General features: G+C 46.6%; 3 protein-coding genes and 1 pseudogene across 8 annotated transcripts; 3 read left to right on the plus strand and 1 right to left on the minus strand.

Moving 5' to 3' along the window:
* The first annotated feature begins 14,452 nt into the window (after window positions 1-14,452).
* On the plus strand, window positions 14,453-65,434 carry VSIG10 (V-set and immunoglobulin domain containing 10). 3 transcript variants are annotated; one of them, XM_074402175.1, is made up of 10 exons: window positions 14,453-14,850; window positions 19,442-19,522; window positions 23,212-23,493; window positions 47,243-47,545; window positions 49,295-49,555; window positions 53,247-53,540; window positions 57,357-57,467; window positions 57,759-57,774; window positions 60,250-60,461; window positions 62,139-65,434. In XM_074402175.1, the coding sequence occupies exons 1-10, from the start codon at window positions 14,772-14,774 to the stop codon at window positions 62,192-62,194; spliced, it is 1,695 nt and encodes a 564-aa protein (XP_074258276.1). In that variant the 5' UTR covers window positions 14,453-14,771; the 3' UTR covers window positions 62,195-65,434. The 3 variants fall into 3 exon arrangements, with proteins under 3 accessions (XP_074258276.1, XP_074258277.1, XP_003932251.3); XM_074402176.1 differs by having other exon boundaries at window positions 57,762-57,774; XM_003932202.4 differs by lacking the exon at window positions 19,442-19,522.
* A 2,574-nt stretch (window positions 65,435-68,008) lies between these two features.
* WSB2 (WD repeat and SOCS box containing 2) lies at window positions 68,009-97,250 on the plus strand. Of its 3 annotated transcripts, none has more exons than XM_039471724.2 (9): window positions 68,009-68,172; window positions 78,176-78,344; window positions 86,516-86,760; window positions 86,919-87,050; window positions 91,824-91,924; window positions 93,709-93,881; window positions 94,924-95,034; window positions 95,149-95,256; window positions 95,879-97,250. In XM_039471724.2, the coding sequence occupies exons 1-9, from the start codon at window positions 68,160-68,162 to the stop codon at window positions 96,039-96,041; spliced, it is 1,215 nt and encodes a 404-aa protein (XP_039327658.1). In that variant the 5' UTR covers window positions 68,009-68,159; the 3' UTR covers window positions 96,042-97,250. The 3 variants fall into 3 exon arrangements, with proteins under 3 accessions (XP_039327658.1, XP_074258278.1, XP_074258279.1); XM_074402177.1 differs by lacking the exon at window positions 68,009-68,172 and adding an exon at window positions 76,472-77,130; XM_074402178.1 differs by lacking the exons at window positions 68,009-68,172; window positions 86,516-86,760 and having other exon boundaries at window positions 78,256-78,344.
* A 130-nt stretch (window positions 97,251-97,380) lies between these two features.
* On the minus strand, window positions 97,381-113,830 carry RFC5 (replication factor C subunit 5). Of its 2 annotated transcripts, XM_074402179.1 has the most exons (12): window positions 113,641-113,827; window positions 112,478-112,534; window positions 111,119-111,183; window positions 110,490-110,626; window positions 108,516-108,595; window positions 107,165-107,238; window positions 104,905-105,064; window positions 104,078-104,159; window positions 102,906-103,035; window positions 101,955-102,032; window positions 100,471-100,525; window positions 97,381-99,131 (listed from the first exon to the last, which is right to left on the minus strand). In XM_074402179.1, the coding sequence occupies exons 1-12, from the start codon at window positions 113,703-113,705 to the stop codon at window positions 99,035-99,037; spliced, it is 1,080 nt and encodes a 359-aa protein (XP_074258280.1). In that variant the 5' UTR covers window positions 113,706-113,827; the 3' UTR covers window positions 97,381-99,034. The 2 variants fall into 2 exon arrangements, with proteins under 2 accessions (XP_074258280.1, XP_003932252.1); XM_003932203.4 differs by lacking the exon at window positions 112,478-112,534 and having other exon boundaries at window positions 113,641-113,830.
* A 2,462-nt stretch (window positions 113,831-116,292) lies between these two features.
* On the plus strand, window positions 116,293-117,355 carry LOC101033398 (phosphoglycerate mutase 1 pseudogene; annotated as a pseudogene).
* The last annotated feature ends 24,631 nt before the right edge of the window (window positions 117,356-141,986 follow it).

Below are 141,986 nucleotides of genomic sequence, written 5' to 3' on the forward strand. Positions count from 1 at the left end.
ATCACGAGACAGGTGCATTGCTTGAGCCCAGGAGTTTGAGACCAGCTTGGGCAAGATGGCAAAACCCCAAATTTACAAAAAAAAAGTACAACAATTATCCGGGTGTGGCTTTACCTGAGCCCAGGCGGGTGGAGGCTGCAGTGAGCCAAGATCATGCCACTGCACTCCAGCCTCGTGTCTCAGAAATAAACCAAACAATCATACCTATTTCAGAGGTTTACTCAAAGGACAGAAGAGCTCATTTCATGGAAAGTGTGTGTCCAGCAAGAGCACACAGTATGATCTTATGAGGGATCTTTGTCAACCTCTTCTTTTTTTAGAGATGAAGTTTAGCCCTTATTGCCCAGGTTGGAGTGCAATGCCTCAGTCTCAGCTCACTGCAACCTCCACCTCCCAGGTTCAAGCAATTCTCCTGCTTGAGTCTCCTGAGTAGCTGGGACTACAGGCAGGCACCACCACGCCCAGCTAATTTTGTATTTTTAGTAGAGATGGGGTTTCTGCATGTTAGGCTGGTCTTGAACTCCAGCCTCAAGTGATCTGCCCATCTAGGCCTCCCAAAGTGCTGGGATTTCAGGCATGAACCACTGCGCCCGGCCTCTCCACCTCTTACAGGAAGTCAGCCATCACCCAGAAAGGCCAGGATGCATGTAGTACCATGCCACCACGATGCCATCTCTACCAGTTTAGTGAGACGGAATTGTCTATATGCCTGATTTGAGAAATGGGATGGAACTTTTGCAGGGGTGGAAGATGACGATCAGGCACTGGTGATACGGGTGGGGTTGGGGAGGTCCCTAAAGGCTGGAGGAACCTCCACCCCACCCAGTATCTAGGCTCTTGACACCATCTCAAGAAGGAATTCAAGAGTGAGTCAGAAAATGGTGTAAGTACAAAGATTTATTGCAAAGTGAAAAGTACACACTCAAGAAAGGGGAGTGCAGGCAGACTCAGAGTCATGCAATGGGGCGTGGGGTTTCTATCTTTTGGGTTTTGTCAACCAAGGAGTGGAATATTCATGAAGATACCGGGGGAAAAGTGGAGATTTCTCAGAATTGCGGTGCTACCCATTTTTACACCAAATACGGGTGTTTCTGGAACTATCATGGCATTGGTGGGTGTGGGGTTTATTCATTTAATGTTTATTTATTTATTTTGAGACGAAGTCTCATTCTGTTGCCCAAGCTGGAGTATAGTGGCGCGATTTCTGGTCACTGCAACCTCCACCTCCCGGGTTCAAGCAATTCTCCCGCCTCAGCCTCCCGAGTAGCTGGGACTACAGGCACGTACCACCATGCCTGGCTAATTTTTTTTTTTTTTTCTTTTTGAGACAGAGTTTCGCTCTTGTTACCCAGGCTGGAGTGCAATGGCGCGATCTCGGCTCACTGCAACCTCCGCCTCCTGGGTTCAGGCAATTCTCCTGCCTCAGCTTCCTGAGTAGCTGGGATTACAGGCACGCGCCACCATGCCCAGCTAATTTTTTCGGATTTTTTAGTAGAGACGGGGTTTCACCATGTTGACCAGGATGGTCTCGATTTCTTGACCTCGTGATCTTTATATTTTTATTAGAGACAGGGTTTCACTGTGTTGGCCAGGCTGGCCTTGAACTCCTGATCTTGTGATCCGCCCACCTCAGCCTCCCAAAGTGCTGGGATTACAGGCATGAGCCACCATGCTGGACCTATTTATTTATTTATTTTGAGACAGAGTTCCCACTCTGTCATCTTACTCTGTCACCCAGGCTGGAATGCAGTGGCACAATCTTGGCTCATTGCAACCTCTGCCTCCTAGGTTCAGGCGATTCTCCTGCCTCAGCCTACTGAGTAACTGGGATTACAGGCACCTGCCACCATGCCCTGCTAATTTTTGTGTTTTCAGTAGATATGGGGTTTCACCATGTTGGCCAGGTTGGTCTCGAACTTCTGACCTCAGGTGATCCACTCACCTTGGTCTCCCAGAGTGCTGGGATTACAGGCATGAGCCGCCATGCCCAAGGGGTGTGGGATTTAGTATATTAATGAGTGTATACTGAGGTCCTTGGTGAAACCTATGTCAAATCCAGCACCATGTTGGGTCTAGTTGGTCTGAGCCAGCCTGGTCCCCACCCTGGCTTTTCAGGGTCTTATCAGCCCCTTGCTTCTGCAGCAAAAGTTTTCTTTTGCTAGTCATGTGTAACTGCCACCTGGAATTTTTTATTCTCTTGTGATCACTCTGTATTATTCCTGAGACCCTAAGAAATTGGGAAATCCACCTACACACCTAAAATACTTTGACTAAAACTGTTGAAAAAAGAAAAAATAATGGCATAAAGTATTGCTTGATGAAATTCCGGCCAGGTGCATTGGCACACAGATAGCCTCTTTAAGTCGGGCATAGTGGCTCATGCCTGTGATCCCAGCACTTCGGGAGGCTGAGGTAGGCAGATCACTTGACATCAGGAGTTTGAGACCAGCCTGGGCAACATGGTGAATCTCCATATCTACCAAAAATACACCAAAAAAAAAAAAAAAAAAAAAACTAGCCTGGCATGGTGGTGCCACACCACTGCACCCCAGCCCTGGCGACAGAGCGAGATTCCATCTCGAAAAATAAATCATCATCATCATCATCATCATCATCATCAGTCACAGCCAATGCCAGGGAAAGACAGTCTCCCAATAGATAGAAACGCCAGAAACTGGTGATCAGCAGCTTCCCAATAAGATCTCAAGAGTTGGGTGAGTGGGCTTAAGCGTGTGCATGAAGAGGCAAAATGGTGGAGTTTAACTGGTGCATGACCTTCCTCTAGGAACACTCAACTGATGAGGGAGGAATGCCTCAAGTGAGTGCACATGTAGCTTCAGTAAACATGCTGCACGTGCAGCCCCTCCCAAGTGCTAGCAGGCCATTGTACATGCTGACTGCCAACATACAAGACCCCAAGTCAAAGGTCAAACCATGCACTTGAATCTCTCAACTTGCCTACTGGCCCTCTTCCAAGTATACTTTATTTCCTTGCATTTCTTCTCTAAAACTTTTTAATAAACTTTCACTCCTTCTGTAAGACTTGCCTTGGTTTCTCACTCTGCCTTATATCCCTTGGTTGAATTCTTTCTTCTGAGAAGGCAAGGAGTCAGGTTGCTGCAGACCTGTATGGATACACTGCTACTAACATTTCCATACGATGGGATATAATTTGGTCATAAAATGAAATGAAGTACTGATACAAGCTACAATGTAGATAAACCTTGAGAACATTGTGCTAAGTGAAAGAAGCCAGTCACAGCCGGGCGCGGTGGCTCAAGCCTGTAATCCCAGCACTTTGGGAGGCTGAGGCAGGTGGATCACGAGGTCAAGAGATTGAGACCATCCTGGTCAACATGGTGAAACGCCGTCTCTACTAAAGATACAAAAAAATTAGCTGGGCATGGTGGCCCATGCCTGTAATCCCAGCTACTCAGGAGGCTGAGGCAGGAGAATTGCTTGAACCCAGGAGGCGGAGGTTGCGGTGAGCCGAGATCGTGCCATTGCACTCCAGCCTGGGTCTCAAAAAAAAAAAAAAAAAAAAAAAAAAGAAGCCAGTCACAACATATATTGCTTGCTTCTGTTAATATGAAATGTCTGGAATAGGCAAAACCATAGAGACCGAAAGTTGATTCCTGATTGTTGGGGGTTAGAGGGCATGGGGAAACTGGGAGTGTATCTTAGTCTGTTTTCCGTTGCGTATACACCACAGACTAGGTAAGGTAATTGATAAAAAGTATATTTAGCTCATGATTCTGGAGCCTGAGAATGGAATAAGCATCTGGTGAGGACCTTCTTGCTGTATCATAACATGGTGGAGGGCATCACATGGCAAGAGGACAAAAACGAAGGAGCCAGAGTGCGCTTGCTTTTCTAACTAAGCCATTCCCATCATGGCAACATCAATTCATGCTTCAGGACAGAGGGACTGAGTTTGCAACACATGAACTTTTGGAGGACACATTCAAACCATAGCAAGATGATAGCTAAAGGGTATGGGGTGCCTTTTCGGAGTGATGGAAATCTAAAATTGATGGGAATAATAGTTGTACAACCTTGTGACTACACTAAAAGCCATTGAATTGTACACACTTTAACTGAGTGAACTGTTATCAGCTGGGCATGGCAGCTCATGCCTGTAATCCCAGTGGACTGGGAGGCCAAGGTGGGTGGATCACCTGAGGTCAGGAGTTCGAGACCAGCCTGGCCAACATGGTGAAACCGCATCTCTACTAAAAAAAATACAAAAATTAGCAGAGTGTGGTGTTGGGCACCTGTAATCTCAGCTACTCAGGAGGCTGAGACAGGAGAATTGCTTGAACCTCGGAGGTGGAGGTTGCAGTGAGCCAAAATCGAGCCACTGCACTCCAGCCTGGGCTACGAAGCAAGAGTCTGTCTCAAAAAATAAAAAGAAAATGAAAAAGCTGTTATCAAAAAAGCTTTTTTTTTTTTTTTTTTTTTTTGAGACGGAGTTTCGCTCTTGTTACCCAGGCTGGAGTGCAATGGCGCGATCTAGGCTCACCGCAACCTCCGCCTCCTGGGTTCAGGCAATTCTCCTGCCTCAGCTTCCTGAGTAGCTGGGATTACAGGCATGTGCCACCATGCCCAGCTAATTTTTTGTATTTTTAGTAGAGACGGGGTTTCACCATGTTGACCAGGATGGTCTCGATCTCTCGACCTCGTGATCCACCTGCCTCGGCCTCCCAAAGTGCTGGGATTACAAGCTTGAGCCACCGCGCCCGGCCATCAAAAAAACTTTTATTGAATCTTACAAATCTGGATAATCATAATGAAAGGATCTTTATGGTTATATAAATTTAAAAAATACAAGTGGCCAGGCGCAGTGGCTCCTGCCTGTAATCCCAACACTTTTGGGAGGCTGAGGTGGGATCATTGCTTGACCCAGGAGTTTGAGACCAGCTTAGACAACATAGTGAGATTCCATCTCTACAAATGTTGGCCAGGCTGGTCTTAAACTCTTGACCTCAGGTGATCTGCCACCTGTATCAGCCTCCCAGAGTGCTGGGATTATAAGCATGAGCCACTACACCCGGCTTTTTTTTTTTTTTTTTTTGTAGAGTCAGCCACTACACACAGCTAATTTTTGTGTTTTTTTTTTTTTTTTTTTTAGTAGAGACAGGGTTTTGCCATGTTGGCCAGACTGATGTCTAGCTCCTGACCTCAGGTGATCCACCTGCCGTGGCCTCCTAGTGTTGGGATTACAGTCATGAGCCACCAAGCCTGGCCTTTTTGTGTTTTCAGTAGAGACGGAGTTTCACCATGTTTCCCAGGGTGGTCTTGAACTTCTGCACTCAAGTGATCCACCCGCCTTGGCCTCCCAAAGTGCTGAGGTTACAGGCGTGAGCCACCGCACCTGGCTGACACGTGGCTTTTTTGTTTTGTTTCCTTTTCACCTCCCACAAACTGAAAACATAATCTGGGGCTAAGTGCTTTAGGCACATTAGCCATTCATTCCTCTTCACATGTCTGAGAGGTAGGTATTCTCATTCCCAGCTCACAGATGGCTCAGAGAGGCTGTTACAGGGCAAGTCACTAGGAACCTCCTTGTGGACCCAGGTCTGAGGCTGAGTCCTTTTGATCAGCCTTGGAGTGAGCGCTTTCTCACCCCGGATCTTTGAAGCCTAAAGCAACTTCATTCTCTCTCTCTTTTTGAGATGGAGTCTTGCTCTGTTGCCCAGGCTAGAGGGCAGTGGCACAATCTCAGCTCACTGCAACCTCCACCTCCCAGGTTCAAGTGATTCTCCCACCTCAGCCTCCCGAGTAGCTGGGATTATAGGCACCTGCCACAGCATCTGGATAATCTTTGTATTTTTAGTAGAGACAGGGTTTCACCATCTTGGCCAGGCTGGTCTCGAACTGCTGACCTCAAGATTCACCTGCCGTAGCCTCCCAATGTGCTGGAATTACAGGCGTGAGCCACCGCGCCTGGCCTCTCTGTCTTTTGAGACAGAGTCGTGCTCTGTCATCCAGGCTGGAGTGCAGTGGCACAATCCTGGCTCACTGCAGCCTCCAACTCCCAGGTTCAGGTGATTCTCCTGCATCAGCCTCCTGAGTAGCTGGGATTACAGACACCTGCCAGCTAATTTTTCTGTCTTTAATAGAGACAAGATTTCGCCATATTGGCCAGGCTATCTCCAACTCGTGACCTCAAGTGATCTGCCTGCCTCGGACTCCCAAATGCTGGGATTACAGGCGTGAGCCACCACACCCAGCCCTTTTTTTCTTTTTTGAGACAGTGCCTTGCTCAGCTGCTGAGGCTAGAGTGCAGTGCCACCATCATAGTTCACTACGTCCTCAAATTCCTGCACTCAAATGAGTCTCCCACCTCAGCCTCCTGAGTAGCTGGGACTACAGGCACACACTACTACCTCAGTTAATTTTTTTTTTTTTTTTTAGTAATTGGAGGGGAGGGGTCTCACTGTGTTACCCAAGCTGGTCTCAAACTCCTGGGCTCAAGCAGTTCTCTTGCCTTGGCTTCCTAAAGTCCTGGGATTATAGGGCTGAGCTACTGTACCCAGCCTGATTAACTTTTTAATTCACAAAAACCAATGAAGTATCTCCACTGTCTGTTTTCTAAATGTGTCACTTTTTTCCCTCATTATTCTTTCACTTTACAGTTTTCTTTGCTTTTTTTTTTTTCTTTTTTTGAGACACAGTCTCATTCTTGTTGCCCAAGCTGGAGTGCAATGGCGTGATCTCAGCTTACCGAAACCTCCGCTTCCTGGGTTCAAGCGATTTTCCTGCCTCAGCCTCCCAAGTAGCTGGGATTACAGGTGCATGCCATCATGCCCGACTAATTTTGTATTTTAGGTAGAGACGGGGTTTCTCCATGTTGGCCAGGCTGGTCTCGCACTCCTGACCACAGGTGATCCACCTGCCTCAGCCTCCCAAAGTGCTGGGATTACAGGCGTGAGACACCATGAAGTCACTTTACAGTTTTCTTCTGCATTAAAACAATTTTTTAATTGTGGTAATATTAACATAACATGAAACTATCATCTAAATGATTTGGGTTTTTTTGAAACAGTATCACTCTGTTGCCCAAGTTGGAGTGCAATGGCATGATCTTGGCTCACTGCAACTTCCGCAGGGTTCAAGCGATTTTCCTGCCTCAGTCTCCCTGAGTAGCTGGGATTACAGGCTCCCCCCACCACTACCACCATGCCCAGCTAATTTTTTTTTTTTTTTTTTTAGACGGAGTTTCGCTCTTGTTACCCAGGCTGGAGTGCAATGGCGCGATCTCGGCTCACCGCAACCTCCGCCTCCTGGGTTCAGGCAATTCTCCTGCCTCAGCCTCCTGAGTAGCTGGGATTACAGGCACGCGCCACCATGCCCAGCTAATTTTTTGTATTTTTAGTAGAGACGGGGTTTCACCATGTTGACCAGGTTTGTCTCGATCTCTCGACCTTGTGATCCACCCGCCTTGGCCTCCCAAAGTGCTGGGATTACAGGCTTGAGCCACCGCGCCCGGCCCCTAATTTTTATATTTTTAGCAGAGATGGGGTTTCACCATGTTAGCCAGGCTGGTCTCGAACTCCTGTCTTTAGGTGATCTGCCCATCTTGGCCTCCCAAAGTGCTGGTATTACAGGCTTGAGCCACCACGCCTGGCCCATCTAAATGATTTTTAAGTGTACAATTCAATGGTGTTAAGTACATTCCCATTGTGGCACAGCCATCACCACTATATGTCTACAGAACTCTTCATTTTGTAAAACAGAAACTCTGTATCCATTAGACACTAACAAGAGTCTCATATGTCTGCCTGTGAGCAGAGACTGTGCCACTGCACTCCAGCCTGGGCAACAGAGTGAGACTCTGTCTCAAAAAATTAAAAAAAAGAAGGCCGGGCGTGGTGGCTCACACCTATAATCCCAGCACTTTGGGAGGCCGAGGCGAGTGGATCACGAGGTCAAGAGATCGAGACCATCCTGGTCAACATGGTGAAACCCCGTCTCTACTAAAAATACAAAAATTAGCTGGGAGTGGTGGCACATGCCTGTAGTCCCAACTACTTGGGAGGCTGAGGCAGGAGAATTGCTTGAACCCAGGAGGCAGAGGTTGCGGTGAGCCGAGATTGCGCCATTGCACTCCAGCCTGGGTAACAAAAGCGAAACTCCATCTCAAAAAAAAAAAAAAAAAAAAAAAGAAAAGAAAAGATATGTCTGCTTGATTATAACAATCAAGGGACAAAAGTTTCCTTCACCCATATTCCTATATTTTGGTATTTATTAAGCATGTTCTTATTGTGTTGAGTACTCATTTAACTGTTCATGTAGCTTTCTCAAACTGTAAAGATAGTTAAGGTTATTGAACCCTTTTAATCCATTATATTCACTGAACCAGTAGAGTATGATGTTTAATATCTGGTAATTAATTTATTCCCTGCCTTGTTTTGGTTTTGTTGATCTATTCATTCATTCCACAGTTGTTTACTGAGTGTCTATGCTGTGCCAGGCACTATTCTAGGTATTGGGTGAGCCAAGATTGTGTCACTGCTCTCCAGCCTGGGTGACAGAGTGAGACCCTGTCTCAAAAAAAAAAAAAAAAGGATAGACTGGACAAAGAAAATGTGGCATATATACACTACAGAATACCATGTAGCCATAAAAAAGGATGAGTTCATGTCCTTTGCAGGGACATGGATGAACCTGGAAACCATCATTCTCAGCAAACTGACACAAGAACAGAAAACCAAACACTACATATTCTCACTCATAGGCGGGTGTTGAACAATGAGAACACATGGACACAGGGAGGGGAACATCACACACTGGGGTCTGTTGGGGGTTGGGGGGCTGGGGAGGGGCAGGGAGGGGATGGGGAGGTTGGGGAGGGATAACATTGCCTGATGTAGATGATGGGGGATGGAGGCAGCAAACCACAATGGCATGTGTGTACCTATGCAACAATCCTGCAAGATCTGCACATGTACCCCAGAACTTAAAGTACAAAAAAAAAAAAAAATTAGCTGGTCTTGGTGGCATGTGCCGGTAGTCCCAGCTACTCCAGAGGCTGAGGCAGGAGAATTGCTTGAACCCAGGAGGTGGAGGTTGTGGTGAGCCGATTGCATTCCAGCCTTGGGGACAGAGCAAGACTCTGTCTCCAAAATAAATAAATAATACAAATACAAAAAAGTTGCCGGGCGCGGTGGCTCAAGCCTGTAATCCCAGCACTTTGGGAGGCCAAGGCGGGTGGATCACAAGGTCGAGAGATCGAGACCAACCTGGTCAACATGGTGAAACCCCGTCTCTACTAAAAATACTAAAAATTAGCTGGGCATGGTGGCGTGTGCCTGTAATCCCAGCTACTCAGGAGGCTGAGGCAGGAGAATTGCCTGAACCCAGGAGGCGGAGGTTGCGGTGAGCCGAGATCGCGCCATTGCACTCCAGCCTGGGCAACAAGAGCGAAACTCCGTCTCAAGAAAAAAAAAAAAAGAAAAAAAGAAAAAAAAAAAAAAAAAGTTATCCTTGTGTGCTGGCTGTGCATGTAGTCCCAGCTTCTCTGGAGGCTGAAGTGGGAGGATAATTTGGGCCCTGGAGGCGGTTGCAGTGAGCTCTGTTCATACCACTGCACTCCAGCTTGGGTGACAGAGGGAAAACCTATTTTAAAAAAAATTGCTACGTGTAGCACCCTGGACAGAGAATTGTTTGAACCCCATGGTCCAGATAGGATTGTGGGATTTGGGGACCCTGTGACTGAGTGGCATCTTGAATGACAGGTTTCAAAACCATGCCTTAGGTCTGTAAAGATTTTTATTGATTCTCTTCATACAAGTCAACTCTGTTTATCCTAATTATTTTTGTTATTATTTTCTAAGAGACAGGGTCTTGCTCTGTTGCTCAGGCTGAAGTGCAGTGGCATGATCATAGCCTCCACCTCCTGGCCTCAAGTGATCCTCCAACCTCAGCCTCCTGAGTAGCTAGGACTATAGGCGTGCTACTATTCCTGGCTAATTTTTTTTTTTTTTTTTTTTTTTTTTGTAGAGACAAGGTTTCATCAAGTTGCTCATGGTGATCTTGAATTCCTGGGCTCAAGTAATCCTCCAGCCTCAGCCTCCCAAAGTGCTGAGATTATGGGTGTGAGCTATGGCACCTGGCTCTGGCTAATTAAAAAAATTTTTTTTTGTTTGTAGATATGGGGGTCTTGCTATGTTGCCCCATGGTGGTCTCAAGTTCTTGGCCTCAAGAAGTCTTACAGCCTAGGCCTCCAAGCCCAATCTAGTTTATCTTTACAACATCCCATGAGATTAAATATTAGGTCTATCAGGCAAAGGTGAACGGATCACACGGTCAGGAGATGGAGACCACCCTGGCCAACATGGTGAAACCCCATCTCTACTAAAAAATACAAAAATAGCTGGGTGTGGCGGTGCTTGCCTATGAGTCCAGCAACTCAGGAGGCTGAGGCAGGAGAATCGTGTGAACCCGAAAGGTGGAGGTTGCAATGAGCTGAGATCATGCTGCTGTACCCCAGCCTGGCGACAGAGCTAGACTCTGTCTCAAAAAAAAAAAAAAGAAAGAAAAGAAAAATTAGGTCTATTTTGCAGATAGAGAAACTTGGGCTCTAAAAGGACCCTATGTTGCTGGGGATCCCATGCAAACCCCCCAACTCACTGCAGGTTGTTCTAGGCAGGGTACTTTCTACTGTCCAGAGTGACCTAAAATGCAAGTGGACGTCAGGGCAGCTCCTTACACAGTTCTGACTCAGCGCTGGCCTGAGCCCCTGCACTCAAAACGAAGAGGGTGGTGTTTTCCAGGCCAGCTCCGCTCGAGGGAAGGCTGTTGACTGATCGTCCAGTGACATACAGAGCATTCAGGTGCATGTCCCCTTGGTCCTGGCAGCCTTTGCACATGTGACAAGGTTTCAGCTCTGTGGGACTGGAGTTGCAGTTAGACAGTCAGTTGTGGCTTTACTACCAGCCAGCTGTGTGACTCAGAGGTAAACTTCCAGAGCGGTAGGTTTCTCATTGATAAAACTGGATGGCGATGGGAGCGATGGCTCACACGTGTAATCCTAGCACTTTGGGAAGCCGAGGTGGGTGGATCACTTGAGGTCAGGAGTTCGAGACCAGCCTGGCCAACATGGTCAAAACCCTTCTCTACTAAAAATACAAAAATTAACCAGGCGTGGTGGTGTGTGTCTGTAATCCCAGTTACTTGGGAGGCTGAGACAGGAGCATGGCTTGAACCCAGGAGGCAGAGGTTGCAGTGAGCCGAGATCGTGCCACTGCATTCCAGCCTGGGTGACAAAGCAAGACTCCGTCTCAAAAGTAAATAAATAAAGCCAGATGGCATGTGGCACTGCACCTTAGGTCCATGGGTTGCAGGGAGGGCCCAGTGAGATTAGAACCATACATCAACTTGGACAATATGTCAAGAAGGCTGCCCTGTACAATTCACCATGAGGTAATGGAGAATTCCAGGCCATCTGCTGAAAACTGGCCAGTTATCGATTTTCTTTTTTTAATTAAAAAATTTATTATTTATTTATTTATTTATTTATTTTTGAACAGGGTCTCTGTGTCGCTCAGGCTGGAGTGCAGTGGCACAATCTCGGCTCACTGCAACTTCTGCCTCCTGGTTTCCAGCAATCCTCCTGCCTCAGCCTTTCAAGTAGCTGGGGTCATGAGTGTGCGCCACCACGCCCAGCTACTTTTTTAAGTAGAGACGGTGTTTCACTGTGTTGGTCAGGCTGGTCTCAAACTCCTGACCTCAAGGGATCCGCCCACCTCAGCCTTCCTGAGTGCTGGGATTACAGACATGAGCCAGCTTGCCTGGCCCAGTTATTGATTTTATTTATAGCTTGTTTATTTCAGATGAGGATGTAAGGTGTTTGCCAGAAAAGCTGAGGAACTACAATATCAAAATCAATGAACTCTCAGTTGTTTATTCAACAAATGTATATTAGAATGGTAACTAGGCGGCAGGTACTGAGGATACAGGAAACAGGTCTGGTTAGTGTAGGATCTGCCACGAGGTCTAACATGAAAAGCAAGAACAAAGCTGAGTGCAGCGGCTCATGCCTGTAATTCCAGCACTCTGGGAGGATCAACTCAAGTCTAGGAGGTCGAGGCTGCAGTGAGCTATGATTGCACTACTGCACTTCAGCCGGGATGGTATAGGGAGAACCTGTCTCAAAAACAAAACAAAATTCCTGTCAAGAATCTGATGAACAGTTATTTAAAAATCTTTGAGCAAACAATAAAAAAGGGCTGGGTGCAGTGGCTCACACCTGTAATTCCAACACCTTGGCAGGCTGAGGCAGGTGGATCATTTGAGGTCAGGAGTTCGAGACCAGCCTGGGCAACATGCAAAAAATACAAAATGTTTGTATTTTACTTAAAATACAAAAATTAACTGGGTGTGGTGATGCATACCTGTAGTCTCAGCTACTCAGAAGGCTGAGGTGGGAGGATCACTTGAGCCCTGGAGGTGGAGGCTGCAGTGTTCTGAGATTGCACCACTGCACTCCAGCCTGGGCAACTGGAGTGAGATCCTATCTCAAAAATAAAATAAAATAAAATAAAAATAAAAAAATTAAAAAGGCAGAATCGTTCAGCTTCATGGCTCAGTTTATCAGGAGAAAGACTTTTTTTGTGTGGTTTCAAGAGGATTTCCTCATGGAAGAAGCATTTCAGTAAGGGGACTGTTGGACAACAGAACAAATGATCTTATTTTTTAATTTTTTAATTTTAATTTTAATTTTTTTTTGGAGATGGACGGAGTGTTGCTCAGTTGCCTCCAGTTTACGCGATTCTCCTCCCTCAGCCTCCCCAGTAGCTGGGACTACAGGCACCTGACATCATGCCCGGCTAATTTTTGTATTTTTGTAGAGATGGGGTTTCACCATGTTGGTCAGGCTGGTCTCGAACTCATGACCTCAGGCAATCTGCCCTCCTCGGCCTCCCAAAGTGTTGGGATTACAGGCGTGAGCCACCGCGCCTGGCCAGAACAATGATGTTAATAGCATTTTTTTGTTTCTTCTTCCAACATTTTATGAACATTTTCAAACATACGGAACAGTCGGAAAAATGTGAACACACATATTTCCAGAGCTCCCTAGAGCCTACAATTAACATTTTACTATGCTAATTGCAGTTTGTTTTATTATTATTATTTTTGAGATGGAGTCTTGCTGTCACCTAGGCTGGAGCACAGTGGCATGATCTCGGCTCACTGCAACCTCCGCCTCCCAGGTTCAAGCGATTACCTTGCCTCAGCCTTCCAAGTACGTAGCTGGGACTACAGGCACCCGCCACCAGGCCCGGCTAATTTTTTGTATTTTTACTAGAGATGTGGTTTCACCATGTTGGCCAGGCTGGCCTCAAACTCCTGACCTCGGGTGTTCCGCCCGCCTCGGCCTCCCAAAGTGCTGGGATTACAAGCGTGAGCCACCGTGCCAGGTTTATAATAATAATAATTTTTTTTTTTTTTTTTTTTTTTGAGACGGAGTTTCGCTCTTGTTACCCAGGCTGGAGTGCAATGGCGCGATCTCGGCTCACCGCAACCTCCGCCTCCTGGGCTCAGGCAATTCTCCTGCCTCAGCCTCCTGAGTAGCTGGGATTACAGGCACGCACCGCCATACCCAGCTAATTTTTTGTATTTTTAGTAGAGACGGGGTTTCACCATGTTGACCAGGATGGTCTCGATCTCTCGACCTTGTGATCCACCCGCCTCGGCCTCCCAAAGTGCTGGGATTACAGGCTTGAGCCACCGCGCCCGGCCATAATAATAATAATTATTATTATTATTATTATTTTAAACAGGGAAGTTTATCCGAGGGCTGTTTTATGGATGGCTCTGCCTGAGGATATCAAAGCCGCATTTTCCCCAGGACCGAATGGGACGAAGGCATGGCCGGGAAGAGAGGAACTTAGCCTGGGAATCTGACTGGGTAGCTGGTGGGAGAACTAAAACGGGAAAAGCAAAAACAAAACTCTTGAGAAACAGGTCCCGGAGACTCCGTGGCGCTCGCTCTCTTTGTGTGGTCCCGGCCAGTTCACCGGAGAACCGGAGTCTCTTGGCCGCTTTTGGCTGAAGGTCAGGGGATCATCTTTCTCCGGCTCCCTTCCGCAGAGGGTAGGGAAAGGCAGCGATGGCGGCCTTGGCGCCCGCCCTGCGCCCAGGGACACGGACGGGAATCCCTCGAGACGCTCAGCGGGGACTGCCAGGAGGGTCCTGCGTTCTGCAGCTTGACAACCACCTCCTCCGGGTTCGGCAGCCCGGGGCCGCGGCGCGGGGTGCGTCCTGCGGCAGCTGCAAGGCCCCGTCCCACCCGCGGTCCCCGCGACTCCGGCTGCCGTCCCGGACGGAGTGGACTCGGGGAGGGCCCAGCCTCCGCGCTCCGCCCCTGGCCCGGCGGGACCCGGCTCGGCGCGCCCTCGGCAGAAAGCCCTCCTCCCCGGCCAAGGTAGAGGAAGTTGGGCTCCCGCCTGGCTGGGAGGCGGAGGGAGGGAGGGAGCTCCTGTTGTTTTCCGCCGGCGGGAGTGGGCAGGCGGGCACAGGGGGCGGTGTGCGTCCTCCCTCCCCGGCTAGGGCGCTGGGGAGCGGGGACCCGCGCCTGCAGCCGAGCGCCGCTCCCGGCCGCGGACACCCAGCTCCGCCGAGCATCCTTCCTGGGGGCCGACAAAGTGAGGCCACTCTGCCGTTCCGAGGACCTGGGAGGAGCCCGCGGTCCCCCGGGCGTCGGGGCCCTGGGGCGCACACATCCAGCCCGAGCCTGCGTTTCCTGAGCCGGGATCTGGGGCGAGATGGCCGCAGGCGGCAGTGCGCCTGAGCCCCGCGTCCTCATCTGCCTCGGGGCGCTCCTGGCCGGCTGGGTAGCCGTAGGTAAGGGGCCGCGATCTGGAGGAAAAAGTTGAGTTTTCCTAGTCAGCGGTGGGGAGGGGACAGAGAGGGACCGAATTCCCTCGGACTCCGCCCGGATCTGCGGTGGCCGCAGCCCCGAAGCCGCCCCAGGAGGGTCTTCGTTTCCTGCTCGCAGCTCCGCCGTCTTTGCAGGAAGGAATTTTCCCGGGCAGCCGGTGCGGGTCGAGATACCTCCAGCCTTCTGGGGCGGGCAGCCGGAGAGGCTGCGGAGGACCCGAGCCGAGGTGCAGGGGAAAATAAAGAGGCACGTGTGCCGGGAAATTGATTTTTTTTTTTAAAGCGTCGGATGTAAATTCGCGTTCTGGTTTTATTAATACCTGATAAGCTGGTGCTCAGACTCGAGACTCCCACTTTATTCTCCCTCTGCTCAAGGTTGAACTCGCCTTACACCTGTAACCGGTGGACTTCCCTACACACCTTTGCAAGCCTTCCTGTGCTGACCACCGCATTCAAAGCGGGGTCTTCCGCCTTTTCTTTTGGAAAAGCTTTTTATTTTGAAATACTTGGCTGACTTACAAAAGACTTCCCCTCACACTTGATATGATTGAGAAAAGGTCTGAAATGCTTCATCTGTAGTCTGCTTTGCAACGAAAAAAGGATTGGGAGGGTGCTTACAAGAATATGTAGAATGTAAAAAGACTGGAAAAATATACATATTTGAATGTATTGCACCAGCGAATGCATGCCTACTGTGTGCTGGGAGTGTGACAAGCTGGGAGGAGGCTGGGGTGCAGGGAGAGGAGGTGGAGCCAGGAGGCGGTGAAGTGTGCCAGGATGCAGGCTGAGCGCTACGCTACTTTTTGTGTTCCCGGGTCGGCTTCACCCAACTGATCTCTTGCAGATTTCTGCAGATAGGTTGTAAGTTACGCTGGAGCTTCCTAGCAGCAAGTGCCAAAAGTTCCTAATTGTCAGACTCATTCTGTTTTGTTTTATTTTTTTGACCAACCATTTAAAAACAATAACATTTCTTATAACCTAGATTTCCAGTTTATCTGGAAAAATCCGAAGGTCTGGCAACACGCGGCCTGCTTTCCCAGTTGGATCTGGACAGTGGTCATCCTCTTATCTACGGCACATGTGACCCCAAATTTGTTCCACGTTTTCCTATTGTAATATTTGCCCCGCCTTCTTTAGTCATGGGCGTTACCTGCTGACCCTCCAGGCATTTGGCTGAGTAATCACTGTGCTGGGAGCGGGTGTGTGCTTGGGGCGGGGAGCAGTACAGTTCCCAGTTGGTCATCTCTGGATGTTAAAGGTGATGGTCAAGTATTCCCACCTCCCCAGCCGTCTGCAGTGTTTCCTGCTCGATGAACCCCCAAGGACCTGGGAAATCAAAAGAACCCTGGGATGAAGTCATGCTGCTGGAATGACCTTGCTTTCGGGCTGACCGCCTCCTGCCCCATGGGAAACCTATCTCCACTGGCATACCCAGCTATTTTTTTCCGAGCCAGGCTCTTGCTCTGTTGCCCAGGCTGGAGTGCAGTGGCGCGATCACTGCAGCGATCCTTCCACCTCGGCCTGCAAGTGCTGGGACTACAGGCGTGTGCCACCACGCCTAGTTAATTTCTATTTTTTTTAATTCTGAGAGGGAGTCTTGCTCTTGTTGCCCAGTCTGGAGTGCAATGGTGCGATCTTGGCTCACCAAAACCTCCACCTCCTCGGTTCAAGCGATTCTCCTGCCTCAGCCTCCTGAATAGCTGGGATTACAGGCATGTGCCACCATGCCAGGCTAATTTTGTATTTTTAGTAGAGACAGGGTTTCTCCATGTTGATCTCAAGGCGTTTCTCCAGGTTGGTCTCAAGCTCCGGGACTCAAGCGATCCTCCTGTTTTGGCCTCGAAAAGTGTTGGGATTATGGGCGTGAGCCATCGTTCCGCACCTTTGCCCAGCTATTTTGTTTTATTTTTTTACTTTTATTTATTTATTTATTTATTTATTTATATTTATTTATTTTGAGACAGAGTCTCACTCTGTCACCAGGCACTAGGCTGGAGTGCAGTGGCACAATCTTGGCTCACTGCAACCTCTGCCTCCTGGGTTCAAGCAATTCTCTTGCCTCAGCCTTCCAAGTAGCTGGGACTACAGGCGGACGCCGCCACGCCCACCTAATTTTTTGTATTTTTAGTAGAGACGGGGTTTTATCATGTTGGCCGGGATGGTCTCGATCTCTTGACCTTGTGATCGCCCGCCTTGGCCTCCCAAAGTGCTGGGATTACAGGCTTGAGCCACTGCGCCCGGCTTGCCCAGCTATTTTTTTTTTTTTTTTTTTTTCGAGATGGAGTTTCACTCTTGTTACCCAAGCTGGAGTGCAATGGCACGATCTCGGCTCACCGCAACCTCCGCCTCCTGGGTTCAGGCAATTCTCCTGCCTCAGCCTCCTGAGTAGCTGGGATTACAGGCACGCGCCACCATGCCCAGCTAATTTTTGTATTTTTAGTAGAGACGGGGTTTCACCATGTTGACCAGGATGGTCTCGATCTCTCGACCTCGTGATCCACCCGCCTCGGCCTCCCAAAGTGCTGGGATTACAGGCTTGAGCCACCGCGCCCGGCCTTGCCCAGCTATTTTGATGTCCAGACCTGCTTCACCTGCTCCACCTCAGGGGACTTCCTGAGCTTGGTGTATTTTCATTATGTGTGTGTGTGTGTGTGTGTGTGTGTGTGTTTGTGTGTGTTTTAAAAGACGGGGTTTCACCATGTTGGCCAGGCTGGTCTTGAACTCCCAACCTCAGGTGATCTGCCTGCCTTGGCCTCCAAAGTGCTTGGATTATAGGCGTGAGCCACCACTCCTGGCCTGTTGAGTGTTTTTTAAGTTGGGCATTGTTTCGGGGAAAAAAAAAATTGTCTTTCTCCTGACATTCAATGTCAGACAACTTACATGCATCCACTAGCTACCCTGGATGGTAAACCCTAGGTTATTCTTGGGAAAAGTTGCTACATAAATAAATGTTTGGATATAACTCTCACTTTGTAAATAATAATACACGGGCAGCGTCAGGGATTTTATGTTACTCCCTCCTCTGCTCCCTATTATACATTTAAGTTTGGGGAGGCAACAGGGACCCTCTGGACACCATATGAATGAATGACGTCTAAAATTGTTACTATATTTTATCATTGCATGCTGTCTGGTGCAGGAGACCAGAGTAAAGTGACCTGAATGACAATCACACATCTCCCAGTGATTTTCTTGGGACTTAAAGTGAATAACTTAATCTTCCTAAATCTCAATTTTCTCAATAGTAAAGTGAGGAAGTACAGGACTGCCAGTCAAGAAGTACCCCTTCCGTGTCCATGTGTCCATGTCAGACATCACTAATCGATGACTGCGTTCTTTTCCACTGAGCCAGGACTCCGTCTCATCTTCAGCCCAACCCTCAGGGCAGCCACATTTCTGGACTAGATGCTCTCTAAGGGCACCTTCAAATACAGTGGTTTAAAAAAGAATGGAGTAAGCCAAGCCAGGAGAAGTGAAATGCCTTCAAATGGTTTCTTTTGTGATCATGTCATTCTATGCCTTGGAGGAGAAGACAATGTTAGCTCAAGTTCCAAGACTAAGCTTTCGCTAGGGCTTTTTTCCAAGCCACTGTTCCTTTATTTCTTTGCCAAGGAGTTAGGCAAGGGGCAGCTCTGCAGGTCGTATGAACACATGTTGCATCTGTAACTCTAAAGTTCACCTTTCTTTCCTATGTGGGGGTTGCCCCTGGAGAATTTGGGTTCCCAGTCTTAATAATTTCTTGGCCAGGAAGGGTGGCTCTCGCCTATAATCCCAGCACTTTGGGAGGCCGAGGCGGGTGGGTCACCCAAGACCAGCCTGGCTAATGTGGTGAAACCCTGTCTCTACAAAAATACAACAAATTAGCGAGGCACGATGGCGGGTGCCTGTAATCCCAGCTACTCAGGAAGCTGAGGTTGGAGAATCGCTTGAACCCGGAAGGCAGAGATTGCAGTGAGCTGAGACTGCACCATTGCACTCCAGCCTGGGCAACAGAGCAAGGCTCCATCTAAAAAAAAATAATAATAAATAGAATTCTCACCTGCTTTTTTTTTTTTTTTCTTGAGATGGAGTCTTGTTCTGTTGCCCAGGCTGGAATGCAATGGCATGATCTCAACTCACTGCAACCTCCGCCTCCCGGGTTCAAACAGTTCTCCTGCCTCAACCTCCCAAGTAGCTGGGATTACAGGCGTACACCAGCATGCTCAGCTAATTTTTTATTTTTATTTTTTTTTGACACAGAGTTTCCCGAGTTTCCCTCTTGTTGCCCAAGCTGGAGTGCAATGGCACAATCTCAGCTCACTGCAACTTCTGCCTCCCAGCTTCAAGAGATTCTCCTGCCTCAGCATCCCAAGTAGCTGGGATTACAGGTGCACGCCATCACACCCAGCTAATTTTTTGTATTTTTAGTAGAAACAGGGTTTCACCATGTTAGCCAGGCTTGTCTCAAATTCCTGACCTCAGGTGATTTGCCTGCCTCAGCCTCCCAAAGTGCTGGGATTACAGGCATGAGCCACCACGCTATTCAGCTAATTTTGTTTGTTTTTTTTTTTTTGAGACGGAGTTTCGCTCTTGTTACCCAGGCTGGAGTGCAATGACACGATCTCGGCTCACCGCAACCTCTGCCTCCTAGGTTCAGGTAATTCTCCTGTCTCAGCCTCCTGAGTAGCTGGGATTACAGGCACGCGCCACCATGCCCAGCTAATTTTTTGTATTTTTAGTAGAGACGGGGTTTTACCTTGTTGACCAAGATGGTCTCGATCTCTTGACCTTGTGATCCACCCGCCTCGACCTCCCAAAGTGCTGGGTTTACAGGCTTGAGCCACCGCGCCCGGCCTAATTTTGTATTTTTAGTAGAGATGAGGGTTCACCATGTTGACCAGGCTGGTCTTGAACTCCTGACCTCAAGTGATCCACCTGCTTGGCCTCCCAAAGTGTTGGGAATACAGGTGTCAACCATTGTGCCCGGCCCTCACCTGCTTTTTAAAGTGATTGTTCAGAAGCATTTCTTGCTATTTTGGAATCTCTATCATTAGGTGACATTCTCCACCTTTCAGCAAGCGCTTAGTTATTAAAATTTAGTTGGTGGTGGTGGTGGTGGTTTTTTTTTGTTTTTTTTTTTGTTTTTTTGGTTATTTCCATCCTGACTTGGCTCAAAAGTCTTTTGGGTATGTGTGGCCAAAATGGTGAGAGAATCAGGACTTCCTGGGTCTCTGACTTCAGATTTTTCAAAGGGAGCCCCTTCTAACAAGACAAGAGGCCAAATACAGATATTGATTACTCTTTCATTTAAATAGGAGGGATTGCCAGAGGCAGGTGGCAGTTTTTCTATAACAGCTTTATTGAGATATAATTTACATGCCACAAAATTCATCCTTTTTTTTTTCTGTCTCCCAGACAGGAGTGCAGTGGTGCAAACTTGGCTCACTGCAACTTCTACCTCCCAGGCTCAAGTGATTCTCTTGTTTCAGCCTCCTGAGTAGCTGCGATTACCAGCGTGCACCACTACTGTCCAGCTAATTTTTGTATTTTTAGTAGAGATGGGGTTTCACCATGTTGGCCAGGCTGATCTTGAACTCCCGATCTCAAATGATTCACCCACCTTGGCCTTCCAAAGTGCTGGGATTACAGGTATAAGCCACCTGTGCCCAGCCAAAATTCACCCTTTTAAAGTGCACGACTCTGGATTTTAGTGTATTCCAACATTCTACAACCATTGCCACTAATTGATCATTTTCATCACCCCAACAGGTTCTGCCCATCTTCCTATTCTTGCCACCTCTTTGTATTTGGGTCTTGATTGTGGAGGGGGGCCGGGCAATTGTGAAACTTCTCAGCAAAATGGGCTGCATTTGCTTCTTTTTACCTAGTGACAGTCTAATGCCCGTTAACACCTGTCAGTCTTTTTTTTGAGACAGGGTCAGCTGGGCGCGTTGGCTCACACCTGTAAACTCAGCCCTTTGGGAGCCCAAGGTGGGTCCGAGTGGAATGTGAGTTCAAGAGCAGCCTGCGCAACATAGAGAGACCACCGCCCCCATCTCTAAAAAAAAAAAAAATTATTTACATTAAACAAACAAAAAAAGAGGCAGGGTATCTCTGTTGGCCCGGCTGGAATACAGTGTCACGATCGTGGCTCACTGCAGCTTCAACCTCCTGGATTCAAGTGATCCTCCCACCTCAGCCTCCCAAAGCCCTGGGATTACAGGCCTCAGCCACCATGCCCAGACACCTGTCGGTCTTGAACGGGTGTCAGAATCACTTGGAGGGCTTGCTAAGACACAGATGCTGGGCCGGGTATAGTGGATCACTCCTGTAATCCCAGCACTTTGGGAGGCTGAGGTCAGAGGATTGCTTGAAGTCAGGAGTTTGAGACTGGCAGGGCAACAGAGTGAGATCCACCCCGTATCTCTTTTTTTTTTTTTTTTTTTTTTTTTGAGACGGAGTTTCACTCTTGTTGCCCAGGCTGGAGTGCAATGGCGCGATCTCGGCTCACCGCAACCTCCGCCTCCTGGGTTCAGGCAATTCTCCTGCCTCAGCCTCCTGAGTAGCTGGGATTACAGGCACACGCCACCATGCCCAGCTAATTTCTAGTATTTTTAGTAGAGACGGGGTTTCACCATGTTGACCAGGATGGTCTCGATCTCTTGACCTCGTGATCCACCCGCCTCGGCCTCCCAAAGTGCTGGGATTACAGGCTTGAGCCACCGCGCCCGGCCCACCCCGTATCTCTTAAAAAAAAAAAAAAAAAAAAAGTTAAATAATTGCTCATTTGTTAAAAATAAATAAACAAAACACAGAGGGCTGCTGCTCTCCCGCAGTTTCTGGTTGAGGTGTGTTTTGGGGTGAGGCTTGATCATTTGTACTGCTAACATGCTGTGGCTGCCGACCTGGGCTTTCGAACATGCTGTTTGTTCCCTCTGCCTGGGAACCCATCCTCACCTTTCCTTGGCTGATTCCTACTTGTCCATCAGATCTCCGTGTGGCTTCCTGGAGGAAGTGTTTCCTGACATTTGCCCTAGTTGGACTTAGGAGCCCTTTCTCAGAGGCCTTATCTTGCTGTTTATCACACTGCGTTGTAAATGCCAGTTTATTGTCTCTTTTCTCCACTAGACTGTGAACTCTTGGAGGTTTCTGTGTGTTGTGTCCACCATGGGATTCCCCGTGCGTTGCCCAAAGTGGGTGCACAGTCCCTACTGCCAGCCCATTCTTGCATGGAGCTTCTGAGAAAACTTGAACTCGAGGGCCATTTGAACCTGAGCCACTTGCACCCTGAGATGGAGAGAGGGAGGGAGGCAGAGAGAGCAGCGGGACAGTGGGAACAAAGCCAAAGCCCTCTTCTCTCCACCCCTTCTTGATTTCTAGGCAAATAAAGCCACTTGGGTTCTATGTCAGTTCTTTATCGCCACAGTAATGCTGTGTAACAAACAGCCCCCAAATGACAGTAGTGCTTATTATCCAGAGGCCTGGGCAGTTGGCTAGGTGGCTCTGCTGATCTGCCTGGGGACTGATGACTAGCTGAAGGCTGATCTAGAATGGGCCACGCTGGAGCCACTGAGACAACTTGGGTCTGCACCATGTAGTTTCTTTGTTTGTTTGTTTATTCTTTGAGACGGAGTTTTGCTCTTGTCGCCCAGGCTGGAGTGCAGTGGCACAATCTTGCCTCACTGCAACCTCTGTCTCCTGGGTTCAAGCGATTTTCCTGCCTCAGCCTCCCGAGTAGCTGGGATTACAGGTGCCTACCAGCGTGCCCAGCTAATTTTTTGTATTTTTAGTAGAGATGGGGTTTCACCATGTTAGCCAGGCTGGTCTCAAACTCTTGACCTCAAGTGATCCACCCGCCTCGGCCTCCCAAAGTGCTGGGATTATAGGCCTGAGCCACCTCGCCCAGCTGCTCTGTATGTGTTACTGCATCTTAAGAACACATACCTTGGCCGGGCGCGGTGGCTCAAGCCTGTAATCCCAGCACTTTGGGAGGCCGAGGCGGGTGGATCACGAGGTCGAGAGATCGAGACCATCCTGGTCAACATGGTGAAACCCCGTCTCTACTAAAAATACAAAACATTAGCTGGGCATGGTGGCTCGTGCCTGTAATCCCAGCTACTCAGGAGGCTGAGGCAGGAGAATTGCCTGAACCCAGGAGACGGAGGTTGCGGTGAGCCAAGATCGCGCCATTGCACTGCAGCCTGGGTAACAAGAGCGAAACTCCGTCTCAAAAAAAAAGAACACATACCTGACTTTTAAAAAATCCTAATATAGGAAGACTGTCCAAAAAGGGAGGTTGTTTGGAAATCAAGAAAGGTAGTAACAGCCTGATCTCCCCTTGTACAGGATTCGAGGCTGTTGTCATTGGAGAAGTTCATGACAATGTTACTCTGCACTGTGGCAACATCTCTGGACCGAGGGGCCTGGTGACCTGGTACCGGAACGACTCGGAGCCTGTCTTTCTTCTCTCGTCCAACTCTAGCCTCCCGCCAGCTGAGCCTCGCTTCTCTCTAGTGAATGCCAGCTCCCTGCACATCGAAGCACTGAGACTGCAAGATGAGGGGAACTATACCTGCCGGGAGATCCTGAACGTGACTCAGTGGTTCCAAGTGTGGCTGCAGGTGGCCAGTAAGTGAGGCTAGCAGGGAATGGGGCTGGAGAGGTGCTCAGAGCCGTGGGATGGAGGAAGTCATGGTCAGGAATATGGATTATGGGTTCGGATGGCCTGGAATTCATTCTGGGCCCTGCCACTTACAAGCTAAGGGACCTCTCACACCTCTATTTCCTCACCTGTTAAATGAGGATAAAAATAATTCCTGCAGCTGGGTGCCGTGGCTCATGCCTGTAATCCTAGCACTTTGGGAGGCCGAGGCAGGCGCATCACTTGAGATCAGGAGTTCGAGACCAGCCTAGCTAACATGGTGAAACCCGTTTCTACTAAAAATACAAAAATTAGCTAGGTATGGTGGCACATGCCCGTAATCCCTGCTACTTGGGAGGCTGAGGCAGGAGAATCGCTTGAGCCTGGGAGGCAGAGGTTGTGGTGAGCCAAGATCGCATCACTGCACTCCAGCCTGGGCGACAGAGTGAGACTTCATCTCAAAAAAAAAAAAAAAAAAAATTACTGCTTCTTAGAGTTGCTGTGAAGAATAGATACTAGTTTATAAAGTGCTTTAGGCCAGGCGCACTGGCTCATGCCTGTAATCCCAACACTTTGGGAAGCCAAGTGGGCAGAGCACCTGAGGTCAGGAGTTAGAGACTAGCCTGACCAACAGTAGTGAAACCCCGTCTCTACTAAAAATACAAAAATTAGCCAGTTGTAGTGGCAGGTGCCTGTAATCCCAGCTGCTCAGAGGCTGAGGCAAGAGAATTGCTTAATTCCTGGGTGGTGGAGGTTGCAGTGAGCCGAGATCGTGGCATTGCACTCCAGCCTGGGTGACAGAACTAGACTTGTCTCAAAAAAAGAAAAATAAATAGCCGGGCGCGGTGGCTCAAGCCTGTAATCCCAGCACTTTGGGAGGCCGAGGCGGGTGGATCATGAGGTCGCGAGATCGAGACCATCCTGGTCAACATGGTGAAACCCCGTCTCTACTAAAAGTACAAAAAACTAGCTGGGCGTGGTGGTGCGTGCCTGTAATCCCAGCTACTTAGGAGGCTGAGGCAGGAGAATTGCCTGAGCCCAGGAGGCGGAGGTTGCGGTGAGCCGAGATCGCGTGCCATTGCACTCCAGCCTGGGTAACAAGAGCGAAACTCCGTCTCAAAAAAAAAAAGAAAAATAAATAAAAAAAAGTGCTTTAAATGGCTCCTGGCATATTAATGAGCTTTTATTTTTAGCTTGTTGTTAATATCATCCTAGCTATTAATATCATCTTATTAGGTAACCAAGTTACAGTATATCATAATCAAAGCCAGGTGCAGCGGTGTGGGACTGTAGTCCCAGCTACTCAGGAGGCAGAGGTGGGAGGATTGCTTGAGTCCAGGAGTTCCAGGCTGCAATGCACCATAATTGCACCTATGAATAGCCACTGCACTCTAGCCTGGGCAACATAGGGAGACCCTGCCTCTAAAAAAAAAATATAGAGTCAAGTTAGACGCCTGAATTCCAGTCTAAAGGCTGTCACTGAGTTCTGTGTCACTTTGAGTCAATGGCTTAAGATCTCTGAGCTCCGGTTTTTCTCATTTGTTTAATACATTGCCTGCTTTGTCAGGTGTAGTGAGCATTCTGTTTTTTTTTTTTTTTTGAGACGGAGTCTCACTCTGTTGCCTAGGCTGGAATGCAGTGGTGTGATATCGGCTCACTGCAACCTCTGCCTCCCGGGTTCCAGTGATTCTCTTACCTCAGCCTCCCGAGGAGCTGGGATTACAGGCATCTGACACCAAGCCTGGCTAATTTTTGCATTTTTAGTAGAGATAGGGTTTTACCATGTTGGCCAGGCTGGTCTTGAACTCCTAACTTCAGGAGATCTGCCTGCTTCGGCCCCCAAAGTGCTGGGATTAGAGGCGTGAGCCACCGCGCTTGGCCGTGAGCACTGTTATACTACCGTGCTAACTACAGGGCTTGGCATGAGCCACCCTCCCTACTGTGGTTTCCTAAAACAGCCTATCGTATCTGCTGGTACACGCATATGAATTAGAGCAGGCTGGGTGCCGTGGCTCATGCCTGTAATCCCAGCACTTTGGGAGGCCGAGGTGGGTGGATCACGAGGTCAAGAGATCGAGACCATCCTGGTCAACATGGTGAAACCCCGTCTCTACTAAAAATACAAAAATTAGCTGGGCATGGTGGCACGTGCCTGTAATCCCAGCTACTCAGGAGGCTGAGGCAGGAGAATTGCCTGAACCCTGGAGGCGGAGGTTGCGGTGAGCCGAGATCACGCCATTGCACTCCAACCTGGGTAACAAGATCGAAACTCCTTCTCAAAAAAAAAAAAAAAAAATTTAGAGTGGGAGTTTGCAAACTACAGCCTGCTGTATGGCCTGCAGACTATGAATATTTTTTATATTTTTAAATGGTTGAAAAAAAATCAAAGGATATTTGTGACATGAAAACCATGTAAAAGCCAGGTGCAATGGCTCATGTCTGTAATCCCAGCACTTTGGGAGGTCGAGGCGGGTAGATGACTTGAGCCCAGGAGTTTGAGACCAGCCCTGGTGACATAACGAGACCCCGTTTCTACAAAAAGTAAAAAAATTAGCTGGGTGTGATGATGCATGCCTGTAGTTCTAGCTACTCAGGAGGCTGAGGTGGGAGGATTGCTTGAGCCCAGGGAGGTCGAGGGTGCAGTGAGCTGTGATTGCACCACTGCATTCCGGCCTGGCTGACAGAGCAAGACCCTGTCTCAAGAAAAAAAAAAAAAAAAAAGAAAGGAAATCATACGAAATTCAAATGTTGGTGTTTGTTAATAAAGTTTTACTGGAATATAGCCATATTGATTCAATTACATATTACCTCGACCTTTGTTACTAACAATGGCAGAGGTGAGTGGCTGTAACATAGATCATATGGGCTGCAGAGCCAAAGATATTTGCTCTCTGGCCCCTTACAGAGAGTTTGCTTGTCACTGGTTTAGAAGCACATCCATGCGCTATATTTGGGGTATGTAGTTTAGTAGACAGACCCATGGGAGGACAGGTACAGTGGCTCATGCCTGTAATCAGAGCATTTGGGGAGACCGAGGTGGGATGATTGTTTGGGCACAGGAGTCTGAGACCAGCCTGGGCAATATAGTGAAACCCCATCTCTACAAAAAGTTTAAAAAATAATAATTAGCTGGGCATGGTGGCATGCACCTGTAGTCCTAGCTATTTAGGAGGCTGAGTGGGGAGGATCACTTGAGCCTGGGAGACCGAGGTTGCAGGGATCCAAGATGGTGCCATTTTAGTCCATCTTGGGCTACAGAGTCAGATCCTGCCTCTAAATAAAAATAAAAATATGGTGAAACCCCATCTCTACTAAAAATACAAAAAATTAGCTGGGCATGGTGGCGCGTGCCTGTAATCCCAGCTACTCAGGAGGCTGAGGCAGGAGAATTGCCTGAACCCAGGGGGCAGAGATTGCGGTGAGCTGAGGTCGCGCCATTGCACTCCAGCCTGGGTAACAAGAGGGAAACTCCGTCTCACAAAAAATAAATAAATAAATAAATAAATAAATAAATAAAAATAAAAATAATAGGCCAGGTGCGATGGCTCACACCTATAATTCTAGTATTTTGGGAGTCCAAGGTGGGTGGATCATGTGATGTCAGGAGTTCGAGACCAGCCTGGCTAACATGGTGAAACCCCGTTTCTACTAAAAATACAAAAAATTAGCCGGGTATGGTGGCGCGTGCCAGTAATTCCAGCCATTTGGGAGCCTGAGGCAGGAGAATTGCTTGAACCTGGGAGGCAGAGGTTGCAGTGAGCCAAGGTCACGCCATTGCACTCCAGCCTGGGCAACAAAAGTGAAACTCTGTTTCAAAAAAAAAAAAGAAAGGAAAGAAATAGCCATGTGATCACTTCACTGTTCTGGATCCAAGATTCCTCATCTGTAAAATAAAGAGCTTCCTGATTCCTTTACTCGCATAGATTCGTTGAGGGCTTGATGCCAGACACTGTTCTAGGCACTGGGGCACAGATGTGAAGAAGACAGACAAGGTCTTTGCCCTTGAGGAGTGAGCAGCCTACTGGGGTAGACAGATGAGAAACAAGTTAATGTGATTTTTCTGAAACATTTTAAATTGGGAGGTCAGGCAGGAGTTTTTGGAAGTAATGACTTTTTATTTGTTTGTTTTTGAGACAGAGTCTTCCTCTGTTGCCCAGGCTAAGAGCATAGTGATACCCTGTTGGCTCACTGCAACCTCTGCCTCCTGGGTTCAAACAATTTTCATGCCTTGGCCACCTGAGTAGCTGGGATTACAGATGTTTGCCACCAGCCTGGCTAATTTTTGTACAGATCGGGTTTCTCTCTGTTGACCAGGTTGGTCTTGAACTCCTGACCTCAAGTGATCCACCCACCTCGGCCCCCCAAAAATGCTGGGATTACAGACATCAACCACTTCATCTAGCCTGGAAGTAGTGACTCTTTTATTATTATTATTATTATTATTATTATTTTTCCTCCTCCCTCCCCTCCTCGTGCCGCAAGTAGTGACTCTTAAACTGACTGGTAAATAGGGCTGGGCACAGGGCTCATGCCTGTAATCCCGCATTTTGAGGGGCTGAGATGGGAGGATTACTTGAGCCCAGGAGATCAAAGCTGTAGTAAGCCATCAGCGTGCCACTGCACTTCATCCTGGGTGACAGAGAGAAACCCTGTCTCTGAAAAACAAAACTGGGAGAGAGCTTTCCAGGTAGAACAAGACAGGTTGAGCTGAGCATGGTGCATTATGTGTGAATTACGGGAGGCCGGGGCAGACTACTCCAGAGCTGACTGGGACCTGTGCTGTGGGTTGAATTATGTCCCTGAAAAGATACGTTGAAGTCCTAACCTTTGGTACCTACCAATGTGAGCTTCTTTGGAAATAGGGTGTCTTTGCAGATATAATCAAATTAAGAGGAGGTCATTAGGGTGGCATTAGCCCAGTTTCACTGGTATTCTTATTATTTATTTATTTATTTTTGTTTCCTGAGACAGAGCCTTGCTTTGTTGCCTAGGCTGGAGTGCAGTGGTGCGATCTCGGCTCACTGCAACCTCTGCCTCCTGGGTTCAAGCGATTCTTCTGCCTCAGCATCCCGAGTAGCTGGGATTACAGGCACGCACCACCACGCTTAGCTAATTTTTGTATTTTTAGTAGAGGTGAGGTTTCACCATGTTAGCCAGGCTGGTCTCAAACTCCTGACCTCAGGTGATCTGCCCACCTCGGCCTCCCAAACTGCTGGGGTTACAGGCGTGAGCCAGTGCCCCTGGCCAGGATTTATGATTTTATTTTATTTTATTTTTTTGAGATGGATTCTCACTCTGTCGCTCAGGCTGGAGCACAGTGGCACGATCTCAGCTCACTACAATCTCTACCTCCTGGGTTCAGGTGGTTCTCTTGCCTCAGCCTCCTGAGTAGCTGGGATTACAGGCATGCGCCACCACGGCTGGCTAATTTTTTTGTATTTTTAGTAGAGACCAGGTTTCGCCATGTTGGTCAGTCTGGTCTGGAACTCCTGACCTCGTGATCTGCCTGCCTCAGCCCCAAAGTGCTGGGATTATAGGCGTCAGCCACTGTGCCCAGCCTGAGTTATGATTTTTTTTTTTTTTTTGAGATGGAGTCTCGCTCTGTCGCCCAGGCTGGAGTGCAGTGATGCGATCTTGACTCACTGCAACCTCTGTCTCCCAGGTTCAAGTGATTCTCATGCCTCAGTCTCCTGAGCAGCTGGGATTACAGGCACGAACCACCATGCCCAGCTAATTTTTGTATTTTTAGTAGAGATTGGGTTTCACCGTGTTGGTCAGGCTGGTCTCGAACACCTGACCTTGTGATCCACCTGCTTCGGCCTCCCAATGTGCTGGGATTATAGGCGTGAGCCACTGCACCCGGCCTGAGTTATGATTTTATTCTGTGTGCAGGAGAAACTCCTGGAGCTTCCAGCAGTTTGGTTTCCATGTGGCACCATTTCATTTGCACATGGAAAATGTATGTGTTTGGTGTCAAGAAGAGCTGATGAAATAAAACAGGGAAGCCGATTGGAGGTACACAAAGTCAGTGACCAGAACCAGGGTGGTGACAGTGGCCTTGGTGAAAATACACAAGTCTAGAAAATACTTAGGAAGGAGACCAGCAGGACTTGCTGGTGGATCAGAATGGAGGTTAAAGGAGAGAGAGGCCTCAAGGACACGACTTGATTTTTGGATGATGCCTAAGGTTTCTTTCAATTCTCAAAGTTTAGGGCATCATGCATCGGGGCAGTGTTTTCTGTGTCTGGAGATGCCATAGATAAATTCCTGGGTGATGCCAGGAGTGAATGGGGTGCATTAAAAAATGTCACCCAGCCGGGCACAGTGGCTCACACCTGTAATCTCAGCACTTTGGGAGGCCGAGGCTGGCATATCACTTGAGGTCAGGAGTTCGAGACCAGCCTGGCCAACATGGAGAAACCCTGTCTCTATTAAAAATACAAAAAAAAAAAAATTAGCCAGGCATGGTGGCAGTCACCTGTAATCCCAGCTACTCGGGAGGTTGAGGCAAGAGATTAGCTTAAACCCGGGAGTCGGAGGTTGCAGTGAGCCGAGATGGCACCGTTGCACTCCAACCTGGGTAACAGAGCAAGACTCCATCTCAAAAAAAAAATTTTTTTTCACCTATCTTGGCCCCAGTGTTTGGTTTCCACTGTGAGCCCCAGGCAAGTGCTGGCTGGTCTCCCTCAGTCCACCTGCCCAAAGTAATTAATCATCTCTTCATCTCATCAATGAATAACTTTATCTTTTATTCACAGTGGAGTAAGGTGACATTGCAACTTTTTGTTTCTTTATCATCACTGTCTCCAGTTTATGATGACTTGATTGACACTGATTTGTCAATCATTGACTAAGTTTATTGGAGGATAGATTAATTTCATTATCGCCCTGTAGGGAGATAAAGGTGAGGTCTTGTTACAATGAACGTGAACTTACATCTTTAAAAACGTGGGTGGATCACCTGAGATCAGGAGTTCGAGACCAGCCTGACCAACATAGTGAAACTCCATCTCTACTAAAAATACAAAAATTAGCTGGAAGTGGTGGCAGGCACTTGTAATCCCAGCTACTCAGGAGGCTGAGGCCGGAGAATCACTAGAACCTGGGAGGCGGAGGTTGCAGTGAGCCGAGATTGTACCATTGCACTGCAGCCTGGGAGACAGAGAGAGACTCCATCTCAAAACAAAACAAAACAAAACAAAAATTAGCCAGGTGTGGTGGTGTGCACCTGTGGTCCCAGGTACTTGGGAAACTGAGGCACAAGAATCACTTCAACCCGGGAGGCAGGGGTTGCAGTGAGCTGAGATTACGCCACTACACTCCAGCCTGGGTGACAGAGTAAGACATCTAAAAAAAAAAAGGAATAAAAATGTCACTGAACTCCAATGGCACTTTGTGCTCCCTCCAGGAAAGTACTGTGCATGTCTGAGTGACTGTGCTGTGATTCATAGTATGGACTTTTCTTTTTTTTTTTTTGAGACGGAGTTTCGCTCTTGTTACCCAGGCTGGAGTGCAATGGCACGATCTCGGCTCACCGCAACCTCTGCCTCCTGGGTTCAGGCAATTCTCCTGCCTCAGCCTCCTGAGTAGCGGGGATTACAGGCACGCGCCACCATGCCCAGCTAATTTTTAGTATTTTTAGTAGAGACGGGGTTTCACCATGTTGACCAGAATGGTCTCGATCTCTTGACCTCGTGATCCACTCGCCTCGGCCTCCCAAAGTGCTGGGATTACAGGTGTGAGCCACCGCACCTGGCTGGACTTTTCTTTACTTGGAAATACATGGGGTCCTTGACTGAAGTAGGTAGGGCTTGCTTGTGAAAGTCAAACACAGATACTCTTTTGTTCACGTATTCCAGAGCCCTCTGGGATTGTTCTCCTGGTTCTCATCTTAGGAAGTCCGTGGGCAAAACACCAGACCCCTCTCTGTCTCAGGGAACCCGGTCTTGCTGCCCCAACAGGGAGGGCGTGACGTCTCTGATTGGAAGTTGGCCCTCATTTTTGCATAGATTTGGGAAAATATGTTCGATTCAGCCACTCCTTCTGGGATGGCAGCGGTATTGTGGAGCAGTCCTGGCCTAGGTTCAAATCCAGGTTCTACTAACTGTTGTTGTTTGTGTGACATTGGGAAAGTCCCTTGAACTCCAATGTTAGTTTTACTGTCTGTGAAATCGAGGGGAATGGTGGAAGTAGTTACGGATTTGTGGTATGCATTAATGAGATAAACTCACGGAGCCCTCAGCACACATGAACTGGATCCACTGGGTAAGCCAGCGGGGGGATTCCCCTGGGGTAGTTTATCTCAAGTTCCCAACTATCAGCCGGTTTACAGCAGGGTTTTTCGTCTTGCTGTGGGTCGGGAACTCTGCGTGCCCAGATCTTTTCACTGATGTGGTTGCTAGCTGGGTCACGTTACCTGCTTCTCTGTCTCATTTTTTTTGAGACAGGATTTTACTCTGTCACCCAGGCCAGAGTGCAGTGGTGAGATCTTGGCTCACTGCAACCTCTTCCTCCCACATTCAAATGATTCTCCGACCTCAGCCTCCCAAGTAGTGGGACTACAGGTGTGTGCCACCATGCCTGGCTAATTTTTTTGGTATTTTTAGCAGACATGGGGTTTCACCATGTTGGTCAGGCTGGTCTCAAACTCCTGACCTCATGATCCATCCGCCTTAGCCTCTCAAAGTGCTGGATTACAGGCATGAGCCACTGCACCTGGCCTAGTAGAGACAGGGTTTCACCATGTTGACCAGCCTGGTCTTGAACCCATGACCTCAGGTGATCTGCCTGCCTTGGCCTCCCAAAGTGCTGGGTTTACAGGTTTACATGCTGAGCCACCATGCCCGGCAAACTTTACGCTTTTTTTTTTTTTTTTTTTTTTTAATTTTCTTTTTCTTTTTGAGATGGAGTCTTGTTCTGTCACCTAGACTGGAGTACAGTGGTGCAATCTCAGCTAACTGCAACCTCTGCCTTCCGGGATCAAGCAATTCTCTGCCTCAGCCTCTTGAGTAGCTGGAATTACATGCACCTGCCACCACACCCAGCTAATTTTTTTGTATTTTTAGTAGAGAAGGGGTTTCGCCATCTTGGCCAGGCTGGTCTTGAACACCTCACCTCAAGTGATCTGCCCACCTTGGCCTTCCAAAGTGCTGGGATTACAGGCGTGAGCCACTACAAGCAGCCACTTTGTGCTTTTTGAGAAAGATATTGTTGGCCAGGTGTGGTGGCTCACACCTGTAATCCCAGCACTTTGGGAGGCCGAGGTGGGAGAATCACGAGGTCAGGAGTTTGAGACCAGCCTGGCCAAGATGGTGAAACCCTGCCTCTACTAAAAATACCAAAATTAGCCAGGTTCAGTGGCGGGCGCCTGTAATCTCAGCTACTGGGAGGCTGAGGCAGGAGAATTGCTTGAACCCTGGGGCCGGAGGTTTCAGTGAGCCGAGACGAGATTGCACCATGGCATTCCAGCCTGGGCAACATAGCGAGACTCTGCCTCAAAAAAAAAAAGGAAAGAAATAAAAGATATTATCTTTTACGTATGCATTTGAGGAGCTGAAATATCAAGAGACAGATCAGCCCATGAAAGACCCTAGTCAGATTTCATGGTACATAGTGCCAGGCTCTCCCTGTGTCTCTTTTCCTCAGGCCAAGCAAGTGTTTAGCAAATAAGGGAACCAGCTGGCACATGAGCAATGAGGAAGCTGGTCTGTGTCGACCTCCAAGAGGCTTAGGGTTCAGTTGGGTGTGGGGAATGGGGAACTCCTGTGTAGCTAGTGATGTGGCCTTCACTACGAATTTCCAAGACAGGGAATCTCAGGAAAGATCCATGTTCCCTGGCTCATAGGCCTGTCTGATATGGACCCACCAGACGAGACTTGTCTGTGTTGGTGGTGGTGTCACTATGTCTTCTCACAGTGTAGGGTCCTAGGGAGAGGGAATGTTGGATATATACCGAAGAAAACTTGTTTATGCCTGGTCAGAAGATGGGAAAATTCTTATTTTATTTTATTTTATTTTATTTTATTTTTTTTTAATAAAGGCCCCATCTTAAAGGCCCCACTTTTTTTTTTTTTTTTTTTTTTGAGAAAAAGAATAATAAGAGAAAGAACAAAGAAGAGGAAGAAAGAGAAAAAGGAAGAGGGAGAGAGAATGGGGGTGTTGCTTTGCTGCCCGGGCTAGAATGCAGTCCAAATATGGGTATGCCTACAATTGTCCCCAATAATGGAGACATGAAAGAAAATGAGGGAAGAGAGCAACAAACAAGGAGCCAACCAACATTTCGTTTAAACTTCCAAGTTGATATGATGTGGTACTGATAAGAGTGTATATTCTGTGTTAAGTGGAGAGTTCTATAAATATTAATTACGTTTACTTGTTCCAGATCTGAGTTCAAGTCCTGGATATCGTTATTAATTTTCTGTCTCATTGATCTGTCTAATATTAATGTTGAAGTCTCCCACTATTATTGTGTGGGAGTCTAAGTCTCTTTATAAGTCTTGTATGTCTGGGTATTCCTATATTGGGTGCGTGTATATTTAGGACCTTTAACTCTTCTTGTTGTTGCACTGATTCTTTTATCATTATATAATGTCCTTCTTTGCTTCTTTTGATCTTTGTTGCTTTAAATACTATTTTATCAGAGGCAAAAATTGTAACTTCTGCTTTTTATTTATTTATTTTTGCTCTCTAGTTGGTTGGTAAGTCTCTCTCCATCCTTTGTTTTGAGTCTTTGTGTATCCTTGAATGTGAGATGGGTCTGGATGCAGCATACAGTTTTAGCTTTTTGTCCAAATTGCCTGTCTTTGAATTGAGGAATTCAGTCAATTTAAATTTAGAATTAATAATGATATGTGTGAGTTTAATACTGTCATTTAATGTTAGCTGGCTATTTTGCCCATTAGTTGATGTAAATTCTTCATTATATTGATGTTTTTTACTTTTTGGTATTTTTTAGAAAGGCTGATACTGTTTGTTCCTTTCTATGTGTAGTGGTTCTTTCAGAAGCTCTTGTAAAGCAGGCCTGGTGGTGATGAAATCTCTGAGTGCTTGCTTGTTCACAAAAAACTTTATTTTTCCTTCACTTAGGAAGCTTAGTTTGGCTGGATGTGAAATTCTTGGTTGAAAGTTCTTTTCTTTAAGGATGTTGAATATTGGTCCCCACTCTCTTCTGGCTTGTAGGGTTTCTGCTGAGAGATCTGCTGTGAGTCTGATAGGCTTCCCTTTGTGGGTAACCTGACCTTTCTCTCTGGCTGCCCTTAGTATTTTCTCCTTCATTTCAACCCTGTTGAATCTGACGATTATGTGCCTTGGAGTTGCTCTTCTTGAAGAATATCTTTGTGGTGTTCTCTGTATTACCTGGAGCTGAATATTATCCTGCCTTACTAAGTTGGGAAAATTTTCCTGAATAATATCCTGAAGCATATTTTCCAGCTTGGATTCATTCTCTTCGTCACATTCGGGTACACCTATCAAGCGTAGATTAGGTCTTTTCACATAGTCCCATATTTCTTGGAGACTTTGCTCGTTCCTTTTTATCCTTTTTTCTCTAATCTTGTCTTCTAGTTTTATTTCATTGAGTTGGTCTTCGACCTCTGATATCCTTTCTTCTGCTTGATCAGTTCGGCTGTTAAAACTTGTGCATACTTCACGTAGTTCTCGTATTGTGTTTTTCAGTTCCATCAATTCACTTATTTTCCTCTCTAAATTTTGTATTCTTGTTGACATTTCGTCAAACCTTTTTTCAAAGTTCTTAGTTTCTTTAGATTGTGTTAGCACAAGTTCTTTTAATTCACAGAAGTTTCTTATTATCCACGTTTTGAAGCCTGCTTCTGTAATTGGAACCCACTCGTTCTCCATCAAGCCTTGTTTCATTGCTGATGAGGAACTGGGATCCCCCGCTGAGGGAGAGGCGTTCTGATCTTGGGTATTCTCAGCCTTTTTTGGCTGTTTTCTTCCCTTCGTTGTAGATTTATCCATTTGTGGTCTTTATAATTACCGTCTTTGTAATTGGGTTTCTGAGTGGACGTCCAACTTATTGATTCTCAGCACCGAAATCTGAGCAACCCACTGCACCGACCAAATCAGCGGCGTTAAGATTGATGGTGCCTTTCTGACTCTGCACCAAGAACCGACGCTCCGAGGCGCCGGCAAAACCGCCTCGCCGGTCACAGGAGTCGCGCTGGCGACCCGTGGGGCTCCTCCGCTGGGAATCTCCTGGTACGTGAGCAACCAGAATTCATGTGAAGGTGTGGCGTCCTCTCGTTCTTTGCGTTTTCAGTAGGAGCTACAATCCCGAGCTGCTAGTGATCAGCCATCTTGGATCTCTCTCCCGGGAAAATTCTTTGGCTGGGTGCGGTGGCTCACACCTGTAATCCCAGCACTTTGGGAGGCTGAGGTGGGTGGATTGCCTGAGCTCAGGAGTTCGAGACCAGCCTGGGAAACACGGTGAAACCCCCTCTCTCCTAAAATACAAAAAATTAGATGGGTGTGGTGGCGTGTGCCTGTAGTCCCAGCTACTCAGGAGGCTGAGGCAGGAGAATTGCTTGAACCCGGGAGGCGCAGGTTGCAGTGAGCCAAGATCACACCACTGCACTCCAGCCTGGGTGGCAGAGTGAGAATCCATCTCAAATTAAAAAAAAAAAAGGAGATGGGGTGATTCTTGACCAAGGATTGATTAATTTAGGTCTTGCTAAGCTTATCTGTTTTTGTTTGTTTGAGATGGAGTCTTACTCTGTTGCCCTGGCTGGAGTACAGTGATGTGATCTCGGCTCACTGCAACATCCACCTCCTGGATTCAAGTGATTCTTTTTTTTTTTTTTTGAGACAGAGTGTCGCTCTTGTTACCCAGGCTGGAGTGCAATGGCGCGATCTCGGCTCACTGCAACCTCTGCCTCCTGGGTTCAGGCAATTCTTCTGCCTCAGCCTCCTGAGTAGCTGGGATTACAGGTATGTGCCACCATGCCCAGCTAATATTTTGTATTTTTAGTAGAGACGGGGTTTCACCATGTTGCCCAGGATGGTCTCGATCTCTTGACCTCGTGATCCACCCACCTCAGCCTCCCAAAGTGCTGGGATTACAGGCGTGAGCCACCGCACCCAGCCTTAAGTGATTCTCTTGCTTCAGCCTCCCGAGTAGCTGGGATCACAGACAAGCACCACTATGCCTGGCTAATTTTTGTATTTTTAGTAGAGACGGAGTTTCATCATGTTGGCCAGGCTGGTCTCGAACTCCTGACCTCAAGTGATCTGTCAGCCTCAGGCTCCCAAAGCTCTGGGATTACAGGCATGAACCACCGTGCCTGGAGCTTATCTGTAGCAGGGATTGGTGCTTATAGGAGTCTGGGGACCTCTGGGATGGGCTTTTTTAGTGGCAGTCGCTAGGGAGATCAGGAGGCAGTGGGTTGTCACTCTTGCCTATAAAAAAACTTAGAGACTGATATCACAGTCTCTAAGTTTTCCCAAAGACCTTATCCCATTGGAGAAGTACATAGTAACTGATTAGCACAGACTATCTGGTGCATTCTTAAGTCATTTTCTTTTCTTTTCTTTTCTTTTTTTTTAAAGACAGGGTTTCACCATGTTGGTCAGGTTGGTCTTGAACTCCCAACCTCAGGTGATCCACCCGCCTTGGCCTCCAAAGTGCTTGGATTACAGGCATGAGCCACCACGCCCAGCCTGAGATAGTCTTGCTCTGTTGCCTAGTCTGGAGTGCAGTGGTGCGATCTTGATCTCGGCTCACTGCAACCTCCGCCTCCTGGGCTCAATGAGGAACTCAGGATACTGAGATGTAAATAAACCTTTTGCAGCTCTTAACCGGCCAAACTGTATTTGTGGTGGGTAAGGAAAGAAGTGAATTCTGATGTCAAGGAGGACAGCGGACAATGGAAAGGAGGCAGCCGGAGATTGTTCTAGAACAGGATTTGACAAAACTTTTCCTTTCCTTTTCTTTTTTTCTTTTTTTGAGACAGGGAGGGTCTCACTATGTCACCCAGGTAGAGTGCAGTGGCACAATCACAGCTCACTGTAACCTCCACCTCCTGGGCTGAAGCCATCCTCCCACCTCAGCCTCCCAAATAAGATGGGACTACCTGTCTGCACCACCATGCCGCCTGGCTAATTCTTTCGTGTTTTTGAGATGGGATTTTGTCATGTTGCCCAGGCTGGTCTCAAACTCCTGTGCTCATATGATCTTCTGCCTCAGCTTCCCAAAGTGCTGGGATTACAGGTGTGAAGTACTGTGCCTGGCCAGCAAAGCTTAAAAAAATTTTTTTTTGGCTGGGTGTGGTGGTTCATGCCTGTAATCCCAGCACTTTGGGAGTCCAAGGTGGGTGGATCATTTGAGCCCAGGAGTTTGAGACCAGCCTGGGCAACATGGCAAAACCTTGTCTCTACTAAAAATACAAAAATTAGCTGAGTGTGGGGGAATACACCTGTAGTCCCAGCTGCTGGGAGACTGAGATAGGAAGATCACCTTAGTCTTGGGAGGTTGAGGCTGTAGTGAGCCGCGATCAGATCACTGCACTCTAGCCTGGTGACAGAATGAGATCGTGTCTCAAAAAATAAGAAATAAGCTCACGCCTGTAATCCCAGCACTTTGGGAGGCTGAGGCAGGTGGATCATGAGTTCAGGAGATCAAGACCATCCTGGCTAACATGGTGAAACCCTGTTTCTACTAAAAATACCAAAAAAAATTAGCAGGTATGGAACCTTGTCTCTACTAAAAAATAAAAATAAAAAAAGTAGCCAGGCGTGGTGGCATGAGCCTGTAGTCCCAGCTCCTTGGAAGGCTGAAGCAGGAGAATGGCTTGAACCCAGGAGGTGGAGGCTACAGTGAGCAGAGATAGTGCCACTGCACTCCAGCCTGGGTGACCAGAGTGAGAGTCCATCTCAAAAATAATAATAATAAATAATAAATTTTCTTTTTAATTTATTTCATTTTAAATTTTTATTCATTTAGTTTTTGAGATGGAGTCTCCCTTTGTTACCCAGACTAGAGTGCAATGGCGTGATCTTGGTTCACTGCAACCTCTGGTTCCGAGGTTCAAGTGATTCTCTTGCCCCAGCCTCCAGAGTAACTGGGACTATGGGCATGTGCCACCACACCCAGCTAATTTTTGTATTTTTAGTAGAGATGGGGTTTCACCATGTTGACCAGACTCGTCTCAAACTCCTGACCTTAATATATATATAATTATTTATACAAAATAACTGAGAACTTTCTTTTGCAGTACAGATCTACTAATGAGAAGAATGGAATTTCCTTTTTGGGGAGGGTAGTGTTTCACGTAGTTGGGATTCACAGGTAGTGTTCTCTCATCAGATAGATTGAAAGTTCTCATCAGTAAAATCCATCCTTGGCTCATGGGTTACACAAAAACAGATGGTGGGCTAGCATTTGCTAACCCGTGTTGCAGAATCGATCTACAAGTGTATACTGATAACAATATCAGATAACACTTACTGAATATTGAGGAGGCTGAGTGCTCTGCTTATATTACCTTATTGGATCCTTCAGTAACCCAGTGATACAAGACATTAGCGCTCTTTAATTGTATAGGAAGGGCAGGAAAGTGAGGGCGGGACAGGCACTTGTAGTAGTTTGTCCATCTGTAAGTGGCAGCAGGATTTACGCCAGGTCTGTCTGAATGCAGAGCATAAGTTCATAACTCCAAGGCTAAGGCATCTGTGCGAGAATGAGTCAGAAACTGACCCTGGCAGCAGTGGCCAAGGCCTTAATAAGCTGTTGAACCTTGGTACCTGTCCCTCATATATATATATATATATATATATATATATATATATATATATAGTGAGAGAGAGAGAGAGAGAGAGAGAGAGAGAGAGAGACAGAGTTTCTCGCTCTGTTGCCCAGGCTGGAGTGCAGTGGCACCATCTCGGCTCACTGCAACATCTGCCTCCCAGGATCAAGTGATTCTTCTGCTTCAGCCTCCTAAGTAGCTGGTACTATAGACGTGTGTCACCATGCCTGGCTAATTTTTTTGTATTTTTAGTAGAGATGGGTTTCACCGTGTTGGCCAGGCTGGTCACGAACCCCCGGCCTTAAGTGATCTCCCCACCTCGGCCTCCCAAACTACAGGCTCGAGCCCCCGTGCTCAGCCCCCGCCCTTATTTTTATTTACTTGTCTTTTTTTTTTTTTTTTTTTTTGAGATGGAGTTTCGCTCTTGTTACCCAGGCTGGAGTGCAATGGCGCAGTCTCGGCTCACCGCAACCTCTGCCTCCTGGGTTCAGGCAATTCTCCTGCCTCAGCCTCCTGAGTAGCTGGGATTACAGGCACGCGCCACCATGCCCAGCTAATTTTTTGTATTTTTAGTAGAGACAGGGTTTCACCATGTTGACCAGGATGGTCTCGATCTCTTGACCTCGTGATCCACCCGCCTCAGCCTCCCAAAGTGCTGGGATTACAGGCTTGAGCCACCGCGCCCGGCCCTACTTGTCTTTTAACGTCTGTTTCCTCTGCCATCTGTTTGTTCCTTGTAGTGATTGCTACCATCACCCTGTAAGCAAAAGAGGATGGTGGTTTGTTTAGGAATATCAGTAGGGTGGAGAGAGGAGTGAGAGGGAAGCAACCGGAATCCCCTCCTTTTGTAGTAGGTTAGCGTAGAGAAAGAACTCAAGGAAATCGAGAAGGTGGTGTCAGCTTTACTCAGAAATTGGCCGGGCAGAGTGGCTCACGCCTATAATCCCGGCCCTTTGGGAGGCCGAGACGGGCGGATCACCTGAGGTCAGGAGTTTGAGAGCCAGCTTGGGCAGCATGGTAAAAACCTGTCTCTACTAAAAATAAAAAATTTAGTAGGGTGTAGTAGCGTACACCTACAGTCCCAGCTACTCAAGAGGCTGAGGTGTGAGAATCACTTCAGTCTGGGAGAGGGAGGTTGTTGTGAGCTGAGATCACACCGCTGCACTTTAGACTGGGCAACAGAAAAAAAGACAACCCCAGGGGTTTACAGATGAGCTATGAATTTTGAACACTGAACAATTCAGGAGGCCCCTTTAGGCTTTCTCGCTGTTTTTTCTTTTTAAATTTTCAACTGTTTTTTTTGAGATGGAGTCTGGCTCTGTAGTCCAGGCTGGAGTGCAGTGGCGTGATCTCGGCTCACCGCAACCTCCGCCTCCTGGGTTCAGGCAATTCTCCTGCCTCAGCCTCCTGAGTAGCTGGGATTACAGGCGGGTGCCACCATGCCCAGCTAATGTTTTGTATTTTTAGTAGAGACGGGGTTTCACCATGTTGACCAGGATCTCTTGACCTCGTGATCCACCCACCTCGGCCTCCCAAAGTGCTGGGATTACAGGCGTGAGCCACCGCGCCCAGCCTATTTTATTTTTTAAGTTAGGGTCAGCCGGGCGCGGTGGCTCAAGCCTGTAATCCCAGCACTTTGGGAGGCCGAGGCGGGTGGATCACGAGGTCGAGAGATCGAGACCATCCTGGTCAACATGGTGAAACCCCGTCTCTACTAAAAGTGCAAAAAATTAGCTGGGCATGGTGGCACGTGCCTGTAATCCCAGCTACTCAGGAGGCTGAGGCAGGAGAATTGCCTGAGCCCAGGAGGCGGAGGTTGCGATGAGCCGAGATCGCGCCATTGCACTCCAGCCTGGGTAACAAGGGCGAAACTCCGTGTCAAAAAAAAAAAAAAAAAACATAAAAAAAAGTTAGGGTCTCACTCTGTCACCCAGGCTGGAGTCCAGTAGTTCGGTCTCAGCTCACAACATCCACCTCCCAGTTCAAACTATCCTCCTGCCTCAGCCTCCCGAGTAGCTGGGATTACAGGTGCCTGCCACCATGCCCAGCTAATTTTCATATTTTTGGTAGAAATGAGTTTTTGCCATGTTGCTCAGACTGGTATTGAACTCCTGACCCCAAGTGATTCACCTGCCTCGGCCTCCCAAAGTGCTGGGATTATAAGCGTGAGCCACCATGCCTGGCCTATTTTTATTTTTTAAAGAGGAAGTCTCAGTTTGCTGAGAATGACGGTTTCCAGGTTCATCCATGTCCCTACAAAGGACACGAACTCATCGTTTTTGATGGCTGCATAATATTCCATGGTGTATAGGTGCCACATTTTCCCTGTCCAGTCTATCATCGATGGGCATTTGGGTTGGTTCCAGGTCTTTGCTATTGTAAACAGTGCTGCAATGAACATTCGTGTGCATGTGTCCTTATAGTAGAACGATGTATAATCCTTTGGATATATACCCAGTAATGGGATTGCTGGGTCAAATGGGATTTCTATTTCTAGGTCCTTGAGGAATCATCACACTGTCTTCCACAATGGTTGAACTAATTTACACTCCCACCAACAGTCTGACACAAGAGCAGAAAATCAAACACCGCATGTTCTCACTCATAGGCAGGTGTTGAACAGTGAGGACACATGGACACAGGGAGGGGAGCACTACACTCTGGGGTCTCTTGGGGGGAAATAGAGGAGGGACAGCGGGGGGTGGGGAGTTGGGGAGAGATAGCATGGGGAGAAATGCCAGATATAGGTGATGGGGAGGAAGGCAGCAAATCACACTGCCATGTGTGTACCTATGCAACAATCTTGCATGTTCTTCACATGTACCCCCAAACCTAAAATGCAATAAAATAAAATAAAATAAAATAAAGAGGAAGTCTCTGGGAGAGGTAGCACACTAAATTACTTCAGGATGAACAGCTGTTAGATACAGTCTTTTAAAAAATGTTTTGTTGGGCCGGGTGTGGTGGCTCCCACCTGTAATTCCAGCACTGTGGGAGGCTGAGGCGGGAGGATTGCTTGAACTCAGGGGTTTGAGACCAGCCAGGACAACATAGTGAGATCCTGTCTCTATAAAATATTTAAAAATTGGCTGGGTGTGGTGGCTCACACCTATAATCCCAGCACTTTGGGAGGCTGAGGCGGGTGGATTACCTGAGGTTGAGGGTTCGAAACCAGACTCATCAACATGAAGAAACCCCATCTCTACTAAAAATACCAAATTACCCAGGCGTGGTGGTGCATGCCTGTAATCCCAGCTACTCAGGAGGCTAAGGTAGGAGAATCGCTTGAACCCAGAAGGTGGAGGTTGCAGTGAGCCAAGATCACCGTTGTACTCCAGCCTGGGCAATGAGTGAAACGGCGTCTCAAAAAAAAATTTTTTTAATTAGCTGGTGTGGCCGGGCACGGTGGCTCAAGCCCGTAATCCCAGCACTTTGGGAGGCCGAGGTAGGTGGATCATGAGGTCAAGAGATCGAGACCATCCTGGTCAACATGGTGAAACCCCGTCTCTACTAAAAAATACAAAAAAGTAGCTGGGCATGGTGGCGCATGCCTGTAATCCCAGCTACTCAGGAGGCTGAGGCAGGAGAATTGCCTGAACCCAGGAGGCGGAGGTTGCGGTGAGCCAAGATCGCGCCATTGCACTCCAGCCTGGGTAACGAGCGAAACTCTGTCTCAAAAAAAAAAAACCAAAAATTAGCTGGTGTGGTTGTGTGCGCTTGTAGTCCCAGCTACTCAAGAGGCTAAGGTGGGAGGATTGCTTGAGCCTAGGAGTTTGAGGATACAGTGAGCTGTGATTGTGTCACTTCACTCCAGCCTGGTTGATAGAGGGAGATGCTATCTCAAATAAATAAATATATAATTTAAAAAAGTAACAAAAACTAAAATAGAAATGTTTGAATTGACAAGTAATAATTGTATATATTTTGGGGGGATACATTCTTTTCTTCAAGGGTATGTGGCACCTTAAATGCACTGGGTACCAACAGTGGAGGGCGTTTCGGGGGACAAGAAAGAAGTTCAGAAATGTAAAGAGAAGGCTGGGCATGTTGGCTCAGGCCTGTAATCCCAGCACTTTGGGAGGCCGAGGTAGGTGGATCATTTGAAGTCAGGAGTTCGAGACCATCCTGGCCAACATGATGAAACCCTGTCTCTACTAAAAATACAAAAATTAGCTGGGTGTGGTGTCGCACACCTGGAGTCCCAGCTACTGTACTCGGGAGCCTGAGGCAGGAGAATCGCCTGAACCTGGGAGGCGGAGGGTACAATGATCTGAGATGGCGCCACTGCACTCCAGCCGGGAAAGCAAGAGCAAAACGCCATTTCAAAAAGTAAACTAAAAAGGAAAATGTGAAGAGAAATGAGAACTGAGATGAGGCCTACCAGTTCATCAAGTGTTTCCAGCGTGGCCACCGTTCCCAGTGCTTTACAGCAGCAATCCCGGGAAGTGGGGACTGCCATCACCCCCTTTCATAGACTAGGAAATGGAGGCTGAGGAGGGTCATTTGGACAGAGTCAGACAAGTAGTTCATTTCTTCCTTTTCTTCTTCTTCTTCTTTTTTTTTTTTGAGAGTCTCACTTTGTTACCCAGGCTGAAGTGCAGTGGCATGATCTCAAGTAACTGCAGTCTCTGCCTCCTGGTTCAAGAGATTCTTTTGCCTCAGCCTCCCGAGTAGCTGGGATTACAGGCATGCATGCCACCACATCTGGCTAATTTTTGTATTTGTAGTAGAGATGGGGTTTCACCGTGTTTGACAGGCTGGTCTTGAACATCACGACCTTAGGTGACCCACCCATCTCGGCCTCCCAAAGTGCTGGGATTGCAGGGGTGAGCCACTGCGCCTGGCCCAATTTCTCGCTTTTTAGTATGATATCATGCTGGGGGTCCCCATGGTTTGACAATTTGCTAAGAGGACTCACAAGACTCAGCACGTAGGGTGATTTATTCCAGCAAAAGGATATAAAACAAAACCTGTAAAGGGAAAAGGCGCATGGGAAGAAACCCAGGGAAACCAGGTGCAAGCTTCCAAGTCTTCTAGCAGAGTTGCATGGGACGCAACTTCCAGAAATGAGTTGTGGCAACACACATCAAACGTCTGCTAGGGAAACTCATTGGAGACTTTTTTGTTGCTCAAGGTTTTTTGTCGGGGCTCATTACATAAGTGCTTTCTGCTTTGCACTTACCAAATTCCTGCCTCTCAGAAAGCAGAAGTTCCGTGTAAACCACATTTTTTTTTCTTTTGAGACAAAGTTTTGTTCTTGTCCGGGCTGGAGTGCAATGGCCCAATCTTGGCTCACCACAACCTCTGCCTCCTGGGTTCAAGTGATTCTCCTGCCTCAGCCTCCTGAGTAGCTGGGATTACAGGCGTCCACTATCATGCCTAGCTAATTTTTTGTATTTTTAGTAGAGATGGGGTTTCACCATGTTGGCCAGGCTGATCTCGTACTCCTGACCTCAAACTCCACCTACCTCAGCTTCCCAAAGTGCTGGGATTCTAGGCAGGAGCCACAGAGCCCCAGCCAAGTTTAAACCACATTGTTTGCATAGTTTAGGCACAGCAAGCCACTCCTCTCAGTTCTAGGAATGGTGGGAATCCTCCTGAAATCCAAGTTCCCAGACAGCAGCCAAGGGCCAGCCTTGCAAGCAGGTCTTTCTAAGGAGAGCAGTCCCAGGACTGCTGTTTTAATTCTTCACTGCACAGAAATACTTTCCATTCTGCAGTGTTTTATCTTGAGACAAGGTCTCACTCTGTCACACAGGCTGGAGTTCAGGGGCAAGATCCAGGGTCACAGCAGCCTCAACCTTCCAGACTCAAACCAGCCTCCTACCTCAGCCTCCCAAGTAGCTGGGACTATAGGCATGTGATACCACACCCAGTTAATTATTCATTTATTTTGAGATGAAGTCTCACTCTATCGCCCAGGTTGGAGTGCAGCGGCACTATCTTGGCTCACTGCAATCGCTGCCTCCCGGGTTCAAGTGATTCTCCCACCTCAGCTGGGATTACAGGCATGTGCCACCACACCTGACTAATTTTGTATTTTTAGTAGAGAAAGGGTTTCGTCATGTTGGCCAGGCGGGTTTCAAACTCCTGACCTCAAGTGATCTGCCTGCTTCGGCCTCCCAACGTGCTGGGAATTCAGGTGTAAGCCAGCATGCTAGCCCTAATTTTTAAATTTTTCGTAGACATGGGGTCTTGCTATATTTTCCAGGTTGGTCTGGAACTCCTGGCCTCAAGTCAGCCTTCTACCTCAGCCTCCCAAAGTGCTGGGACTATAGGCATGAGCTACTCTGCCTAGCCCTTGCAGTTTTTGTTTTTGTTTTTTGTTTGTTTGTTTGTTTGTTCGTTTTGAAACGGAGTTTCGCTCTTGTTACCCAGGCTGGCGTGCAATGGCACAATCTCGGCTCACCGCAACCTCCGCCTCCTGGGTTCAGGCAATTCTCTTGCCTCAGCCTCCTGAGTAGCTCGGATTACAGGCATGTGCCACCATGCCCAGCTACTTTTTTTGTATTTTTAGTAGAGACGGGGTTTCATCATACTGACCAGGATGGTCTCGATCTCTTGACCTGGTGATCCACCCGCCTCAGCCTCCCAAAGTGCTGGGATTACAGGCTTGAGCCACTGCGCCCGGCTGTTTTTTTTTTTTTTTTTTTTTTTTTTTTGTTTGTTTGTTTTTGTTTTTTTGACACTGAGTCTCGCTCTGTCGCCCAGGCTACAATGCAGTGGCATGATCTTGGCTCACTGCAACCTCTGTCTCTCAGGTTCAAGCGATTCTCTTGCCTCAGACACCTGAGTAGCTGGGACTACAGGTGCACACCACCATGCCCGGCTAATTTTTGTAATTTTAGTAAAGATGGCGTTTCACCATATTGGATAGGCTGGTCTCGAATGCCTGACCTCAGGTGATCCACCCACCTTGGTCTCCCCAGAGTACTGGGATTACAGGTGTGAGCCATCACACCCAGCCTTTTTTTTTTTTTCTGTAGAGACGGGGTTTCACCATGTTGACCAGGACGGTCTCGATCTCCTGACCTGGTGATCCACCCGCCTTGGCCTCCCAAAGTGCTGGGATTATAGGCGTGAGCCACCGCGCCCGGCCGCCTTTTTTTTTTCTGAGACAGAGTCTTCCTTTGTCGCCAGGCTGGAGTCTAGTGATGTGATGTCAGCTCACTGCAACATCTGACTCCCTGGTTCAAGCGATTCTCCTGCCTCAGTCTCATGAGTAGCTGGGATTATTGGCACATGCCACCACACCCAGCTAATTTTTGTATTATTTATTTATTTACTTATTTACTAATTTTTTCGAGATGGAGTCTTGCTCTGTCGCCCAGGCTGAAGTACAGTGGTATGATATCGGCTTACTGCAACCTCCACCTCATGGGTTCAAACAATTCTCCTGCCTCAGCCTCCTGAGTTGCTGGGACCACAGACGTGCACCACTATGCTCAGCTAACTTTTGTATTTTTAGTAGAGATGGGGTTTCACCATGTTTGACAGGCTGGTCTCGAACTCCTGACCTCAAGTGATCCGCTTGCCTTGGCCTCTCAAAGTGCTGGGATTAACAGGTGTGAGCCACTGTGCCCAGCCTAATTTTTGCATTTTAGTAGAGATGGGGTTTCACCACATTGGCTAGGATGCTCTCGATCTCCTGACCTCATGATCCACCCACCTTGGCCTCCCAAAATGCTGGGATTACAGCCGTGAGCCATCGCACCCGGACTTTTTTCTTTTAAGGAGCAATGTGTACTTTTCCTGTTCTGTAAGGATTTATCCCCCTAATGAAATCTCACATAGGATTAAATGAAATAATGTATCAGAGCACTTGGCATAGCATTTGTTACATAGTATGAGGTAGATACTGTACTCTTCATTGGCTGTTTCCTGATCTGTAATAGCTTGTATGTCTGTTGGAGTTGGTAAGGCAATTGAATGAACTCTTACATGATTAATGTCATCCCATTCCCCCTGTCATTCCCAGGCGGCCCCTATCAGATTGAGGTTCACATCTCGGCCACCGGCACACTCCCCAACGGCACCGTCTACGCAGCCAAGGGTTCCCAGGTGGACTTCAGCTGCACTAGCAGCTCCTGGCCGCCCCCTATGGTTGAATGGTGGTTCCAGGCCCTGAATTCCAGCAGCGAGTTTTTCGGCCACAACCTGACAGTCAACTCTTTTTCACTGTTACTGATGTCGCCAAACCTCCAAGGGAACTACACCTGTTTGGCCTTGAATCTGCTCAGCAGGAGACATCGAAAGGTGACCACCGAGCTCCTGGTCTATTGTGCGTAAGCAGTGCTCCTCTGCCCCACTTCTTCCCCTTACTCCTTTAGGACCTGCATGTTTGCGCCTCTCCCATTTGTCCTTTTTTTTTTTTTTTCTTGAGAGGGAGTTTCACTCTTGTTGCTCAGGCTGGAGTGCAAAGTCACGATCTTGGCTCACCGCAACCTCCACCTTCCAGGTTCAAGTGATACTCCTGCCTCAGCCTCCCGAGTAGCTGGGATTACAGGTGTGTGCCACCATGCCCAGCTAATTTTGTATTTTTAGTAGAGATGGGGTTTCACCACGTTGGCTGGGCTGGTCTCGAACTCCTGAGCTCAAGTGATCTGCTTGCTTCAGCCTCCTAAAGTGCTGGGATTACAGGCATGAGCCATCACGCCCAGCCCTCCAAAACATTTTTGTCATCCCAAATGGAATGACAAAATGACTGTACCCATAAGCAGTCACTCTCATTCCCTCTTTTCCTAAGTAAGACCTGGACAGCCCCCAATCTGCATTCTGTCCCTGTGGGTTTGACTGTTCTGGACACTTCATATGAATGAATCATACATGGGGCCTTTTGTGTCTGGCTTCTTTTTCTTTTTTTTTTTTTTTCTGAGACGGAGTTTCGCTCTTGTTACCCAGGCTGGAGTGCAATGGCACGATCTCGGCTCACCGCAACCTCCGCCTCCTGGGCTCAGGCAATTCTCCTGCCTCAGCCTCCTGAGTAGCTGGGATTACAGGCACGCGCCACCATGCCCAGCTAATTTTTTTGTATTTTTAGTAGAGACGGGGTTTCACCATGTTGACCAGGATGGTCTCGATCTCTTGACCTCGTGATCCACCCACCTCGGCCTCCCAAAGTGCTGGGATTACAGGTTTGAGCCACCGCGCCCGGCCCCAGCCTGTGTGTATTAAAAAAATAAAATAAAGGCCAGGTGCGGCGGCTCATGCCTGTAATCCCAGCACTTTGGGATGCTGAGGCGGGCAGATCATCTGAGGTTAGCAGTTTGAGACCAGCCTGACCAACATGGAGAAACCCCGTCTTTACTTAAAAATATACAAAATTAGTTGGGTGTGGTGGTGACTGCCTGTAATCCCAGCTACTCAGGAGGCTGAGGCAGGAGAACCATTTGAACCTGGGAGGCAGAGGTTGTGGTGAGCTGAGATTGCAGCATTGCACTCCAGCCTGGGCAACAAGAGTGAAATTGTGTCGCTAAATAAATAAACAAATAAATATGAAATGCAAAGGCAAGGCCGGGCACGGTGGCTCACACCTGTAATCCCAACACTTTGGGAGGCCAAGGTGGGTGGATCACCTAAAGTCAGGCGTTTGAGAGCAGCCTGACCAACATGGCGAAACCCTGTCTCTACTAAAAATACAAAAATTATAGCTGAGTGTGGTGGCACATGCCTGTAATCCCAACTACTTGGGAGGCTGAGGCAGGAGAATCATTTGAACTTGGGAGGCAGAGGTTGCAGTGAGCCATCGTGCCACTCCAGCCTGGGTGACAGAGTGAGACTCTGTCTCAAAAAATAAATAAATTAAAAAAAGAAATGCAAAGGCAAATGAGACCCAGGTCCCCAGAGATTTAACACCCAACAGAGGAAGCCTGACTGTTGTCAGGGAGGAATTTGTGCTAGGAGCTACTGGATGCTACACTAACTGGGGTTGATGTCTCTCTGAGACCTGGGTTCTGCAGTCATAGCGCCAGCCCAGTGGCTGATCCTACAGCGTGTGAGTGAGCCCATGCTTTCCTCTGGTGTTTTGCAGATCCCCCTCCGTCAGCTCCCCAGTGCCGGGCACAGATGGCATCAGGATTGTTCATGCTGCAGCTCACTTGTCGCTGGGATGGGGGATACCCTGACCCTAACTTCCTGTGGATAGAAGAACCAGGAGGTGTAATCGTGGGGAAGTCAAAGCTGGGGGTGGAAATGCTGAACAAATCCCAGCTGTCGGATGGCAAGAAGTTCAAGTGTGCTGCGAGTCATGTAGTTGGGCCAGAGGCGGGCGCCAGCTGTGTGGTGCAGATCAGTGAGTCTGTTTTGCTTTGTCTTGGGGTTGGAGTTCAGCTGTCTTCCTTTCTCCTCGGAGAAGCATTTCAGAGCTCTTCTGGGAAAGAAATCCTAGGATGTCAGAGTGGACTGAATTCCTTCCCTTTCTTCCTTTCTTTTTCTTTATGTTTCATTCCTTTCAAACTTTAGGGATGCTTAGCTCAAGCTTCTTGGTTCTAGTTCACGCCATTTTCCACTTGACAAATACTAATTGAACACCTGCTATGTGTCAGGTGCAGTTTCTAGGGGCTGAGGATGGAACAGTGAAGAAGACAGATGAGGTTCATCATCTTTTGTGCTTGTCCATTTACTGCTGCTGTACAGGAATACCTGAGGCTGGGAAGTTTATAAAGAAAATTTTTTGTTGTTGTTGTTATTGTTGTTGTTGTTTTGAGACAGAGTCTCATTCTGTTACCCAGACTGGAGTGCAGTAGCATGATCTTGGCTCACTGCAACCTCCACCTTCCAGGTTCAAGTGATTCTCCTGCCTTGGCCTCCTGAGTAGCTCGGACTACAGGCATGCACCACCATGCCCAGCTAATTTTTGTATTTTTAGTAGAGGCAGGGTTTCACCATGTTGGCCAGGCTGGTCTTGAATTCCTGACCTCAAGTGATCCACCTGTCTCCGCCTCCCAAAGAGCTGGGATTACAAGTGTGAGCCACCGTGTTTGGCTGAAAATTACTTTATTTGCTCATAGTTCCATAAGCTGTGCAAGAAACATGGCACCAGTATCCTCTTGGCTTCTGGTGAGAGCGTCAGGTTGCTTCTGCACATGATGGAAGGTGAAGTGGAGCCAATTGGTGCAGAGATTCCTAGTAAGAGATGAAGCAAGAGAGAGAAGGAAGGTGCCAGCACCTTTTTAACAACCAGCACTGGCTGGGTCAGTAGCTTGCACCTGTAATCCCAGAACTTTGGGAGGCCAAGGCAGGTGGATCACCTGGGGTCAGGAGTTAAGACCAGCCTGGCCAACATGATGAAACCCCATCTCTACTAAAAATTAAAAAAAAAAATTAGTTGGGCATGATAGCGCATTCCTGTAGTCCCAGCTACTCCAGAGCCTGAGGGGGGAAAACCACTTGAAACTGGGAAGCAGAGGTTGCAGTGAGCCGAGATTGTGCCACTGCACTCCAGCCTGGGTGATAGAGCGAAATGCCATCTCCAAAACAAAACAGACAAAAAAAACCAACCAGTGCTAACATTAGGTTGCTGCAAAAGCAATGACAAAAATCCTAATTACTTTTGGACCAAGCTAACAGAATGAAAATTCACTTACCCAAACACCTCCCGTTAGGCCTTACCTCCAACATTGAGGATCAAATTTAAACATGAGATTTGGAGGGGACAAACATTCAAACCATAGCATCTAGTTATGTAACAAATCACCCTCAAACATAATGGATTAAAACAAGAATAACCATTAATTATCTCATGATTTCTGTGCGTCAGGAATTCAGACAAGACACAGTTGGCATTGGGGATGGTTTGTCTTGGCCCTATGATGTCTGGGTTGTCAGCCAGAAGACTTGAAGGTTAGTGGGTGGAGTGGGGAGCTGAAATCATCTGAAAGATCTACTTTTGAAGTGCTCACTCCCAGGCCTGGCAACTATTTCTTCTCCATGCGGGAGTCTCCATAAGGCTGCTTGAGTGTCCTTCCAACATGGCAGCTGGCTTCCCCTAGAGCAAATGATCTGAGCCAGAGTGAGTCAAGCTGACGCTATCCTTTCTATGACCTAGCCTCAGGAGTTATATGGCATCCCTTCTGCCACATTTTATGTATTAGAAGTGAGTCCAGCCCACATTCAAGAGGAGTGGGGAGAATTAGGCACTGCTTTTTGGAGGGAGGTGTGTCAGAGAATGTACATATTTTTTAAACCACAACTATTCCTCTTTCACAGAGCTTATATCCTGGGTGGCATGAGGGTAGAAGGAAGACGGAAAGTACAGAAAGAGCTGGGTGTGGTGGCTCACACCTGTAATCCCAGCCCTTTGGGAGGCTGAGGCGGGTGAATCACAAGGTCAGGAGTTTGAGATCAGCCTGACCAGCATGGTGAAACCCCGTCTCTACTAAAAATACAAAAATTAGCCAGGCATGGTGGTGCATGCCTGTAATCCCAGCTACTCAGCAGGCTGAGGCAGGAGAATCACTTGAACCCAGGAGGTGAAGGTTGCAGTGAGCCGAGATCACACCATGGCACTCCAGCCTGGATGACAGAGCAAGACTCCATCTCAAAAAAAACCCAGAAAAGCTAGGCGTGGTGGCTCACGCCTGTAATCCCATCGCTTTGGGGGGCTGAGGCAGGAAAATTGTTTGAACCTGGGAGGCGGAGGTTGCAGTGAGCGGAGGTCACGCCATTGCACTCCAGCCTGGTGCCTGGTGAAAGAACGAGACTCTGTCTCACAAAAAAAAAATGCAAAAACAAGTAAGATAGGTCCAGATAAGATAATGAGAATAATAAAATGATATGTATAAAAGAGAGGCCTTTTTAAGAAGAGGGCCACTTTTCCTAGGGTGGCAGGGAGGTACTGAGAACCAGCCCAGTTGGGAGACCCCCACCCAGGCGGTGCTGAAGGTATTTGAGAGGCAGACACCCAGATAGCACAACAGAGTGGATCTATCCTGGGGACCAATAGCCTGAGAGCCTGCAGGGCTGACAGCTCTCCAGGACTGAAGGCCTTGAGCAGACACTCATCCACATATTTATTTGCTCTTACACAGGTGATTCTTATTAATACACAGGTGTTCTATATTTACACATAACTCAAGAATCTACCAAGTAGGCAGCTGTTACCCGCCTACCACTAATTACAAACTAAAAGATACCCTCCACGGGAGCAGGGTAAACTTAATATTTCTCAGCAGGGAGGTCTCCTTGAGGTGGTAATAATCTATCCTTAGAATGGGAAGGAGCTGGCTAGGTGAAGATCTTAGGGCTGAGTGTTTCCTGGCAGAGGCAGCAACAAACACAAAGGCCCTAAGGTGGAAACAGACTTGGCATTTGAGGACTCAAGAGAAGACCAGTGTGGCCAGGGTGTCATGAAGCTAGATGGAGGTTAAGGTTCAGTTGTGTCTGAACAAGAATTCAGTTGTGTTCAACAAGAATTGCTTGAACCTGGGAGGCAGAGGTTGCAGTGAGCCAAGACTGTGACACTGCACTGCAGCCTGGGTGATAGAGTGAGACTCTATCTCCAAAAAAAAAAATTGTTTCTAGAATTTTCCATTTTATATTTTTGGACTGTAGTTCACGGTGGTAACTGAAACCTCAGAAAGTGAAATCATGGATAAAGTGGACTGGGACCGGACGCAGTGGCTCAGTGGTTCAATCCTAGCACTTTGGGAGGCTGAGATGGGCAGATCACCTGAGGTTGGGAGTTTGAGACCAGCCTGGGCAACATGGTGAAGCCCTATCTCTACTAAAAATACAAAAATTAGCCAGGTGTGGTGGCACATGCCTGTATTCCCAGCTACTCAGGAAGCTGAGGCAGGAGAATCGCTGGAAACCGGGAGGGAGGCAGAGGTTACAATGAGCTGAGATTGTGCCACTGCACTCCAGCCTGGGCAACAGAGCAAAAACTACATCTCAAAAAAGGACTACTTTAATTTTCTTGAAGATCTCAGGCCGTGATTTGGATCTTTTTAAACATTTGTCTTTATTTACCTTCTGATCACCAGGGAGTCCCTCCGTTCTCTCGGAGCCCATGAAGACTTGCTTCGTAGGGGGCAATGTGACGCTCACCTGCCAGGTGTCTGGGGCCTACCCCCCTGCCAAGATCCTGTGGCTGAGGAACCTTACCCAGCCCGAGGTGGTCATCCAGCCCAGCAGCCGCCATCTCATTACCCAGGACGGCCAGAACTCCACCCTCACCATCCAGAACTGCTCCCAGGACCTGGACGAGGGCTACTATGTCTGCCGGGCTGACAACCCCGTTGGGGTGAGGGAGGTGGACATCTGGCTGAGTGTAAAAGGTGGGTGATGGAACTGGGCCTGAAGGAGGAGGGTTTGGAGCTTCAGAGCACCCAGCACCAGCCTGGGGACAGCCTGGTGCCTCCCTACACGTGGGTTACTGCCAACTGGGAGAAGGCATATCTGCTTGCTTATGGCTTGACAAGGTGTCTGGAAGAAATTACTATCTAAACCTACTGACTAACATTTGCATAGGGAACAATAATTACATACTACCTATACACACCAAAGACTAGATGGCTAGGGTATGTCAGTTGTGAAGCATAAGATCAAAATGAACACCTGAGAAGCTCACCCCATTTAGAATACAGAACAGTATGAACATGCATTAGGTTACTTGTTTGTCACAGGAGCAGGTTTAGAAAACAACAGTAGGGCTGGGCGCTTGCTCAGGCCTGTAATCCCAGCACTTTGGGAATCAGAGGCAGCTGGATCACTTGAGGCCAGGAGTTCAAGACCAGCCTGGCCAACATGATAAAACCCCATCTCTACTAAAAATACAAAATTACTTGGGAGGCTGAGATGAGCAGATCACCTGAAGTTGGGAGTTCGAGACCATTAGCTGGGCATGGTGGCAGGTGCCTGTAATCCCAGCTACTTAGGAGGCTGAGGCAGGAGAATCCCTTGAACCTAGAGGTGAAGGTTGCAGTGAGCCGATATCACGCCATTTTACTCCAGCCTGTACAACAGAATGAGACTCCATCTTGAAAAAAGAAGAAAATAACGAACTTTAAAAACAGGATGCCCATTTAAATTTGAATTTAGAAAATAAAAAGTACTTTTTTTTTTTTTTTTGAGATGGAGTTTTCGCTCTTGTTGCCCAGGCTGGAGTGCAATGGCACATTCTCGGCTCACTGCAACCTCTGCCTCCTGGGTTCAAGCAATTCTCCTGTCTCAGCCTCCCAAGTAGCTGGGATTACAGGCACGTGCCACCATGTCCGGCTAATTTTTTGCTTTTTTAGTGGAGACAGGGTTTCACCATGTTGGCCAAGATGGTCTCGATCTCTTGACCTAGTGATCCACCCTCCTCGGCCTCCCAAAGTGCTGGGATTACAGGTGTCCGGCCCCCCCTACTTTTTTTTTTTTAAATACAAGTATGTCCCAAATACTTCATGGGACATAGTTACACTAAAAAACTTCATCAGCCGGGCGCGGTGGCTCAAGCCTGTAATCCCAGCACTTTGGGAGGCTGAGGCGGGTGGATCACGAGGTCGAAAGATCGAGACCATCCTGGTCAACATGGTGAAACCCCGTCTCTACTAAAAATACAAAAAATTAGCTGGGCATGGTGGCACGTGCCTGTAATCCCAGCTACTCAGGAGGCTGAGGCAGGAGAATTGCCTGAGCCCAGGAGGCGGAGGTTGCGGTGAGCCGAGATCACGCCATTGCACTCCAGCCTGGGTAACAAGAGCGAAACTCCGTCTCAAAAAAAAAAAAAAAAAAACTCCTGGCGTCAAGTGATCCTCCCATCTCAACCTCGAAAAGTCTCGCGATTGCAGCGATGAGCCACCACACCTGGCCTCCTTTCTTCTCTTCCCTTTTCTCTTTCCTCTTCTCTTCTCTCTTTTTCCTTTCCTGCCTTCCTCTTTTTTCTTTCCTTTCCTTTTCTCTTTTCTCTTATTTCCTTTCCTTTTCTCTTTTATTTCCCTTCCTCCCCCCGTTCCTTCCTTCCATCTTCTTTCTTTCTTTCATTTTTTTTTCTTCTTTTTATTTCACGTGTGTTTTATTTTTCACGAGCATGAGCCAGCGTGCCTGGCCGTGTGTTCATATTTCTAAATAATATGTCATTAGTTTTGAATTTAAAACATTTTTTTGTGGGTACTAACAGCATGATTCCAACTATATGACGTTCTGGAAAAGGCAAAACTATGGAGATAATAAGAGATCAGTGGCTCCCAGGGGTTGGTGAGGGGGCAGGGGTTGGAATAGGCAGAGCACAGCAGATTTGTAGGATGGTGAAAATACGCTGTATGATATCATAGTGATGTGTACATGTCATGCATTTGTCTAAACCTGTGCAGTGTTGAACGTCAGGAATGAACCCTAGTGCAAACTATAGATTTTGAGTGATAATGATGTCAGTGCAGGTTTGTCTATTGTAACAACTGCACCACTCTGGTGGGGATGCTGATGATGGGGGAGGCTGTGCGTATGTGGGAGCAGGGAGTGCATTGGGAACTCTCTGTACTTTCTGCTCAGTTTTGCTGTGAACTTCAAACTGTTCTTGGCCAGGTGCAGAGGTTCGTTCCTGTAATCCTAGCACTTTGGGAGGCAGAGGCAGGCAGAGTTCAGGAGTTCAAGACCAGCCTTGCTTGTGGCTTGCCTGGGCAATATGGGGAAATCCCATCTCTGCAAAAAATACAAAAATTAGCCAGGTGTGATGGCATGCCTGTGTAGTCCCAGCCACCGGGAAGGCTGAGGTGGAAGGATTGCTTGAGACCTGGAAGTAAAGGCTGCGGTGAGCTGAGATTGTGCCATTGCACTCTAGCCTGGGAGACAGAATAAGACCCTGTCTCAAAAGAAAACCGCCCCCACCAAAAAAAAACCCCCAAAAAACAAACAAAAACAAAAACAAAAACAAAAACAAAACTGCTCTTTAAAAAAAAGACAAGGCCAGTTGCAGTGGCTCATGCCTGTAATCCCAGCACTTTGGAAGGCTGAGCCGTGCAGATCATGAGGTCAGGAGTTCAAGACCAGCCTGACCAATATGATCAGGAGTTCAAGATTAGCCTGGCCAACATGGTAACACCCCATCTCTACTAAAAATACAAAAACTAGCCAGGTGTGGTGATGTGCGCCTGTAATCTCAGCTACTCAAGAGGCTGAGGCAGAAGAATCGCTTGAACCTGGGAGGCAGAGGTTGCGGTGAGGTGAGATTCCCCTATTGCACTTCAGCCTGGGCAACAAGAGTGAAACTCCATCTCAAAACAAAACAAAACAAAACAAAACAAAACAAAACAAAAAACAAAACAACTAAAAAACAAAAACTAAAAAACAAAACACAAACACACAAAATTGTTACCACACATATGTAGTCAAGTTTCTCTCTTTCTCTCTTTTTCTCCTTTCTCTCTTTCTTTTGCAGAGTTTCACTCTCACCCAGGCTGGAGTGCAGTGGCACGATATTGGCTCACTGCAACCTCCACCTCCCAGATTCAAGCTATTCTCACGTGTCAGCTTCCTGAGTAGCTGGGATTACAGGCGCGCACCACCACAGCTAGCTAATGTTTGTATTTTTAGTAGAAATGGGGTGCCACCATGTTGGCCAGGCTGATCTTGAACTCTTGACCTCAGGTGATCTGCCTGCCTTGGCCTCCCAAAGTGCTGGGATTACAGGCATGAACCACCGTGCCTGGCTGTTTCTTTCTTTTTTGTTCCCCAACGTGTGTCACCATTTGTTCTAGTACCATTTCTTAAATAGTGCTTCCTTTGCTCACCACCCCGTCATACATCAAGTCTGTTTACCTGTGCACCTGTTCCTGCAGTCTCTGTTCTGTTCCGTTGATCACTCTGTTTATCACGGCATTGATAACCCTTACATTCTTACTTACCATGGCCTTATAAATAGTCTCAGGGTTTGGTAGACAGAGAGATTTTAACTTTCCATTGTTTTTTCACATTCCCTGCTCCATCTGATCCCCACAAACTCTGTCTGAGGTTGGGTGATAACATATTTATCTGGCATTACAGACAAGTCATAAGCCTTACCCAAGGTCAGGAATCAAGACAAGAACTGACTCCATGCAGAGAAAGGGCGGTGTTGTTCTAATTGCACACATATCTGGTGGAAGAATCAATGGTGTGATTTGTCTTTACAGAACCTTTAAACATCGGGGGCATTGTGGGAACCATTGTGAGCCTCCTTCTACTGGGACTGGCCATTATCTCAGGGCTTATGTTGTATCACAGCCCTGTGCTCTGCTGGAAAGGTAAGGGCTTCTGAGTCCTTTAGCTTCCCTTCCAGGCTTCTGGAAAAGGTGTGGGGTTGGGGAAGGGTGGTCCCTGTCATGCTTCCACCTGAAGTTCCATATTCTGGGCTCCTTCGTTGAGTCAAGATGTACAGTAATAAGTCACCTAAGTACCATCCCAGGACACCCTACTGCCTGTCATATTGAGTCAGTTTTCTTATTTATTCCTCTAGTAAATGTTAGCCTGCTTAAGAACCTGTGAGATTGAAGTGGATGTTACTGGATATTAATGGTTTTTCTTTCTTTCTTCAGTAGGAAACACTTTCAGGTGAGTGTTCCTTAGACTTAAATCAAAAACCCGTCTTTGTTATCTGTCTTCGCTCCTGTTTTGTTCCCTTCCTTTCGTAAGAACGATAATAGCCACTACCATTGAGGACCTACGAAGTGCTAGACACGGGTCTAGGGGTTTCATCAGACATTCTTCTAAACCCTTTCATCATCTCCTTGGGGTGGTGGTGACGTCTCCATTTTCCAGATAAGGGGATGGAGGCTCAGTGAAGTAATTTCTGGAAGCTCATGCAGGAAGTAAGCAGCAGTGCCTGCCTTCGGGTCCAGGTCTAATCGATTCTAAAGTCAGTGTTCTTTTACAATACAAACCTCAGGGCTGGATACATTGCAGGTCTGTCATTGAGACAGAAAGACAATGTGTACATTTTGAGCCAGTCATTCATGCATTTGTTTTATTTAATTTTCTGAAAAGAGCTAAAAGGAAGAATCTTCAGTCATGGTCTTACAGTTTTGTTTTTGCTTTTTGTAATTTTTGAGACAGAGTCTCACTCTGTCGCCCAGGCTGGAGTGCAGTGGTACAATCTTGGCTCACTACAACCCCCGCCTCCCAGGTTGAGGCCATTTTCCTACCTCAGCCTCCTGAATAGCTGGGATTACAGGTGCGTGCCACCACTCCTGACTAATTTTTGTATTTTTAGTAGAGACGGGGTTTTACCGTGTTGGCCAGGCTAGTCTCAAACTCCTGGCCTCAAGTGATCCGCCTTCCTTGGCCTCCCACAGTGCTGGGATTACAGGCATGAGCCACCATGCCTGGCCAGTTTTACGGTGTTTTGGAAGAGTACTTTGAGCATGCCCAGAAGCCCCTCCCAAAGGCGAACCCCAGTAGGGGCAAAGGAATCAAACGGAACTTGTGTATATTATTTCCTAAGGAGATTCTAGGTGGGAGCAAAGTACTCTTTTCTATGATCCTATGGGAAAACAGTTCTTTACCTATTCGTAATAACAGGATATTATTGTTCTGGGACCATCTTTTTTTTTTTTTTTTTTTTTTTTGAGACGGAGTTTCGCTCTTGTTACCCAGGCTGGAGTGCAATGGCGCGATCTCGGCTCACCACAACCTCCGCCTCCTGGGTTCAGGCAATTCTCCTGCCTCAGCCTCCTGAGTAGCTGGGATTATAGGCACGCGCCACCATGCCCAGCTAATTTTTTGTATTTTTAGTAGAGACAGGGTTTCACCATGTTGACCAGGTTGATCTCGATCTCTCGACCTCGTGATCCACCTGCCTCAGCCTCCCAAAGTGCTGGGATTACAGGCTTGAGCCACTGCGCCCGGCCTCTGGGACCATCTTTTGTAGCAAAGCATTATCTTTACTCCCCTGTATTGGAGGGCCATTCTCTCAATAAGCCTGTCGTTCCCTGGGCTTATTTCTCACAGGAGATGTCAGTGTGATATAGTGGGAAAAGGCACTGGGACGAGTGGACCTGGGTCCACATGATAGCTGTGCCATTCCCAAGCCCTGTACCCATGGAAAATCCCTGACCGTATCTGAGCCCGAGTCTCCTGATCTGTTTCACTGAGAGGGTTTGTGAAGATTAAATGAGAATATAACACAGCTCCTTGGGCAGGTGACTGACCTGTGGCATGCATTCTTTCTTCCTTAAGAAATGTGCAGTCCAGGCTGGGTGCTGTAGCTCATGCTTATAATCCCAGCACTTTGGGAAGCTGAGGTGGGCGGATCACTTGAGGTCAGGCGTTCGAGACCAGCCCGGTCAACATGGTGAAACTCCATGTCTACTAAAAACACAAAAAGTTAGCCGGGCATGGTGGCACCCTGTAATCCCAGCTATTTGGGAGGCTGAGGCAGGAGAATCGATTAAACCCTGGAGGTGGAGGTTGCAGTGAGCTGTGATCGTGCCACTGCACTCCAGCCTGGGCAACAGAGCAAGATTTCATGTAAAAAAAAAAAAGAAGAAGAAAAAGAAAAAGAAAAAGAAATGCATAATTTGGTTGGGTAGGCAGAATTAGTGAGCTGGCGGTAGATAAACTACAGAGCAATTAAATGCTACACCACTGGGCGTGAACACCAAATGCAATCATTAATTCCGGCCTTTAGGGGGAGGGAGAGGACTTTACCTGGGTCTTCCATGATGAGGAGGAGGAGAGATTTCGGTAAATAGAACAGAATGAGGGCATTTCAGAAAACGAAAACCATTTGTCCACCTGCTGTAAGGGGACATGAAACTGGTAGATGCCTGAGACATGGTCACCTGCCCGAGGAGCAGGGAAGGAGTAATAAAACAAACCCAGCATGAGATATGATCGTCTGAAGCAATTTGTGGCAGCATCTCTCTCTGCGGTTACAACCACGCTATCATCTCATGACTTTACCCAGCTGAGTGCATGAGGAAGTTTCCATATTGCTAATAGGGTTGCAAAGAATCTAGTGTTTCCTATTCAGTGAGGGCTGAAGTTGGGAAAAATAGGAAATCTTATTCTTCCCCCTTTGGTAATTAGGGGCCAAAACATGGATGATGTCATGGTTTTGGTGGATTCAGAAGAGGAAGAGGAGGAGGAGGAGGAAGATGCTGCAGTAGAAGAGGAGGAAGGAGCACATGAGAGACAAGAGTTCCCAAAAGAAATACCCAAGCAGAACCACATTCATAGAGTGACCGCCTTGGTGAATGGGAACATAGAACAGATGGGAAATGGATTCCAGGATCTACAAGGTAAGCTCTTTTTCCTTTAACAAACAAACAAACAGAAAACAAAAAATCCTCTGAGCTAGGCATGGTGGCTCAAACCTGTAATCCCGGCACTTTGGGAGGTCAAGGCAGGAAGATTGCTTGAGCCCACAAGTTTGAGTCTAGCCTGGGCAACATAGTGAGACTCTGTTTCTACAAAAAAAAAAAAAAAGAAAGAAAGAAAGAAAGAAAAATTAGCCGGGCATGGTGATGTGCATCTGTGATCCCAGCTACTTGGGAGCTGAGGCTGGAGGATCGCTTGAGTGCAGGAGGTCCAGGCTGCAGGGAGCTGTGATTGTGCCACTGCACTCCAGTCTGGGCAGCAGTGGAAACCTGTCTCAAAACAAAAACCAAAAAACCCACAAACCTCTGAACTGCTGCAGTGAGCTTCCCAATAGGAAATCTCTGAGGGGTGAATTTGGTTTTTGAAGGCTGGGGAAGACAGCTAAACTTTAGTCTAGAATCTGAGACTACGATCAACTACCAACACAAAAACTGACAAACATTTATCAAGGGGCTGCTCCAGGGTAGGCACAATATTGTTATTGTGGGAGAAGAAAAGTGAGATATGTAATGTCTCCATACAGGGAGCTTTACAAGACCAATTCAGGTGAACAGACTAAAACCTGCAGGGGAAATGAAAACAGGAGCAAGATTGAACCGACACTTTGAGAGAGCAGTAGAGAAGCTGGTGCTAGAAGATATTTGATTAATTGCCTGATGGACCATACATTTAAAAATTATAGATGCAGCTGGGCACGGTGGCTCACACCTGTCATCCTAGCACTTTGGGAGGCTGAGGCAGGCGGCTCACCTCAGGTCAGAAGTTCGAAACCAACCCGATCAACATGGAGAAACCTGTCTCTACTAAAAATACAAAATTAGCCAGGCCTGGTGGCATGTCTGTAATCCTAGCTACTCGGGAGGCCGAGGCAGGAGAATCACTTGAACCCAGGAGGCAGAGGTTGTGGTGAACCAGAATCGCACCATTGTACTCCAGCCTGGGCAACAAGAGTGAAACTCAAAAAAAAAAAAAAAAAAAAAAAATTACAGGTGTAGTGATTCATGCCTATAATCCCAGCACTTTGGGAGGCCAAAGGGGAGGATTGCTGGAGCCCAGGAGTTCGAAACCAGCCTGGGCAACATGGCAAAACCCGTCTCTACTAAGAACACAAAGAATTAGCTGGGTGTGGTGGCATGCATCTGTAGTCCCAGCTACTTGGGAGGCTGAGGCCGGAGAATCACCTGAGCTTGGGAAGTTGAGGCTGCAGTGAACTGAGATTGTGCCACTGCACCAAAAATTATGTGACCTCAGACAAAGATTAGAGCCTGGAGGAGTGCACTGGTCAGGGGAAGCTTTATGGAAGAGATGGACATGAAGCAAGCGTTTAAGGACAGTTGAGTTGGAATAAGCAGAAAGGAGAGAGGGTGTTTCAGGTGAGGGCAAGGGCCTGAGCCGAGGACATGAAGTGTGGTCAGTATCAAGCATGCCCAGAGGTTTTGAATGCAGAAAACAGGTGAAAAGGGGAAAACACACCTTGCCCATGAGATCCCATTCTGTAGCTCACCAGGAAAGGACTAGAAATCCCTGATTGATGACTGATCGTGGAAATAGAAACACACTCTGATTACCAAGCATTGGGTTTATGTCCCCCTGTGCAGATGACAGCAGTGAGGAGCAAAGTGACATTGTTCAACAAGAAGACAGACCAGTCTGAAGAAGAGGATGCTCCATGGTTGTCTTGTTCTGAAAGCTTGGAAAGCTACATTGAAGAGGAGCTCTTCACTCAGCTTTGACTTGACCTACACCCCTGACGGGGGGCTTGCACTAGCAACATTTGGGTCTCAGCAAAAAACAAAACCAAGTGCACACATCTTTCCTTCCATTTATTGAAAAACATTGGTTTGGTTTGCTCTAAGTATTCCCAACGATGTTTAAAAGCTTTGAGAAGGAAGGCTGCTTTGCTGTCTGAGGTGCCACTTCTGCTGTGAATCCTGGCTTTGTCCAGGTTGATCTACTGTGACAGATGCTGATTTGGAGGGAGCAGGGGTAAGGGAAGCACTGAGTCTTGGTGCCTTTTGCCACTATTGTTTTTCTTTTCTTTTTTTTTTGAGACGAAGTCTCACTCTTTTGCCCAGGCTGGAGTGCAGTGGTGTGATCTTGGCTCACCTACAATCTCCGCCTCCTGGGTTCAAGTGATTTTCCTGCCTCAGTCTCCTGAGTAGCTGGGACGACAGGTGCGCACCACCATGCTCTGCTAATGTATTTGCATTTTTAAGTAAAGACAGGGTTTCACTATGTTGGCCAGGCTGGTCTTAAACTCTTGACCTTGTGATCTGCCTGCCTTGACCTCCCAAAGTGCTGGGATTACAGGTGTGTCCACTGTGCCCGACCTTCCTTTGTCACTATTAAAGGTTTATAACCAGCTTGCCCCAGCACAAAAAGGAGTGATAGGGAAACTTCCTTTATCACTGCCCAGGTGAGCTCATGACCAAGAAACCAGGCAAATAGTTGATCCCTGGAACAAGTTAAGTTTCAGCTACCATAACCAGTCAGAGGAAGGCAGTTTGGTTTAGGCTTTGGAGTTAGAAACACCTGAAGTTGAATCTGGGCTCTGCTGCTTCCTTCCTTCAAGGGCTAGGGCATGGTTCTTTACCTCTCTCTTGGCCTCGATTTCCTCACCTGTAAAAATAGGTGAGGAAATTACTCACCTATTGTTTCTTGTTCTGAAAGCTTGGAAAGCTACACTGAAGATGAGCCCTTCACTCAGCTTCGACTCGACCTGCACCCCTGGCGGGGGGCTTGCACTAGCGATATTTGGGCCTCAGCAAAAAACAAAACCAAGCACACATGTCTTTCCTTCCATTTATTGAAAAACATCTTTGTAAGGTCATCTGCTAAATACGAAAATCCGACTTGAATTCGCACTGTTTCATGTTGCGAATCTGCTCTAGGGAGGAAGACCTAGGGCTTAAAGGGGAACTTCCTTTCTTCAGTTCTAGGAACTGGGACTCCAAAATGAGAAGCTGGTGGTCTGAAGTAACCCTGCAGGTGTGGTTGGGGAAAGTCTGTGTTTTCTTGGATGAAGGGACTAAACTATGCAAATCAGAGCACCGTCTTAACCATTTTTATTTCCCTGGAGATAGAATTGTTTTAAAAAGTTAGGGAACTGGTAATAGGAAGTGCTTTTCATTATAACCTCACATTTTGCAGAGCTTCATATTTATATAAAAGCCTCCTAGGTGATACACTACTGGCTTGCAGACTTTCCTATGCTTCATTTCTCCTGTTGCTTCGAAAGCAGGCAGGAGACACATTTCATAATGGAGTATCTGGTGATAAGACCTGCTTGGGCAAACCAGCTCATCTGGACTGTTTATCTTGGAAATGGTAAGAGGAAAACTTGTTTCCTTCCTGCTTCTTAAGGATATTCTGAGGGTACAAGGATATTCTGAGGGCACACCAATCAATAACACTACATTTGGAATGAAGATAACATGTGATGAGTTTAGGCTGCTGATGCTTCCAGTAGATCCTTGTATAGTTTCGAGATTTATGTTTTCTGATTTCATCTAAATTTCTTAAAGTCAGGGACCTTATAAGGGTGCAATGGATGTTTGCTAAATATGGAAATCTGACTTGAATCAGCACTCTTTCATGTTGCGTATCTCTCTAGTGGGCAAGACTAGGGCTTAAAGGGGAACTTCCTTTCTCCAGTTCTAAGAACTGGGACTCTAAAATGAGAAGCTGGTTGTCTGAAGTAACCCTGCAGGTGTGGTTGGGGAAGGTCTGTTTTCTTGGATGAAGGGACTGAACTAAGCAAATCACCAGAAGGATGCCCTGTCCCCTGCTCAGGACTGGGCTGCAATGTTTACCTTGCAGGAATAGCTGTGAATTGCAGTTCTACTAGCTTTTTGCATTTTGTCTTTTGTTGCAAAGTACCCCACTTACTTAACCATTCTCAAAAGTGTAAATTAGTATCATTTTAGAACGAGATACTCAGCTGGCTTCTAAAGTCTCTGAATGTTGAGTCTCTCCTTTAGGGTCAATCCAATTCCAGAATTGAAGAGTCTACTATTCAGAGGCCACAAGATTAAAAAAAGAAAACACAAAAGCTGTTGAGGGGGAAAAAAATCCTAGCTGGGAACACAGAGAATGTTTTGTAAGATCACTGGGATATTTTCCACAACTTCCTCTTCTCTTGCACATGCATCTGTTGATAGGAAATATTTGAGGGTTTTTCCACTACTAAATGGGAGCTGCAAAGTCCTGGTGCTGAACACTATAAACATTTAACCAGCTGAGCTGTGACTCCTGTCACATATCTGAGTCCTGTGTGTACATTAATATCCTGGGTCAGATAAAGCCCAGGTCTTCAGGTTTTAAGGATCTTTGAAGAATTAGGACTGCTTTTAAGACGATCCATGCCCAAATCCACAAGCATGTGGACAATGGATTACAGTTGGTGTGGTAAAGTCCAAGTTGTTACATTGTGCTTTAAAAAAAAATCTGCATGTATTGTTAACTTAGAGACCTTGAGATCTATTTATCAGAACCAGGAAGACAGACACTTCAGGTCCATTGCAACTGACTTTTTTTTCCTCAAAACCTGGTGGGGACACCAGAGGGGGGCTCCACAATTCTATGGCTTGATATTAGCTCTAATTCTCACAAGCACATACAAGGCCTGTAATTGCCACAGGAAAACACAGGATGGAAAATTGCAATAACCCACGCACTGAGACTATCATCCTAAGTAAAACGTATTATGATGCAATAAGTGCCAACCGATATTTGTCACATTGGGATTGGCCAGGAACTGCTACAAAGAAAAACAGGCAGCTCCTTCTCCATTATTTACATTTTAAGACGTGGTGGGGGTTGGGAGAAATTAGTTCTGAGGTTATCATATGCATTTTTTTAAAAAGATAATGGAATAAAGCTATTTTTAAATAAGTGCTTTTGTGATCTTTATTGAGACCTGATTAGTAAACTGAAAAGACTTGGAAAAACGAGCTTGCCAAAGTTTTTTTTTTTTTTTTTGACCAGCTTTTAAAATATTGTCAACGATATTCTTCCTCTTGCCCGCCCCGCCCTTTTTTTGAGACGGAATTTTTTGCTCTATTGCCTAGACTGTACTGCAACGGTATGATCTCGGCTCACTGCAACAAGGGTTCAAGTGGTTGTCCTGCCTCAGTCTCCCAAGTAGCTGGGATTACAGGCACCCGTCACCACCAGCTAATTTTTTTTTTTTTTTTTTGAGACGGAGTTTCGCTCTTGTTACCCAGGCTGGAGTGCAATGGCGCGATCTCGGCTCACTGCAACCTCCGCCTCCTGGGTTCAGGCAATTCTCCTGCCTCAGCCTCCTGAGTAGCTGGGACTACAGGCACGCGCCACCATGCCCAGCTAATTTTTTTGTATTTTTAGTAGAGACGGGGTTTCACCATGTTGACCAGGATGGTCTTGATCTCTTGACCTCGTGATCTACCCGCCTCGGCCTCCCAAAGTGCTGGGATTACAGGCTTGAGCCACCGCGCTCGGCTACCACCAGCTAATTTTTATAGAGACGGGGTTTCGCCATGTTGGCAAGGCTGGTCTGGAACTCCCCACCTCAGGTGATCCACCTGCCTCAGTCTCTCAAAGTGCTGGGATTACAGGCGTGAGCCACCGCGCCCTGCCCCCTTACCCTTTTATTTTTTTTCCATGACTTGTACATAAAAAGGAGGCCTGGAAGACGCCAGGAATCGAAGGAATTGGGAGACCAAAAAAATGGAGACTCAGAAAATGGGAGAAGGGAAAAATGGGAGTGGGGAGGCTGGACAGTAAGACGGGGATGTTCAGGAGGTGGGAAATGAGCGCTTAAAAGGGAGCAGAGGTGGAGTAGGCCGACACTGGTGCCGGCATAAATGCGGAGGCCCAGAGAAAGGGGTGCGCTGGGCCGTTTTTTAACATTGAGAAACAAAATGAAATACCCGGCGGAAAATGAAGGGTGAAAACGTGGCATGCTAAGGTTAAAATGGGCGGCGAGAAAATAACAGGTAGCCAGAGGAAAAGAGGGAGATCAAGAAGCTGGCGGGTCCAAAAAATAACCGGCCAAGAGGGGTGAACAGGGGTGTAACCCAGGAGGCCAGACGGGACACAGGAAGTAAGGGTCAGAGGAAGGACGTACCCAGGGCTCACGACACAGGGGCCTGGGTCAAAAAAAAAAAAAAATTAAAATGGAGGGACCACGGTGGAAAAGAACACGGGAACCGGGAACCTGAGTTACCGTAGAAGATAGGTTGCGTGAGAAACCAAAGACGTTTAAAATGGAACCACTGCGATCCGGAGCTCTGCGACCAGTGGCCGGGAAATGGAGAGGGCACTGGAAGGGACGTGGAGAAAGGCGGGAGGAAGGAAGGCGAGGCGGAAGGTGACTTGGAGGAAGCCGACAGCAAGAACCGCGGGAAGAGCTGGGGCCCGGAGCAGACAAGGGAAGCCCGTCCGTGGGGGGCAAGGGGAGGCACTGGGGACAACGAGCTCAGCTCAGCAAGAAATCCCCACGCCACTGACATTACGGGGGACCGGACAACTAAGAAATGGGGTCTTTCAGGCATGAGAAGTCTCCGTGACGACCCCTGCCCTGGCCCTGGCATGTCAGAAAGGGGGCGTCCGGCCGAAGCCAGCCATTGCTGGAGGCCATGCAGGTAGACGGGGACAGACGAGGCTGGGGCAGGCGGCGGCTGGGACAGTTTTCACCCTCGTCCCCACCTCCGTCCGCTCCGGTTTCCCCCTGCCCCCCTTTCTCCTCCTTTCCCCTCCCACGTCCGGAGCCGTTCAACAGCCCCCGCCGTTTTACCCCAGCCCTGACCCTCGCCGCTCCCCCCCGTTCTGACTCATCTCCTCCCCCGACCCCGGCACCCGGTTATTACACCTTCCTTCCACCCCCACTCCCTGCGCACTTCTCCCCTAAGCCCAGATGTCGCCCAGGTTTCTCCTCGGCCAGTGTCCCCTGCACCCTATTCCTCCCGCCCCATTTTTAGCCGTGCCCCGCCGCCAGGCTGCGCGAAGCCCCGTCTCCCCTGCCCCTCCCCTCCCCCGCCGCCGGCGGCCCCCGCTCCCCCGCTCGGTTTTTCCCCCAGCCGGCTCTACCGTCTCCAGCACCGCCTTTCCCGTGAGCCCGGCTTCCCCCACGCGGGTTTCCCTCGCCCCGTTTCCCCGGTTTCCCCCACCCCTGTTCACCGCCCCTCCTTCCCCGTTTTTATCCGGCGCTGGCGCCCCTCAAGACCCTGCACAACCGCCGGCTTTTATCCTGTTCGCGCCCCGCCCCGTTTCCGCTCAGCTCCCCCCGCCCCCGCCCCATTTTTGTCAGGTTCGCGCGTCTTCCCCGCCCCCGTTTCCCCCTCAGCAACCCCTCGGCTTTTATCCCGCCGGCGTACGCCCCCCGCGATTTTCCGTCTTTCCCTCAGCTGCTCCCCCCCGCCGCTTTTATCCCGTTCCCGCCCCCACCCCCCCCCGTTTCCCCTGCGCCCCGCCCCCGCGCGTCCCCGCCCGCGCCCACCGCCATGTGACGGGAAGCAGCTGATGGCCTCTCCGGGCGGCGGCGGCCGGGCCGGGGCGGGCAGCGCGGGGGCGGCATGAGGGCCCGCGGCCCGGGGGGCTGAGGCGCCCGCCGCCTGCCGCGGTGGCCGCGCGCGTCCTCCATGGAGGCCGGAGGTGAGTGGGGTCGGGCGCGCTCGTTCCCGCCCGGCCGGGCCGAGGCCCGTTCTCCCCGCGGAGGGGAGAGGCGACTGCGGGGCCGGCTCGGAGGGGCGGGGGCTGGATGCGGCGGGGGCGTCCGGCCTGGAAGGTCCGCGCGGGTCTGGCGGGGGTGCGCGCCCGGCGCCCAGCTTTGTTTCACTTTCGCTGTCAGCGGCCGCCACCCCGACTCCCGCCGGCGACAGGATCGGGAAGATCGGGTTTCTGCAGGAGGAGATCCCCCGACCGGGAGAGAGGGGGCTCCCGGGTGGGACTCGGGGTGGGGGGCACCAAGCCCTAAAACGGAGATCCCCGCGGGGGTGGGTGCCCCTGGGTACCCTGGTGCCGGGGACGCACTCGCAGGTCTGGATGTGGGTCACCACTGCCCCTCACAAGCTACGTGATCGTGACAGTGGACGAGCCACTGAACCACCGCCACCCACGTCTCGGTTTTGTATCTGCAAAAGGGGGTAATTCTAGTACCTGCCTCGGAGGGCGGTTGGGAGCTTACGGTAAAAATGGGGTCTGGGTTCCCAGTTGAAACAATCTATTTCCAGCGTCTCCCACTGGAGACTAATTCAGTGGAGGTGGGGCGGGGCTGGAGATGCTAATCCCTGGTGAACTGTATGATCTGGCAAGTTTAGGATACTCTGATAGGTGAGGACCTTGCCTCTGTTCTTAACTGCCATCCCCATCGGAAGACAGCGTGAGAGTCAGAGGATATTGGATATACCTCAAGCCAACCAGATGAACGTAAAATCTTAGTAGGAAAGATGTGTCTCTTATGCAAGGGGAAAACCCTCAAGACGCATGCACGCCTCGGCCTTCTCCCCTCCAACGACCTTCCTCGGAACCCCACCTGTATAGAAACTTGGAATACATTTAGAATTGATTCCTGGAATCTCAGCTCTTGAAAGGACCCGAGTTTAAAAGTGGTTTCCTTAGGAGAAATTTTCAGAAAGGGGTCAAGGCCTAGGGCTCAGAATTTGTTCCAGAACCTCACTGTAATGTTGCAGCCAAGTTCAAGCTTCATCCTGGCCTGGAGAATTGTGATTGCTGATGGCTTGTTGTTGTGGGTGGGAAGGTTGAATCTGGGTATTCCCTGGGGTGGTGTTACTTTTTAATTTAGGAAATGACATTTCTTTGTTTGCTGAAGTCAGGCATTGAGTTAAAGGCAGCTCTCTCCCCTTCCCATCTAGATAAGGGCGTTCTTTTCAGTGAGTGTGTTACCCATACCCATAGAATGCTTTTTAAAAGGGCTCCTACTGTTTGTGTGGATCCTATGTGAATCTTTTTATAGCTTCCGTTTCATTTCCATTGCCTCTTTACAGTTCAATCTGAAAGCAATCTGTAGTTAGCCTCCCTTTTTAACAGAAATCTGTTTCTAGTTCTGGGGTTTTCCTGAAGATTGACAACTTCGTTTTGAGGGTTTGGGCAGGGCTGTTCAGAGCTGCCAAGTTACTGTACAAAAACGGCCAGAGTTAAACTTCTTTTCAAATGGAATAAAGCCCATTGTAAAGGAAATACAATGGGCAACAGTTGAAATCTTCAAAGCAATGGTTAGAATGCATTTATTCATTCAACAAATATTTATTGAGTGTCTACTATGTGCCAGGCACCCTCTAGGCCAGCACTGATCAGCCAGTTTAATGTCAGCCATATATGTAATTTAAAATGTTCAGGTAGCAACATTAAAAGAAAAATGAACTAGGTGACCATTTTAAAACTCTTTTTCAATCCAATGTATCTAAAATACTACTTCTACATGTAATCAAAGACATTGTAATGTTTTAGATTATCTATTTTTTTGAAATGGAGTCTCGCTCTCAGGCTGGAGTGCAGTGGTGTGATCTCAGCTCACTGCAACTGCTGTCTCCTGGGTTCAAACAATTCAGCCTCCCGATTAACTGGGATTACAGGTGCCTGCCACCACACCTGGCTACATTTTGTATTTTTAGTAGAGACAGGGTTTCACCATCTTGGCCAGGCTGGTCTTGAACTCCTGACATTGTGATCCACTGGCTTCAGCCTCCCAAAGTGCTGGGATTACAGGTGTGAGCCACCGCGCCTGGCCAATGTTTTAGATTTTCTTTTGTGTTGTGTTCAAGATGTGTTGTGTATTTTATACTTACAGCCCATCTTAATTCCGACTTGCCACATTTCAAGTGGTTGGTAATCACATGTGATTTCCCCGTTAGACAGCATAGCCCAAGAGCAGTGAATGGGCAAGTTTGGGTAGGTTGAGGAAGAGATAGACAATAAATACGTTAAAAGGGACAGAATCAAGAAATATTGATCAAGCACGTTGGGGAGGCTCACGTCTGTAATCCCGGTACTTTGGGAGGCTGAGGTGGGCAGATCACTTGAGGTCAGCCTCACCAACATAATGAAACGCCGTCTCTACTAAAATACAAAATCAGCCAGGGGTGGAGGCTCATGCCTGTAATCCCAGCTACTCAGGAGAATCACTTGAACCCGGAAGGTGGAGGTTGCAGTGAGCCGAGATCACTTCCAGCCTGGGCAATAAGAGCAAAACTCCATCTCAGAAAAAACGAAAAAGAAAATATCTAAGGGAAGGTTATAAAGAAAATCAAATGTTTAAAGGAAAGTGAATGGTGCCGGGTGCCATGGCCCACACCTATAGTCTCAGCACTTTGGGAGGCCAACTTGGGTAGATCGTTTGAGCCCAGGAGTTTGAGACCAGTCTGGGCAGCATGATGAAACCCCATTTCTACAAAAAATACAGAACTATAGGTGCGTACATGGTGGAAGGCACCTATAGTCCCAGCTACTGGGGAGGCTGAGATGGGAGGATCATCTGAGCCTGCGGAGGTCGAAGTTGAAGTGAGCCATGATTGTGCCACTGCATTCCAGCGTGCGCAACAGAGTGAGACCCTGTCTCAAAAAAAAAAAAAAAAAAAAAAGGAAAGTGAATGGTCACTTTAGATAGTGAGGCTAGGATGGTCTCTGACATGAGGACCAATCCCTGAATGATAAGATGGAGCAACCGAGGAAAGCTTTTGGGGCCGGTGGAATATCTAATGTACACACCCGGAGACAGGAAAAGCCACCTAGCTTCCTGCTGGCTGGGGTCATAGCTTTCATCTCTGTGTTCAGGCTAACTGCCTTGCCTAGAAGAGGCTTATAATAAATACCTTTCCATTCAGCCTGATAGTCCAAACACATCCTATTGTTTAACTAGAAAACCCTGATCCAGGGCCAGGTGCGATGGCTCATACCTGCCGGAGGATTGCTTGAGCTCAGGAGATCAAAACCAACTTGGTCAACATAGCAAGACCCCATCTCTACTAAAAATTTAAGTAAAAAAAAAGAAAAATGAACTGAGTCTGGTGGTATGCCCCTGTAGTCCCAGATACATTGGAGGCTGAGGTGGGAGGAGCACTTGAACCTGGGTGGGGGGTTGAGGCTGCAGTGAGCTGTGATCTAGCCACTGCATCCCAGCCTGGGTGATGGCATAAGACTTTCAAAATTGACCAAAAAAAAAAAAAAAAAAACAACCCAAAAATAAAAACCCACCGCCAAATATATATATATGTATATATGAGATATACTTGAAATTTGCTAAGAGTACATTTTAAGTGTTCTCACCACACAAAAATAAGTATGTGAGGTAATGCATATATGGTAATGAGCTTGGCTGAGCCATTCCACAATATATACATATATCAAAACATGTTATATGCCATAATCTATAGGATTTTAATTTATCAATTTAAAAAAGAAAGAGGCCAGACATGGTGACTCATGCCTGTAATCCCAGCACTATGGGAGGCAAAAGCAGGCGCACTGCCTAATGTCAGGAGTTCCAGACCAGCCTGGCCAACATGGTGAAACCTTATCTCTACTAAAAATGCAAAAATTAGCCGGGTGTGGTGGTACATGGAGGTAATCTCAGCCATTTGGGAGGCTGAGACAGGAGAATCGCTTGAACCTGGGAGGCAGAGGTTGCAGTGAGCCAAGGTCGCACCACTGCGCTCCAGCCTGGGCGGCAGAGTGAGACTCTGTCTCAAAAAAAAAAAAAAAAAAAAGGAGAAAACAGAGAAACCCTGATTCACAGGCCTTTTCACTGAGAAGGGTCACTGCAAGTACCATACCCAGATGAAGCTAGATCTGCCATCCCCAGCTCTGTTTTTGTTTGTTTGTTTTAAAGTTCTGCACTAATTAGGGCTTTTTCTCCCTGTAGCCAAGTTTAGTTTGGGCCCAGACTCCAAGAGACAGGAGTCACTGGGTTTGTTCTTCTTTTAGCTCCTGGATTCCTGAACCTGAAATAGCAAGAGATTAAATCCCTAAATCACAGAAATAGAGTGTGAGTTCTGGGTAGGGCTTGTGTTTAAGAAGCATTTCATGTGAAATGTTTGGCATAAGCATTATCATAGTTTAAGGGGCTTTATTTTTTTTTTTGAGTCTTGCGCTGGGCTTGGTGGCTCAAGCCTGTAATCCCAGCACTTTGGGAGGCCGAGGCGGGTGGATCACGAGGTCAAGAGATCGAGACCATCCTGGTCAACATGGTGAAACCCCGTCTCTACTAAAAATACAAAAAAGTAGCTGGGCATGGTGGCGTGTGCCTGTAATCCCAGCTACTCAGGAGGCTGAGGCAGGAGAATTGCTTGAACCCAGGAGGCGGAGGTTTCGGTGAGCCGAGATTGCGCCATTGCACTCCAGCCTGGGTAACAAGAGCGAAACTCCATCTCAAAAAAAAAAAAAAGAAAGAGTCTCGCTCTGTCACCCAGGCTGGAGTGCAGTGGCTCGATTTCAGCTCACTGCAACCTGCACCTTTTAGGTTCAAGCGATTCTCCTGACTCAGCCTCCTGAGTAGCTGGGATTACAGGTGTGCGCCACCACTCCCAGCTAATTTTTGTATTTTAAGTAGAGACAGGGTTTCACCATGTTGGCCAGGCTGGTCTCGAACTCCTGGCCTCAAGTGATCCAGCTGCCTTGGCCTCCCAAAGTACTAGGATTATAAGCATGAACCACCATGCCCGCCCAGCTTTATTTTACTTTCTGTTTAAAGAGTTATACCATGTGTATTTATTAGACAAATATTTACACACTGCCTGCCCTCCACCAGGAACTCTGCCAGCTATGGGGATAAATATACAAGGTCCCTGCTCCCAGGAATTGATGTCCTAGTAGAGGGGAGACAGATGGCAATCAAATGGTGATAGGGTTGTAAAGAAAATAAAGTGAGGGGTTGTAAAGGAGATGGACTAGGGGTCAGAAGAGCTCTCCAAGCATTTGTCATTTGAACCAGACCTGAATAAGGGTAGGTGCCAGCTGAGGAGAGGCTCCCAGGTGAAGGGAATGGTTGGTCCAGAGGCCCACGGTCAGAACTAATTGAGCATTGGCAGAGGGTGGAGAGAAGGCCAATGTGTTGGAGCCAGGGACAGGGAGAGAAGTACAAGCTCAGGGAGGTTCAGATGATGCTGGATTTTGAGGGCGGGGTGAGGAGGTAGGGTTTTATTCTAACAGTGTTTGAAACTGATCACTCTGGAGACAAGGAGAACCCATGGTGTGGGGCGAGAGGGGAAGCAGGGAGAGCATCTGGAAGGTTGCCTACTGGGCCAGGCAGGAGATGATGTTGCATAGATGAGACTAGAGATGGAGCAGGGTTAGATTTGGCAAGTTTTTTTTTTTTTTTGTCAGAGTCTCTGTCTCCTAGCCTAGAGTACAGTGGCGCTATCTCAGCTCACTGCAACCTCCATCTCTCTGGTTCAAGCAATTCTCCTGCTTCAGCCTCCCGAGTAGCTGGGACTACAGGTGTGCACCAACACGCCTAGCTAGTTTTTTTGTATTTTTGGTAGAGATGGGGTTTCACCGTCTTGGCCAGGCTGGTCTTGAACCCCTGACCTTAGGCGATCCACTTGCCTTGGCCTCCAAAAGTTCTGGGATTATGGGATCACAGGTGTGAGCCGTCGCGCCCAGCCCTTAGAAAGTCCTTTGGAAACAGACTTGATAGAACTTGCTAATGGATTTGGTTTGGGAAATTGGAAAAAACCAAAAAGGCCAGGCATGGTGGCTCATGCCTATAATCCCAGCACTTTGGGAAGCCAAGTAGGCGGATTGCTTGAGGCCGGGAGTTTGAGACCCGGCTGGCCAACATGGTAAAAACCTGTCTCCACTAAAAATACAAGAATTAACTGGGTGTGGTGGTGCATGCCTGTAATCCCAGCTTCTCGGGAGGCTGAGGCACAAGAATTGCTTGCACCCGGGAGGCGGAGGTTGCAGTCAGCCGAGATTGTGTCATTGCAGTCCAGCCTGGGTGACAAAACAAGACTCAATCTCAAAAAAAAAAAAAAAAAGAATGGATAATGTAGAGAAAGTGAACCAACTGTGAATATTGTCAGGATGGAAAAAAGAAATTTTCATCCTGGTCATTTGATCTAGAACACCTGGTCTCAAGCAAGCCTTATCTTTCCACCTCTGCCTCCCAGTGTGCTGGGAGTACAGGTGTGAGCCACCACCCTAGGCCATCCAGATCTTTGGCAAATGTTTCTCTAGATCAGTCAATGTCATTTAATATTTGACTGCATCTGGGTTTCTCAGCCTCGAATTGTTGATGTTTTGGGCCAGATCATTCATTGTTGGGGGCTGTCCTGTGCACTGTAGGGTGTGGAGCAGCATTCCTGGCCTCCACCCACTAGATGGCAGTAGTAGCACTTCCAGTTGTGACATCCAGAAATGTTATTGCCAAATGTCCTGGAAGGGCAGGATTGCCGCCAATTGAGAACCGGTGGGCTACGTGAAGAAGACTTTAACAGATTAGGGCTTATGTCACCATAGGAAAATATCTAGAAATGTTCAGATTGGACAGAGTGTTGAGGGATTCTGCATAGCATTGAGAGACCTATTTTGGATTTAAGATACAAAGTGATGTCTGACCATGCGAGTGTTCACACTTATAGGAGTATATTCATACACACATGTGATTGTGTAAATGAAACTATTACACAAACGTACAGATTTCTAAGATGATTTACCTGGGTCTATACAAATAGCTATTTACACAGACCATACACACACACACACACACACACATATACATGTATATGTGTGTATATACATATATATGTGTATGTATTTTTAATAGAAATGGAGTTTCACCATGTTGGCCAGGCTGGCTTGAACTCCTGACTTTAGGAGATAATATATATATCTTTTTTTAATATCTTTTTTTTTTTTTAAGAGATGGCGTCTTACTATGTTGACTAGGCTGGTCTTGAACTCCTGACCTCAAGTGATTGTCCCATCTCAGCCTATTGAAGTACTAGGATTACAGGTGTGAGCCACCGTGCCTGGCCAGACCTAATATATTAAAACCTAGATTTACACTTAGAATCCCTGAGAATATTCTCTTTGCAAAGGCTTGATAATTATTTATTAAAATTCTATTTAAAGACAAGTTTCAGCAGCACACCTTTTTATATCACAAGATATACCTATGTATTTTCCTATAAATGCATATACTAGAATGTGTTTACTAGAGGCGGAGTCTTGCTCTGTTACCTAGGCTAGAGTGCAGTGGTGCTATCTCGGCTCACTGCAACCTCCGCTTCCCAGTTCAAGTGCTTCTCTTGCCTCAGCCTCCTGAGTAGCTGGGACTACAGGTACCTGCCACAATGCCTGGCTAATTTTTTTTTTTTTCTTGTATTTCTAGTAGAGACATGGTTTCGCCATGTTTGCCAGACTGGTCTCAAAACTCCTGTCCTCAAGTGATCCACCTGCGTTGGCCTTCCAAAGTTCTAGGATTACAGATGTGAGCCCCTGCACCTGGCAAAAAAATTTTATAAATGTCCACATATGTATCTCTGCCATTTGTTTTATTGAATCCACAATACCGTGGATGGTATTATCATCGTGTATCACTGAGAAAAAAGTACTACCTATTTAAGTATGAAAAGTCATTGATTATAAGATACATCCTGATTTCAGTGAGGTCAAAATGTAAGATGTCTAAAGATCTGTCTTATGTGAAATAATGGGCTTTAAAAATGAGTACCTGCCGGGCGCGGTGGCTCAAGCCTGTAATCCCAGCACTTTGGGAGGCCGAGGCGGGTGGATCACGAGGTCGAGAGATCGAGACCATCTTGGTCAACATGGTGAAACCCCGACTCTACTAAAAATACAAAAAAACTAGCTGGGCGTGGTGGCGCGTGCCTGTAATCCCAGCTACTTAGGAGGCTGAGGCAGGAGAATTGCCTGAGCCCAGGAGGCGGAGGTTGCGGTGAGCCGAGATTGCGCCATTGCACTCCAGCCTGGGTAACAAGAGCGAAACTCTGTCTCAAAAAAAAAAAAAAAAAAATGAGTACCTATCTGGTAAGAGCCAGGGTCAAAGTCTTCCACATTCCACATTCCTGGTATGGAATGCTCACATCAGGAAGTGACCTCATTCAGGATGGAAGCCAGTTTTATTTTCCCCCTGTACTCCAGCTGGAGTACAGTGGCGCGTTCTTAGCTCACTGCAACCTCCGCTTCCTGGGTTTAAGTAATTCTCCTGCCTCAGCCTCCTGAGTAGCTGGGATTACAGGTGCACGCCACCACACCTGCCTGATGTATTTTTAGTAGAGACAGGGTTTCACCATGTTGGCCAGGCTGGTCTCGAACTCCTGACCTTAAGTGATCCACCTTCCTTGGCCTGCCAAAGTGCTTTGATACAGGTGTGAGCCAGTAATCTGGCCTGGAAGCCAGTTTTCGTATTAGTAAGCATCACAGTCATAATGGTTTAAAAAAAATCGTTGCGAAGGCCTTTAACTTCGGAGCTTCATCAGCCATTGAGAATCTTCCATTGGAATAGAGAACTGCCCAGGGAGCTGCGGGTCAGTCCATGAAGAAGCTCCAATCTGGTGCCTGCTCTTTCAGAAGATCCTGTGCAAGGTTTTGGAAGAAACAAAGATGAAATGATCTTGGTGTCGGAACAAGGTGCTTAGAAACTGATAAGGAGGGAAATTGGTTACATAAGAGAGAATGAAATAAACAAGGTGTGACTTATTTCCGCTTTGACAGTGTGAGATTAGGGTATGCTTCTCAGTTGTGAATCTAGGTGGGATTATTATTTTTTTCTTTTCCGTTACTTTGAGAAGCTGGAGACTCTCAAAAGCAAAAAATGGGTCCAGGTGTGAGTAAATAAGTCACTTGCATGTCAAGGAGATTTTGTGGCTAAAGTGTGGCCTCCTGGGAGGGGACAAAGGAAGGAGGCTAGACCGATGGACTAGGCCAGATGATATGGAGTTTGGAAGGCCTGGGCTCAAATGCCTTTATGATGTAGGTAGGTGGGAGCTTTCAAATGTATTTGAAAGAAATGATGTGATGGGATGTGTATTTCAGCTTTAGCAGCGTCTCTAGGGGTAGGAAGACCCATCAGGAGAATGTAGCGAAAGATCTGTGTGGGATAAGATGAAGGTTTAACCCCCGACAGAGGAAGCGGGAGAGATGGGGAGATGGAGTCCATACCTCTGAGTGCAAGGAAGGAGGGCAAGGGCTCCATGTTTTTAGCCTTGATGATGGGGAGGATACAGACAAGTGAGAGAGGGGGCCTTTGAGTTTCACATATTTCTTCTTTGACCAGCAGCAGGTTCTTTTGAAAAAACCTGAAATGCATTGAAAGGCCTTGCTACTTTGGCCCCATAATCAGCACCATCTTGCATATTCCTGATCTGGCTATCTCTTCACTTTCTTCCCCTTCAACTATTCATAGGAAAATGAGGTCTCCATTCACTGGGTTCACGGGCACAAAGGTTACTGTGAGTCATAGTTAACCAAACCAGCAGTGGGGAGTGCCAGGATTGAGTCACCATGGTGGAATGTGGCCTGTGGCTGCTCTTATTGCCCTGGGTCATTTAAGTGACAACTCCCTCTGGGAATGCATAGTGTCACTCTTTGCCACGGGGAGACAGTGGCTTTCCTGTGTCTGGGTGGTCAGGGAGTGAGAGGGTGTGTGGTTGAAGCATGTTGTCTCCTGCCCCAGAGGAACCGCTGCTGCTGGCTGAACTTAAGCCCGGGCGCCCCCACCAGTTTGATTGGAAATCCAGCTGTGAAACCTGGAGCGTCGCCTTCTCCCCCGATGGCTCCTGGTTTGCCTGGTCTCAAGGACACTGCATTGTCAAGCTGATCCCCTGGCCGCTGGAGGAGCAGTTGTAAGTATTCTCATACTCCGGCCTCAAAGGATGGGAATGGGAAGAGTGTGTTTCCAAATGGTCTCATTCTTTTGCTGCCTCCCTGCCCAAGAACCAGAGAGAGGGAAGATGGCTACATGGTTCAGAGTCTCCAGAACCCCAAGTTCTGTATATGTGAAAGTCAGTTCTGTCAAGATTATGTTAGCCCCAAGTTGGCTTTTTTTCCCATAGCTTTATTGAGATGTAATTTACATATCCCACTGTTTGTTCATTTAGATTATACAGTGGCTTTTAGTCTATCCACAGAATTGTGCATCCATCACCATCGTCACTTTTACTTTATTTATTTTTTGAAACAGAGTCTCGCTCTATCTCCTAGGCTGGAGTACAGTGGTGCCATCTTGGCTCACTGCAGCCTCTGCTTCCCCGGGTTCAAGCAATTCTCCTGCCTCAGCCTCCTGAGTAGTTGCGACTATAGGCACGCACCACCATGCCTAGCTAATTTTTGTATTTTTAGTAGAGGTGGGGTTTTACCACATTGGCCAGGCTAGTCTTGAACTTCTGACCTCTGGTGAGTCACTGTGCCTAGCTGAGCATCTTTTCAGGTGCTTCCTGGTCCTTTGTATACTTTCTTTGGATAAATGTCTATTCAGAGCCTTTGCCCGTTTTTAAGTTTGTCTTTTTGTTATCAACCAAGTTTATTTTACTACTTTTTGAGAGAGAGAGAGAGAGAGAGAGGATCTTGCTCTGTCATCCAGGCTTGAGTGCATGCACGTGGCTCGGTCATGGCTCATCACAACCTCAATCTGCTGGGCTCAAGCTATCCTCCTGCCCCCAAGTAGCCTCTACTACAGGTGTGCCACCATGCCCAGCCAACTTTTAAATTTTTTATAGAGACAGGGTATCACCTAAGCTGGTCTTGAATTCCTGGCCTCAAGAGATCCTCCTGCCTCAGCTTCCCACGTAGTTGGGATTACAGGTGTAAGTCACGGTGCCTGGCCAAGTTTAGTTTCTGATGCTAGTTTTTCTTTCTTTGGGATGGACAAGCCCCAGTGTCAGAATGCTGTGTGCTCCCATTCAGATGGCCCAGCGTCTGTATGTTTTCATTTGTCCCAGGGCAACTCTGTGTCTGCATTTATACATTCAGCCAGCCTTGGTTGCATAGTTTCTTTCTCTTTTTTTTTTTTGTTTTTTTGTTTTTTTGAGATGGAGTCTTGCTCTGTCACCCAGGCTGGAGTACGGTGGAGCAGTCTCGGCCCACTGCAACCTCTGCCTTCTGGGTTCAAGTGATTTTCCTGCCTCAGCCTCCTGAGTAGGTGGGACTACAGGTGCGCCCCACAACACCTGGCTAATTTTTTTTGTATTTTTAGCATAGATGGGGTTTCACTGTGTTGGCCAGGCTGAGTTGGCATAGCTTGTTTGCGGGACACTGAGTTAGGGGTTGTGTGAGTCCTGAGGTAAGTCAGACATGGCCCTTGCCCTTGAGGCTCTTATTTATTTTGCTTTAAGCATTTTTTATAAATAACATATTAGATTTAAGCTTTTATAAGTTGGATATGAAACTTGCCTTGATAAGAGGAAATGCTAATAGGAGTTTGCTGAGATGGGTACTCTGCATTCCACTAGGGTTGAGGGGGATACATTGTGCAGCTTCTGGAAGGAAGCCAGGGAAAATACATCAAGGACCTGAAAAATGTTCTTTTCTGCTGGGTTCAGTGACTCACACCTGTAATCTCAGCACTTTGGGAGGCCGAGGCAGGCTGATCAGTTGAGGTCAGGCGTTTAAGACCAGCCTAGGCAAAATGGTGAAACCTTGTCTCTACTAAAAATATAAAAACTAGCCGGGACTGGTGGTGGGTGCCTGTAATTCCATCTACTCAGTAGGCTGAGGCAGGAGAATTGCTTCAACCCAGGAGGTGGAGGTTGCAGTGAGTCAAGATCGCACCACTGCCCTCCAGCCTGGGTGACAGAGTGAGACTCCATCTCAAAAAAAAAAAAGTTCTGCTGGCTATTAGAAATCTCAGAAATGGTGTCATCTATTTATATACACTGATTTTCATCATGAAATTAGTTGTAAGAAAATTGGAAACAGTTTGAAATTCAGGGATGAGAGTATAGTTAAGAAAGTTGTAGCATTTCCATATGATATTTTTGCAGCCATCAAATTTTCTTATGTGTTTGTAATCACAGTTTTCAGTTCCTTCTGTGGTCAGTTTAATGATAATGCCAAAGTCATACATTGTTTACTGATTTTCCACTTGAAATACAAGGGATGTTCCTTCATTTCTAGACTTGACAAATAAGTAAATTTATTATGTGAATTTATAGTCTGCTTTTTTAAAAAAGCACAACCTGGGAGATCTGTCAGTTTCCTGAAAATCACTCTTATATTCAAATACGTACGTTACTATAGGTAAATATATCCTTTCACTATTAACTAAGGAAAAATGGAAAAAGATATTTGAGTATTAACCCATTTTTCGTATTTATTATTTAACATAACAAGCAAAGTGTTACTGTTTTATATGTTAAGTGAGAAGTTACTGGTTTTGAAGAAAAATCACACTTTTTTTTTTTTGAGACAGAATCTTGCTCTTCATCCAGGTCAGAGTATGGTGGCACATCTTGGCTCACTGCAACCTCTGCCTCCTGGATTCAAGCCCTTCTCCTGCCACAGCCTCCAGAGTAGCTGTGATTACAGGCGTGTGCTCCTACACTCAGCTTCCTTTTTTGTATATATTTTTTTGAGACAGAGTCTCACTCTGTTGCCAGGCTGTAGTGCAGTGGCACAATCTCTGCTCACTGCAACCTCCCCCTCCCAGGTTCAAGTAATTCTCCTGCCTCAGCCTCCTGAGTAGCTGGGATTACAGGCACATGCCAACACCCCCAGCTAATTTTTTTTTTTTTTTAATTTTTGTTTTTAGTAGAGACAGGGTTTTACCATGTTGGCCAGGTTGGTCTCAAACTCCTGACCTCCGATGATCCACCCACCTCTGCCAGGTTATGTTGGCCAGGATGATCTCGATCTCCTGACTTCGTGATCCGCCTGCCTCAGCCTCCCAAAGTGTTGGGATTACAGGGGTGAGCCCCCATGCTTGGCCAATTTTTGGGTATTTTTAGTAGAGACAAGATGTCACCATGTTGCCTGGGCTGGTCTTAAACTCCTGGCCTCAAGGGATCTACCCACCTTGGCCTTCCAAAGTGCTGGGATTACAGGCGTGAGCCTTGCACTGGGCAAAATCACACATTTTGAAGAACAATATTCTGAGGAAATATTTTCAGTATGAGGCTTATTGAAAAACACAGGCTATGGCTGGGTAAGGTGGCTCACATCTGTAATCCCAGCATTTTGGGAGGCAGAGGTGGGGAGGATCATTTGAGGCCAGGAGTTCTCGATCAGCCTGGGCAACGTAGCAAGATCCTGTTTCTACAAAAAAATTTTTTAAATTAGCCTGGCGTGGTGGCACATGCCTGTGGTCCTAGCTACTCAGGAGGCTGAGATGGGAGGATTGCCTGAGCCCAGGAATTAGAGGCTGCAGGGAGCTCTAATCATACTAGGGCACTCCAACCTGGGTGACAGTGAGACCCTATGTCTTAGAAAAGGTGTAGTTTGTAAAACCATAAATAAAAGGTCAGTTTGTAAAGCCATATATGCAATGTGATACTAGATTTGTTTTTAAAAGACGTGTAAATACACAAAAATTAATTGTGAAATGTTTAGAGTGGTGGTGTTAGGATTATAGGTAATATTTATTTGTCTCATTTTCACATTTCTCTTATGTTTCTCTATTATTTTTATAATTTAAAATAATTGTTTTTTTAGGAAGTAGAGACAAGGTCTTGCTCTGTCACCCAGGCTGGAGTGCAGTGACATGATCAGAGGTCATTGCAGTCTGCACTCCTGTTCTCAAGTGATTCTCCCACTTCAGCCTCCTAAAGGCCTAGCCACCACACCACGCCAACAACTGCTATTTTAAAAGTCTTGTAAAAGAGAATTTGGGGTACTTATATTCTAGTTAGGGTGGTTACATGTTTTTTAAAAATCATATTATGTGGTGCTTTTGATGTTGAGCAAATAATTGATATTAACCAAATTATTGTACTGCCTTTGGAAATAAAGTTTTTAGAAATTTTAACTTCAGTGGAGCTAAATTCTACCAATGAATCTGTCTTGCCTCATCAGCATTTTCTCACAGTATGATCTCCCTGCTTTTCATTAACTCATCCGTTGATTCATTAGCAAACTCAAATCCAAGAGTATTTGTTGAGCATTAGGCCAGGATACCCAAGATCTTATTTCCAGTTCCAATTCTGCCCCTGATTTTGTGACCTCAGGAAAGTTAATAACTCATAAAATGGAGATTTTAGTATCTCCTTCTAGAAAAATTAAATTTATGATAATAAAATGAAATAATAAATGTGCTTTAATTCTTTTGGACTAAAGTAGCTACAGGTGTATTCCTTAATTCAAATACAGAATTAGGGCCAGGTGTGGTGCCATCTACCTGTAATCTCAGCGCTTTGGGATGCTGAGGTGGGATGGATTGCTTGAGGCCAGGAATTAGTGATTAACTTGGGCAACATAGCAAGACCCTGTCTCTGTAAAAAATTAAAAAATTAACTGGGTGTGGTGGCATGCGCCTGTAGTCCCAGCTACTCAGGAGGCTGAGATGGAAGGATTGCTTGAGCCCTGGAGTTCAAAGCTGTGATGAGCTATGATCACACCACTGCACTCCAGCCTGGGTGCCAGAGAGAGACCCTGTAGCTTCAAAAACCAAAATAAATAAAACAAATACAAAGGCCGGGCGCGGTGGCTCAAGCCTGTAATCCCAGCACTTTGGGAGGCCGAGGCGGGTGGATCACGAGGTCGAGAGATCGAGACCATCCTGGTCAACATGGTGAAACCCCGTCTCTACGAAAAATACAAAAAATTAGCTGGGCATGGTGGCGCGTGCCTGTAATCCCAGCTACTCAGGAGGCTGAGGCAGGAGAATTGCTTGAACCCAGGAGGCGGAGGTTGCGGTGAGCCGAGATCGCGCCATTGCACTCCAGCCTGGGTAACAAGAGCGAAACTCCGTCTCAAAAAAAAAAAAAAAAAAAAAAAAAAAAAAAACAAATACAGAAATCAGGATTCATAAGAAATAAAACAAATGTAACTGGTGGTTCCAAGCTGTCTAAACCTCCTCCCATAGCCTGCCTAAGGGCTGTTTCTCACGATGGCAAATTCGGGGGCTGGCACCAGGGCCAGAGCCAGGCAGGTCTGGACAGTCTGTGGAGAGAAAGCCAATTGAAATGACATTCATGGCCACATTCACATTGTTTTGCCAGAATAACAAGTGTCAGTCTGTATTTGGCCATTTAGACCCAGCTGTTGGCAACAACTTTTTTTTTTTTTTTTTTTGGAGATGGAGTCTTACTCTGTTGCCCAGGCTGTAGTGAAGTTGTGCGATCTTGGCTCACTGCAACTTCTGCCTCCCGAGTTCAAGCAATTCTTCTGCCTCAGTCTCCAGAGTAACTGAGATTATAGGCATGCACTACCATGCCGTGCACCCCATCTGTAGTAATTTTTGTATTATTAGTAGAGATGGGGTTTCACCATGTTGGCCAGGCTGGTCTGAAACTCCTGACCTTAAGCGATCCGCCTGCCTCGGCCTCCCAAAGTACTGGGATTACAGGCATGAGTCACTGCGCCTGGCCAACTTTTTCTGTAAAGTAAATATTTCAGGCATTGTGGGCCTTAAGGTCTCTGTCTTGACTGTTTAACCCTGGTGTCATAGTGTGAAAGCAGCTTCGGACAATACCTAACCAAATGCATGTGGCTGTGTTCCAATAAAACTTTATTGACAAGAATCAAATTCCATCATTTGCTACAACATGGATGAACCTGAGGGACTTTATCCTAAGTGAAATGAACCAGGCACAGAGAGACAAATACTGCCTCATCTCACTTATATGTAGAATCCAAAAAAGTCTAACTCATAGAAACAGTAAAATGGTGGTTACTGGTGGTGGGAGAGGGAGTGGGGAGATACTGGTCAAAGGTACAAAGTTCAGCTAAGCAGGGTGAATTAAGTTCAGAAGATCTGTTGTACAGCATGATGGCTGTAGTTACTAATATGTACACTTGAAAATTGCAAAGAGAGTAGATGTTTTTGTTTTGCAGACAGAGTCTGTCTGGCTTTGTTGCCCAGGCTGGAGTGCAGTGGTGTGATCTCAGCTCACTGCAGCCTCTGTCTCCCGGCTCAAGCAATTCTCGCACCTCAGCCTCTTGAGTAGCTGGGATTACAGGTGTCCGCCACCACGCCTGGCTTGTTTTTGTATTTTTAGTAGAGACAGGGTTTCACCATGTTGCCCAGGCTAGTCTCCTGACCTCAGGTGATCTACCTGCCTCAGCCTCCCAAATTGCTGGGATTACAGGCGACACTGTGCTCAGCCCCTCCCTTCTAATTTTATAAATGGGGCTTGGTTAAAATTCTTTCATGTATCTCACCACACAATTGACAAAAATGTGATTTACTTAGAACTTTTCAGGAACATCCATAATACTGGGTTGGTGCAAAAGTAATAGTGGTAATTGCAAAATCTGCAGTTATTTTCGCACCAAATGAATGAATACATAAAGAAGTTCAACTACATATGCTTTGAGTTTAGGATTTCTCATGGGACCAACTCTGACCTCATCCTGGCATTCAGCTTCTCATTTCCATTTCCCCCAGCTTAACCTACCAGAGTGTGGTCAGGGTCACATGGAGACCTTTGTGCCGTGTTCTGCAAACAGTAAGCTTCACATTTTCAGCTTAACCTCAGGGCTGGCCAGTGCTTGTGCCTTTGAGACATTGTTTCCTGGGTGCAGTGGTGGCCAGGGCCCCATGTTTTAGCCTATTTGGGCCTGTTTCACTGTAAGTTGAATTGTAGGAGAGGGCCGAGCCAAGAGATCTTCCAGGACAGGAAACCTCTACCCGGCCTTGTGAATTCCTGTTCTCTGTTGACTACCTTGCTGTTTGATTCTTGTGTGCATTACCATCAGGGAAGTAAATGAAAGAGCCTCATTAATCAGTTGGAACATAGTGAGTGAAGGTGGAAATTAACGTGTACCAAACAAACAGTGTTGGCAAGAGGGGTTTATTTTCCAGCTCCTTGGGGATTTCTAAGCTAGAGAGAAGGGAACTCATCAGGCAGGAGAGTGGCAGATGGTTATTCAGGCTCTAAGTTCTGCCCCAGTTCCAAACCTACAATATGCTTTCTTACTCATGGGAAAAACTGAGTGTCTTTTTCCTTTCACTCACCAAAACCCGAGAGAACTTTCTGAGCAAGCATGTGACTCCCTGGAGCATCTGTGATTTAGTTACCCATAAGGCAGGTCACCCCATTGCAGGGCTGTTGCAAATAGGTCAAGCCAAGGCCAGTGTAGCCCATGTTACATCAACTCTTTTTTTTTTTTTAAGATGGAGTTTTGCTGTTGTTGCCTAGGCTTGAGTGCAGTGGCGTGATCTTGGCTCACTGCACGCCTCTCCCCCAAACCCCCAGGTTCAAACAATTCTCCTGCCTTAGCCTCCCAAGTTAGTTGGGTTTACAGGCCTCCCACTACCACACCCACCTAATTTTTTTATTTTTATTTTTAGTAGAGATGGGGTTTCAACATGTTGGCCAGGCTGGTCTTGAACTCCAGACCTCAGGTGATCCGCCCTCCTCGGCCTTGCAAAGTGCTGGGATTACAGTCGTGAGCCACCGTGTCTGGCCTACATCAGCTCTTAAAAAGAAGCAGAAAAGTCACAGCAGATTGCACCAAAGGCCAGCTTGTTTCTAGGACTTAAAGTCTTACGTGGCCAGGTGCGGTGGCTCATGCCAGTAATCCCAGCACTTCAGGAGGCCAGAGCGGGCAGATCACTTGAGCTCAGGAGTTTAAGACCAGCCTGGGCAACCTCACGAAACTCCATCCCTACAAAAAATACAAAGTTAACTGAACCTAATAGCACATGCCTGTAGTCCCAGCTACTTGGTGGGGCCTGAGGCAGGAGGATCAGTTGAGCAGGGAGGTCAAGGCTGCAGTGAGCCATTATCGTGTCACTGCACTCCAGCTTGGGTGACAGACCCTTCCCTCCATTCCCCAGAACTCTTAGATGTCCCAGAATGAAAAGTTGATAGACTTGGTAACAATGGCAGACTCATTAAGAAACCTCTGCTTCCCCCAGCATCCCTAAAGGGTTTGAAGCCAAAAGCCGAAGTAGCAAAAATGAGACGAAGGGGCGGGGCAGCCCAAAAGAGAAGACGCTGGACTGTGGTCAGATTGTCTGGGGGTTGGCCTTCAGCCCGTGGCCTTCCCCACCCAGCAGGAAGCTCTGGGCACGCCACCACCCCCAAGTGCCCGATGTCTCTTGCCTGGTCCTTGCTACGGGACTCAACGATGGGCAGATTAAGATCTGGGAGGTGCAGACAGGTAGGTCATTTGGCTGGCACAGGGTTCTGGGAGGCTCGGGTGCATGTTCTGATCGTGTCGCCTCCCTGCCACACTCGTGTTGCCCGAGGGGTGTGGCCGTGGCAGGTACACCTCGTACCACCTCTCTGGCTGACTGAGTCCCCCTGCTCCCACGCCAGGGCTCCTGCTTTTGAATCTTTCCGGCCACCAAGACGTCGTGAGGGATCTGAGCTTCACACCCAGTGGCAGTTTGATTTTGGTCTCCGCGTCGCGGGATAAGACTCTTCGCATCTGGGACCTGAATAAACACGGTACGGGGGTGAAGGGACTACTTGACAACTCCACAAATGCTGTATTTGCTTTCTTCGTTTTACCAGTGTCATTTTTATCTAAAACAGGGTTTCTTGATATTTTTTTCTGTGATTGCCCCTTAAGGAGCCTTTTTAGACAGTTTTTTTCGAATCGCTCCTGTCTGCCCCAAAGATAATATTGTACCAAAGAGAGTTTAATACCAAACATATAATGTGTATCTATTTAGTCTATTTTAATGCTAAAGATACATTGCATATCTACTTAGGTGCTGAATGCATATCTACGCTTTACATGTAAAAAAATGTTAAGATTTTTTTTTGGCTACCAAGAACTAGTTTTTACCCTCTTGGGGTGAATTGCCCCTGTTAAAAATATTTGATCTAGAACAGGTTTTCTCATCGGCACTATGGATATTTTGGGCTGGATAACCCTTTGTTGTGGGCTCTCCTGTGCATTCTAAGACACCGAGCAGCATGCCTGGCCTCTTCTCTTTTGATGCCAGGAGCATCCTCTCCAGTTGTGACAAGCAGAAATGTCCCCATATCCTGGGAAGGGCAAGGTCTCCCCAGGTTGAGAACCACTCTTCTAGAAGTCCCTGTTGGGTGCTTCCTGTGAGAAACAGAGACTTTTCTTTTTGAAGCAGACTTTAAGCCTAGAATAATCCTCTAAGGCTACAGGGTGTCAGGTTTTGTGAAATTCTGCCTTGAGCAAACTATATATGGGGGTGGCCCAGTAAGGAATTCTGTACATCTCTGGTTTGATCCTTAACTAGAAAGGTGACGTAAGAGGCCAGGTGTGGTGGCTCATGCCTGTAATCCCAGCACTTTGGGAGGCCAAGGTGGGTGGATCACTTGAGGTCAGGAGTTCCAGACCAGCCTGGCCAACATGGTGAAACCCCATTTCTACTAAAAAATACAAAAATTAGCTGGGTGTGGTGGTAGGCGCCTGTAGTTTCAGCTACCTGGGAAGCTGAGGCAGAAGAATTGCTTAAATCCAGGAGGCAGAAGTTGTAGTGAGCCGAGATAGCACCATTGCACTCCATGGGTGGCAGAGCGAGACTCCTCAAAAAAAGGAAAGGTGACATAAGAAAGGGGAATTTATTTCAATGCCATTTTCCCATCCCTCCAGCCCCTGGATGGATCTCAGGGGCTGGAGGGATTGCAGGGTCATGAAGAAACCACTTGTCCCCATGGTGTGAAGGCACTGGCACTCTCCCCCAAGCTATGACCATCCAGCTCCACACAGCCACGGGAGGGACCTTTCTCCTGCCCTCTTAGCAATCAGCCTGAAAATTTGTGTCTTAGTCACAGCTCAGGCTGGAAATGCCGGAGACCGGGTGGCTTAAACAACAGACATTTATTTGTCACAGTTCTGAAGGTTGTGAAGGCCATGATCGAGGTGCTAGTAGTTTTGGTGTCTGAGCACCTGCTGCCTGGCTTGTAAACAGCCACCTTCTCTCTGTATGCTCATCTGGCAGAGAGATCTCTCTCTTTGTCAAGTCTTTTCTTCTAAGGGCACTAATCCCATTCCTGAGGCTCCACCCTCATGACTTACCGAATTCTTAAAAGCCCTACCTCCTAATATCATCACTTTGGGGATTAGGGCTTTATGTATAGGGGACACATTTAATCCATAGCAATTAGTCAAACAAACTAAGGTGGTGCATGTAGTATCCTCATCTGAAGACATCTGATCACCAACATAACTCTAGGTGGTTTCTTTTTTTTCTTTTTTGAAACAGTCTTTGTCACCCGGGCTATTGTGCAGTGGCGCGACCTCAGCTCACTGCAACCGCCGCCTCCCAGGTTGAAGCAATTCTTGTGTCTTAGCCTCCCAAGTAGCTGGGACTACAGGCATGAGCCACCACACCCAGCTAATTTTTTGTATTTTTAGTAGAGATATGGTTTCACCATGTTGGGCAGGCTGGTCTCAAACTCCTGACTTCAAGTGATCCACCTGCATCGGCCTCCCAAAATGCTGGGATTTCAGGCGTGAGGTACCACGCCTGGCCTACTTTAGGTGGTTTCTGCCCAGTACTATGGAACCTGTAGTCTAAGGTACTGCTGATCAGGACAGCTTCTTCAAGGTAGTGCCTTTTTTTTTTTTTTGAGTCTTGCTCTGTTGTTCAGGCTGGAGTGCAGTGGCACGACCTCAGTTCATTGCAACCTCTGCTTCCCGGGTTCAAGCAATCTTGTATCGATTAAGAATCCGGGTTGCGGTGGCTCAAGCCTGTAATCCCAGCACTTTGGGAGGCCGAGGTGGGTGGATCACGAGGTCGAGAGATCGAGACCATCCTGGTCAACATGGTGAAACCCCGTCTCTACTAAAAATACAAAAAACTAGCTGGGCATGGTGGCGCGTGCCTGTAATCCCAGCTACTTAGGAGGCTGAGGCAGGAGAATTGCCTGAGCCCAGGAGGTGGAGGTTGCGGTGAGCCGAGATCGTGCCATTGCACTCCAGCCTGGGTAACAAGAGCGAAACTCCGTCTCAAAAAAAAAAAAAAAAAAAAAAGAATCCGGGTTCAAGCAATTCTCATACTTCAGCCTCCCGGGCAGCTGGGATTACAGTTGTGCGCCACCATGCCTGGCTAATTCTCGTATTTTTAGTAGAGACAGTTTAACCATGTTGGCTAGGCTGGTCTTGGACTCCTGACCTCAAGTGATCCACCCACCTCAGCCTCCCAAAGTGCTGGGATTACAGGCATGAGGCACCCCGCTCAGCTGGTAGTACCTTTTTAAATGCTGGCTTAATGCGTGTACTGAGGCAGCCTGCCATCGTCTCAAGAAGGTCCATACAGTGGCTCTGGAAATCACTTGATGATTTGGAAGGAAAGACCAAGTGAGAGTGACTGAGGGTGGATGGGATGGTGTAGGCCAGTTATGAGAGCTTTTCAAGTAGAGGAGGGGGATAAAGTTGTGCTCCCAGCTGCCAGGCGCTGCCCCACTGACCTGACATGCCTTAATTTATTCAGTACTCACAGCACCCTGAGATTTGACAGCTGAAGAAACCATGATTGACCTTTATTTTTTTGAGACAGAGTCTCACTGTGTTGCCCAGGCTGGAGTGCAATGCTGCGAACTTGGCTCATTGCAACCTCTGCCTCCTGGGCTCAAGTGATCCTCCTGCCTCAGTCTCCTGAGTAGCTGAGACTACAATGACTCACTTTTAAAAAATATTAAAGCACTTTGGGAGGCCAAGACAGGCGGATCACTTGAGATTAGGAATTCAAGTTCAGCCTTGCCAACATGGTGAAACCCCGGCTTTACTAAAAATAGATAAAAATTAGCCAGCTGTGGTGGCAGTTGCCTGTATTCCGTGCTGCTCAGGAGGCTGAGGCAGGAGAATCGCTTGAACCTGGGAGGCAGAGGTTGCAGTGAGCCGAGATTGTGCCATTGCATTCCAGCCTGGGCTACAGAACAATATTCTGTCTCTAAATAAATAAATAAAAGAAATAAAAATATTAATTTTTATAGATCCATATATCCACATAAACTTCAATAAATTCATATATATGACCACATACAGGCTTATAAAATTCTTTTTTCTTCTTTCTTGCTTGGCTCTTTCCTTCCCAGTGTCTCTATTGCCCTTCCTGCTGTCGTCATCCTGCCCTCTTCCCCTGCATCCTGGTACCCCGTGTTAGGAGCCTAGTATATATCCTTCCATGTTTTTCTACTTGTATATAATCCTATGCACGCACATGCTTGCATTCATGGGTTTTAGGTCATTGTTTCACAAAAATGGAATTGTATATCTTCATGTTTTTTTCTTGCATCTTGCATTTTTCATTAAATGGTACCCCATGGAAAATTTGTCTCTAATTGCAGCTGCATTAATGGGGTAGATATACCACCATTTATTCATCCATCCCCTGTATGGATGGGCATTTAAAAAAAAAGCAAGAGCTGGAGAGATGGTGAGTCACCCCGGGTTACATGCTGAGTTAGCAGGGGAGCCAGGATTCAACTAGAACTTGTGCCCCTAATGACTCCACACTGCTGCTCATTTGGACATCCTGGCAGGGTTGGGAGGGTGACAGTCTGAAGCAGGAGCCTAGTGACTACAGGGAAACCATTACAAAGTTTAAATGAGGGAGAACTGAAGATAAGCACTCTCAAATAGGGAAGGATGCTTCAGGGTACTTGAGGTGGTTGGGGAACCTGAAAAGAACATTCTCTGCTATCAAAGGGTCCCTTTGACACGGTTTCCTATGCGGAAACCTTTAAGGCAATTCAAGATTATATAAAGAAAGTGATCAATACTCGAGGTCAGGTGTTTGAGACCAGCCTAGCCAACATGGTGAAATCCTGTCTCTACTAAAAGTCAAAAATTAGCTGGGTGTGGTGGCACACACCTGAAATCCCTGCTCAGGAGGCTGAGGCAGGAGAATTGCTTGAACCTGGGAGATGGGGGTTGCAACGAGCCAAGAATGCACCATTGCATTCTAGCCTGGCGACAGAGCAAGACTCCATTAAAATAAAAAATTGTACCCCTCTCCCCTACTACTGATCTTGTAGATTGTATTGAAGCTATAGGTAGTAGTTTTCATGGGGAATTAGAATATCATATTCACAGATTACGGTTGTTTAAATGGCAAATCTGCTCCTATTTCTTACTCTGAATCAAAAATTGGACCCTTGGGCCCAGCTGATAGGAGCCAGTGTGTATACTGGGCAGGGGGACCATTACCACCCCAGTTCTCCCAGTTCTCCAGGCTTCCTGCTTTGTTGTTTTGAGGGTTGGCTCACCGTTTGCTTCTTTTTTCCTGCCAGGTAAACAGATTCAAGTGTTATCGGGCCACCTGCAGTGGGTTTACTGCTGTTCCATCTCCCCAGACTGCAGCATGCTGTGCTCTGCAGCCGGAGAGAAGTCGGTGAGTCTCCAGCATTATTGCTTTAATTCACTGAGACATGGAGGTCTGAAGTGGTGGCCTGGTGTGTGTGAGGGAAGATAACCAAGTGTTCTCAAAATCATCCGCAGGTCCACCCCAATGGAAAGCATGTTGATGGGCAGTGGCCGCCACCTGCAAAACTCCCTTGTGATTTGCACTTTGACATGAGCCCAAAGATAGGAGGATTTGGAAACAGATTGCTCCTATCATCAGAAGGCTGCTTCCCTTTACAAATAGCAAAACGATTGCTTTTTAAATTTATTTTCTTTTCGGAGTCTGAGATTTTAAAAGTTGCAGCCCATATGTGAATCCAAATTTCCTTTGAACCATCACATTTGAATCCATCAAATTCGGATTTCCAATTCAAATCATGTCAGTGCAGTTACTTGTTGAACTTTGTCCTGAGATCCTGTTAATTGAAGAAAACAAACAGGTATTAGAAATCTAAGAACAATTTGGGAGCAGTTGGTTTGAATTTTGCGTTGCATTGAACCACTTGCTGTGACTGGAGGGAAGATGGAGAGCTCATCGTTTGGTACAGCCGAGGTGGTTCATCATTCATTTGTGGTTTGGAACTATGAGGACTTTCTTAAAGGAATGAAAATAAAATCCTCCTCTTAATCCTTCTCACAAAGGTTTAAAGTGATGAGCTAGGTCAGAGGCACAGTCGTGGGACAGGTTTCTGTGGTTCACAAACAAGGTGAGGGGTGTAAAATGGCTTGGCAGGCTGCCACTACTTTGTGGAGTGGCCCAAGTTCACATCTGACCCTTTTTTTTTTTCTTTTTTTTTGAGGCGGAGTTTCGTTCTTGTTACCCAGGCTGGAGTGAAATGGCGCAATCTCGGTTCACCGCAACCTCCGTCTCCAGGGTTCAGGCAATTCTCCTGCCTCAGCCTCCTGAGTAGCTGGGATTACAGGCACGCGCCACCATGCCCAGCTAATTTTTTGTATCTTTAGTAGAGACGGGGTTTCACCATGTTGCCCAGGATGGTCTTGATCTCTTGACCGTGTGATCCACCCACCTTGGCCTCCCAAAGTGCTGGGATTACAGGCTTGAGCCACTGTGCCTGGCCCACGTCTGATCCTTTAAAAAAAAAAAAATTTGAGGCAATCTTACTCTTTTGCCCAAGCTGGAGTGCAGTGACGTGATCTCAACTCACGGCAACCTCCACCTCCCAGGCTCAAGTGATTCTTGTGCCTCAGCCTCCTAAATAGCTGGGCTTACAGGCGTGCACCACCATGCTTGGTTAATTTTTGTATAGTAGAGATGGGGTTTTGCCATGTTGGCCAGACTGGTCTTGAACTCCTGTCCTCAAGTGATCTGCCCACCTTGGCCTCCCAAAGTGCTGAGATTACAGGTGTGAGCCATCGTGCCTGGCCACTGACCTTTATTTTTAAGTGGAATAGATAGCACGTGGCTCAGGTCTTAATCAGTATGTACTACCCTATTGGTAAACAGGACTCAGAAGCAGACTCAGAAGTCTCTACACATGTGTTTCAGCTGGGTCTTCCTAAGGCTGGCCTGGTTTATTCTCCTTTATAGTGAGCTCCTTGAGCATGTCCATTGGTTTAAATCCTCCAGAATCCAGACCAATTACCTTGTTTAAAATGTAAGACAGGTTCTAGAAGAGCTGTAGAAAACGGACAGAGAATCAGCTTCACCTTGGCCGCAGGGCCTGTGCAGGGAATGGTGGTGGTGCCTTTCCCTCCATTGGAGTCCTAAGCGCTTTGCTTCTGCCCTAACGAGGCACTTGTTACTTTCCACAGGTCTTTCTATGGAGCATGCGGTCTTACACGTTAATTCGGAAGCTAGAGGGCCATCAAAGCAGTGTTGTCTCTTGTGACTTCTCCCCTGACTCTGCCTTGCTTGTCACGGCTTCTTACGATACCAATGTGATCATGTGGGACCCCTACACTGGCGAAAGGCTGAGGTCACTCCGGTAAGATTGAATTCCTGATATGACTTTTTTTGTGGGGGGACTGATGAGAAACCTGCCTGGGATTAGACATGTCTTTTTTAGAGTCTGGGACATGGAAGGGGACGAGCCGATAAGGCGGCACAGTGAGTCTCTTTTTCTTTTCTTTTTTTTTTTTTTTTGAGACGGAGTCTCGCTCTGTCACTCAGCCTGGAGTGCAGTGGTGCAATCTTGGATCACTGCAACATTCACCTCCCAGGTTCAAGCGATTCTCCTGCCTCAGCCTCCTGAGTAGTTGAGACTACAAGTGTGTGCCACCATGCCCAGCTAATTATTGCCTTTTTAGTAGAGACAGGGTTTCATCATGTTGGTCAGGCTGGTCTCGAACTCCTGACCTCAGGTGATCCACCTACCTCGGTCTCCCAAAGTGCTGGGATCACGGCATGAGCCACTGTGCCTGGCCTGGTTCATCCTTTCTTGTGATGCATTGTCAATTAAGCCCTCTCAGTTAGCTCTGAGTGTCTTGCAGTCTGCCGATTCAGGCGGCTGTGTGTACTTCTTTGGAATCGGTATTATGAAGCCTCAATATGACTCTTTATTTCCATTTACTAATAACTGTAGTAACAAGTTCAGAAAGAGCCTCTTATCGAAACTGTGCTTTCCAAAATGAGTTTCATGTTCTGACAAACTTGGTGTCCTTTTTCCTTTTGTCTCTGTTGTTTCATGAAGCAAGTAATAGGCAGTCCTATAATTATCATGTATCTTAGCCTAAAAAAGACTTGCAGTTTCTACTGTGGCATTAATGTGAGAGCTGACCTACTTTGCATAAGCAAATTAGCACAAAGAAGTGTTAGTAACCCTTCAGCCCCTCCACAGGACACCTGGAGCCTTCTGAGATGCCCTTTTTTTCCTAGTGTGTAAAATCCCAAGCTTTTCCACAAGGGGCACACAATGCATCTTGAGCCCTTTGGTGGCCAGGGCAGTTTGGCTTCCTGCCTGGGGTGACGATGGAGGGTGGAGGGCAGCCATCACTCCAGGCCTGCCATCCTGTTTCTTTCCTTCTCAGCCACACCCAGGTTGACCCCGCCATGGACGACAGTGATGTCCACATTAGCTCACTGAGATCTGTGTGCTTCTCTCCGGAAGGCTTGTACCTTGCCACGGTGGCAGATGACAGGTAACAAAGGGAACTCTGTGTGCCCTCAGCAGGTGCTTGCAAGTAATGGCAGCAAGGCCCTCCTGGTCTGGCCCTGGGTCAGCTAATGAGTGGATGTTCTTTCTCCCCATCCAGACTCCTCAGGATCTGGGCCCTGGAATTGAAAACTCCAATTGCATTTGCTCCTATGACCAATGGTCTTTGCTGCACATTTTTTCCACATGGTGGAGTCATTGCCACAGGGTATGTATCTTAGCTGAACAGATGGGTGGTGGTTTCTGCTGAGTATATCATGTAGCTTTTTAAGGAAAGAAACCATCTAGAATTTTCTTGCCTATGAGGATACCTTTAAGGCAATTCAAGATTATATAAAACTCAAATGATCGATTCTGCTAATACAGTGTGCCATTTTCTCTGAATATTTAACCTAAATGTAATTAAAGACCTGTAAGTCATGCCACCTAATGGGCCAGGTTCACAAAGGAGAGTAAAATTGAGACGATGCATAATATATGGGAAACCATTTAGGGCTAAAAGACCACTTTACAGGTACCATCTATAATTCAGTAGGTAGCACTCTACCCTCTATTACTTTTGAAGTAACAGTGGTCAGATTTAGAAAGGGCTGTGCTGAGAGAGAGCACTTTGGTATCAAAGGTGTCTTGAGTGTTTATAATCCTATCAGCAGCCTTAATTATTCAGCAGCACAACTTTTACATCCATTTCCACGGTCAGGATTACACGTTTCACTCTCTGAAGTCTCCTCCTCTTTCCAGTCAAAGTAGAAATATTAATATCCATCACAATGAAAACATGAACATCCAAGCTCTGTCTTAACACAGCGTCGGTTTCTGTTTCATTTCAGGACAAGAGATGGCCACGTCCAGTTCTGGACGGCTCCTAGGGTCCTATCCTCACTGAAGCACTTATGCCGGAAAGCCCTCCGAAGCTTCCTAACAACTTACCAAGTCCTAGCACTGCCAATCCCCAAGAAAATGAAAGAGTTCCTCACATACAGGACTTTTTAAGCAATGCCACATCTTCTGTTTCTTTGTAACAGGATAAATCTGCCTGGCAAAGGAGTTGTTAGAATAATGGGCCAAACATCTGGTCATGGATTGAAATAGCATTTCTTCGGGATTGTGAATAGAATGTAGCAAAACCAGATTCCAGTGTACTAGTCATGGATCTTTCTCTCCCTGGCATGTGAAAGTCAGTCTTAGAGGAGGAGATTCCACGTGTGTGGCAACAGAGCCTTACCTTAAATCTTCATTCCAGTTACAAACAGCAAGTGTTGAACTCTTTCTAGTCGTTTTGATTCAAAGTGCAGTTACTGATGTTGTTTTGATTATATAAGTAAGTGGGCCTCCAGAGCCTCTCTAGCGGCAGAGCAGCTCATACTCCCTGCACTGGGAAGGATGGCTCCTGCCTAGTACCCATCCTTGTGTTTCTGATGCAGTGGTAGCATTGGTTCACATTCTCTCCTGCTGTGGTCAGTTGCTTTGATGTTGGCCAAAGTGCTTTTTTTCTTGGGCTCCCTTCTGACCTGCAGGACAGTTTTCCTGGAGCCATTTGGTATGAGGTATTAATTTAGCTTAACTAAAATTACAGGGGAATCAGAGGCTGTGCTCCGGGCTGATCCAGACACTATTACTGGCCTTTTTTTTTTTTTTTAAATGGTGTGCATGTGCAGGAGATGACAAATTTGTATGTCAGATTATACAAGGATGTATTCTTAAACTGCATGACTATTCAGATGGCTACTGAGTTATCAGTGGCCATTTATTAGCAACATATTTATTTGTATTTTCTCAACAGACGTAAAGGTACAACTGTGTTTTTCTCGATATCTAAAAACCATAGTACTTAAATTGAACAGTTGCAAAGATGTCTTAATTGTGTAAAGAATTGGTGTTATGACTTTAGCTGATACTCTCATGTACGAGATCTGTCTCTGCTGTTTAACTTCATTGGATTAATCAGCTGGTTTCAACTCTACCGCGAAACAAAAATAGCTCCTTAGAAGTACTGTTCTCCTTCAGTGGCATGTAGTTATCTAATCAAGACACCTCATTCAAACAAAATCTGCCTTAGGAAAGTTTAATATATTTTAAATTATTTTAAAAGAGATACAACATCTTATTCTTTAGCTTTCTTAATCGGTGCTTTATGGAGGCCAGTGTAACATTACATGACTTGTAGAGAAAGTTGAGGAATTTCCTCTACCACCTTTGTTGCTTGAAGAAAAACATTTCTTTTCAAAATGAGAGGCTTTCATTGAAGGAAAGAAAAAAACAGTTAAAAGCTTTTGGCTCTGTTTCATTTTTTTCACATTAAGAAAAAAAAAAAATCCCCTTTTAAAACAAACAGGACTGGGCGTGATGGCACATGCCTGTAATCCCAGCACTTTGGGAGGCTGAGGTGGGAGGATTGCTTGAGCCCAGGAGTTCAAGTTCAGCTTGAGCAATAGAGTGAGATGAGACCTCACCTCTATTTAAAAAAAAAAAAAAGCCAAAAAACTTAGCTGGGTGTGGTAGTGGTATGTACCTGTAGCTCCAGCTACTCAGGAGGCTGAGGTGGGAGGATGGCTTGAGACCAAGCCCTTGAGGCTGCAGTGAGTCATGCAGCGGAGCCGTGATTGCACCACTGCACTCCAGCCTGGGTGACAGAGCAAGACCCTATCTCAAAAAGAAAAAAAAAAAAATTAGCCAGACATGGTGGCACGTATCTGTGGTTCTAGCTACTCAGGAGGCTGAGATGGGAGAACTCCTTGAGCCTGGAACATGGAGGCTGCAATGAGCCATGATTGCCATTGTACTGCAGCCTGGGTGACAGCATGATCCTGCCTCAAAAAATAAACATATAAGTAGCATAGCAGAAGAGCTGGGAATGGATTGACCAGCATTTACATTTCATGGTACACTTGAAGTTCCAGGTATAGCAGAGGCTGAGACTCTGGGTGGTTTGAGGCCTGGTTGGCTGTCAGATTTAGCTTCAAACTTTGCTGCTGTCCTTAAGGGGGTGAATCCTCCACGGATAAAGATAATAAGTGACTTTTTCCATTTGATAGTTTAATAATTTAACACTTATATAAAAAACAGCATCCAAAGAAAGTTTATTCTGTGATATTAGACAAAGTTTTCAAATAAATGCAAGTTTGACAAAGTCAGCATCTCTCTGGCTGTCCAAGAAGAGTCACTTGTAACACAGCCAGCAGGCTGCTTTGTTTTTTATTTTAAAGAACACTAACATACAAATGCATGACTGCTGTAAAATAAATGTTAAATCTGTGCAAAAGTCCCAGTCCCTCCGCAGTTCTAGGTTGAGTCAGGCTCAGTCTCACTGGCCCCGCTCCTGCATTAAACAGTTGTGTTGTATACAGCCTCTGGCCCACAATGGCATAGTTTAAGGCTGTGTATTATCTTTAAGGTCTTTCTTGTCATCCACATCAATTTGGAACCTGCTGGTAACTTCTACCAGAGGGTAAATAAAAAGATGAGTTTTTAACCTAAGAGGATTCAGCCCATTTTATGAGTATAGTAGTTTTGGCCAGACATCCATTAACATCTATGTGAATTAGATACAGACAGAATGCCAAATATTAGAATCATAAATGTAATTGTGGAGATGATATTTACCTTGGGTAGGAAGACACTTGGACCATATTAGATTTGAAAGCCTTCTGTTCCAGAGCAAAATGGGACAGGCTAATTCCCTGTCATCCAAGCAACTAAAAGGTGAAAGCCTTATGACTTTAAAATAAAAAAGGTTATTTTTTCCTTATGAAAGATGGGCAGTGTAATGTGAGTTACACGTTAAAATTATTTTGTACCTCCCCACTCCAAACCACCACAAAAATGGTACTTTTTAAATGCCTGCCCATTCTCGCCTAGAAGGGAATTTTCCCAGATTTGGGGTGACTGGTTCATCCCACGGCCCCAGGCAGCAGTTCATCCCGTAACTGTCCTCTGCTCTTCTGTCACTGCTGGGCCCTGAGAAGGGTGAACAGCCCTCGGAGCATCTAGGCCTCTGCTACAATCAGGTCTCTGGTGACTTGAAAAGCAGCAATGAGGGAACTCAGCTGGATCTTCTCATTGGTGCCAACAGAAAGCCTGTACCTAATGGAAACCAAACACAGGGTAAGAAAATGCACACACAGCTGCCTTTTCACAAGAGAACAAGCAATCTAGGGCTGAAATCTGTTGAAGGAGTGGGGAGGGGAACTGATGAAACAAATTTACCCTGAATGGCAATCTTGTATGTGTCCCCCTAACATTTTCTTCTCTGCCCTACTCACTGATTTATAAATCTGATGTTTCAAACTTCTAAGGACAGATTCAGTTTTAAAAATTATTAGGTGTCAGGCCAGGTATGGTGGCTCACGCCTGTAATCCCAGCACGTTGCGGGGCCAAGGTGGGCAAATCACTTGAGGCCAGCCTGGCCCAACATGGTAAAACCCCTGTCTCTACAAAACAACCCACAAAAGTTGGCTGGGCATGGTAGCGCATGCCTGTAATCCCAGCTACTCGGGAGGCTGAGGCAGGAGTACTGCTTGAATCTGGGAGGCAGAAGTTGCCGTGAGCCAAGATCACGTCACTGCACTCTAGCATGGGCGACAGAGTGAGACTGTCTCAAAACAAAGAAAGAAAGAAATTCTTAGGTATCGACAGTGGTGTTCCGAACTGAACTTTGTCCTAACTATACAGATATACAAAATTTATGTAATGAAGGATTATTTCATCGGCAAAATACATTAAGAGGGGAAAAAAAATGGAGATTTCCTTCCTCATAAGTCATTTCACTGGGAAGTTTGGCTGTTGTATCGGTGGGCCTGTGGTCTAGTCAGTAAAATAGGACACTGGAGTTCATCTCACCACCTTTAAATGCCCAGTCACTGAGAGCAAAATCATCATATTCACAATGCAATGAGGAGAGGTGACCTAATTTGTTCCATGTGAAAGCCAATGCCACAAATTAGAGTTGGTCTATGCTGACGTCTGTGTTGAACTCGATGCTCTGTCTACTTAAAATGATAGCTGCCAGCTTCACTGGGGGCTAATAACAGCGTTTATGGAACAAGGCAAAGTGGAAAATTGAGTTTGTGTTTACTTTTCTCTCCAATATGCTTTAGTATGCCAAAATGCCTTAATAACAGCTGGGCGTTGAACGGAAGCAGGCCTCCCAAATAACGAGGGCATTTTCAGAATCAATGTGGTCCTGTGAGGTCCAAGGAGAGACCTTCATTTGAGATATGTAACTGATCTGAACTTGACCGCTGAGTTTATCCCCATGTTCTTTCAGCAGCTCACCCGCTTCCCTTCATTCCATTCAATGTCACCAGACTAGATTCTACCATATGTGAATGATTTAGGAAAAAAACTCAAACAGAAAGTTGAAACAAATACAACAGGGGAAAAAAAGAGGAAAATCATTAAATTGGGACGGGAAGTACTCACTCAATGTCTGCCATTTTGGTCAATAAATGTATTCGAACTGAAGATGGAAAGTCAACTGGGGAAAAACAAAATCAAATGAGTTAGGTCTGTCAATCTTCACTGTCAAAACCCCCCCCCCAGGGGAAAAAAGAATTTGAACATCAAATCCCCTTAACACCGAACTAGTTGCGAGGCCTCAGCCTGCTCATAGAACCACACCTCTAAGAAAGTAAGAACCGTGCTGATTTCACACATTTTACCCACTCTATTTTTGTGATTTTTTACAGGGTAGCCAAAAAGGAAAAGGAATATTAGCAGATACCAAATTGATCCTAAGAGCACCAAAGGATCATTGCACTGCTCTTAGCAGATGGGTAGTTCTCCAAGTTAACTTGAATGCTGGGTTCCCACTTACTGGTTTTTTTTTTTTTTTTCCGAGATGGAGTCTCCCTCTGTTGCCTAGGCTGGAGTGCGGTGGCATGATCTTGGCTCACCGCAACCTCCGCCTCCCAGGTTCAAGTGATTCTCCTGCCTTAGCCTTGAGTGGCTGGGACTACAGGCATGCACCACCACACCCGGCTAATTTTTGTATTTTTTAGTAGAAATGGGGTTTCACCATATTGGACAGGCTGGTCTCGAACGCCTGACCTCGTGATCTGCCCACCTCAGCCTCCCCAAGTGCTGGGATTACAGGTGTGAGCCACCATGCCCAGCCATATGTGTTTTTTTTTTAAGAAATGTGAATTAATATATACTACTTACTGCTATAAAATACCCCTAGAGGAAATAAAGTTAGCCTCCAGGTATTTTCACTCTCCCTAGCAGTTTTAGACATTACAAGAGGGTTTTTGGGGGGTGGGGGCTAGGGGAGAGATAGCATTAGAAGAAATACCTAATGTAGATGGTGGGTGATGGATGCAGCAAACCACTGTGTATACCTATGTAACAATCCTGCACACAGAACTTAAAGTATAATAAAAAATAAAAAAATAAAAACAAAATAAAGGTTTCTGGAACAAAGTTTTTTTTGTTTTTTTTGTTTTTTTTTTTATTTAGACAGACTCTAGCTGTCATCCAAGCTGGTGTGCAGTGACAAATCTCAGCTCACTGCAACCTCGATCTCTCAGGTTCAAACAATTCTCCCACCTCAGCCTCCCAAGCAGCTGGGATTACAGGCCTGCACCACCAGACCCGGCTAATTTTTTGTATCTTTAGTAGAGACAGGGTTTCACATGTTGGTCAGGCTAGTCTCGAACTCCTGACCTCAGGTGATTTGCCTGCTTTGGCCTCCCAAAGTGCTGGGATTACAGGTGTGAGCCATTACACCCAGCTCTGGAACAAAATTTTAAACAGTGGCAAGACAGAACTGCTAAAAAGAAAGGGTCTGATTTATACTTCATTCGTTTCTTTGTTTCAAGAATGAAGCCTCCTGTTCTAACCATCTTAACCCCAAAGCAGGCTACCTTCTTCACAGCTTCTCAGCTAGGGGAATAATGTTAAGTTACCTCTATGCACAAACAAGTGTATCTCTGTCAGGATATCGTGCAGTGCCAACCCCTTCAGAGTTTTCAACTCTGTAATATCTAGAGAGGAGCAGTTAAGGCAAAGGGAACAAGTTCCAGAACAAACATACTGCAGAGAGTTTTGAATTCAAACCCTGGCAAGTGACTTTTTAAAGTAGGGCTTTTAATCCCAACAACTGTTTCTCTTTCAACTTGAAGCTGCGCGTGTTGATTATTTTTCTTTGTTTCATCTTCACTAAGGGCTTTCTGAAAGATAAATGTATCTCCTTCTAGTAGAGAATAAAGCCAATTGCATTTCCTTCCTTCCTTCCTTTTTCTCTTTCTTTGAAGTGGTGCAATCTCAGCTCACTGCAACCTCCGCCTCCTGAGTTCCAGCAATTCTCATGCCTCAGCCTCCTGAGTAGCTGGAACTACAGGCACCTGCCACCACGCCCAGCTAATTTCTGCATTTTTAGTAGAAACGGGGGTTCACCGTGTTATGGCTAACTCTTGACCTCAAGTGATCTGCCTGCCTCAGCCTCCCAAGGTGTTGGGATTACAGGCGTGAACCACTGCACCTGGCCCCAAATGCATTTTCAAAAAGAGTTCGTATCACCATTCCTAGCCTTTAATTTCATAGCACAACAGCTATCACTATCACTGACCACTTGAAAATGACTGCACCTTCAATGCCAAGGCCTAAGCTTTTCTCCCATCTGAGAGTGAAGCTGCTTTAGGCCGTCCCCTGGCTTGAAGGTCAGTGCCCTTCAAGAACTCTGGAGTGTTAAAGACAAGTACCCACTTCACCTACAGACGTCTCATTCCCACAACAAGCTGACCAGAGTCACCTGAAGCCAGTCGTCCTTTGCCAGCAAGGTGTGGGTGCTACCTGCAGCCTGAACTCCTGGGGCCACCTTCAGGTCTCAGTGGCCAGGAGGTCATGAGAAAGGATACTTCTGTAGGCGGTGGTGAAATCTTGATTCAACATCCAGTCCAGGATGTTGGCGATGTCTGACTTGAGGGGGTGCCCAGTGCAGGTGTAGACAGTCTCCTCCGTCACCTTCCCAAAGGCCATATTGGTGCTCTGTGCAGACAGAGAGGGAAGGGGGAGATCACAGTGACTGTCACGGCAGCCACCAAGTTGCAGGGAGCCAAGAAGAAACTGCAGCAATGCAGGTGGACAGCAAAGTTCCACGGGCACAAGGCAACTGGAACCCCATGTGTTGGACAGAGGGAAGAGTCGCTCATCAGAGGATGCCCTAGCCTGTTGGCTATTACAGTGCCAAGTCCTGCTCTCCCTTTGCCTTCTTTGCAACAACTGATTCTTTTTGTTTTATAAAATTTTGTTCTTCTCTGTGTTTTGAGACAGGGCCTTGCTGGAGTGCAGTGGCATGATCGTGGCTCACTGCAGCCTCGACTTCCTAGGCTCAAGTCACCCTCCTGCCTCAGCCTCCTAAGTAGCTGGGACTGCAGGCGTGCACCACCACACCTGGCTTATGTTTTTTTCCTTAGTGGAGACAGTCTCACTATGTTGCCCAGGCTGGCCTCCAGCTCCTGGGCTGAGGCAATCCACCTGCCTTGGCCTCCCTAAGTGCTGGGGTTATAGGCGTGAGCCACCATACTCGGCCTACAACAAGTGACTTATTTTCAATTAATCAGAATACAAAGTGAGGAGGGGGAATCTAGCAGGTTATGAAATCAAGGTCTTACCAGTTGTAGATTTCTAAATTTACAGATTGGTCATGCTGTTGCTTAGGTCTTTCTTGAAACACTATTGCAAAACAATGACTCAAGATTTGCTGGGACCAGGCCGGGCATAGTGGCTCACACCTGTAATCCTCGCACTTTGGGAAGCCCAGGTGGGTGGATCACTTGAAGTCAGGGGTTAGAGACCAGCCTGGCCAACATGGCAAAATTCCATCTTTACTAAAAAATACAAAAATTAGCTGGGAGTGGTAGTGGTGCCTGTAATCCCAGCTGCTCAGGAGGAAGGAGACTCACTTGAACCCAGGAGGCAGAGGTTGCAGTGACCTGAGATCATGCTGCTGCACCCCAGCCTGGACGACAGAGCAAGACTCTGTCTCAAAAAAAAAAAAAAAAAAAAAAAAAGTTTGCTGGGACCATACCTGCAAAATGTTCAGAGCCCTGCGCATGTCTCCGCTGGAAAGGGTGACAAGTGCTTTCATCCCATCTTCACTTATATCAACTCTGAAAGAAATACGCAAAAGGGATTTACGAGGCCCCCTGAGAGCACCAGCCTTCACGAAAGGAACAAGATGGTCTGGAATGATTAAGGCTTTAAAGGAATGAAGGAAAGACAGGAAAAGAGTTAATAATCTCCTGATCGACATGATCTAGAATTCACTCTGGTTTTTAGGGACCTGGGCTTCACATCAGTAGTCACAGGCAACCAAAATCAAGGACAGCTAGTACTTAGGAGCGAGCATTCTCCCAGGAAGCCAGAGGCCTTGAGTTCTGCTCTCTGGGGAGGACGGAGGCCTGGCACAACCCATGATCACACAGCCGAAACTCCTCCTTTACAACGAGCAGCTGCTCAGGTCGGCTACTTGCTTGGCATTTGATTACACAGAATGGGATGTCTCAGAACCTTCCCTTCTAGTCTAAAAAGGCTGGAAGCATCTTTGCAGAAGGGACTCGGCAGCCTGCAGTTTCCAATGACAAAGAAGAGTAGGAGGAAATTGGGACAGCTTCCAGGGGAGGATGGAATCAAGAAAAATGAAGAACCAAATGACTTTTACGAGGAACGGCCTTGAGACAGCAGAGAAAATGACAGCAGCGGACGGTCCCCAAGGCTCCCCCTGTGTTAGGCAGTCTGCTAAGTCATTTTCCAACATCTCCTCTACAAATGAACCAGCCAGCCATCCCAGAGGCCTGTTTCTACAGAAGCCTGTTTCTACTACGCTGTGTCCTCAATGGCTAGCAAAATACTCACTTCTCTTCTTCTACGACATGTTCCAGGCGGGGAACCATGAGTTCGGGTGTCAGGGGACCGAACCGAAACCTCGTACAGCGGGACTGCAAGGCGGGGATGATCTTTGACAGATAGTTACAGATAAGGCAGAATCTGGTATTTTCTGTGAATTTCTCAATTACTGGTGAAAGAAAATAAAACCACCTCATGTCAAAGTCCATTCTGATTTTTCAAGGAACCCAGAAATCCTGAACTTTTCTATGGCCACAAGGGTATAGGAAAAGATTTGAGACTGCAAGCAAGTGAGGTGGTTGGCCGGGCGCGGTGGCTCATGTCTGTAATCCCAGCACTTTGGAAAGCTGAGGCAGGAGGATCATTTGAGGTGAGGAGTTTGAGATGAGCTTGGGCAACATGGCAAAACCCGATCTCTCCTAAAAATACAAAAATTAGCCAGGCGTGGTGGTGCATGCCTGGAATCCGAGCTACTCGGGAGGCTGAGGCAGGAGAATTGCTGGAATCCGGGAGGTGGAGGTTGCAGTGAGCCAAAATGATGACTCCGTCTCAAAAAAGAAAGAATATAAACAAGGAGGCTGCAGCCTGGGAAGAGACAGGGCAGTGCTGGCCTGTTCAGATCAGAGACCAGCCCACTCCTCTTTTTTTCTTTTTTGAAGCAGTCTCGCTCTGTTACCCAGGCTGGAGTGCAATAGCATGATCTTGGCTCACTGCAACCTCTGCCTCCCGCGTTCAAGCGATTCTCTTGCTTCAGCCTCCCGAGTAGCTGGGATTACAGGCACGCGCCACCATGCCCGGCCAAGTTCTGTAGTTTTAGTAGAGACAGGGTTTCACCATATTGGCCAGCCTGATCTTGAACTCTTAACCTCCAGTGGTCTGCCCGCCTCAGCTCCCAAAGTGCTGGGATTACAGGCACGAGCCACCACGCCCTGCCTAGCCACTCCTCTTTCATAAGCTGGTAAACATGCCTCAGTGGTATTTTACGAAATGCTTCCTTTTTTACCGCTTGCCACGATTCTGGCACTTAATCCCATTAAGATTATGAGACTGCTTCTTGTCCTTTTACACAAAATTATATTTGGCAGGTTGATGATTCTTCACCTTCTATGGGCCAGGACGGGGACAGCTTTTTGCAGACTTTTCCATGGACACTTTCTGGAGGCCTTAGAGCACTCAAGGGAGCAATAGCCCGAACAGAGACATGCTTATGATACCAGTTCCGTTCTGTAGGTACCCAGTGTTCTCGCATGGGGATCTGCCCAGACTGACAGTCACTCGGCAGAACAAGATGCCGAAGAAAGGCTGCCAAGCTTCTAGGACCAGAAGATATTCTCACTGTCCTCCTCCTCCTCCTCTTCTAAAACATGTGCTGCCATCTACTCCCTCCCCACGAACTCCTAAAGATCGTTCTTCGCTCAAAGCTGATTCACTTGGAATCTTAATGAGAGATTACAAGTATCGTTTAAGAGAAAAGCACTGCACTAGGCCCCCGAAGACAGACAAGTCCCAGGGTGCTCTCCCCCCTCCTGCCAGATCATTCACTCGGCAGGCAGTAACGTCGGCTCTGAGCGCACCTCAACTTCAGATATTCTTTTCCTAGCTATTGTGGTCCAAAAGGTACCATTAGCAGAAAGGACTAGCCAATAGTTCAGGGATGAAAGATTTTCCATACCCCGTCCCATGGAAAGATACGAATTCCCAACCCTGAAATTGAACTCAGTGTCAAAGGAGGTTGAACACCAGTGACGGGCCAGACTTAAAAGTCCGCACAGGGCTTAGTCCTTAGGCTGCTGAAAGGGAAGGTCCCACTAGGTAAATTGCCTGCATCATCAGATGGGAGACACAGAGAAAGGTGTACAGAGTTCTCTGGGCCAGAAGATGAAAACTGAAAACAAGCCATGCTGTATCTCATGTCCAGAGTTCCTAATTCTCCTGTAATTCCAGCACTTTGGAAGGCCGAGGTGGGCAGATCACCTGAGGTCAAGAGCTCGAGACCAGCCTGGCCAACGTGGTAAAACCCCATCTCTACTAAAAATATAAAAATTAGCTGGGTGGCATGTGCCTGTAATCTCAGCCACCTGAGAGGCTGAGGTTGGACAATCGCTTGAACCTGAAAGGCAGAGGTTGCAGTAAGCCGAGATTACACCACTGCACTCCAGTCTGGGCGACAGAGGCAAAAACAACAAAACAACAACAACAAGAAACGAAGTTCCTAATTCCCCCTGCGGTGTGCTCTGCAGCCCACATGCTGCACGGTGGCTCCGCTGACCTCTTCTCAAGGCATTCTGGGCGTCCTGAGTCATGGCATCCGCTTCGTCCAAGATCACCAGCTTAAAGCCTTTCCTAGAAAAACAAACGGTGCTGTCTAAAGATGTCTTCGATCTCACCTCAATCTCTGAACCCAAACCTGCATCTTCCCATTGGTGCCATCAGGCCTTGTCTCAGAAAAGCTATTTCTTCTAGAACTTTGACCAAGGCAAACATCTTTGGCCACTCAGAGAGGAAACGGCCCATCACTCTTTCAACCCTTGGTGGGAACTGAGGACTGATTCCTTTGCTTCTGTGTGCTGTGTCCTCTGGCACCGTCACCTTCCTTCCACAGAGTCCCCTATCATGCCAACTGCTTTCTCCATCGCCTTCACTCAGGTCTCAGTCTTCTCATCCTTTTTCTTTTTGTTTGAGATGGAGTTTTTGCTCTGTTGCCCAGGCTGTAGTGCAGGGTTGTGATCTCAGCTCACTGCAGCCTCTGCCTCCCGGGTAGCTGGGATTACAGGTGCCTGCCACCATGCGCAGATAATTTTTGTATTTTCAGTAGAGACAAGGTTTTACTATGTTGGCTGGGCTGGTCTTGAACTCGTGACCTCAGCTGATCCAACCGCCTAGGTCTCCCAAAGTCCTAGGATTACAGGCATGAGCCACTGTGCCGGGCCCTCACCCTTTTTCTTTCTTTCTTTTTTTTAGCCACCATCCTACTTATCCTTCCTGATCTCAATTTATTTTTGTTTAAATTCAACGAGCTCATCCAGTCTTAGGGTAGTCTAACCAGCTCCCAGGAACTAAAAATGAAGTTAATGTTTCCCTAAAGAACTTGGTATTTACAGGCCGGGCTCACGCCTGTAATCCCAGCACTTTGGGAGGCTGTGGCAGGCAGATCGCTTGAGCTTAGGAGTTCTAGACCAGCCTAGGCAACATGGGGACACCCCATGTCTACTAAAAAATACAAAAACTAGTTGGACATGATGGCTTGTGCCTGTAGTCCCAGCTACTTGGGAGGCTGAGGCTGGAGGATCGTTTGAGCATGGGAGATGGAGGTTGCAGTGAGCTGAGATCATGCTGTTGCACTCCAGCCTGATAGAAGGAGACCCTGTCTCCACAAACAAACAAACAACAAAAAAGAACTTCCTAATACAGGTATCTACAGACGTAGATAACATTTTCTTTTAATAGTTGCATTATAACACTTCTTACTACCAACCCTGTTATCTCTTTTCCATGGCTGCTTTCAACAAAGTCACTTTTTTTCAACCCATATAAACTGGCAAAGGAAAGGGTTAAAAAATTGAACCATATCATCTTATTAATCAAGATCAAGGGAGAGAAATGATATAAATAATTCTTACTTAAATATTGTCCTTGTGCTAGCAAAGCTCAGGATTGGTCCTCGAACGATGTCTATTCCTCGGTCATCTGAAGCATTCAGCTAAATGCAGAAGACAAAAGCCAAAACACAAAGCATGTTGCTGTGCTATCTACAAGTTCTGGGTTTCAGTGTGTGTCTTCATTAGTCCAGCTCAGCAGACTAGCTTTCTACGTCTAACAAAACTCACTAACTCATTACCTTACATTCCGAAAGACAGATGGCTATATTATCCCCACCCTTTGAGGACAAGGACTCTTACATAAATTGAAGAAATAATTAATTGGTATGATTACACTGAGCAGCACCTCTGGTATGAGCAGAATGATCCAAATTTAACTACCACAATCCCAAGGTTACCAAGTTCTTGATAAACCGAAATAAGGACATTAGTAGCAGCAAAGTTCTGATACCCATGTCTAAAAAGTAAGTTAAACATTTTTTTCTTGCAATAGACAATACTCAGATTTTTGAATCTAAGTATATTAGTCAAGGTCTCAGCAATATATAGACGGCATACTTAAATGCAGCAATTTGCAGAGAATTAAACAGGACATCTATTTTTATTTTTATTTTTATTTTTTTTGAAACGGAGTTTCACTCTTGTTACCCAGGCTGGAATGCAATGGCACGATCTCAGCTCACTGCAACTCTCGCCTCCCAGGTTCCAGCAATTCTCTTTCCTCAGCTTCCTGAATAGCTGGGATTACAGGTGTCCGCCACCTTGCTGGCTAATTTTTTTTTTCTTTTCTTTTTTTTTTTTGAGACGGAGTTTCGCTCTTGTTACCCAGGCTGGAGTGCAATGGCGCGATATCGGCTCACCGCAACCTCCGCCTCCTGGGTTCAGGCAATTCTCCTGCCTCAGCCTCCTGAGTAGCTGGGATTACAGGCACGCGCCACCATGCCCAGCTCATTTTTTATATTTTTAGTAGAGACGGGGTTTCACCATGTTGACCAGGTTGGTCTCGATCTCTCAACCTTGTGATCCACCCGCCTCGGCCTCCCAAAGTGCTGGGATTACAGGCTTGAGCCACCGCGCCCGGCCTAATTTTTTTTTTCTTAAAAAAAATTTTTTTTAAATTTTTTAATATTAAGATGGGGTTTCACCATGATGGCCAGGCTGGTCTTGAACTCCTGACCTCAGGTGATCCACCCGCCTCAGCCTCCCAAAGTCACCTGGCTAATTTTTTATATATTTTTTAAATTAGAGATAGGGTTTCACCATGTTGGCCAGGGTGGTCTCGAGTTCCTGACCTCAGGCAATCCACTCACCTCAGCCTCCCAAAGTGTTGGGATTATAGGTGTGAGCCACTACACCCAGCCCAAGAGATCTTTTTAAAGGTGTGATATAGGAAAATCACAGGGCTATGCAATCCCTGTCGCCTTTGAGCCTGAAGGAGTTAGTGAAGGGAGTGGCTATAGGCACATGGAGAGGGCTACCGGAAAGGTACCACCTGTGAGATGTACCCTCCAGGTGGGCCACGCTGCCGGTGGTGTCAGCCCCCAGAGAAGGTCCAGGCATCACTCACTTCCTTCCCTACCCCTGCCAGGGCCCCGATTGGCCAATCCCAACCAGGAGCCAGAGGGTAAATGAGTTTCTAGTCGGTAGAGCTCAGCCTTCCGGGCAAGAATAGGGTGGAGAAATGTGGAGAACAGATCCGGAGGGGCCATGGCGGACAGGCAACAACCAAGTAACCATAAGCAGGGTTTGGGTAGAAGTTGGCAACAGCAAAGGAAAAGGTGCCTAGCCCTCCACCTGCCCTCTAGCTGACCAAAGCGAATCCAGACCAAAATGGCCATTACAGAAAAAAGTGAATTAAAATATCTTATTTCAAATTTCTTTCTTTCCTAACTGCCTGTGGGGCAACTTACTTTTAAAGTAAAATAAAACCAGCAGAACTGAAATTAAGAGACCGGAGTCCTAAGTTATATGTAGAGTAAGAACAATCTTACTTACCTCCAAGACCATGGAGCCAAATTCTTTGTCTTTATATAGCTGCTTCGCACAGGCTAGGATCGTGGATGTCTTGCCTGTCCCTGGGGGGCCATAGAGAAGCAAGTGTGGCAGTCGGTCTTCACTGATAAATTTCTGAACTGAAGATCGGGAAGAAAGGAGGGCATCATCAGTGTTTGGGAGCTGCCTCATTCACCCCAGGTCCCTGAGTTGGGCTGAAAGCTCTTCAACCCAATTCAATGTCCAAATCAGAGGCGGATACAACTTGACGTAGGGGCCTTGTCTCTGTATTCCTGGTGCAATTGGAATTCACTCAATAATGCAGCCAGTCAAGTATTTACTGAGTGCCTACTGTGTTACAGGCAGTTTTCTGGGTGCTGGCGACGTCTTTGAACTTAAATGATTCTCTGTCATGCTATTTTTACTCTACTGTGTTGCTATTTTATGCTCATGTTTATGACTTACCCACTAGACTGTAGCTACCTGAAGAAAATGAATGAACAATCTTAAAGCCACATTCTGTAAAGCTCAATCAGATTCTCTGAAGTTATTACTTAGGATAGACAACATCACCAAGAAATTTATACAGGTCCTTCAACCAGGACAAGAACAACGAACACATGGATACTTACTGGTACTCAGAATGTCCTGATGAGAAATGAGATCATTCAGGGTCTGTGGCCGGTATTTCTCAACCCTGAAATACAATTTAGCATGTATTATGACATATAAATGCAAGAATATTTTACATGCAAAAGAATCCTTGGTGGACATGATGCCTCACCTGTAATCTCAACACTCTGGGAGTCTGAGGTAGGTGGATCACAAGGTCAGGAGTTCAAGACCAGACTAACCAACTTGGTGAAATCCCGTCTCTACTAAAAATACAAAAATTAGCCGGGCATGGTGGCGTACACCTGTAATCCCAGCCACTCAGAAGACTGAGGCAGGAGAATTGCTTGAACCCAGGAGGTGGAGGTTGCAGTGAGCCAATATCATGCCATTGTACTCCAGCCTGGGCCATAGAGTAAGACTCCGTCTCAGGGGGAAAAAAAATCCTTGTAGGCCAGGCACAGTGGCTCACACCTGTAATCCCAGCACTTTGGGAGGCTGAGGCAGGTAGATCATTTGAGGTCAGAGTTCAAGACCAGCCTGGCCAACATGGCAAAACCCTGTCTCTACAGCTACCTCCTAGGGTCTTTGTAAGGATCAAACATCTAACAGGGCATCTGCTAACCTAATAATATGCCATTTAATTAAAAAATACAAAAAAATATAAAAATCAGCCAGGTATGGTGGCATGTCCCTGTAGTCCCAGCTACTCAGCAGGCTCAGGTGGTAGAATCACTTGAACCTGGGAGGCAGACGTTGCAGTGAACTGAGATCGCACCACTGCACTCCATCCTAGGCGACAGAGTGAGTGAGACCCTGTCTCAAAAAAAAAGAGAAAGAATCCTTTCATATCCTAATTTAAAAAGGAAGAAAAAGCACTTTAAGTTTGAATACAGACCAGTGGTTCTTAACTGGGGTGATTTCGTCCTTCTAGGAACATCTCGTGATATCTGAAGACATATTTAGTTGTCACATGTGGGCAGAGGGTCCTAGGCACTTAGTGCATAGTCTCTAGGAATGTTAAACATGCCACAGTGCACAGGACAGCTCCCACAGACTCACTCAGAGTATCTTGGCCCAAAATGTCAATAGTGCTGAGGTTGAAAACTGTTCTAATCTCATCTTTCCAGCTGTTTGCCTATAATCTCAACCTGATGGGCGTCTACTATTTCAAAGTGCATTTGAAACTGAACTCATACCCAAATAGCCTTCAACAGAAGAATGGATAAAATGTCTTCTGTTCATACAATGGACTATGATTCAGCCATAACAAGAAATGCAGTACTGATACAAACAGCAACATGCATGAACCTTTAAAACGTGATGCTGAGGGAAAGAAACCAGACACAAAAGGCCACATCATGTAGGATTCCACTTACATAAACGTCCAGAATAGGCAAATCCACAGAGACAGGAAGATTAGTGGTTGCCAGGGGCTAGAGGAAGGGGAGAATAGGGAGTGGCTGTCAAGGGTACAAGATTTGCATTTGGGATGATGACATTTTGGAACTAGATAGTGGGAGGACTCCACAACAGTACGCTGCATTCTGAATGTACTTAATGCCACTGAATTGTACACTTTAAAATGGTTACATGCTGGGCTTGGTAGCTCGCCTCTAAAAGTCCCAGTGCTTTGGAGGCTGAGGCAGGAGAATGGCTTGAACCCCAATGTTTGAGGTTACACTGAGCTGTGATCAGACTACTGCGCTCCAGCCTGGGCAACAGAGCAAGACCCTGTCTCTAAAAAAATAAATACATAAATACATAAAATAGTTACAACTGTCAATCTTACGGGATTTTTAAAAAAAAACCACAATAAAAACAAATTGAACTAGCTACTAGACAAGGACAACTTGGAGCTTTTCGAAACCAAGCCAAATTGCATCAAAGTCTTTAGAGCATTGCTAGGACATAGCTGTTCAAGTAGGATGGTTAACGGTACAAGCTCTGAATTCAGACTTCCTAGATTCACCTCCACGCCTATTTTCTAGCCTTGGACCATAGGCAAGTCATTTAACCTTTCTAAGATGCAGTTTCCTCCGTGTAAAATTCGAAGCGGTGCCTACCTCCTAGGGTCTTTGTAAGGCTCGAACATCTAACAGGGCGTCTGCTAATCTAGCAATACGCCACTCAATAAAAGTTGAGCAGGGAGCGTTATTACTAGTTTAAAATGTGACCAATAGTCGCATCGCAGGTTTTGAAGAGTGGGAAGAGGACATTTTGGCATGGAGGCCAACGCAGGTGTCAGAGGACGCGGGATCGAATCCCTGTGCTGTCACCAGGTGCGAACGCCGCTTGCTTCCTCAGCAAAAGGAGTTGAGGGTGAAAGGGTGAGAGCTGGCAAAAGTCCTAAACAGAACGGACGAGTCTGGGGACCTGGGGGGCATCGAGAGAAACCTCTGCGGCTCGGCCCCGACTGCAGGCCCGGGAGCGAAGGGGCGAGATCGGGCTGGGGTCCGGCCACCTGCCCACCCCGGCCACCGCCTCCCCGCGCGGCCGCCCGGCCCCCTCTGCCCACCACGGCCGCTCGGCCTCTTCCTACCAAGGCAGGTTCCTGATCTTGGCCGCCGCGGGCTGCTCCTGCTGCTTGAGCGCTGAGGTCTCCATGGCGGGGAGACGAAGGCGACCAGATCCGCTGAGAACGTCGCGTAACCCAAGCGCCTGCGCAGCGACCAGCCGCAACCTGACCCTGAGACCCTTGCACTCAGAGTTCGCGCGCAAAAACAACTCTCGCGAGAAGTGCCCATCCGTTTCCGACTTCCTCCCTCGGTCCCGCCCCCTAGCGTTGCCAGGGCGCCGGTTGCTAGGTTACCGGAGGCGCCAGCCGCCAGCCTGCTTCCAAGCTCCGCTCCTCCAGCCTGCTCCGAGCTCTCAGATACCTAGGCGCTTCCCGAGCAGGGATCGGGAGAGGCAGGGCGTCCTGTAGCCCTGCTCATCAGTACCTATTAAGATCTCACGGCCAAGGCCAATTCCTGCCATAGCCAAGCTTCAAACACTTAACGTTCAAACGAACAAAAGCTTCCGGGGCCCCCCAAAAAATATTTTTCTAAGTGAAAAACAGCACCGGAGTAACACGGATGGATCTTGAATATACATGCCCTTGTGAAAAAGGCTCGCGATACCTCTCGGCCTCAAAGCTGGGGGTGGGGTGAATATTTGGAAATGAAAACAACCCCAAATACACATAACTGCAACCTACCTATCTCCGGAATCCGTGCCCCTCACCCAACGAAATTTAGAGAATCAGCCTCCGGAAAACGACTCCAGAGAAAAACAAACAGAAACTTCCAGTTGGGTTCATCTGTGTCGCTGCAAGACTCTAGTTCATGAACACAGAGGACAGGGTTTCTGTGATTTGAGATACTGAGGAGAATCGGAATCAACATTTTAGGGTTTTTTTCTGAGTCGAGGAGATTCTGGACTATTTTCATTTTCTTCTTTTTTGTAGGTCTATATTTTCTTTCTTTCTTTTTTTTTGAATCTCACTCTGTCACCCAGGCAGGAGTGCACTGGCATAATTTTGGGTCACTACAATCTCTGCCTCAAGGTTCAAGCGACTCTGCCTCAGCCTCCCAAGTAGCTGGGACTACAGGCACGCGCCACCATGCCTGGCTAATTTTTGTGTTTTTAGTAGAGATGGGATTCGCCATGTTGGACAGGCTGGTCTTAAACTCCAGATGTCAAGTGATCCACCTGCCTCAGCCTCCCAAAGTGCTGGGGTTACAGGCATGAGCCCCCATGTCTGGCCTGGTCTGTATTTTCCAGCAATGAGCATGCAAAGCATCGATACTGAAGTCTTTTTTTTTTTTTTTTTTTTTTTTTTTTTAACGTGATGAGGAAGAGAAAAATCTTTAGAGGATTTCTGAGGCTGGCCTGGGGTCAGCAGTGTTCTGATTAGGAGGTAGCAGTACTCTTTGCATCGGATTACATTAATGTCACCTGCTTCAGGAACACAGCAGAGGGACAGTGGCAAGTATATGGTGGCAGTTACGGCTTCCCCCTATTCCCTGCCTAGGGACCCCAAAGAGGCGGTTCACCTAGGCTTGTGATGTAACAGTGCCCCTACTCTCTGCTTTCTACCAGGTCAACGTTAACACTGGGGGTTTTGATCATTAGCATGCCATTTAAAAATTTTCTTTCTTTCTTTTAAGATAAAACTGGTCTTATTCTTTCTTTACTTATTTACTTTAAGACAGAATTTCACTCTTTTCACCCAGCCTGGAGTGCAATGGCACAATATCGGCTCACTGCAATCTCCGCCTTCCAGGTTCAAGCAATTCTCCTGCCTCAGCCTCTTGAGTAGCTGGGATTACACGTGTGCACCACCATGTCCGGCTAATTTTTGTATTTTTAGTAGAGACAGGGGTTTCACAATGTTGGTTAGGTTGGTCTTGAACTCCTGACCTCATGATCAGCCCGCCTCGGCCTCCCAAAGTGCTGGGATTACAGATGTAAGCCACCAAGCCCTGCTGGTTTTATTCATTTTTAATCTCCTTGAAAGGAATCATAAGTGATTAACAAGTTTTTCTTAAATACTAAGGCTAAAAACAGCACATTTACAATTAATTTGCTGACACATGCTGTGGTGAGATATTGATGCCCTGAATTAAAGTCATAGAAACACATTAAATATTTCTCATGGATTGCCAAATTCTGGGGTCTTTGAATACTCCTGGGTTTTGTTTTTGAGAGACGGTCTTACTCTGTGGCCCAGGCTGGAGTGCAGTGGTGCGATCACGGCTCACTACAGTCTCAAACTCCTGGGATCAAGTGGTCTGCCTGCCTTGGGCCTCCTAAAGTGCTGCGATTATTGGCGTGAGCCACCACACCCAGCCCTCGTCTGTTTTTTAAAAGGCATAAAATACAAATGATGGGCGTATAAAGAAGAACAGGTGACACAACTTTAGAAAACAACTGATGCGATAACTAAGCAAAATTATGAAAGATTACTAAAGAAATAAATGGTGCCATACCCTCCTCTGCAACCATCTAATTGTTTAGAGGCAGGCTTTACACTGGGGTAAAATCCTAACAGGTGGCTGATATGGTTTGGCTCTGTGTCTCATCTCAAACTGTAATCCCCAGGTGTCGAGGGAGGAAGGTGAGTGGATCATGGGGGCGATTTCCCCCATGCTGTTCTTGTGATAGTGAGTTCTCACAAGATCTGATGGTTTAGTCGGTGCTGCATCCCCATCCCGCAGCCATGGCCTCCTACAAACTGGTGCTGATCCGGCACGGCGAGAGCGCTTGGAACTTGGAGAACCGCTTCAGCGGCTGTTATGACGCCGATCTGAGCCCAGCGGGCCACGAGGAGGGGAAGCGTGGCGGGCAGGCGCTGTGAGATGCTGGCTATGAGTTTGACATCTGCTTCACCTCAGTGCAGAAGAGAGCGATCCGGACCCTCTGGACAGTGCTAGATGCCATTGATCAGATGTGGCTGCCAGTAGTGAGGACTTGGCGCCTCAATGAGCGGCACTATGGGAGTCTAACTGGTCTCAATAAAGCAGAAACTGCTGCAAAGCACAGTGAGGCCCAGGTGAAGATCTGGAGGCGCTCCTATGATGTCCTACCACCTCCGATGGAGCCGACCATCCTTTCTACAGCAACATCAGTAAGGATTGCAGGTACGCAGACCTCACAGAAGATCAGTTACCCTCCTGTGAGAGTCTGAAGGACACGATTGCTGGAGCTCTGCCCTTCTGGAATGAAGAAATAGTTCCCCAGATCAAGGAGGGGAAACGGGTACTGATTGCAGCCCATGGCAACAGCCTCCGGGGCATTGTCAAGCATCTGGAGGGGCTCTCTGAAGAGGCTATCATGGAGCTGAACTTGCCGACTGGTATTCCAGTCTATGAATTGGACAAGAATTTGAAACCCATCAAGTCCACGCAGTTCCTGGGGGATGAAGAGACCGTGCGTAAAGCCATGGAAGCTGTGGCTGCCCAGGGGAAGGCCAAGAAGTGAAGGCCAGCGGGCACGCTGCTGGCCCCAGGAGCACCCTCCCTGCCTGTTGCATCCCTCTACCCCTCCCTCCTGCACATGTCACACTGACCACATCTGTAGACATCCTGAGTTGTAGCTGCAGATGGGGACTGGTGGCTTCCATTTTCATTTTAGCCATTTTGTCTCCTGTACCCACTCCCTTCATAAATGCTAGTCAGAATTGCACTTCTAGGGCACAGGTTCTCAGTCCAAGCTGTAGAAAGGCTCCCCTTATCCAAGAGAGTTGAAAGGTAGTGACGGGCTTTTGCAAGTGCATTGTTTACCAAAGACTTGAAGGGAGGAACATGCTAAGCTGTGATCAATGAAGAGAACAAGAGAGGCTGTCTACCCCCAGGAGACTGCTGGTTGGCAGTCAGGCCACTGCCTGGGGGCTCTAGTCATTCAGTGGCAGATGAATGCAACCTGCATGGTGATATGACAACTGTTTGCTCCCTGACCCCAGAGAAGCTGGCTCTAGAAGGTTGGGATGAATCCTGAATTTAGTTTAGGTGTTACATTTACTTTTATATAAAAAAAGTATAGTATATATAAATAGTACAAAACAATAACCCTTTTGGGGTTTCTTGTGGCGGTTGAAACAGTACCACATATGGTCATCAGAATATAAAGCATTCCTCATATCAATATGGGATCAGCTCCTTGACCTCTGAGGGGCAGGAGTGCTTCCTGCTATGTGTTTCTGAATCCCTCCCCATCTTGTTTTGTAGCAGTGAAATGCCTCTTGGTCCTGTCCAAGTGTCTCACTGATTTCTGAATCATGCTCTAGTTGCTTGGCTCTGCCACATGGGTCCAGTGCTCCTTTGAGCATAACTGTACTAAATCCTTTTTCCAGATCAGTATAATAAATGAGTGATGTGCAATAGTTAAAAAAAAAATCTGATGATCTGATAAGGGGCTCTTTTTTTTAATGCTCGAATTTTTTTTTAATTGCATTTTAGGTTCTGGGGTACATGTGAAGAACATGCAAGATTGTTGCATAGGTACACACGTGGCAGTGTGATTTGCTGCCTTCCTCCCTGTCTCCTACATCTGGCATTTCTCCCCATGCTGTCTCTCCCCAACTCCCCACCCCCCGCTGTCCCTCCCCTATTTCCCCTCAATAGACCCCAGTGTGTAGTGCTCCCCTCCCTGTGTCCATGTGTTCTCATTGTTCAACACCCACCTATGAGTGAGAACATGCGGTGTTTGATTTTCTGCTCTTGTGTCAGTTTGCTGAGAATGATGGTTTCCAGGTTCATCCATGTCCCTACAAAGGACACGAACTCATTGTTTTTTATGGCTGCATAATATTCCATGGTGTATAGGTGCCACATTTTCCCTGTCCAGTCTATCATCGATAGGCATTTGGGTTGATTCCAGGTCTTTGCTATTGTAAACAGTGCTGTAATGAACATTCGTGTGCATGTGTCCTTGTAGTAGAATGATTTATAATCCTTTGGATATATACCCAGTAATGGGATTGCTGGGTCAAATAGAATTTCTATTTCTAGGTCCTTGAGGAATCACCTCACTGTCTTCCACAATGGTTGAACTAATTTACACTCCCACCAACAGTGTAAAAGTGTTCCTATTTCTCCACATCCTCTCCAGCATCTGTTGTCTCTAGATTTTTTAATGATTGCCCTTCTAACTGGTGTGAGATGGTATCTCAATGTAGTTTTGATTTGCATTTCTCTGATGACCAGTGATGATGAGCATTTTTTCATATGTTCATTGGCCTCATGTATGTCTTCTTTTGTAAAGTGTCTGTTCATATCCTTTGCCCACTTTTGGATGGGCTTGTTTGTTTTTTTGCTTGTAAATCTGTTTTAGTTCTTTGTAAATTCTGGATATCAGCCCTTTGTCAGATGGGTAAACTGCAAAAATTTTTTCCCATTCTGTTGGTTGCTGATTCACTCTAATGACTGTTTCTTTTGCTGTGCAGAAGCTGTGGAGTAAGGGGCTCTTCCTACTTTGCTCTTTCATCTCTCTCCCGCTACCTTGTGAAGAAGGTGCCTGCTTCCCCTTCGCCTTCCACCATGCTTGTAAGTTTCCTGAGGCCTGCCAGTCATGTGGAACTGTAGGTCAATCGAATCTCTTTTCTTTATAAATTATCCAGTCTCGGGTATTTCTTTGTAGCAGTGTGAAAATGGACTAATAGAGTGGTCTTTGAAACTAAAGGAAAAGTCATCAAGAAAGTGTTGCTTGGGGAGTCAGAAGACCTGCCTCAAATCAGTTCAACTCTAAAAATCTTTACACAGCCTATGGAGAGAAACCTAAGCAAGTCCCTGAATCCTCAAGTGTTCCAGGAAAATGGAAAGAATTACAAAGGCTAAAGGATTGTTAGAATCAGTGCAGTCAACGTGTTGACCAAAGCATTCCTACGTGCCAGGAAAATGGTGAGTTGGAATGTTTTTGCTTCTCATAAGGCAATTTAAGTCACAAGGCAAGGGCAACACTTTGAAGATGGCCATGTGGACTCTGGATCCTCCTCTTCGTGTGCATGATTGGTTCTCTCTTTAGCGTTTCTGCTTCCGGCCAAGCATTAGGCACCCTTGGGGTGGCGTGCCACTTTTTCCACTTAGTCTTGGGCAGGCTGCTTCTCTCCTTATCCATAACATCTACTCAAAGATGGTTGTGAGGATTAAATGAAAGAACAAACGTGCAGCATCCAACACGTTGTCACCCTACTCTCCCCTTCCCTTCTAGCAGTCTCCACCCAAACTGTTCTGGTTTCAGATTTGTCCTCTCAAACAAAACCCAAAGGATTGGCTAGTGGAACTGTGCCATAACCTGGCTTTATTGATAGTAAGAGCCATCCTTGTCATCATGGTAAGAGCCATTTATGGGAAGAGCCATCCTTCTAAGGACCTTTGCATTAGAAGCACGATGCTGCCACCTCCTTGAGCTGAAAGGTTCAAACAAAACCAGAACAACTTCTCATAAAACTCTGTGTTCATCTGCTGTTCTGTTAACTTGGAATGTAGAATTCTCCTGTATTGACATTAGATACTGCATTGCCAAGTCCTCTCTTGTGTGCCTCCCCAGTGGAGTGTAAGCTTGTTGAGAGGAGAACCGATGACTTCCTCACCACTGTACTTCTGGTGCCTGAAATACTACCTGGCTTAAAGGAAGCACTCAATTCATAACTGTTTGATGAATGGCTGAATGAAAATGGCTCATATCCATTAGGCAGTTACTATGGCCGAGACATTGTTCTAAGCACTTTACATTTATTATGCCCACTCAGTTGCTGAAGGAAGCCGTCACTATCACTGGCCCCATTCTGTAGATACATTAGGTAACTGGCTGAGGTTCTCACTCGCAAGGGGCAGAACTGGATCTTGCTAATACAGTCTGGATCTATATAGCCCAGGCCGGAACAACAGCATCGACAGCAGCCCTTGGGAACTTGTTAGAAATCCTAATTATTCTTCCCTCCTTCCCTCCACCTCCAACCCAGGAAACCTTAAACCTTACATGTAGAGCCCAGCCATCTGTGTTATAACAAGCCCTTGAGGGGATTCTGAAGTGCTCGGGTTTGAGAGCCATCTCACTATATTTTCCTTCTTCTCCATCCTCAAGCATTCCAGGACTTTGATTTCCTGTTTATTTACCTATTTGAGACAGGGGTCTCACTCTGTCATCCAGGCTCACCCAGGCTGGAGTGCAGTGACACCATTTCAGCTCACTGCCAGCCTCCACCTCCAGGGCTCAAGTGATCCTCTCACCTCAGCCTCCCTAGTAGCTGGGACTACAGGCACATGCCACGATGCCTGGCTAGTTTTTGTATTTTTGTAGAGACAGGGTTTTGCTATGTTGCCCAGGCTGGTCTTGAATACCTGGGCTCAAGCAATCTACCCACCTTGACCTCCCAAAGTGGCTCATGATGGGATTACACACTGTGCCCGGCCCCAGGACTCCACTTTCTAAGAAAAACAATGGATGCTGTCTAAAAATAAAATTTTATCAAATTGAATTTAATGATCTCATTGTCTTTTATTTTCAATTCATGAATTGGGCAGCATCCCATCTGTAGAATAGAAAGGTACTCCAGCAAGCTGAGCAGAGGGATGGGTTTTGTATGCAGAAGAACTAAAAAAGGCAGAAACACAGACCAAAAAGTGCACTGATCATTTCAAAGTGATTTTCCTTATAAGATTAAAGTAGAAGAGATATTCTTATTTTACTTGTTCGGCTTGACTGGACCCTTTTGGATTGGTTGCTGTAAATCTCCTGGTTTTTGAAAAAAACTGGCCTTTTTTTTTTTTTCCTGAGATGGAGTCTCACTTTGTCATCCAGGCTGGAGTGCAGTGGTGTGATCTCGGCTCACTGCAGCCTCTACCTCCTGGGTTCAAGCGATTCTCCTGCCTCAGCCTCCCTAGTAGCTGGGATTACAGGAGCCTGCCACCTTGCCCAGCTAATTTTTGTATTTTTAGTAGAGAGTGTTTCACCATGTTGGCTAGACTGGTCTTGAACTCCTGACCTCAAGTGGTCCACCTGCCTCGGCCTCCCAAAGTGCTGGGATTACAGGCATAAGCCACCATGCCTGGTCAAAAACTGGCCCATTTTAAAGTTCCGTTTGATTGCATGACAGTCAGCATAGGTGGCTCCATTCTGGTTTGGTCTGGTCTATCAAGGGCTAGTGCAGGAACTTAGTCCAATGCTTCTCATAAGTTTTATTTAATTTTTAATTTTTATTTTCTGAAAACATGTCAGGTTCCTAACATAAATTTTGTTTAACAGTACTCACATGGCCGGGCGCGGTGGCTCAAACCTGTAATCCCAGCACTTTGGGAGGCCGAGGTGGGTGGATCACGAGGTCGAGAGATCGAGACCATCCTGGTCAACGTGGTGAAACCCCGTCTCTACTAAAAATACAAAAAATTAGCTGGGCATGGTGGTGCGTGCCTGTAGTCCCAGCTACTCAGGAGGCTGAGGCAGGAGAATTGCTTGAACCCAGGAGGCGGAGGTTGCGGTGAGCTGAGATCGTGCCATTGCACTCCAGCCTGGGTAACAAGAGCAACACTCTGTCTCAAAAAACAAAAAAAACAAAAAAAACAAAAAAAAAAACAGTACTCACATGTATATTCTCAAACATCAAAGTTGTTCTAGTATTATTATGATTAAAAATTTTTTTTTGTAGAGATGGAGTCTCACTGCATTGCCAGGGCTGCTCTTGAACATGGGTCCTAAAAGGATCCTCTGGCTTTGGCCTCCCAAAGTGCTGGGATTAAAGGCATGAGCCATAGCACCTCGCCAGATTTTCCTACTAAATGTCATTTGTGTATATGGTTTTGCTTATTCCTGTTTCTGCTATTAATTAAAGGTATAGCCCTTTGGGCAAGTTACTTATCTTTGGACCTCAGTATTCACATCTGTAAAATGGGCAGGGGTGGGGACTGGACTAGATCAGTGACTTTTAGCCCTGGCTGACACTAAAAGCACCTGGAGAACTTTTTAAAAATTCCATTATCAGAAGTCCAACAAGACCAATTAAATCTGGCCTCTAGGAGTGGGACCCTCCATTGGCATTTTATTTATTTATGTATGTATTTATTTTAGAAATGGAGTCTTGCTCTGTTACTCAGGCTGCAGTACAATGGTGTGATCTTGGCTCACTGCAACCTCCACCTCCCAGGTTCCAGCAATTCTCCTGCCTCAGCCTCCCGAGTAGCTGGGATTACAGGTGTTTGCCACCACACCTGGCTAAGTTTTTTGTATTTTTAGTAGAGACGGTGCTTCACCACGTTGGCCAGGCTGGTCGTGAACTCCTGACCTCAGGTGATCCGCCCACCTCAGCCTCCGAAAGTGCTGAGACTACAGGTGTGAACCATCACGCCCAGCCTCCATTGGCATTTTAAGGAGGCTTCTTAGGTTATTATAATATTCAGCCAAAGTTGAACTACTGTGCTAAATAAAGCCAATCACAGCCTGGACCTCTTGCTCGTGATTGGCTTAAGAGATGTGCGTGTGACCCAGTTCTGCCCAATTTTGATGTAAGAGGAAATGATGAGAGGGGTTTCTGGGAAGCTTTTTCTCATTACTTTGCTGATTCTTGCACTAGGCGGCCTTTACTTGCTCTGTAAGTACCAAAATGCTTCCACCGTAAAGAGAAAGACAGAGAAAGACTGGAGTTGCAAACTCACCTATCTCTAAGTAGCCTGGAAGTTAATCTGTAAAGGAAGAGGGTTGGGTGAAAACTATGCTGTACCTCAAGGGGGCTGAAATTTTACATATAAGATTTAAGCAGAAGGGGAATGTAATAATGAAATATTGGATAGTCATATAATCACTGTTTCTTTTTCTGAGATGGAGTCTTGCTCTGTCACCTAGGCTGGAGTACAGTGGCACGATCTCGGCTCACTGCAACCTCTGCCTCCCAGGTTCAAGCGATTCTCCTGCCTCAGCCTCCTGAGTAGCTGGGATTACAGACACCTGCCACCACGCCCTGCTAATTTTTTTTTGTATTTTTAGTAGAGATGGGGTTTTGCCATGTTGGCCACTCTCATCTCGAACTCCTGACCTCAGACGATTCGCCCAGCTCAGCCTCCCAAAATGCTTGGAATTACAGGCGTGAGCCACCACACCCGGCCATAGAATCACCATTATACGAAGCTAGAGAACTGAGCTTGGAAAATGGGGCAGACAGGCTATGCAACTGAAACCATGTTCAAAATTACTCCACCACATCAAACCAGTGAGGAAACTGTTGCTGCTGCCAACCATGGGATGCTGCTGCCCCTAACGCCCTCACTGTTCCTAGAAACTGGACTTTGCTTTCACCATCCATGGCTAGAAATAATTCACCAATTCTCCTGTCCTGGATTCTTCCTAAAATTAGCACCTCATTTATAAGCCTGGGAGACGCGCTTAATTGGCCAAGCCTGGTGCATGCTGGTAAGTATCGGGTATATTGCTCAAACAGTGGGAAATGACATCTGCCTCCCACCAAGACTTATGGACTGGGGACATCCATGAATAAAGGATAGGGGTTCAAAAACGGGTGGCAGAAGGTCTCACAAATGTTTATCACACCAGTATTCTGCCATGAGGGACAACAGTCAAATGTTGCCAGTTCTGATTTTTCAAGCAAAACCAAAAATTTGGATTTTATCTTATTTTTTTTTGAGACAGGTTCATGCCCAACTGCCCAGGCTGGTCTTGAACTCCTGGGCTCAAGCAGTCCTCCTGCCTCAGACTCCCAAAGTGCTAGGATTACAGGCATGAGCCACCTCACTCAGCCTATTTATTATTTTGGAGACAGGGTCTCACTCTGCGGTCCAGGCTTGAGTGGAGTGATGGAATCCTAGCTCACTGAATCCTTGAACTCCTGGATTCAAGCAATCCTCCACCATCAGTCTTCTGAGTGTCTGGGACTATAGGCATGCACCATCAAACCCTGCTAATGAAAAACATTTTTTTCGTAGAGGTAGGGGGTCTTGCTATGTTGCCCAGGCTAGTCTTAAACTCCTGAGCCCAAGTAATCCTCCGGCTTTAACCTCTCAAAGCATTGTGATTACAGATGTCAGCCATAGTGCCTGGGTGAAATTTGGGTTTTATATGAAATCTTTGTATATTAAATGTTGGTAACTAATTAAACTGCTAGCCAGGCAAAAACACTATACAGATCATTTTGTGACTTCCAGTGTGTCAAGGACAGGTGATCAGGCAAAGATGTAGTCATTTCTTCTTACGTTCCCCTTCTGCCTGTGATTTAGCCCTTCTGGGGAATTACTGGCAAGCAAAGGTGATATCTCTGTGTGAATTGTAATGTTGATGAGCACAGGTCCAAGCTATTCTTATATAATGACCATCGTATTTGGAAACAGTTTAATAAAGCATCAAGTCCTGGAGATGGCAGGATCATACATTACAAGCAAAATTACCAAGACAAGGCATTTGCTCTTAAAGTTGGATTAGAGGAAGGGGGCCCTGGATTTTACTGCTCTCGGCTTTGGAACAAACTTGGGTCTGGACGTAGCGCTTACTGCTTTTGTTTATTTTTACGACGTTTTATGAGAGAATGGGATTCAAGGCTATCTTTGGAAGATGCTGGCAGAAGAAAATCAAACTGGGTCTTTCTCCTGAAAGTGTTTATACTGGTGAAATCATATTTAAATAAAGAGGGAGGACTTGACAGAGAAAAACATCTCATAGGGCAATTTGAAGAGTGTGTATAAAGGGAAAATCCTAGACTGACTGGTGAGGACTCAAAGTCCTAAGGTCCTCCTTCCCCTAACTACTTTCTCTTGTCAGAAACCCCCAAGCCCCCCATGTTAGAGTTTAGGGACTTCATTCATCATCCTCTAATGTGTGTTGATCAAATAACTAATAGATGGTTATTTATTACATCCTGAATCTGATTCTGATTTTCAGCTTGGAAGGGTAAACTCATATGAATTTGCTCCATATACTGTCATTATTTTTCTACATTAAATTTATGCAGCTTAATGTCCTTCACTGTTGCTCTCTCAAGCTGAAGTAGTTTGGAAATTCATTCTTTTGGGAATTGAGGGTTGGGTTTCTTCCTTCTCTGGGGCCATTCAAGATGCCTAGGAGGTTGGAAATAGGCTAGATAATTTAGAGAAAGGCTTTTGGTCTTCAATTCTTTTATTATCATTATTATTTTTAAATTTTAGTAACAGCATCTCACTCTGTTACCCAGGATAGAATGCAATGGTGCAGTCATGGCTCACTGCAGCATCAACCTCCTGGGCTCAAGTGATCCTCCTGCCTCAGCCTCTGGTGTAGCTGAGACTACAGGCATGTGCCACCACACCTGGCTAAATTTTAAATTTTTTGTAGAGATGGGGTCTCACTATGTTGCCAAGCCTGCTCAAGCAATTCCCTCACCTTGGCCTCCCAAAGTGCAGGGATGACAGGTGTGTGAGCTGTTGTGCCCAGCTGTCTTCAATTTATTTATTCATTTTGATTCAGGGTCTTGCTCTGTCGCTCAGGCTGGAGTGCAGTGGCCTGATCATGGTTCCTTGTGATCAGGGACCTCCTTGGGGCCAGGTAATACTCCCGAGTAGCTGGGATTACAGGCATGTGCCACCATGCCTGGCTAGTTTTTCAAACTTTTCGTAGAGATGGTGTCTCACCATGTTGCCCAGGCTGGTCTTGAACTCTGGGCTTAAGCAGTCCTCCCGCCTTGGCCTCTCAAAGTGCTGGGATCACAGGCATGAGCCGCTGGGCCTGGCCAGTCTTCAATTTTTTATATCTTCTGTTATAATAGGTGCTCTTTGTGCAGGTTAGAACCATCCCTTTAGATCAGCAGCTCTGTTGGTAATAGTGTTGGTTTTCTCAGTGTTCAACTTAGCCGCTTAGAACGTTTGTCATTGCGCCCAGTGCTGCAGAGTTTGGTGTTTAGACTTCCCTGTGCTAGTTCTTCAAAGTCCTTCTTATCACATATCCCCTCCCTTTCCTCCAAGAGAAGTACTAATATATGAAGACAGGATGTGATCTGTGCTCTTATTACTCAAAGCAAGGTCCAGGGACCAGCAGCATTTGCACAACCTGGAAAGTTCTTAGAAGTGCAGTCTCAAGACCTGGTACGGTGGCTCACGCTTGTAATCCCATCACTTTGGAAGGCCAAGGTGGGCAGATTATGAGGTCAGGAGTTCGAGACCAGCCTGGTCAACATAGAGAAACCCCGTCTCTACTAAAAATACAAAAATTAGCCTGGCATGGTGGTGTACACATGTAGTCCCAGCTGCTTGGGAGGCTGAGGCAGAAGAACCACTTGAATCCGGGAGGCAGAGATTGAGGTGAGCCAAGATTGCACCACTGCAGTCCAGTCTGGGCAAGGGACTGAGGCTCTGTCTTAAAAAAAAAAGAAAAGAAAAGAAAAGAAAAGAAAAGAAGTGCAGTCTCTAGTCCTACCCCAGACCTCCTGAATCCAAATCTGCATTTTAACAAGGTCTCTGGCAATTGGTAAGCACACACACTTCATTTGCCAAGCCCTGGATACCACTGCGTTGTATTGGGCTGATGCAAAAGTAATTGTGGGTTTGCCGTTGCTTTCAATGGCAAAAACTGCAATTACTTTTGAAGCAACCTGATATCTCTATCCCACTGTCCTGCCTTGCGAACCTGTCACTCTCACTGTGAATTCTTCAGGGACTTGGGCTACTCTGTTCTCACACAGCACTCCCACCTCCTCCTTCCTAAGAGCCTGGCCTTTTGACAATTCTATTTTTTTTTGAGACGAAGTCTCACTCTGTCACCAAGGCTGGAGTGCAGTGGCACGATCTTGGCTCACTGCAACCTCCGCCTCCCAGGTTCAGGCACAATTCTCCTGCCTCAGCCTCCTGAGTAGCTGTGATTACAGGTGTGTGCCACCATGCCCAGCTAATTTTTGTATTTTTAGTAGAGATGAGGTTTCACCATGTCAGGCTGATCTCGAACTCCTGACCTCTTGATCCACACGCCTCACCCTCCCAAGGCGCTGGGATTACAGGCGTGAGCCACCGCGCCCGACCGATAATTCATCTTTAACAAAGTGTCTAAGTGTTCAACTTCCCCTGGTCTAGGCAAGCTCAATATTCCAGAACTGTAAGGCTTAATTATTGGCGAGAGAAAAATCCTTAGTCTTTTGTATTGAGTCTACAGCAGTAAATATTAATAAGTCTAGTTAATTTCTCGAACATGTTATTCTGTCACATTATTAATAGGCCCTCCAGGCTGGCAAAATTTAAAAAATATTTATTTTGAAGTCGTTCCTTATTCTCTCTACATGGAATCCCATGTAATTGCTCTAGCCTAGAAACTCCAAAGTCATGGAGACTAAGAAAGACACAAAGTTGCTAATAAGGATATGGTGGAAGTGTAGTTACATTATCCTGGCTGTGTTTCGCATTGGTCCAGCCTGGGACCACACAGCTTTTGGGTTTGTGAAGCTAAAAATGCAGAGATGAGCTGGGTGCGGCGGCTTACCCCTGTAATCCCAGCACTTTGGGAGGCTGAGGCGGGTGGATCACCTGAGGTCAGGAGTTTGAGACCAGCCTGGCCAACATGGTGAAACCCCGTCTCTACTGAAAATACAAAAATTAGCTGGGCATGGTGGCAGGCACCTGTAATCCCAGCTACTCGGGAGGCTGGGGTCGGAGAATCACTTGAACCCAGGAGACAAAGGTTGCAGTGAGTCAAGATGGCACCACTGCACTCCAGCCTGGGTGACAGAATAAGACTTTGTCTCAAAAAAAGTAAATAAATATTTTTTAAAATCCAGAGATGAAAAAGCAGTTGGGTACATACCTATAGTAAGCTATGTGTGCACAAAAAGCAGACAGTTTATTGCCCCTCTGCCATCATACTAGAGACCCTGGGGGAAGTGAGAAATAGACCTCAATATTAGCAAAAGACTAGGATTCATTCGAGGATACAAAGCAACAAGAAAATGCAAATCGCTAGCATCATTTATGTTGCATGGCAGCATTACACCCCACTTTATTATATCATAGATGCTAAGCAAAGAATGGCTGTTCGTAGACATTTTATCCCATTCCTCTAGTTCCCCTAAATGCACTCTTTCAAAGCATTTGGCGCAAGTTTAATGGCAATTTTTTTTTTTTTTTTTTTGAGACAGGGTCTCACTCTTGTCCAGGCCAGAGTGCAGTGGCTCTATCTCAGCTCATTGCAACCTCTGCCTCCTGACCTCAAGTGATCCTTTCACCTCAGCCTCTGGAGTAGCTGGGACCACAGGCACATGCCACCATGCCTAACTAATATATATGTGTATATATATATATATATATATATATATATATATATATATATTTTTTTTTTTTTTTTTTTTTTTTTTTTTTTTTTTTTTTTTAGATGGAGTTTTGCTCTGTAGCCCAGGCTAGAGTGCAGTGGTGCAATTGGCTCACTTCAATCTCCACCTCCTGGGTTCAAGCAATTCTCCTGTCTCAGCTTCCCGAGTAGCTGGAATTACAGGCCTGCCACCGTGGAATTACATGCCACCATGCCCGGCTAATTTTTGTATTTTCAGTAGACACGGGGTTTCACCATCTTGGTGAGGCTGGTCTCAATCTCCTGACCTCGTGATCCACCAGCCTCGGCCTCCCAAAGTGCTGGAATTACAGGCGTGAGCCACCATGCCCAGCCTATTTTGGCATTTTTTGTGGTGATAGGATTTCACCATATTTGCCCAGGCTGGTCTTGAACTCTTGGGCTCAAGAGATCCACCTGCCTCGGCCACCCAAACTGCTGGCATTACAGGTGTGAGCCACTGCATCCAGCCACACAATGTGATTTTTAAAATATACATTTACATTTTAAATTTTATTTTAAATTTTTATTTTTTGAGACAGTCTCTCTCTGTTGCTCAGGCTGGAGTCCAATGGTGCAATCTCAGCTCACTGCAACCTCCACCTCCCAGGTTCAAGTGATCCTCCTGCCTCAGCCTCCCAAGTCGCTGGGATTACAAATGTGTGCCACCACGCCCAGCTAATTTTTATATTTTTTAATAGAGATAGGGTTTCAACATGTTGGCCAGGCTGGTCTCGAACTCCTGATCTCAATGATCCGCCCCTCTTCAGACTCCCAAAGTGCTTGGATTACAGGCATGAGGCACCACATCTGGCCTCTAAAATGTAAATTTTAAATAAATGCAATGCTGAAAATTATAGCAAGAGAGTAAGCATTGACAATTGGGCCAGGCATGGTGCTGGACACCTCAAATCCCAGATTTTAGGAGGCCAAAGTGGGTGAATTGCTTGAGCCCAGGAGCTTGAGACCAGCTTGGGCCACATGGCAAAACTTCATCTCTATGAAAAATATATAAATAATAATAATAATAAAGAAAATAAAACAAAATTGAGGCACCAAGGTTGCCCAGGTCAATATGGAGGAGAATTTTAAAAAATGCTTTAAGAGAATTTTTTTTTTTGAGGCGGAGTTTCGCTCTTGTTACCCAGGCTAGAGTGCAATGGCGTGATCTGGCTCACCGCAACCTTCACCTCCTGGGTTCAGGCAATTCTCCTGCCTCAGCCTCCTGAGTAGCTGGGATTACAGGCACACGCCACCATGCCCAGCTAATTTTTTGTATTTTTAGTAGAGACGGGGTTTCACCATGTTGACCAGGATGGTCTCGATCTCTTGACCTTATGATCCACCCGCCTCGGCCTCCCAAAGTGCTGGGATTACAGGCTTGAGCCACCGCGCCCGGCCGAAGAGAATTTTTAAAAATGAGAAGCACCTTCAAGTAAGTCTTTCTATGAACTGAAAATCTTGAATTATTATTATTATTATTATTATTTTGTGTGTGTGTGTGTGTGTGTGTGTGTGTGTGTGTGTGTGTGTGTGAGAGCGTCTTGCTCTGTCGCCCAGGCTGGAGTGGAGTGGTGGGACCACCTCCCAGGCTCGCTTGATCCTCCCGCCTCAGCCTCCCGAGTAGCTGGGACTATAGGCTTGTATCACCAAACTTAGCTAAGTTCTGTTTTTTGGGTCTCGAAATGTAAAGATCATTTAAAGTACAGATTTTAACAAAAACAAATTTCTTTCTTAAAAGAGTAACTAAAGTTTCCTGAGTCATATGAGAGTAAATCATTTTCTACCCTCTGCTTTAGTTTTTTCTTAATTTAAGAGACATTGGGCAAAAATAACATATTCAATATGTCATATTTTGGGAAATGTCAAGCAGAACTGGCTTGTTGAATATGGGTTATCGTCAGTTTGAGCCAATTAATTAAACATCTTTTCTTAATGCTAAATTCGAATAAGTTCTTGATTTTGATACAAATTCTAATTTTCTTCTTTGCTCAGGTGATTTGAAATTATAATTGAGAATAAATTTTGCAAAATTAACACATAAAAGGGCATCACTGAAAACATTTTCTATTGCATAATTCTAAATGCCGTGGAAGAAGTTGGCATATTTGGATAGTCACAGAACTTAATTCCATACGTACATATTTCAAAATTATCCATCTGCTTAACACCAGGAAGGGTTTCAATGGTAAGATCTTGGTGTACCCAAATGTGGGGAACTTGGTGTGATAAAATTTGCAAAATCAAAATCGTGTTATTTCTTTAAAAACAATTAGTGGGATTAGAAAGTTATTCCAAGTCTGCAATATGGTACCATGAGAGTGAGAAAACATGGCTGGGCATGGTGGCTCACGCCTGTGATCCTAGCACTTTGGGAGGCTGAAGCAGGAGGATGGCTTGAGCCCAGGAGTTCCAGATCAGCCTGAGCAGCAAGGTGAGACCTCCATCTCTACTAAAAATTAAAAATTAGCCAGGGGTGGTGGTGCATGACTGTGGTCCTAGCTACTCAGGAGGCAGAGGCAGGAGGAATGCTTGAGCTCAGGAGGTCAGTGCCACAGTAAGCTGTGATTGAACTCCAGCCTGGGAAACAGAGCGAGACCCTGTCTCATAACAAACAAACACAAGAAAACAAGATGATTTATTCATGTCTTCCGTACTCTTAAGTGACCACCAGGTCACGGAAGACACACACAGAAGACACACACCGAGGTAATTAACTGTCCCTCAGATCCTAAAGACTAGGAGAATTTAGCTTAAGCTTTAACATTAATTGAGATTGCTCCTTCTCACTTAAAGTTGTAAGTGTTAAAAAATAACAGTGACATTCAAACACCGCCCTAAATATATTTTCATTGGGAAAGTATCTTGACATCTTTAGTTGAAGTACTACAAACTGGCTGGGCGCAGTGGCTCACACTTGTAATCCTAGCACTTTGAGAGGCTGAGGTGGGTGGATCACCTGAGGTCAGGAGTTCGAGACCAGCCTGGCCAACATGGTAGACCCAGTCTCTATTAAAAATACACACACACACACAAAATTAGCCCAGCATGGTGGTGGGTACCTATGATCCCAGCTATTTGGGAGGCTGAGGCAGGAGAATTGCTTGAACCTGGAGGCGGGCAGAGGTTGTAATGAGCTGAGATGGTGCCACTGTACTACAGCCTGGATGAAAGAGCAAAACTCCGTCTCAAAAAAAAAAAAAGTACTACAAACTACCCTAATACTGGTACTAAACTATAGTTAATAAACATCCCCTTTGATTGCTAGCAACCAAATGGCTGCTGTTTTATTGGGAGAAAGTGAGTGTGGTAGATTGGTCTGGAAAGACGGCTGCCAGCAATTCCTTTATTCCATGGGTGCGTGCAGCTCTTTCTCTCAAGAGGTGGACTCTGTTTCCTCCCTCCTTGAATCTGGCTTGTCCTTTGAGTTGCTTTGGCCAATGGATTGCAGTGAAAATGCTGTTGCTGTTCTGGGGCTTCCAGGCTGAGGTCTGGAAGTTTCTACTTTAACTTGAGGGTATGCTGTCTGCCCTGTGAGAACATCCTACTGGGGAAAGAGGCGAAGTAAAGGTGACCCAAGGAACCCAGATAACAGCCCAGAATCCAGGCCCAAAACTCATGAGGAAGTCCAGCCAACTCCACAAGAAAAAAGTCCAGCTGTCCTCACCAGTGCCTGGTCATTGGAACCGATTCAGCTGAAGTGACAGCCATGCAAGGCCATCTTGGATCTGCCAGCCCCACAGGAAACCACTAGAGCTGACATCACGCGGAACGCACGTTATTAGTCTTCTCATACCAGTAATAAAGACATACCTGAGACTGGGTAACTCATAAAGGAAAGAGGTTTAAGGGACTCACACAGCTGGGGGGCCTCACAGTCCTGGTGGAAGGCAAGGGGGAGCAAAGGCACGTCTTACATGGCTGCAGGCAAGAGAGAGAACGAGAACCAAGCAAAAGGGGTTTCCTCTGATGAAACCATCAGATCTCTGTTTTTTTTTTTTTTGAGACGGAGTTTTGCTCTTGTTACCCAGGCTGGAGTGCAATGGCGCGATCTCGGCTCACCGCAACCTCTGCCTCCTGAGTTCAGGCAATTCCCCTGCCTCAGCCTCCTGAGTAGCTGGGATTACAGGCACACGCCACCATGCCCAGCTGATTTTTTGTATTTTTAGTAGAGACGGGGTTTCACCATGTTGACCAGGATGGTCTCGATCTCTTGACCTCGTGATCCACCCGCCTTGGCCTCCCAAAGTGCTGGGATTACAGGCGTGAGCCACCGAGCCCGGCTGAAACCATCAGATCTTGTGAGACTTATTCACTACCACAAGAACAGTATGGGGGGGAACTATCCCCATGATTCAATGATCTCCCACTGGGTCCCTCCCACAACCTGTGGGAATTATGAGAGCTACAATTCAAGATGAGATTTAGGTGGGGACACAGCCACACTATATCAACACAGAACTGCCCCTCTGAGCTCAGCCAGACCCACAGACTCATGAGCAAATAAAAGTTGTTCCAGCTTGGGCAACATGCCAAGACCCTGTCTCTGCAAAAAGTAGCAAAAATTAGCCAGGTGTATTTTTATTAGTCCCAGCTACTTGGAAGGCTGAGGTAGGATGATCACTTGAGGTCAGGAGTTAGAGTCTGGAGTGAGCCGTGATTGAACCACTGCATTCTACCCTGGGTAACAGAGCAAGACTCTGTCCCTGAATAAATAAAAAATAAATTAATTGTTATTTTAAAATGATTACTGCTAGATGTGGTCTGTTGTGCAGCAATAGATGACTGATTAAAATGACAATTTTCTAAATCCTTAAAATTGAGATTTACAAACTCTTAAAACTTTCTGGAGGTTGAGGAAAAAAAGGCAGGTAGGTGGCTCAGGTGAGGTGGCTCACTCCCGTAGTCTCCGTACTTTGGGAGGCTGAGGCGGGTGGATCACTTGAGGTCAGCAGTTCGAGACCAGCCTGGGCAACATGGTGAAACTCCGTCTCTATTAAAAATATAAAAATTAGCCAGGCATAATGGCACATGCCTATAATCCCAGCTACTCGGAGGGCTGAGGCATGAGAATTGCTTGAACCCAGGAGGTGGAAGTTACAGTCAGCTGAGATGGTGCCACTGCACTCCAGCCTGGGTGACAAAGGACACTCCAGCCTGGGCAGCAAAGCAAGACTCTATATAAAAAACAAAACAAAACAGGTAGAATGTAGAATGTTAACTGACCAATACTGACATAACGTACAGGTTTTTTTTTAAGGTCTTTTTGAAGATACAGTTACAAACTGTTTCAGCTGCAGGTGTTGCTGTCATGAAGAGTGATTTCTTTATAAGTTAGTTAATGTGTAACTTTGACAATAGCAATAACAAAAGCAGTCACTGCAGTACTTATCTAATTTCACTTGGTGTCATGTAAATGAGAAATTTCAAGTAAGCTATGAGTATGAATGCGCAGTATTAAAAACTGGGCACTTTGCTATGGCACTCCCAGACTGTAGATACAATCTGTATGAAGTACATCTGATATATTTGTATAACAATAGAAGTATTTATATGCATACATTCTTAGATCTAAGAGCAAAACAAACTTATCTAGGCCCAGAAGAGAGTTTTAAGCAAGTCAAAATTTTCATTAGAATTATAAATATGACTCGCAGTCCAGCGCGGTGGCTCACGCCTGTAGTCCCAGCACTTTGGGAGGCCGAGGTGGGTGTATGTCTTGAGGCCAGGAATTCCAGACCAGCCTGGGAAACATGGCAAAACCCAATCTCTACTAAAAATACAAAAATTAGCCAGGTATGGTGGGCGTATCTGTAATCCTAGCTGCTCAGGAGGCTGAGACAGGGGAATCCCTTGAACCCTAGTTGGGGAGGCTACGGTGAACTGAGACTGCGCCACTGCACTGTAGCCTGGGCAACAGAACGAAACTCCGTCTCAAAAAATAAAAAATATAAATATGACTTGCAATACTGGTATTGAATTTTAAAAAAGTTAGCTACCTAGTGCTACCAAGTTTGCCAGCATTTTGACAGTGGTATTATGGAAACACTGCTAGCAGTTGTGTTGACATCAATGTGTGTATGTATTATTATTATTTTTTGAGACAGAGTTTCACTTTTGTTGCCCAGGCTGGAGTGCAATGGTACAATCTTGTCTCATTGCCACCTCCACCTCCTGGGTTCAAGTGATTCTCCTGCCTCAGCCTCCCGAGTACTTGGGACTACAGGCATGCACCACCATGCCCGGCTAATTTTTTATGTTTAACAGAGGCAAGATTTCACCATGTTGGTCAGACTGGTCTCGAACTCCGGACCTCAGGTGATGCACTTACCTCTGCCTCTCAAAGTGCTGGGATTATAGGCATGAACCACCACATCTGGCCAATATATGTAATTTTTTAATGTGCAATATTGGGATAGTATTTTCTTTGAAAAAAGACAATTTTAGCAGGTGACATGAGATCAAATACTAGCTATATTAGGTGCATGTTTACTAGACATTACATAAAAGCATTGTTAGTAAAGGAAATAGAATAAAACCAGTAATGATAACTAAATACTAAGGGGGAGAAAGAATAGTTTATACAAGAAATATGATTAGCATAGGGCATTTAGTTCTTATAATGTAACTTGTAAATGTAAGAGAAAAGTGATACATCGATAGAAAATAGGAGGAGAACAAAGTAACTTTTTATAAAAATAGACTCATGAACACGGAATGAGGAAAAGGCCTAAAAATTAGTCTGCTGGGTTTCTACTTTTGGCAGTATTTTGAACCAGATAATCTAAAAACTTTCCTACCAATAATCATCTAGAAATGCTGGATAAAATATATCAAACAGAATTTTTTTTTTTGGCGGGGGACGGAGTCTCGCTCTGTCACCTAGGCTGGAGTGCAGTGGTGTGATCTCAGCCCACTGTGGCCTCCACCTCCCAGGTTCAAGCAATTCTCTTGCCTCACCCTCCTGCATAGCTAGGATTGCAGGTCCACACCACCACATCAGGCTAATTTTTGTATCTTTAGTAGAGATGGGGTTTCATCATATTGGCTAGGCTGGTCTTGAAGTGCTGACCTCAAATGATCCACCCACCTTGGCCTCCCAAAGTGCTGGGATTGTAGGTGTGAGCCACTGCACCTGGTCAGGTTTGAGTTTTAAAGGGTCCTAAAGGCAGTGGACAAGGCTTTGGTGGAAGGAGAAGTACAACCTTCACCCAAATAAGGACCTCGAGGAGTTATACCTTAGGGAAAATGGTCAGAAAAATCTGTCCACCCAGTGTAGGGAGATGACAAGGAAGCTTATGTGTCTTATTCTGAGTCCTAGGTGGAAAAAGTCCCCCGCTACATTTGTTACAATATGATTATACTCTCAGTTATAAATTAAGCAAGTTCTGGGCATCTAATGTGCACCATGGCTGCTGAGGGATGTGTTAAATAATTTGAGTGTGATAATCATTTTATATCATATACATTCATCAAATCATCATGTTATATGCCTTGAATATGCATGCACGATCTTTATTTGTTGTTGTTGTTGTTTGTGTTTTGCGTTGTTTTTTTTTTTTTTCCCAGACAGGGTCTCTCTCTGTCACCCAGATTGTAGTGCCGTGGTGAGATCTCAGCTCAGTGCAACCTCTGCCTCCTGGGTTCAGGCGATCCTTCCACCTCAGCCTCCCAAGTAGCTGGGACTACACACAGGTGCCCACCACTATGCCCAGCTAATTTAATTTTTTTTTTTTTTTTTGCCTTGGCCCAGTGGTTCATGCCTATAATCCTAGCACTTTGGGAGGCCGAGGAGGGTGGGTCACTTGAGGCCAGGAGTTCAAGACCAGCCTGGCCAACATGGCAAAACCCTGTCTCTATTAAAAATAGAAAAATTAGCCAGGCATGGTGGCACATGCCTGTAATCCCAGCTACTTGGAAGGCTGAGGCGTAAGAATTGCTTGAATCCAAGAGGCAAAGGTTGCAGTGAGCTGAGATCACGCCACTGCACTTCGGTCTGGGTGACAAAGCAACGTCTCCCTGTATTGCCCAGGCTGTCTGAAACTCCTGGGCTGAAGCGATCCTTCTGCCTCAGCCTCCCAAAGTACTGGGATTATAAGCGTGAGCTACCAAACCCAGACAATCTTTATTTATTTATTAAATATTTTAGAATGAGAAAACAAGACTATATTTACATAGGTTTGGAGTTAAAATTTATACTATGGAATCCCCAAGCCAAGAAATTAACTAGACACAAACTCAGGAATGACAACGCCTCAGCCTAGATGTATGGGATTCCCACGGATGGAGATTTACACGTTTGAAATTACAAAGCACACAAGGAAACACTCCACCATGAGCAAGAGACAGTAGAAATAAGCATCAGATCTCATTTACTTCAGATAACTGGTTTATAAAAGACTCATTTAAAACAAATGGGTTGACACTGATAGAGGTGTAAATAAACATGAGGAAAAAAAATTGCAACTCTTAAAATCTATAAGGCACTTTTGAGAAAGAAACTCGAACACTTTTATTTTGGTAAGTGAATTGTGTCTTTCTTATAATTGTCATTGGAACCAAATATTGAACATGAGACTGCACCCACGTGCTTGTGTATTATCTAGAGGTGGTAAAATTTCCCGATGAGTCACTCAGCATCACTGGTTCAGCAAAAAAAAATTATCGACATCTGCAACGTGCCACCCACGGTGACACATTGCCCTGTGAATACAGCAGGTAAAGGAGACAGACGCTCCTTTTGTCTGCATGGAGAATTGCAGACAAAACAGACATTGAAGATGCCTGGACCAGGGTGAGGAAAAGTCAAGGGAGGCCCTGGGGAAGTGATATTTCAATGGAGACCTGAAGAATGAGTAGAAGTCAGCCTGGTGATGAAGAAGTAGAGAAAGTTGTCCAGGCAAAGAAGAGAGTGTGTTGGAAGATCCAGATTCGACACAGGCTGGTGCATTTGAGAGTCTAAAGACCAATAAGGTTGAGTAAAGAGAGCCTGTGGGGGCACAGGATGTATGTGTAGATCGTCACAATGCAAGGCTTTGTGGGCCAGATTCTGAACGCCCTTGTATGCTAGGCTGAGCGGTTTAGATTTGAATCTATCCTGTAGGCAATAGACAAGGGGAAAATTTGGGATAGGAAAGATTGTCGTGCTTATGGTTTGTTGTTGCTGTTATTTTTTAGAGACAGGGTCTTGCTCTGTCGCCCATACTGGAGTGCAGTGGGGCAATCATAGCTCACTGCAGCCTCAAACTCTTGGGCTCAAGTGATCCTCTCACCTCAGGCTCTTAAGTAGCTGGGACTACAGGCACGCATCACCACGCCCAGCTGTTTTTTAAAAAGGTTTTGTAGAGAGAGGGTCTCCCTGTGTTGCTGAGGCTGGTCTGAAACTCCTGGCCTTGAATGAGCCGCCCGCCTTGGCTTCCCAAAATGCTAGGATTATAAGAGTGAGCCACTGCACCTGTTCCAGATGATGTAATAAGACGCAGACCTGCCGCTCTTCAAGGTGGTTGTAACCAGGACTTAAACTGAAAAGCAAGTTTCTACTCTGCAAATTTTGGGGGAAAACACTTGAAACAATTTTTTGATGAGCATCAATAGGGGAATGAAACAGCTAAAAGGAAGGAAGCTTGGGACTAGATCCACTGTGCATTTCTAAACGGAAAAACAAGAGCACACTCCCATTTCTAAACAGTGGAAACAGACCGGACACGGTACACAAATGTAATCCCAGCTACCCGGGAGGAGGAGGCTGGAGAACTGCTTGAGCCCAGGAGGCAGAGATTGTAGTAAGCCGAGATCGTGCCACTGCTCTCCAGCCTGGGTGACAGAGCGACACTCTGTCAAAAAAAAAAAAAAAAATTGATATCAAGAAATTGCAGTATAGCTTTCTTATTTAGAAGCATGGCAATGAGTACCAGGTGAAAAGGCATAAGGTGTGAGGGTGGCTGCCTCTGGAGGGTGGGACATGAAAGATAGGCTGGGGAAGGGTAGGACTGAAGAATCTTTTAAATAATGCACTTTGCAACCATGTTACTATTAATATTCTTATTATTTGAGACGGAGTTTCTCTCTTGTTGCCCAGGCTGGAGTGCAATGGTGCGATCTTGTCTTACTGCGACCTCCACCTCCTGAATTCAAGTGATTCTCCTGCCTCAGCCTCCCCAGTAGCTGGGACTACAGGCGTTTGCCAGCTAATTTTTGCATTTTCCGTAGAGACGGTTTCACCATGTTGGCCAGGATGGTCTTGATCTCTTGACTTCATGATCTGCCCGCCTTGACCTCCCAAAGTGCTGGGATTCCAGGTGTGAGCCACCATGCCTGGCTTATATTTTGTATTTTTAACTGACCTCAGGTGATTTGCCTCCTTGGCCTCCCAAAGTGTTGGGATTATAGGTGTGAGCCACTACACCCAGCCAGCAACTGTGTTATTTTGAATCAATCATTTAATATTTCAAAGATAGTAATATATGCTATATCTGACTACAGTAATGGGTTAGTAAATAACATATATGTGTATATATATTTAGAGACAAGGTCACCCTATCACCCGGCTGGAGTGCAGTAGCATGAACACAACTCACAGCAGCCTCCACCTCCTGGGCGTAAGTGAAAAGTAATTTTCCCATTTCAGCCTCCTAAGTAGCAGGGACTACAGGCAGGTGCCACCACTCTTGGCTATTTTTTTTTTAAATATATTTTTTGTAGAGATGGAGTTTTGCCATGTTGTTCAGACTGGTCGCAAACTCCTGAGCTCAGGCAATCCACCCACCTTGGCCTCCCAAAGTGCTGGGATTACAGGCATGAGTCATGGCACCTGGCCAATAATATTTTCAAATTTAAAAAATTAATTAAAACTTGCTTTGGTGCATGTTTACCAATTGTTAGAATATTCTCGGGAAATCAAAGATTTGACAAAATGTTCTCAGCAGCACAGTGGTCAAGCATATAGACATTGGACTCTTGACAGCTTGCTTTTAGCCTCAACTCTCCCATAAGCTGTGTGACCATGGACAAATCACTTAACTTCTCTGAGCCTTTTTTTTTTTTGCCTGTAGAATGCAGATAACAATAGTCATATTGTTATAACAATGTCATAGGAATGTTTTGAGAATTAAGTTAGATAAAAATAATAATATTGGGCCGGGCACGGTGGCTCACGTTGTAACCCCAGCACTTTGGGAGGCCGAGGCGGGTGGATCACAAGGTTAAGAGATCGAGACCATCCTGGCCAAGATGGTGAAACCCTGTCTCTAAAATAAATAAATAAATAAATAAAAATACCTAATTAATTGTACAAAGCACTTTATACATGTTATTTTATTTTATTTTTTTCTGAGACAGAGTCTCATTTTGTCACTCAGGCTGGAGTGCAGTGGCATGATCTCAGCTCACTGCAACCTCTGACCCCCAGGTTTAAGTGATTTTCCTGCCTCAGCCTCCTGAATAGCTAGGATTACAGGCACTCACCACCATGCCTGGCTAATTTTTGTATTTTTAGTAGAGACAGGGTTTTGCTATGTTGGGCAGACTGGTCTTGAACTCCTGGCCTCAAGTGATCTGCCCATCTCAGCCTCCCAAAGTGCTGGATTATAGGCATGAGCCACCCTGCCCAGCCTTATGCATATTATCTTATTGAATCCTCATAATCTGCCATCTGTGCTCTGTGAAAAGCACAGTTATCACAGTGTCTAGTTGTTTAATTATTGACTGTTTAATAAACATTAGCAGTATTCTGTTTGTATTTTTATGGAAATGAAAATGAATAGGAGAAACAGTAAAAAAAGACAGACAACCCCAGTAACATTCTGCTTATTTCGAGACCCCATTTCCAATATCATCCATTCTCTTTTTTCCCTTTTTTTTTTGTTTTTTGAGATGGAGTTTCACTCTTGTTGCCCAGGCTGGAGTGCAATGGCACGATCTCGGCTCACCATAACCTCCGCCTCCTGAGTTCTAGTGATTCTCCTGCCTCAGCCTCCCGAGTAGGTGGGATTACAGGCATGTGCCACCATGCCCAGCTAATTTTGTATTTTTAGGAGAGACAAGGTTTCTCCATGTTGGTCAGGTTGGTCTTGAACTCACGACTTCAGGTGATTCACTGGCCTTTGCCTCCCAAAGTGCTGGGATTACAGGTGTGAGCCACTATGCCCAGCCATATCATCCATTCTTTTATTGCACATAGTGTTGAACTTGCAATTAGAAGAAAAATATTCCCAGATCATCAACTTTCTGTTCAAAAGTGACACTCTTTGGTGTAGTATCAAGTTAAAAAAAATTTAAGTATACTTGATATGAAGTATATCATTTTAGGCTGGGTGTGGTGGCCCAAGTCTGTAATTCCAGCACTTAGGGAGACCAAGATGGGCGAATCGCCTGAGGTCAGGAGTTCATGACCAGCCTGGCCACCATGGTGAAGCCTGTCTCTGCTAAAAATATAAAAATTAGCCAGGCATGGTGGTGGGCATCTATGATCCTAGCTACTTGGGAGGCTGAGGCGGGAGAATCACTTGAACCCTGGAGGCAGAGGTTGCAGTGAGCCGAGATTGTGCTATGTACTCCAGCCTGGGCAACAAAGCAAGACTCTGTCTAAACAACAACAACAAAAAATTCATGTTCTTTGCAGTGATATGGAAGAAGCTGGAGGTCATTACCGTAAGTGAATTCATGTAGGAATAGAAAGCTGCAAGTTCTCACATATAAGCAGGAGCTAAATGAGCACACATAGACATGAAGATAGGAAAAATAAACACTGAGGACTACTAGAGGAGGGAGGGGGAGAGAGAGGAGGGGGAGGGCTGAAAAACTACCTATTGGCTATTAGGCTCACTCTGTGGGGGATGGGATTGTTTGTGCCCCAAACCTCAGCATCACACAATATATTCATGTAACATGTACATGTACCTCTAAATCTAAAATAAAAGTTGAAATTATAAACAAATAAACAATAACATGGTTAAAATGGTAAATTTCTTTTTTGTTGTTTAGACAGAGTCTCGCTTTGTTGCCCAGGCTGGAGTACATTGCACAATCTCGGCTCACTGCAACCTCTGCCTCCAGGGTTCAAGTGATTCTCCCGCCTCAGCCTCCCAAGTAGCTAGGATCATAGATGCCCACCACCATGCCTGGCTAATT

The sequence above is a fragment of the Saimiri boliviensis genome, chromosome 7 (assembly GCF_048565385.1).
Source record: "Saimiri boliviensis isolate mSaiBol1 chromosome 7, mSaiBol1.pri, whole genome shotgun sequence".
NCBI lineage: Eukaryota > Metazoa > Chordata > Mammalia > Primates > Cebidae > Saimiri > Saimiri boliviensis.

Coding starts and splice junctions, on each gene's coding strand:
- RFC5 (XM_074402179.1), bottom strand. CDS start 113,705: ATGGAGACCTCAGCGCTCAAGCAGCAGGAGCAGCCCGCGGCGGCCAAG. Junction 108,596..110,489: donor TTGGCTCCATGGTCTTGGAG/GTAAGTAAGATT, acceptor TTCTGCATTTAG/CTGAATGCTTCAGATGACCG. Junction 107,239..108,515: donor AGCACAAGGACAATATTTAA/GTAAGAATTATT, acceptor TTGTTTTTCTAG/GAAAGGCTTTAAGCTGGTGA.
- WSB2 (XM_074402177.1), top strand. CDS start 77,109: ATGATCTTGGTGTCGGAACAAG. Junction 93,882..94,923: donor GAAAGGCTGAGGTCACTCCG/GTAAGATTGAAT, acceptor TTTCCTTCTCAG/CCACACCCAGGTTGACCCCG. Junction 95,035..95,148: donor GCCACGGTGGCAGATGACAG/GTAACAAAGGGA, acceptor CTCCCCATCCAG/ACTCCTCAGGATCTGGGCCC.
- VSIG10 (XM_074402175.1), top strand. CDS start 14,772: ATGGCCGCAGGCGGCAGTGCGCCTGAGCCCCGCGTCCTCATCTGCCTC. Junction 14,851..19,441: donor GGCCGGCTGGGTAGCCGTAG/GTAAGGGGCCGC, acceptor TTTTTTTTTGAG/ACGGAGTTTCGCTCTTGTTA. Junction 60,462..62,138: donor TGGATTCCAGGATCTACAAG/GTAAGCTCTTTT, acceptor CCCCCTGTGCAG/ATGACAGCAGTGAGGAGCAA.